General features: G+C 31.3%; 1 protein-coding gene across 1 annotated transcript; it reads left to right on the top strand.

Annotated features, from left to right (window-relative positions):
* The first annotated feature begins 65,852 nt into the window (after window positions 1–65,852).
* LOC124363492 lies at window positions 65,853–66,449 on the top strand. The gene has a single exon (XM_046818740.1). The coding sequence runs from the start codon at window positions 65,853–65,855 to the stop codon at window positions 66,447–66,449; it is 597 nt and encodes a 198-aa protein (XP_046674696.1).
* The last annotated feature ends 77,730 nt before the right edge of the window (window positions 66,450–144,179 follow it).

A 144,179-nucleotide genomic window follows, 5' to 3' on the forward strand; every position in this document is an offset into this window, starting at 1 on the left:
TTTTACTGCTTTAGTTAGAAAATTTTACTTATCCTGTGTTACAATGCAGCATGTCATGCTTAAAAATACTACAGTTGAAAAAAGGATTAAGCACGTGGGCTACAGATAATACTTTTGAGGTTGAGCTCGGGGGCACTAAAACATTGGTGGCAATGTAACAATGAAATATATTTTATCGTACCTGATGATAGTTTTATTAAGTTAATGACCCTTATTCAGGTAAGTAAAGTAGGCTGATCTAACATCATAGGGGGTTTTTCGCCATTACAATATAAATTGTGTATGATATTTACCAACATTATTTCATTTTTAGATATACAGTATGTGGTAGGCATGTGGATTATAGATTTATATTTGTGTTATAATGCAAGGTTATTTTTAACCTAGATCCACTTCCACCCATAGGTCTATACGTCTATGCTGCTTGTGGATTGTAACTTATTAGTTATTCAGTAATTAAAAGTAAAAAAAAAAAAAATACTAAACACTCTATTATTACAGTGATTTATGTAAAGGTGGTAAAAGATTTGTTGAAAAATAAATATATAATTTATAACTCTATAATTTCACACATATTTTGAGATCATAATACATCATACTACTTACTGTTACACACGGATTATTTTTACATCACATTTTAAACCAAATTACTTACGGAAAGATTACCAAAACAACAAATGATATCTTTATGTATTATATAGCTAAAGAAATAGCTGGAAGAACAGTTCTAATGTGGATGATACCTGCCGTAATCATTGCTGATTGCTTCCTGATTTATCCTCCCCACTGATTGTAACACGTTCTTAGTTTATCTGTATTCTGGAAGGATTTTGTGTTCGGAGTTACATCTGTTTTACAAACATGTTATTAATACTCTAACGATTATTATTTATTGGTTATTGCATATATATTGTGTATGAAATAAGTCAGGTAGTTGCTAGTCTAACCATTGAATAAAATTTTTATTAGGCAAATGCCTATTCATATTAAAGAAGCATTCTTCAACTGAAATCCTTCATTATAACGCATTGTATCAGTTCATTACCTAATACATTTTATATAAATGTATAAAATAAGTCGTTGTTTATATATTTACACATAGATGGTAATTACAAATTATTAAATAACTATGAGTATTTTCTTGCTAAACTTGCGTAACTTTTTAAGTAGTAATTTGAAAATTTATTCTACGTATTTTAATATATTTTAATTATAATATAAAATTAATTGTTTATATTAAATTGTATATTATTCCTTAGTTTTCTCACAATTTAATGATATTTTCAACGTCTTACAATTTTCTTACACATTTGCAATAAATCTATTACCCCCTCTAAACATTTATTCAAGTTTTCTCTTTTTTTGATTTCTCAACATGTTCATATAAAAAAATTTTTACAATAATGTGAAATTAATGAAAAGTTTTAAGCTATCAGGGAAAGGTTGAAATGGGATAAATGTTTTCAAAGCTATCTTAAAGTATAATTTAATTATTACATGACTATTTGAAATTCCACACCTTTATCTACTTATATGAAGGTCATATGACTTGATAATGTTCCTTATGAATATTTTTAAAGGTGCTCTGAAAATATTATCTGTTTATAATATTTAAAGTTTTAATATATTCCCATTCAACCTTCACTAATACTAGTAAGGTTGACAATCAGTTTCTATTCTAAGGGAAAATTCTTTATCCATTTTCAGAAAAACCGGGGTTTATTCTTACAAAATGCAAATTATGGCTCTCGAATTATGAACTAGTAAAAATACAACAATTATATCATTGCCACTTATGTCACAAATCGGTCAGAGGCCGGGATATTTGATACTATTGGGGCTGACTTTGATAGTTGAAATATTTCAATGTTGATATGTTGCTAAATATCTATTTGAAGTTCACTGTGATTTGATGTAGTCTCAGAGTGCAGGTTTATAACTAAATAAGAATTTGTTTTACGTAGGGGAAATGCATTTGCGCACGGAGTGTGGAACTCCCTTGCGGACTACCCACTAAATCCCCTACGGGCCACGGAGAGCCCAGACCGGAACCCCCGGATGACATCTTGCCTGGTCCGTGTGTCTTATGTCCCATCCAGGACAAAACTACTAGTTTCGGAAGCTAGGAGACAGCCAGGCATCCAAATTCACGCTTCTGATGAAGGATCGCATGTACATGAGTGGTGACTGCATTGCATGCGTCCTCAATCTGCAGCATCAGCTCCACAATGGTGTCTGCCGAAACATCGCCAACTGTGGTGGCGAGCGTTCGCCTGGCCTCGGTGAAGCGCCCGCAAGCGAAGAAGGTGTGATGAACATCATCATCCTCCTCTGGGCAGTAAGCACGCCGAGGCGACCTGACTTTTCCCATCCTGTAGAGGTACTTCCTAAAGTAACCGTGCCCCGTCAGGAACTGACACAGGTAGAAATATATCTCCCTGTGGCCACGATCTATCCAGGGTTGAAGCTCTCGAATGAGACGGAAGGGCCATCTGATAACTAAATCAGATGTTCTTGCCGGTAGAGGTAACAATGACACGGTCTCTCGAGGTACCCAGTCAAACTTAGAAGGTAGAAAAATTCTACAACCAGACCTTGCGAAATCATACGCTTATTGTATGTGTAAGCCACAAGTTGAAAAATACGTTATAGTTGAGTCAATCCTACATATTTTCTCCTTATCCAACACAATCTTATTTTGGACGTGTATATAACTTTAGAGTTAAAATAATGGTACTGGAGAGCTACCAATATTTTTTATATAATATCGCATAATGTAGGGACTAAATAAGTAATAATATTATATGGACATATATATTATATTTGTTTAAAAATAAATAGTCTATTAGACCTAGCGTTGAGCGAAACGAGCAATCATCTGTAAAGTGTCTCTAGACTGACTGCAGTAACAACCTCCTCTGTGTAGGGCAAACATAGACTGCTCTTTGATCATTTCTCTTCCCATATACATTACAAGTGTACATACACACAACTAAATGTTATGATGTGTACCTAACTATTAAATTTATTCATTTAAAAGTTGTATGAGTACATGTAATATCACGCTTAAACTCCTAAACAAATATAATTTGTGTGTTTCAAGTTACTGATGTCTTTTTTACTATTAAAGAAATGGTGTATTGTAAAAGGCACTCATAAATAATTTAAAAATAAACCTATTAGTTTGAATAGTATTTGATATTTTTTGCAATTTTACAACATTAATTATTTATGTCAAACTCTGTTTTAAAGCGGCTAATTAAATACAGTACCTAGCTGATAAGAACAAGTCCATTTTTGGTTAGTTTTGCAGTGTGACTTTTAGAGAGGACAACATAAGTAATTTAATTATGTTTATTTTGATAAATATATAACGGTGTCTTAAAAAATGTAATATACATTATTTTTGTTGTTATAAAAGAGTATTTAGAATAGGTATATAACACTTTTCAGACGATAATGTACCCCAAAGTTAGAAATAGACCTGAGGAGCAGATGTAACAATAAAGCTTTAGTTTCACCTGTATGAAGCCAGTACATAATATTGATAAAGTTTGGTGCATTGTGCCCAGACTGAGAAGGGTCAGACGACTTCACAACTTTATTGAATCCTTTTTCAGTTGTTATATTTGTTAAAAAGTGAAGAAGTAGTTTTTTGTCTCGATATATGTGCAACAGGCCGAATAAATACCGAGTGTCTTAAAAGTCTTACCTCCATATTAACTTTATTATAAATAGAGATGGAGTGATCAACTTTGGGGGATGTTTATATGACAAAACTCAATACGTTTTATACGTAAGAAAGTTTCATTTTAATGTATTTATATATAGGTATAAAAGAACACAAAACACGTTTCTTCAACTCGAAATGCTTAATATTTCGTAACTTTTCAGTAACATTATCAAAAGCATGTATACAATAAAATATAAACAAATATAAGAATGAAGGTTAGAAAAACAATGGAAACAACAAAAACATATGGTATCAAAACAAGAAAATTAAATATGTAATCTTTCCTAAACAAAGAGATAGATTAAATGTTTGAATAATAAATTTAAATTAGCGGTGTTTCAAATTTAATCCAACTGGTGATTTTGATTAAAGAGCCATTATGTTTGCTTGTTCATACTTTCTTCGTAATAATTTCGTGTATTCTTTATTGTCATAATTTTGAAACTTCTTGATGCTAATTAGTAAGAAACAATTTTCAAAGGGTTTATTGTGTTGGACAGCGTGTGCAGATACGGGTCTAAGTAAATTTTTATGTCGAACATCGGCACGATGATTGTTCATCATCAGCCTAAGTGACGTAGATGTTTCTCCAATGTAGCTTTAGGGCAATGTTGGCAGGATAATTTATAGACTACATTTTCACTGTTACATGTGATATCTTTTGCAATAGAATATTTTTTGTGCGTAACGCAGCTTTTATAACAGTTTGTAGATTGCATCATATTGCATATTCCACAGCGTGGTTTATTGCATGGATGGCATTTGTGTTAGAAATTTTGACTGTTGTCTTTATCTTTTATATATTTTGGATGAACTAATAGATTTTTAGAAATTTGGTGGTCTTTTGAAAATAATTCTAGGAGGTCTATTAAAAAGATCCTTTGTTTCTGGAGATTGTTCCAATATTTTGTAGGCGGTCTTCATAATTCCATTTACTTTGTGTAATCCAGGATGGTACTAAGTTACAAATTTGGCATATATATATATATATTTGACAGTATTTTAGAGTGTTTCTCCTGAACGTCATGAATGTATAACTCAATATAATAATTCTTAATCCGTCTCTGATAAAATAGATTTTTTAAGAGTTTTTCACTTTAAAATATATGAAAAGCTACATTATAAGTTAAGTTATGTAGTACAAATGCTATCATGCATATTTGTTACTTTTTAAGTGATATTTTGTATAAGTTTTTACGGAAGAAAATGTATAGGAAGAAAATGTGTGTATTTAAAAAGGGGCTATTCCGTATACTGAGAGTTTCATCTGATATAATAATATTTTTAAATTAATTAAATTATGTACAAAATGACCTCGGTCGAAAGTATTTCAAAGGGAAACATTTTTGTTATTAGAGGCCTCTTAATTGAGTGTGGCGATATCTGTTCTTTGCAGACTTAGTCATGCTATAGCAGTCACATAAGACTATCCAAACTTCCTTTATAGTAAGTATTGTTTGGATAAAAACTTAGCGAGTCTTTTTAACATGTGCAACTGAAATTCAATAGTAAAAGAACATAATTTTTGAAAGAATATTAGCAGAATTGCATTTCCGGATAAATAGTTAATTTTTCATTACTACAGTATTATGCTTACAAATGAATAATATAGTTGAGATTTTAAAACTTATTCAAGAGTAGTACAGCTACTTTGAGTGTTTTTAGTGGTATGTTACCGTATTTAGCAAAAACTACTATGAGACAAATTTTTATTTGTTTCATCTCAAGCATGTACACGACATGTTATTCAGTAAACCAAATGTTTCATCGTCAAGCAACTCAAAAAATTAATATTTATACTCCGGCTACTTCTAGATTGCAAATCAAGAATATATTGGTATAATGTTTTCTACAGAAATTTCTCGAATAAATTTAAAAAATAATTTCAAATAAACCATTACTCACAAAACAGTCAATAAACTATCCCAAATATTAGGAAACCTTACAGATAATATGGGAAATGAAAACAAATAATAATTTATTAAATTATATACGAAACCTAAAAAAAATTATATTGGAGAAATAAGAAGAAAAATTAAAACAAGATTTAAAAAAGAGCATTTAATATTCACAAAATAAAGAAGAATTTACAAATATGCTTTAGAAATGCATTGCTTTGAAACAGGACAACCAATATAAAATAAAAATCTAAACGTAATAAAATAATTTAAAAAGCAATGGACTTAAATGATTAGAAGGCTCTTGATATAAACAGAAATAATTCTTATTGATTTATTAAAGAAATAAGCTTTTGTTATGTTAAACTTTTCATACTGCGTAAAATATTTCCAAATATTAGAGTTTGAAAACGGGGAAAATTAATTGTTTAAAATTTATTTAATTGCTCAAAGAGACTTCAATGTTAGAAACGTAACGATATATCTTAAAAATACGTGTGTTCATGGTTTAAATACAACTTTTCCGTGAAATGTGTTTATATGAATCGTAACGTAATTGCATAATTTTATTGCAGGAAATTTTAACAAAGGTTACGGAATGAGCAAAATGTTTTAATTTAAAAACTATATAGAAGCAGATGAACAATATTTTGCCTTGATAAAATACAGCTGGGTCTCTAATATATTCTACATTACATAAATATTTTTAGTCTTAATCTATAGCTATAATAAATAAAGGAAAAATATCAAATGGTGAGTGGTTAAAGGTAACAATACGTGCTTGGTTGAAATAAAAATACAACGAAAGACGTTATTCTTAGAGCAGTTATTTGTTCCCGCTTGTGTGACGCACGTGTACATCTTACTATGGATATAATCTTTGAGTAAGGAAAGAAAGCCACCAGCTGAAATCAAGCGCGGTATTACTTTTCAGTTGGGAATATTAAAAACCAGCGTAATTAATTCGGTTATTTATTTTCCTATGCCGGCCATTGCAGAGTAAGATACCCTCTTGATTCTCAGCTTCAGATGTATCCATTATGTTCTCGCAAAGCGATTTGATGATCCTTCTCCTTCTGGTAATACAACTTGACTGGCCTTGGTATTCGAGAAGTCTGACATCTCCAATGTACGAAGAACTCGAACATTGGTGTGGGGTAACGTCTGCGAAAATAAGTAAAGTCCGGTGAAGTTCTAGCTGTAATTGTAGATTTCCAGTCATTTTGTTTCAAGGAGTTTTCTTCTCTAGTTGAGTTATTTCCAATGTGTGTTTCCTACAAATTATCGATAGAAGGTTGTTTGGTTATTTAGTAAATCTCCGCAGTTGTTATTGGCTCTTAGTAAGGAAATAATGTGCACTGAAGGTAGTATGAAAACAGTAAAATGTACTACGACCTAATAATAGAGGAACATACGGATTATGTTGACTGTTTATTCTCTTACAGAAACTACAAACAATCTAACATCTCTTAGAAAGTCTATCTGATCGTCGATTTAGTATAAAGTATGACATATATGAAAAAATTTTACAAGATACCTGTTATTGAAGTGGGTACAAAATATCAAAGTTACTAGAGTTTCCAACGCTAAAATTTAACTCTAGATATCACTGCAATGTATATAAACCCAAACCGATTGTTTCCAAATAACAATTAAACAAAGAACAATTGGGTCAAAGGTCCACGTGGTTACACTGGATACAAATTTCTCCGTGTGTATTTCATCCACATCAACTGCTGTATAATAATCACAGGTACGTGCCGACGTGACTTTTAGCCACCACATAGGTCAAGCCGTAACACAAATGGTGACAGTCGTTTTCATGTAACTGAAAACTAATGAAGATCTATCCATGGGCAAGTTAAAAGAGCTTATGCTTATCTAGTTGGAATAAATGTATTGCACTTAGCCGAACATTTATACTAGTTAATTAAAAAAAAGTAAGAATGCATTTCATGTACATGTAAGGACCTTTGATAAACCATATTCTAATAAAAACTGTTCGTATGTTATGGCTTGCAAGCAATAAAAAACAATCCTTTTGTTTGCTACAATATTTAAATTTTGTTTAAGGATATGATAATGAGTTGATGTTTTTGGAAATATGCGTTTAATTCTCGTTTTACAAAAGGGACGCTTTACAAAATGTAAACACAATTGAAATTTAGACTTTTATTAAAACGTAATACCTATAATAAAAAATTGTTTTACTGCAAAAAATAAAATGGTGCGATTAAATTTCTACAGACATTTTGGAAAAAGCAACAGCGACTTTCGCCACTCCAATCAGGCAGACGTTTCAAAAGTTGTGGATACAATAGGGCGCCTTAGGAGCAAATGGTTAGAAACATTCAGTAGTAGACCATTAATTAAACATCTTACATTATGTGCTTAATATATGATCAAACACTCCAATCAGGCAGACGTTGCAAAAGTTGTGGATACAATAGTGAGCCTTAGGAGCAAATGGTTAGAAACATTCAGTAGTAGACCGTTAATTAAACATCTTACATTATTTTATTAAATTGCTATGCTTGCTCTTATTGCTATTCTGTGTTCTCTACCGACTGACAATATTTTATTTTAGGTTAATGCACAGTATTGAGAAATATACTGAATTAAACATAGGAAGTTCATTTCAAAATATTAGACACGACAAGCCCATGAATTGCATTACATCCAAAAATATCACTCAATCCCTCTGTATATCTTAAAAAAAATGGAATATACACCCAACAGTAACGGCTGGATATTAGGCGTTAGGATATTAGACCTCATCATCCACTGAAGGGTAAGCACTTCTCAAAAGGCGAGCTATGTCGTCCTCAAAATCCTATAAATTCTAGTTAGGTTTCTGCATATGTTGGTAAAGATATAGTTTTTCCATATATCTTTGGCCGAACTTATGTCTAAGCGCTTAACTATGAAATTGAAATTTTGTCTAGTAGCCATAGACACAGTCTGGAGTTCCGCTAACCAATCGTCTAGAAGTAAAATGCAGAAAATTTACACTTTGACAGCAGTTGTCCATGTATAGGATGCCACTGTCTCAAACAAAGGAAGAAAGTCTTCCCAGGGCATCTTACCGTCAAAGATAAGCAATAAGCTGCGTGCTGCGGATGACCCATGGGACCCAGGGCTATATCGCTTGCATATTCTGTTTCGTTCCTAAGCTCCACCTGTTTCAGTTCTATACTAATCTCGTCACTCTCTTACTTAGCTTCTGAGCCTCTCTTCCAGGTTACTCAGGCCGTTTCCAATTCTTTAACTTTAGTATCTACATAAATAACTTTTATCTATCTACCTTAGCCTGTAAAATTTTCTTGTTTTCTTCTAATTTAATCTCCAAAAATTATTTGTTCTCTTATAGTTTGTTTTCAAAATATTCTTATTATCGTCTAGTTAAGTCTCAAATATACTCAAAGGTAACCACCATCGGAAGACTCAAATAAAAATACATCTGGATCAATTCTATCCGCAACCAACGTAACCGCTTATGTTGACATTTCATAATTTCACATTTCCATTTCATAATTTCGTTCCTCTAGTTTACGTTTCAACTCCGTTATTTTTAGGTCCAAAGTCTCACTCCTACGTCCAACCATTAGGATACTAAAATAGTTAAAATTAAGAAAGAGTCAATTTCTTTATTTGGATAAACAAACGTTTACTATAGTTTTTATTTTAGAAAATATTCGCCATAAGCAATAATAATCTCAAATCTGGCACTAATTATAAGAGGTTTGCTTGAATCAAATTCTCGGTAAATTAAAAATTAAATCCAATAAATATTTTTTAGTCTTTTATTACACTTATTGTTTACAAAACTCACTAATTATCGCTAATTTATTTTGTCACAATCCACTTTTAAATAAATTTACTGAAATAAAATCTTACTTTAACCCTTTGGAGACCAGCCTATATTACAAAAAGTATACCAGAAATACCGGGTTATTTTTATGGGATTTTCAGAATTTCATGGAAATGGCTACGTTTTAGAACCACAAATCAGTGTTATTGTATATTATATATTATAAAAAGTATTGTAAATTTGAAATTTTAGTAAAATTAGTTTCGAAACACACTTGGCCAGTGATAAAAAATTTTGAGATATATATCCATATATATTCTAACAGTGAATATGTCTACATACAACTGCAAAAAGTATGACTGAAGAAAATTCTATTCAAGATAGGAATATTAGAAATTTATATACATTTGGTATAAAATACTATGTACCACGTTTGTAACAATGGATGGATAAAATTTACTCTAGTTCAGTACACTAACTCATTGGTCTTCACGTGAACGAAACAAAACACATCAATAAGTAACACAACGTAAATAACACTATTTAAAATGTAAACACATGTTAGAAACTGTCTGAATACTTCGTTATTATCCGGTAGCCATATTTTGGGACAAGTTTTCCTTATCGCGGACCAAAATAAACATCATTATATGTTACTAGTACCTTCCTTGTTTCCTAGTGAATCGAAGAAAACCCGATGAGTCACACATCCTGTCGCCAAATCGCTTCCAAATAGGCCTAGACGACCCACCCATCAAGTAGGTCTAGACACACGAATCATCGGTTACGTTCCAATAATTAATTATTGTTCTTTAAATTTTTTCACTGATTGTCGTGTGCTTGAATAGTTCATAATATCATTATGAATAATTATTAACTTAAGAGGAAAGTTTGTTATTAACAGCAACTGGTGTTGATGTATTCAACTCAATTCTCGCTGACATCGTTTACATTTTTGGAGGCAGAATACGATAACCGTTAGTCATAATGACTTGTAGATTTCTGTTCATTTTAATACGGTAATTTATTTTGGTTCACGATAAGGAAAACCCGTCCAAAAATTGTGGCCTCTGGATAAATAGACTTTTTGTTTACTCCTGAGAAGCAGCGACTGTCGCGTAGTCTGACCATTGAGGACGTAGAAGGGCGACATTGCTTACTGACATAGAACAAACAATAAAAAAGTCAAATATTAAATCATTATATATTTTGTTACTTTGGTTAGCTATTTACACTTTTTTCATAACAATAAAATCAAAATGTGTCATTGAACATATAAAAAACATTTCTTTCGAATCTTTTTATACATCAGTACCTAGTTCACTACTATTACTGAATTCCGATATATGGAAAATTTGTCTCTAAATGGTTAACAATGAGAGTAATTTTCATAATTATAATAAACGGAGCAGACCAAGATCGAAATACGATTAAAATTTTTTATCATACATGCTATGTAATGTTTAGTATACATATCTCAAGATTTTATACTGTCTTAACAAAAGTATAAAACAATAAAATAGATTACTGCAATAAACAAATTAAAATAAATGTGCACCAGTTGATATTTATATCCCTTTTAAAAGTAACCGAAAAACAATTAAATCATGAAACCTTTTGAATATGAAACGGAGACTTAATTTTTCTGTATGATAAAACCCTTTTTGTAATATAACTTAAACACTTGTAACGGTGTTGGTTGCTTTTTCATTAACTACTTTGATTCTTAGGTTGTACTATTACAGTAAAAATACCTCGCCTGAAATACACAAATTACATTAAACCTTGTATCAAAACTTAAATCTTAATAACGGTTTAAAAATGACATATCATTCATTAAAATAATTTTGTAAAATGCATGGTTCATCTGAAATACAAAATGTATATCACTATAAAACAATTCACTATTTTATAAACGGTTATTAGTTCAGTAAAGGGAATAAATTGTTGGCACAGCTCAGTTCAAGTGGTTGTATAGCTGTCCGAACATTTACCTAACCTGCAAAATGTACTCAACTTTAGTCTGCATATTCATCACTACGTAAAACATCTCGGACCCTTCAATCTGAAACAGATATTATATTCTATTGTTTCAATATTCTGAGCACTTTGCTTGTTAATCGTTTGAGAACTAACTACACTACAATGAGTGTTGAAGTTTAATATTCAATTCCATCATTTAAGACACAACCATCTGATTAAACATTACACTGTTTTATACTACACGTATACATATTAGATTAATATGCAACAAACTACTATATGCTAGAAAACAAACGGGTTGTCAAAGAATTTTGCTGTAACAACTGATACTGGATAATTTAAATTCTTCGGAGCCAAAATGTCAGTTCCCTGTCAATCAGTGTCAACCTACGTCCCGTCAATAACGAGATATTGTTTACCTAACTGTAACATTGACTTTATCAGTATGCATAATACCTTTAGTAACGCATTTTACTTCTTCCCAAATTAATTAGGCGTATTGATTGCAATTTGAACTCTTAAATATATTTTCGACAATGTGCTTATAAGCAAAATATTGAATTGCAAATATCAATTACATATAAAAAAGGCAAAGCACCCATTCAGTCTAATCCGTCTCTTCTTCATATCTGAGAATGTAGAATTTAGGCACACACATGCTTCAAGACCAAAACAGAAAATTTAAAGGGTTTTCATAAAAATTATATACTTTAAACATTATAGGGGTTTTAAAGTACATGTAAGCCCAGGATTAACAATTTTTGGATGTTGTAGAAAGATTAAATTTAATACACCTAAGTCTTATGCTCTCAAATAAAAATTGTTTTATAAAGGTCATTTACTCATCGGAATTGACATAGGATAACAAAAAATAGACCAACTATTTTTTTAACTTTCCTATGTAATACAACCAAATTTTACATAAGTATGTTACAAGCTTTCAACAGGAAAGGCATAGTTTTTTAGCAGATGAACCAACAACAGGGGCTAACATTTTTATTGTCAACTTCTTGTTTTCCTACAAAGATATCTATTACAAATTACATATTCTTGTCGTATAAATGTTGTCAAACCACTACTACTTAACAAATTATTAAAGCAATAAAATTTAGTTTAAAAATTTGCTATAGTCACAGAGAAATGTAAGCTATAGTATTGAAAGTTGTCAGAAATTGGTGAGAGAACAGTTAAACTTAACTGTTTTTTATCTTAATCCTTTAATATATATATATATATATATATATATATATATATATATATATATATATATATTGTATTTATTTGTTAGCAAACACTTGTTTGGTTATTTTTTTTATTCTTGGTTTAGGCTCTGTTTGTTTGTTTAGTTACATGAAAATTAAAACATGAACACTGGTTTTTCTGTTTGGTTTAAACTTTGAACTCTTGGAAGATATACATATATATATATATATATATATATATATATATATATTTATACATATATAAAATTTGTATAAATGGTAATAGCCATATTTAATTTCAATAAACATTGAATCACAAAAATTACTTGCTCTGCCGGGACTCATATATGCATACGTAAACACACACACACACACACACACACACACACACACACACACACACACACACACACACACACACACACACAGTTTTGTGTTTTATAAAACTTATTTTAAGAGAGTGTGGAACATACTCCTAGTGCATGGTCTAGAACAAGATGTTGGCTCGGTTTTGGGGTATAAATTATATAACTTATAAATAATTGTTTAATGTTACCATTTAGTAGCCTGCTTCTGGTTGTATTGTATTGTTAAATGTTATTTCCTTGTTATTTAGTACTATTTAACTTTATAAGCAAAAATGTTCTATAGCACGTTGTTGGTGTCTGTTTGATGTTGTGTGTAGAAATTAGTATAATTGTGTGTTTATTTATGATTGTGATATAAGGTGATATTTGCATGTTGGTTGTGTTGTTGAGTTTTGGCATATTTGTAAAGTTTTAAATTTCTAGTAGTAAATCTAAATACGATAAAAATAACTAGCTGCCACGAAGATTAAATATATGTGGTATTTGTATATTCATATTGCCCTAACCATCGCGCGCCCTTTTGGGTCCTTGGGTGTAGGAAACATTGTCAGATTTGTAAATTTTTTAAATAAAAGATTTTTGACTTTGACATTCGATTACACACACACTATATATAAGTCATGTTTGTATAAAATAATTAATTTACAAGTGTTAGAGCTACTTAATATTTCTCAAATAAGGATACAAATGTATTATATACTACAAATGTAACTAAATTACTAAAATACATATTTTCTTATAGATAAATTAATTATACTTCCATAATTTGAATATACTCTATCCTAACTAAATCCTAATGTCAATTAAGATTGATTGGTAGATTTGTTGTTATTTGATGCCAGCAGGAAGCGATGCTGTACTGCGGGATGAGCTCAGCTCTGGGCCTGTGTACTGATAAGCCTCTTAACACAGTAATCCATCCGTTGTATATGCTCTTGTGTAGCTTGAGTGCACATAGCATCAGCATATTCTGATTCTCTCGTGTGAGGGGTAAGTCGATAAAGCATAATAATTATAAAGCTTGAGATCTAATAACAACAGGAATCCTTTACTTCAAGTTGAGATCTCTCAATATAATGTTTACCAATAACTTACTTAAAAAAGTAATCCCTCGGCGCGGCTGTTTTTTTCTAATGTGGCGTCATAAATTATTTACAGTTCGATTTACTTGGGAACTCCTTGTGATTCAAATTGCTTATCAAATGAACGATAATTTCAATGTAAAGGCCCTTTGATGTCCCTGCAATACTGTGTAAAACTACTAAATATCACTTTTATTGTTGTACCTAGAATAAATATAAATACTACAACAAACCTTTTCATTTTGTAAATTGAGTCTAATGGTACAAACGTGTTCCTTAATATATAATAAAGATTAATTGAAAAATTATATAGTGAAGATAGTTTTTGTTTAAAAAGAAAATGATTTTTTCCTAATAAGTTTATTGTGTAATTTATAAAATGGTATAAAATGTTTCAAGCTGTTATTGCTGATGAAGGAAAACAAATCCGTCTATACTGTATTATAAATATGAAGGTTTAATCAATTACATATCATATACATTTGCACGAAGGACATAAGATAACTATATCCAAACAGGGCAGTGTTAAAATACAATAATGTAATGGTCAAAGGTGTAGCGCAAGTTCAGCAATTACTAAAGAAATTATATTGTTATCGCTAATAATACGTTTTTATAGCATTGAGAGGGATAAATATAGAGACTTGAGATTTTCCTCTAATCCGAAAGCTAGTGTTGATTGGCTCCAAAAAAAACACATCCTTAGTTGCTTATCACAGAATATAATGTAAACTCTTATGATTTAGAAAGTTCGTCATTTTAGTGTTTTAACTAAGATAGCTTGAAGACTGTACATTAGACAACATTTAAAATAAAAATATTGAAATTAGACATTCTCATATACCGTGTTACTTCTTGAATGCTTGAAACTCTCGTAAGTTCTTGTGAAGATTTTCAGATTTGTTATTTACTTATGGTCTCTTAATTCGCATTGACTCTATACATACTATTTCAGACTAAAAGTTGTGGAAGTCTTATCACAAATATCCAAAAATATATTATTGATCCATTTTTAAACCTCTACTTTATATTTTTGAGTCATAAGTTTGTAACCCTGAACACTTGTATCTTAAAATTTACATTCTTACTTTTTAATGGAATATTCTCAGTATCTGAAAAAAGTGTCGTGTTTTCTTGCAGTTTTAACGTCATCCAAATTTATTTATTAACTCTGTTAAAATATTAAAAACTTTTTGTGAAATATATGTTCAAAAAAATAGAATTATATATGTGAGATCACTGAAAGCATGGCGAATTATAAAAGGCAGGGAATGAAGAGATGTGGAAAAGCCAGTTATACTGAGAGACACTAAATCAAGTTCATGGCTGTTAACTCCTGACAATGCTTTTGTATTCAGGTCCCAGTTCTCATCAAGCGCTTTATTATAAATGTTTACCAAACTTGGTCATTTTACTAATGTAATTAAGATCTGTATTTTTAACGAAATATATACTTAGTTCCATTTTATAGTAAAATACTTAAGGTTATTATTATTATTTACGCTCAGTTTAATGGAAAAAGTAGAAGAATTTGAACTTGTTACAAACAGTTAATTATAAATATTTTAAACTAATAAACAATCACATTAAACATTTAATCATTTGAAGTATTGAGATTGAGATCTAAGCTATACACAAACTCCTAACTCTATAAAATTTATAAATATAACTTTTAGATAGTTATCCTATAAACATTGAACTTTACTTTCAAACATTTAGATTCAGTCGTACCTAATAGTAATTAATGATCAAAACGTTGAACAAGTTAATAAATTTGATAACTTCTCACACAATTGTGAGGCTTTGGACAACAAATAATATGTTTAAATGTTTTTTTTATACTTAAAACAGGTTTAAGATTTCAGTAAACGCTCTGTTTTTGCATATTGTACAATTTAGCAAAGTAAAATATTTTTTATAATGGATTTCAAAATATTTTTTATAATGGATTTCAAACAAAGAGTATGTATTTTACTCAGTAAATATGGAAGCAGTAGGCCTACTTTTATTAGAACTAGCTGTTTTGTATTTGACTCTTAAAAGTAAAACTAACATTAAGGCCTATTTGAAGATATCGTTTTTTCATTTCTTGTTTCTCACGACATGTGGTATTGTTTTAGTAACAACAAGCTTTACTGTTTGGAATATGCCAATAATATTTATATTACAAAACTGTTTCATTTAGTAACACTTTTGCTCGGAAATATTTACTACTTTAGTATAAAAAATGGGGTACAAAATCCAATTAGCATTAAATAACACAAAACTTAAGTTGAAAATTGTTTCATTGCATATTTTAGAATCCAGACAAGTTCTTAAGAAATCCTTAATTCCCACACAGGGACAAAATTTACTGCAAAATAACTATATGCACTAATAATATTACTTCAATATTTTTGAAATAAACTAATACGAAAATTATTGCAAGAAAAAGAAAATTGGAAATGGATACCAAGTTATTCATTGTATTGGTTGACAATTTATACATATTTAATACTTGTCCTCTATCTAATACTAATATTTAACGGTGTATGTTATTTCACTGTTGCTAAACATGAAAGACATTTTTTCATATTGATAGTTTTTGTAAATCATATATTTTTTTGCTGTTGAAGTTTATGTATTAACAAAGTGATTGGTAATTTTTTTTATTTATTCTAACAACAACTAAAATCTAGGTTATTTTAGTTTGTCGGAATAAAAGTGTCGATTCCCTGTCAAACAGTGTCAGTTGGCGTCCCGTCTATAACGAGATATTGTTTATCGAGCAACAACATTGGGTTTGTCAGTTTTGCACAATACTTTTAGTAAAGTTATTTTTGCTTTCCAAATTAACAAGCCATACACATTAAAATATATATACATTTTTATTTTTTGAAGTTTTTCTGAAAACTAATCAACTAATGTACTATGTGAATACACCTCCTGCTAAGTGTAGCACCAGAAAAATTACAAATGTGCACCTGATGGAACAACGAGAATACCTTGTACACATATAGATTACACGGGATTACTGTTGGATAACCAGACTGAGCTTCTTTGTAGTCTAGTATGTGTCTCTCTGATGTCAAAACTATGAAACAGAAATTATTGTATACGCTTTTTAACCCAAATGCTACGGATCTCTCCAGATAGATAAGGTCTCAAGCTGTGCTTTTATCAGATTTCAGAACTCCGCACTAAGTGAAATATAGGTAACTTGTAAGGTAATATTCACATTGAATCAACTCTTCCCACCATAGCTTTATTATGTATATTTTACTGTAGTTTAATCGTAACAAAGTATATGTACCGAAAGAGACTGTGATGACATTGTTAAATTTTTAGTATTTTTTGTGCGAAATTTGAATTACTTATCGGTTTAAATTGTTGAATGAAATGATTTTAGATTAAGGGATTTTTACAATGTAAACCAATATTCTTTTAGTTCAGAAGAACTTTATTATGTTTTGAATACTAAACCTGGAAAACTGTTATATCTTTACTGAAATCATGAGTGTAGTCCTTTTAGTCCTTTTTATAAATCCTAAACAAGCCTTGAGGCAGGAAACACCCCAGGTGTAATATAGTTTTAGTTAAGAGCAAACAAACATGAGAACTTAGCATAATAGACTTGTGGCACGTATATGGAGATGATGAGAGTATTGATAGTTCTGAAAAAACCAAATGTTTCTTACATAACATAAAAATATTTCATAATTAAAACACAACATAAGCTCAATCCATACAGTTATTACCTTAAAATATTTAAATGTAGCAATACTATCAATACATAATTGTTTGGTTCACATAGACTGACTAAGTCCCCAACAAATTCTGTCATTAATATTACATATTATTCTGCTTGAATATATAAGAAAGAGCTAGATAAAATGTGAGTAATATGTTGTATACATACTAAACATAAATACTTTCATATAGTATAGGATTTATGTAGTAGATACACTAAAATTCTAACATTGAGCCTGCAACATTAAAAAATAACAGTGAATGTATCGTTAATAATTGTTTACTACGATTGAAGGCGAAACTGCATATAATATGAGCAGAAAGTGGTGTACATGAAAGATTAATAAAGGTATATGGTATATATTATGGTACATAGCGTTAAACCTTAAATGTAACAACATTGACGATAATAATGGTAATGCAAGTTACGAGTGTGTAGTTTGTTTATGTAAAGTATGTTTGAGTATGTAACTCTGAAACATTATGAGCTAGCATTTATAATCTACTCTGTCAGCATAGATATAAATATCGTTTTATAATGACTTTATAGTAAGTGTTGTCTTTTTCATCACTTTTAGAGCCAAAATTATTATATTTCTTGCTACTATTTTACTACTAAAGACGATGTAATTTTAAAATTAGTTGCAATAAGACTTTATATGTTTGATTAAACTGTATATTCATATATTGGATACAACATTGTAAAGTTATAGTAAAAAAATTTAACTTTTTTCTAAAAGGCATGGGTACCTTTTCTTAAATACGATTGTTATTTATTAGCTTTAGAATATTTCGTATTCTATTTATTCTTTTATTCTAATTTTAAAAATTGGCCATTTTTAATTTAAATAAATATAACACTTTAAATACAAAATAAATTTTTATGTTGATAAATGAGTAAAATTTGTCGAAACTTCATTGTGGTCATGTGAAAAATAGGTGATAAATTAGGGCAAACAATTTATTATAAGAATTACGTAAATGAATGATACCAATAGTTCCTTTGAAGCCCTAATGTTTGTGGATTACCGAGGTTTTACGGTAGCACTGACACATCTGATCAACGGGGCGTGTGATATACGATAGACTCCGTAGAGCCACCTTCGACATAAAGTATAATGAACGTTCGCAGCAGTAAACTTATATAATCTTTCATGGTTTATTTTGAAAATTCTTCGCTATGTAATGTTCAATTAAAACTTACAAATTCAATTCAAAACAAGCAAAAATATAAACATTTTGAGATAGTCCTTTTAATGGAGTATAACTCAAATCAATGGATTGAAATTGATCAACAAGTTAAGGTTATGGAAAAAATTGTGAAATTCACGTAGGAATGCACAATTTGGATTTTCACGTATTCCGTCAGAGGGTTTAAAAGGCTGAAAGCATATGCTGGAATGCTGATGGCTTGCAGTTTGCTCCAAGCGCTTACAACCCCGTGTACAAATTTGTGTGGTATTTCACGAAAACATCTGAAAACAAGTCTAGTGTAAGCTAAAGTCTTCATCAAATGATACGTATGTTTTTATAAAATCCTTATTTTAAAATTTTTGATATAAATTTACATGTACATGAAGTAAGGCTGAATTGGAGTACATATGTTGACTCACTGATACATGAAATGAGATATATTGTAATATCATTTAAAATTTATGTTTAAATGTTTGATAATTCTTGCGGTACACAACTGAAGCCTTTTCTACATAACCGGTACTTAAAATTCAATTCCTCTCTACTAACTTAGGATGGAAAAGTCTGATTACTTGCAAATATCAGGCACACTCCTTATGCTCAACCTCATCGTAAATGCCACTGTATCACTGGACAATGCTACTATTAAGGGTGGTTATTACATTATTATTATTTGCAGCGTATAATGATGCTTTTAATTTAGCATTAATCACTAGCAGAATACATTTGGACGTAGATGATGACCTAACTACCACTAATATTTGTAAATACAGTTTAAACCTTTATGTGTCGCTTAAACCCTTTTATGAATACTCAGTAAATAATGGTTATCACGATGGTTAAAATATACGTCCTATTTATTTTATTAATATTTCTCTCATCTTAATAATTCCAATTTTATAACTTAATGTAAAATAAGGCTTTCATTATTTAATACTACAAGTCACATGTGTACTTTTATTTCTTTAGTGTAATCGATTAGTGGCACAATAAATCTTCAAACTTAAACACATTAGACCAGAAAAAGGACAATATTCAAATCTATCATCAACCTTTACGTAAATTAACTACACGAATATTTATAGCTTCTAAACTGAATTATAATTACAACAGATAATATACTTCATGGAGACAAGATTTATATCTTTGTTTATTGATAGTAAAGCTGGCAATATTCCAAAAAGATGATCGGGAGTTTAAATACATGTGCATGCATAATGCAATATGTCATCCTAACTGTCTTTTACAGGAATTGTAGAGAACAGATGTCTCATAAATATTAGAATATCTGGTTTAAAATAAATATATAACTATTTTTATTTTTGTTAATGAGTGTAATGGCATTTCTTATTTGAACTATGTGTATGAAAATTTAGAAATAAAGTGATAAATCTGAAGTTCTGTATAAATAAATATTATTTATCTTCTTCTTAAATATACAAATATATTTCAGATTAAAAATGGTGTTGTATTAAGAATTTATATTAAATATTCGAAATTTGTAAAATTCTTACTTGTCTTCTTCATGCGTATTGTCAATAGTTCAATGTATATTATATGTTATCAAATATACCTGCTATCTATATCTGACTATATAATGTATAGAATAGAAGCAAGGTTTATACAAATAAGGTAGTGTAATGTAATGAACGTATCTACACTATTACGTATTAGCTATTGCGTTACTTGCGTTACATATAGATATAAAACATTATTATCAACGAAATATAATTGAAGATGAACTGTTACGAGATGGGGAGAGAGAGAGAGAGAGAGAGAGAGAGAGAGATCTTCTCTCCCCCTATGCCAATGATCGTCTTTATCCACTGGTAAGAGTAGCCTTGTTTGGAACATTATGTTTCGTTCTGTATGAATAGCAAGCCTTTAATTGAAGTTACATATGAAGTAAATTTTTTTTATTTTTTTTTATATTTTTTTGTCTTTCCGTGCTGTTGCTTTCTAAGCATGTATATACAAGCTTTTTGTGCATTGCCGTAAATTTTTACTTCCATACGCATTGGTCGGTCTCACTGCACTCGTTTGTTGCCTCAAGTTTTTAACAGAGAGGTAATGGTTTGTTCAATTATATTATTGCCTGGTATTTATGTTCTGTTATTTCAGCTATTGTAAATATGCCGTGCAATAATGTCTAAATAAACTGGTATCAAGCATTCTAAATAAATTAAATGCCGTGAATTCCGTTATCAAAATTTTGCAGCAAATTGCTAGATATTGTATTTTTGAAATTCAAATACTAAATTCTGAATGTGAGTTTTAGCATGATTGATATTTCACTATAAAAATATTAATATGTATTATTTTGATAACATCCATGCCGAATTTTGTCTACATCCTCTTTATTTTTTGTGGTTTAGAATTAAACAATAATCTCTTAAACGTACAAGTATCTAAACACCCGTACATTAACAAAGTTTTGAATTTGTTATAGGTATAAGATTAAACAAAAATATATACTTATTGAACATTTCATTTCAAACAATCAATTCACTCTACATTTTCTTAATACAGGATTACTTGCTATGGAATCTAAATTAATGCAACGAACTATTTTAAATACATGTTTGTATACCAGTATTAAAAACTTCACCATACGTTTTTAATGACTTCAGAAACTAGCACTAAATTTGTAAAAAAGCAGATTAAAGATATATTAACGTTATCAGTGAGTTTTGATTACATTGTGACCGCTATTATAAATATTTTTTACTTTCATTACAAAAGATATTTTAAGACAAGTTGTATATCTCATATACTAAATTACATATACCAGTAATTTTTGCATCGTATGAGTGTTTGTACACAAGTTAAAAAATGATTTTGGAACATATGAGAATTTCTCTTTCATGTAGGTAAATAATAAATGAATTGAAATGCTGTATTAATCTATATAGGTTTCATTTCATCTTATGGGAATAAAAACAAATTCGTGGATCAATATGCATTTTTTTAACACTGATCAATATATTCTACTAAAAATATCACTGCACAAGCTCCAACTGGACACGCCTCATAACTCAGAAATTGAAAGACCATTTACTTAATGCAATAACAGAGGCAAAGCTTGTGTAATAGTTGTTTAAATGATATACACGTTTGCTTATTAATATATTTCACAAATACATAAATTGTATAACAATTTAATACTATATATTAATGCTTGAAACATTGGCTGTTGGTTAAACCTGTATGATAAACCGTAAGATTACAATAACATAACATAAAACTATAACATAATAAACTATAAAAATTGTTCTTAACAAATCCGGTTCGTGAACAATCCTTAAAAGTTGTAATAAATGTATAATATTATCAAAAGAAACAAAATAGATCATTGTATGAATGACAAAGTTTATAAAATAGTAAAGGGTTAGTAGTATCTCATCATTATCTCATCTTAACTAACATTTAACTTAACGAGTGCTGTAATCATACATATAATCGTTAGGTTTAATATATAATTTAAACTACCTGAGAAGGTTTGTTCCATCTCGCTATTTGAACTTTAAAGTAAAAAATAAATGCTATTAACCACGTAAACCTTACTATATTATATAGGGCAATCTTATATTGTATAACATATAACATTGCAGTTATTGTGTATTAAGCATGTTCTCAATATTCTAGAGGCATATTAATATAGCTTATGACGACGGTTTACAGAAAAACACCGTAAACGACCGCTAAAAATATTTGATTCTAACATAATTGCATGTTAACATGTAGTGAAATGTGACATATCCGGTTATATTAGTATTTTCCGAATTTTAAAGAGAACAATAGTGAGTTAACTTACTTATATTGCTTAAAATATGAAGTGAATAATCGGTACAACATTATTAAGGGTATAAACATCACAAAAATAATCTTTTGTCAAAATACGCTATAAATCATAGCATTAGACATAATACTTCAATACATAGACAAATGTATATCCATTACAAAGTTAACACAAAGTTAAAAGTATAAGCTGATAATAAGCCAAGCAAGGAAACTTTCAGAAGAACGACCCAGTTACACTAAAAGTGCGGTAAATCAAGTTTAAGAATGTTAACCCTGGCAATTCATTTCAATTCAGGACCTGTTTTTATCGAGAGCTACACAAAATTGTGAAAATTTAACAGCAATCGCGTAATTGTGCATGATCTCAAATACTAAAAGCAATTGTTTACCAAAACAATTTTGTGAATTTCATTCCTAAGCTGATTGCAAAGATTAGCTGTCTGTTCCTTGTTTCTGATTGGTTGTATATCTCCCTATGTTCTAAATGCAATTGCCAAGAATACTCTTAGTCTATATTGCGGGTAGTGTCGTTACCTTTGGCTTATCAGATAGTTCATTATCATTGGAGCTGCTCGCGTGATAGTCTCCCTCGAGGGGTGTGATTTTGCCCTCCCCCTTGCTTTTCCATGGTTCATCTAATAATAAAACCAGAAACTAATATTTAATACAGTATAAGCAAATTACCATGGCAGAGAAACGTCGAGAATGATTTTAAGAATAGAGTTTGAAATGCTAGAATAATATTCCTATTATAGGTATTGCATAGCTTGTTTTGGAGAGGAGGTAACTTCATTGTGAGAGAAATTGTACTTTAGGGGTAAACTTTCCAATTTTTACAATATACTATATACTTTTTTCTTTTATTTAAACCAGATTTGACTAATACTGCAAAAGATTTTCATCGATTCCAAGATCTGACAACACTGTAATAGACTTAGAAAAAGATTATACAACATTTGTAATGGATACGTCATTGCTTTCCAGAGATTATTGTGATTGAACATTTTTCCTCATTGACTTTTGCTCATTTTTAAGTAGTTTTACAATTAATTTCATTTTTTTAATATGATAAATATTTTATATTTTTAAAAGTTTTTTCATAAAAATGTTAAGAAACAGAGCATTGAACAAGACATTTCCTGTTTATTACTGTTCTAGAACAGTAATTAACTTAGATTTACTGTCGGCTCCAAAAGTTTCCTAGGAACTGTAGAAAATATCTACTAAATAATTTATTTAGTATTTTTAAATACAGTTCTTGTAAAACTACTAAACAATTTTATTTTACACATTGGAAAATAAAAAAAAAATGAATTATTGAAAAAATAATAAAAAAGTTAAACTGTCTCCTCAATATAGTAAAGAGTATATTTTTTTTAACGAGTGAATTTCACTGTTCTAATTAGTTTTACGACTAGGTAATTTTTTTCTTACTAGATAATTAAGTTTTCATAAGAGATAAATAAAGCATTATAGTTTACTTTCGTATATTGCAAATCTAAGAAAATGTAATAATGCCATCAAAAAAGTCGTATTTGTGAGGCAAATCATAAAAAAATATTATTTAGTGTTTTAAGTTCTACAATCAAGATGAAAAGCTTTAAAAATGTAACGTTTAATGGAGACAATTCCAGTGTTCTGTATAGAGTGAAACCACTACACTAGACAAGACCACATATTGTTTTTGCGTGTTAGAGGAACATCAGAAATAAACATTTAAATTAGTGTGCTTGTGTCTCTCCGTAAGAACAGAATAAAAAGTCAATATAATCAGATGTCAGGGAGCAGCTAACTAATGACTTATTTTCTTTTGTCTTTGCGCGCATTTACTAAACATTGAATCAGTCATGTAATTGTCTTCTTTTAACTTATACTTAACTTCATTAAATATATATACATTCCCTCTGCTCTTATTTTTGGTAAAGTTTTTATGGTCCTTTGAACACTATTTTTTGTCTGTTTAAAAGTGTGGTTAACAGATTTGCTGTTGGAATATATATTGTTTTTTTAACGGTAATGTACTTTGATATATATATTGAGAGAGAAGAGGGGGCCTATTCATTGATATTTTTTAGTTAAAGGGTTATTTTAAAAACTACAGGGAAACGGGGCTTTATGTTATCGATTCTATCAGTGGCCTTTCTGTTACATTTTTAAGAATTTATATTTTATTTCATACATTTGTGAAAATATTAGATGTCACAAAAGTTACTTTTACTCGTTGACATGTACATAAAAATATTCATCTACAATAATGCCTGATTTATTTCGCTAGATAAACAGTGCATACTGATTTGTAAAACATAAATAAAATTTTAATATTTTTAAATTACTTTAATTTAATTGATTAAATTAAAAATTTACTTAAATTATCTTTCGTGCCACATCACGTATGTTGGTACAGAATTAGAAGAATGGTCTATTTATCAACAAACTGTAGTAACTGAGCGAGGATTAGAAAGACTTGATTACGTTTGTAAGGTTTAAGATCAGACGGCTCTTGAGCCACAGTATTGCCTACGGTAATGTGGAGTAGTACAATTACCAGGGAGGGAGTAACATGTCCTGTATCTCGTTGATTAGAGTTTATATCACTGCAGTTACTGAGACTGTTTGGAGTTTACACTCCCTTTACCTCTATATTGACAACTTCATGTTTTTCGTACTTAATAAACGGCGTTGAAGGGGAAAGAAGATTAATATACCCACAGTGATAGTTTCTTAAGTCATGATAAATTCTAAGTGACGTACTACTAAGTACTATTATCACTGATGGTCTGGTTATAACCTCTGGTTATATTTGTAACACATTACTACTTGAGTAACCTCTCAATGTTGGTAATTTTAAATGATAATTCCATTTTACCTGTAGTGTTATCATGAGTATTTGATTTTTTCTGAAATTTATGTTAAACGAAGCACGGAATAGTAGTGAATGTATGTGTAACTTTAGAATGTATTCCGCTAAAGATGAAAGGTATAAATAGCGTTGAAATGATATACGTATTTTCGTAATATATATATATATATATATATATATATATATATATATATCGGTATATTATTGGTTGGTATAAAAACACTTGTTATATTTCTAATATTATTACTTATTTTAATTAGCTTATGTATTAGTGTTCCATTACATTATTATTTAATATTTATTTAACTTGTATTTTTTGTATTTTGTATTGTATTGTTAATTATGATAGCTCCACCAAGTTACAACAATAAAAAATCCTGATTCTTGAACTTAACTTTAAAATAAAAAGTTTCAGAAGCAAAGATCAGGGATGTGAAGTTCCATACAGTTGTGATACTAGTCGCCTTTCAACCTTTTCATTGCGGTTTCCAATGGCATGAGCTGAGTTCCAATATATACGTTTATACCAACGTCCGCTATAAAATCCCCAACGTTTATATTACTGCTGAATTTCTCACTAACGTAACAAATACAAGTACAACTGTTGAAAAATGTTATTCGTTGCCACAATAAAAAAAATATAACAGGATTTGTTATAAGCTGTAATAAAAAGAATTAAATAAAACACATTTTTTACCCATTGCTACTACCCATTGAACTATAAACTGAAGAAAGTTAGGTACAAATACCGTATTAATTTTTTTTTAACTAATCAGGGTAAACTCTCTAATAGCAAATAATGAATAAAGATTGTCACAGAAGATACAAGGTGTGGGTGGTCCTTTTGTAGTGGTTTGTTATAGACAAACATCTTAAGACTATGTTTTATTTGAGCATTGATTTGTTATGAAAATATCTACTCTGATTTTAGGCTTTCCTTTTTAATAAGGGCAGTCTAACTCGAATTTATTTAATTTTTTCGATTTTTGTTTTTTTGTTGGTTATTATTCTTTGAAGGTTCTAAATCCAATGATGTATAACACATGGTACTAATACATTTTTAAAACAACTTTAAAATATTTTTAAACAAGTACTGCACGATATCTCAGCGTGGATTTTGCCAGCTCTTACGACTTTTTGTCATAGGAACTTCTTATAATAACAAAGTCCCTGCAGAATATGTTTATGCCTCAAACAGCTGGCAAAAATGTCTGTTTACTAACTTGTGTTTACTTTTGTGGTTATGCTTCTGCTTGTTGTCAGTTGTGTTGAAAATGAATAATACAGTAATCTGAGTTACTTAGTTTGAGTTATTTTACATTTTGTGTTAGTGCACATCGTTTATTTGTGAATTGGTTTACTGAATATTACTGTTTTATTTTGTATTAGTTATGGGTAACCAAAAGAAAAGTGGTTCCCGCTATTCGGCTTTCAAAGTCAGGAAGAATGTTGGTAAGCCTAAGCCTAGGCCTAGGCCTGCTGAAGTAACTGATCTAGTCACCACAAAATCGACGTCTTCTACCTCTAAATCCAAGCTACAGCCCAACTTAGGTAAATACAGCACAAATGATAGCCTAGAATATGAAATAGTTGACTTGGCTCAACTAAAAAGTGCTCTAGATGAGGTTGCAGTCTGTAAATCTTGTCACGAATCGCTTAGCTTTAGTAAGAAGACTGCGTTAGGTCTAGCTTCTGAATTTGTTTTTTCATGTGAACGATGTGATGTTAAATAAGACCTTTCCTAATTGTGACAAAATTACTACTACTAGTGATGATGGTAAAGCTCAAACGTACTTTGACATAAATTTGAGGTTAGTATATGGCCTCAGAGTGATTGGTAAAGGGTATACCGCGGCCCAGTCGCTTTGCGGTATTATGAACTTACCTGCTCCGCCAACAAAATATAGAAACATGAGCAGTGCTATCACAGAAAGCTGAAGAACTATGTAAGACATCAATGAGAACTGCAGTTGAAATAAATGAAAACCTTAGGGATCTGTGTGTCGCTATAGATGGCTCTTGGCAAAAGAGAGGACACACGTCGATGAATGGCATTGTTTCAATGGTATCGGTTGATTCAGGCAAGGTGGTTGATATATACTCCATGTCCAAATACTGCCAGTGCCCTAATAGACATGATAATGAGCAAACTGTAGAATGTAAGCTTAACTACCAAGGAACAAATGGTGGGATGGAGGTAGAAGGGGCAATAAAGCTATTCGAAAGATCGCTTCCTCAGTACAACGTTCGCTGCACTGAGTATTTTAAGTGACGGTGATACAAATGCCTACAAATCTGTATGTGACTCTCATCCTTATGGCCAAGATGTGGCAATTAGCAAACTAGAATGCGTTGGCCACGTACAAAAGAGAATGAGTACGAGACTGCGGAAACTTACAGCGGAAGAAAAGAAAGTCAAATTAGCGGGTGGCAAATTTTTGTATGGTAAAAATAGGCTAACAGCAGCAGCTATTCAAAAAAGAAAAATTTTTTACGGATAGGCTATCAGGAGAAATTCTCACAATCTGGATGGTATGAAGCAAGCAGTGAGGGCTTCATACTTCCACATTCAGTCCTCGAATGAAAAGCCTAATCACCAGTTGTGCCCTAAAGCCGAAGATACTTGGTGTAAGTACGACAAATGTGTACTTAGTAATGCAACTTATGACCACTCACAGCACTTCCAGAATCCATTATGCTAGAAATTAAGCCTATTTTCCAAGCCCTGTCAGATCCTGAGTTGCTAAAAAAGTGCTTGAAGGGGAAGTCTCAAAACCCCAACGAGTCGCTAAACAACGTCATATGGGCCCGTCTAACAAAGAGAAAATTTGTAGCTATTGATACATTGAAATTCGGGGTTTATGAAGCTGTCCTCTCTTATAGTGATGGTTACTTCGCCAAAGTGAAACATGATGAAAGAGTTAGGTCTTAGTGCTGGGGTAAACCTGGCGAATGCCATGAAACGCCTCGATGAAGAGCGCATCCGCAAGGCTGAAAAAGCTCTTTTGGAGTTTGAAAAAAAGTGCGGCAATCAAGAACTTTGATAAAAAGGAAGATTGATGACTTATTTCAGCAGGAGGAAGACCCATAAAACCCTTCCTACAGTGCTGGACATTATTAAAAAGTAAGATAATACTCTTATTACGCTATCTGTTAGTTTTTGGCCATTTGCCGTAAACTAAGTTTTTTAACTAATTTGTCGGATATTTCCACAACCGTAAGAGATATCATCACCAAGTTTTTACAGCTTATCAAAACCTAAACCTAGTTCTTAACATAAGGATTTCAAAAACAAATTTAATAGGCTGAATTAAAAGAAAATGTATGTAAAAAAATAACATAAAAAGTAAAACAAATCATAGGTAATATAAATTTTACTAAAAAGCCAACCCCCTTTGTTAAGAACTAGGCAAAGATTTGATCTTTAAAATAAAAAAAGTTTACAAGTCTATCTCTAATACAATACGTTAACATTGAGTTTAAAATGAGTCGGACTGCCCTTATTATTTTGGATATTTATTAGTTATATATTACAAAAGTAAAACACTACGTTTCGAGTATTGGAAACTATGATTTTCTTTATTTGCCTAAATCCTTGGGGTATGTGTCTAAAACAACTAAAACAGAATGAAAATAAACAAAGTACAGTGATTAAATAATTTTATACACGTATGAGAATTTAGAAAATAATAAGATTGTCCTATTATATCATTGAACTTAACACGTGAATTGTATACATATCTTACATGCACCACAACAGCTATTTTATTACGGCAAATTTAACTTTCGCAGAAATAATTATCATAAAAATTATAAAGAGGACCGTAATGATCATAGTAATGTAGGTCCCTTAAAACTGTATGATAAATTATAATCGTAATATTTAGTTCCGTAATATTTAGAACCATAAACTGAGATAAATATAGGAACACCACACTTTAAAAATAGAATAAGGGAAGAAATTAACACATAATGAAAAAGGAACAACATTATTAATTAAGTTGTAACGAGCCAAATTTCACAAATAGATTAAAATACGCTTAACGGGTTAATGGTGCGGCTAAGAAGTGACGATGCAAGCAGCAGTGGCTATGTCAGCGATCAGCGCATCGTAATCCCAGTTGCTTTGGAGAATAACGTCAAACTGAGAAAGTTAGGAAGAAAAGGGTTAGGCTTGTCTCAGGGTTTAAAAAGAAAAGAAGTGTGTTGGTCGTAGAGGTGACTTAATAAGATTCTATTTATGTTCAATATATTTTAGTATGTTAATTTTTAGAAGTGAGGTAGTGATGGGTTTTTACAATGTAATCAGGAACACGGAAACATTTAGAGAACGAAGTGGCGCTAAAGGAAAATGATCAATTGAAAATATACAAAGTACTATTCGGATGGATAATAAATCATTGATAAAGGACAAACATCCTTCAGGCCTTGGTTGTGAGTAAATTATTTGTTGTGCCAATTAGGAATTCTCAGCCCATTGTTTAATTATTTGTTCATATTTTGTACATACCATGACGTACGTTGTCATGCAATTTACATAACTTACTGCCATATAAAGGTTGTAGGCACCGGAAACATATAACTGTAATAATCTTGTGCTGGTTAGCCAATTTATTACTTTAGTGAAATCTGAAGTTGAATAATGTATCAAAATTAACAGTTAGTAATTCACCTTATGGGTAGTGTTTATAATTAATTTGTCTGAATTTCCTTGTGTTATTATGTATCATGTTATAACCGGCACTTACCTACTTATAATATTACAATTAAAAATAGGAACAAGCACGTGGGCTGTAGATAATAGTATTTGGATTATGGTAGAGCCCACTAAAACATCAGTGGAATATATAGTTTGTCGTACCTAATGATAGCTTTATTAAATTAACCAACTCTGTTTATGTAATTAAAGTAGGCTGATCTAACATCGTAGGGAGTTATTCCCCACTCAGCTATTGAATTGGCTAGGATATAATATATCACGATTGTTAAACCAAAACAAGCCTCATGGAGGATCGCCTAGGACTGATCGGAAAGGTGCGACTCCAGGGTGGTTTAGTCTACATCAGTCCACAAATTCTTATTTAGGTCAGGGGGGGGCGATTTTAATCCTCGTATTGGAGAACTGTGTTCTCATTAGGTTAGTTGAAACAACATAATATTAATAACTTAAATCATATTCCAGTATTATTGCATGTATATTTTGTACCCTGGAATTAGTCAGTCCTTTTTAGGCTGGCCGGTCTGCGGAAAAGAAACTAATAATCTTGTAAGGGTTTTTCTTGACAGGTGGAAAATTCCTCCTAAGGTACTGTAGTGCTTCCTTACTATGAAGCAAACCCCTTACTGAAGGATCTCCGCGGCCTCTTTAGTCTGAGAATTAAGCCTTTGAGCAAAATATAGCTGCAGGTAATCTATGCACAACATTGAAGAAAAGTTAAGGTAAAGAAATATAGGTTGCGTGAGCAGTGCTGATTATTATGATCCTCGCTTGGATAATGGTATTATTCATAACATTGTGAATTAACAAGGTAGATAAGCTCTGTATAAAAATATTAGTGGACTGATTCTAGGTCAATTATAAGACAAACTCAGAGGCAAGGAGATCTTAAAGTAAAGGATTAGGCTACTTGGCATTTCGAGTGATTCTTGCCAGAAATTTTAAACCACAAGGATCTTATTGTAGAAAAATTAGTGGAGCTGGAAGAACTTTTGTGAAGTATTCAAGTTGACGATGTGATGTTGAGAGTGTAGTGAGTTACTTAACCTTATAGCAAATATGTAATCAGACAAGGTTGCATAATTAACACCTCTGTTATCATGATCCATTTCAGATTTCTCGTTGACAAACCATACACTAAATATATACCCCAAAATCGTTCAATATATTTCTTCACGACTAGGTATAAAACGGAGAGAGCAAATTTATTCAAAGCAGTTAGAGCTTAAGTATTTTTTAACAATTAAAAACTTATTTAAAATGTATTGCCAGACAATATTTGGCTTATAGCTTACCTAAAAAGGTATGTTTAAAATTGAATAACTTGGTTAACGATATAACTTCTGTTTGCAAACTTTAAATTTAACAGATTAATTTAAAAGTTTACAGAGTACTTTTAAATTTAATAATGACGTGGTAGGATAAAAGAAATAAAACCAAAGGATGATTTAAATAGTTGCAGAATGGGCGAATTAAACATTAAAGTTAGGTATCAAGTAACACACAATACGTAGCGTGGCCACTACTTATCAATGGGACAACCTGTGTTGTTCAGCTATCCCTGTCTTTACGGTTGCCAGATAAACTAAGAATTTCCCCCTTCGTGTTTTAAGCATATATGAAAGAGCTAGCTTCCTCCAAAAAATGGGAATACTCTGTAATAAGAATATTGAGCCTAACGATCTCAGTGTTCGTAATATAGAAAGGAGACTATTGATCAGTTCATTTTCTAAACATCGTGCTAACAGACATACTGACAGATATTATTTTCCTTTTCAACCCCACGAATAATAGGCTTTCTAAAGCTCTCACTCAATAATTTTAAGTTCTATGATCTCTTTAAATTAAAAATACAATAAAAGAAAGAAATTAGTGCTTTGTTTGCATTCTACATTTGCAGTCGTGGGTAAGTAGATAAAAATCTAATACGCCATAGGACTATGCCATGATAACATAGTAAAAGCCATAAGAGTTGTCCAAAAACCACATTTTAATAAATTTTAAATTTAATTATTAACTCCCTGGCCTTTAGAAACCAAAGGTTTCATCATCAGGCAACTCCACAAATATAATATTTGGAGAATTGTGAGTCGCCTGATGATGACCTTTGGATTTGAAAGGCCTCGCCAAAAAAGAAAAACATTGGATCAATATGTTTTTTAATAAGACTTAGTAATAAAACTCATTTGGTTAAAAACTTGTTATGTTTACATTCGTTTTTAAACAAAATTATGTATGGAAAGATTACTTATGTAAAAGATAAATAGCTCAAATACAGAATCTATGATACGGATCTGGGAGACAAGTTTTGATGTGGATGATACCTAACGTAATCACTGCTGATTGCTTCTTGATTTTTCCTCCTCACTGATTGCAAGACGTTCTTAGATTACTGAATCTGTATTCTTTGAAGGATTTTGTGTTTGGAGTTACAACCATTATATAGATATAATATAAATTACTATTTATTTACGATTACAAGTATACTGTCGTGTATATATTTCCACTGATACTCTATTTTAATATATATATATATATATATATATATATATATAAATAACAATAAATTTTAATCATGTCTCATTTAATCCTATTATTCTTTATTCCTAATATTTTGAAATTTGTAAAATTATACGCTTCTCCACATTTACAAGAATTCTATTACCACATCTCAACCTTAACATATGAGTTTTATCTTTCTATAACAGTCTCGAAATGTGCTTGTGTCAAACATTTATGATCATTATTAGACTTCTCTGAAAATATTACCTGTATTTTCAGAGAACTCTAATAATGATCAGAAATTTTTTAATGTATTTTATTAATATTATTACTCTTTATACACTTCTATTTAAACTATAGAGGCTGGCAACCAATGCCGTTCTGAAGGGAAAACTTTGGTTAAATTTCAAGAAAACCCGGGTGTGGTCCTTACGCAATGCAAATTAGCTCTCGGCCTTTGGGCACGTAAAGTTTGAACACTTTTGACACTTCGCCCAAAAATAGCTCAGATGCCGGGATAGACTAATATTGAGGCTGGCTTTACTAAATATAACTAACAATTTGCAGTTTGAACATCTATCACAATATTTGTTTCTAGTTCACTATGATTTGATGTGGAGCTCCGTTGCATCAGAGTGCACGATTATGCAATCAGACGTCGCCTCTCTATAGAGGCAACAATGACATGGTCATTCAAGGCGTCCATACAAACTTCAGTAGGTAGAAAAATACTGCATACAGACCTTCAAGGTCTTGTTATAATTTCACTTATTGCATTTAGTAGTAATCAGATGTTTAAAAGAGGTTACGGTTGAGGCTACATATTATCTCCTCATCTACCAGAACCGTATTATAAATTTCAATATAACTTCACAGTTAAATTATAGTCCTAGAGACCTATCAGTATTGAATTAAAGAACTTATGGTGCAGGCACTAGATAAGTATCAAGTAATGTGATATATTTATTTAAAATTAATAGTCTATTAGACGTATCGTTGAGAAAACCGAGCAATCACCTGTGAAGTTTCTCCAGACCAACTGCAGTAACAAGCTCCTCAGAGTAGGGTAAACATAGACTGCTCTTTGATCATTTCTCCTAGGATATATATATATATATATATATATATATATATATATATATATATATATATATATATATTAAAAGTGTAACTACGTACAACTAAACTGGGAATATATTAGGCTTAAACGTTTAAACAAATTAGTTTGTTTAATCTACTTTACTGAGCTCTGTTTTACATTGGGGGAAATGATGTATTGTTAAAACCACTCATACAGTAAATGTAACAAAACAAGTGTATTAGTTTAAGTCGTATAGTATACATAAATAATTTTACGACATTAACTATCTGTATTAAAATATGCTTCAAAGTAGGTAATATAAGACAATACCTAGTTGATAGGAAACCTGACTATTTTTTGGCACACTTAATTTGAAAGCGCATATTCAGATCTTAGAGTATGAACAGTAATAATGGTTAGTTGACATTTACATTTGTACAGATAATTTATAATTAAAAATGATAAACTATTTATGTAAATCATTTTACATATATGTTTATGAAATAGTTTTACATAAATTTATGAATTTACGCTTGACTAGTTACTAGTATATTTGCAACATCGTGTCTGTTTTCAAATACATTATTTTTCTAGTTATAAAACAGTTTTTATAGTAAGTAAGTAATACATTTCACACGATTTAGTATACCCTAACGCTACAAATTGATCTGAGGAGCGGATGTAAAAATGAAGTTCCAGCTTCATAGAAGCAGATTGATAAAGTTTGTAAATTGTTTAAGAGATGGGTGAGACAACTAAACAACTATATAGTTAGTCATTTTTTAATTGTGTTCTTTGTTAAAACGTGAAGATGTAGTGGGTTTTTCCATACATGTATATATATATATATATATATATATATATATATATATATATATATACATATACCAGGCTTAAGAAATACATATAAGTTAACTGTTGATTACAAAATAAATCACAACACTATTTGAAAGATTAGTCACTATCAGTAAAATAGGTAATATTTGAGTAGCTAGCTTGTTTATCTATTTCATGAAACTAAAATGTTCAATAACTAATTTATTAGTTAGATCCGTGGTTTAAAGTGACATTACAGTTTGTAAGACGAAACCAGAGAACTTTCATCCATAATCATACAATTACTCCGTCGCGTCGTCTGCTGCGTCAGCTCATTAGCAAACCGCAACTTCGCATTCGACAGAGTTATTGTTAACGAAATATAATAATGTCTAAGATACACTTAGGTGTGGTATTTAATTATGTATTGTACAATTATTCTTAAATCCACTTGAAACTGTTGTATGTTTTTACTTTTTTATATGCTTGCTACTTATATCTGTGATATTAATCAGTATAAGTTGGATGGCTTGTAAAATATTAATATAACTTTGATACACGTACAATGTTGTATACATATATCTAAATTTGTACATGATAGTATAATTAATTAATATATCACTATCACGTAACATACCTATCTATCTAAAATACCTTACTTGTTTTAAAGTCGTATATAACATATATACATATAGACCCTCACTAGACGAGTTAGTCATGTGTAAGTATATAACTAACTTACAATAGCTTTTTAGACTTATACAAGTTATACACTACCAATACCACACTAGTACATACTTACTGTCTAAAAAATATCTGAGGTATGTATGTGAAAATAAATTACTGCCTGTACACATAATATAGAATAAATAATTAATTAATTTAATTCTCTACCTTGTAATAAAGAATATTCGTATGGCGTTCCTACCCAAGTTTTAAGGACAGACAATCTGGGTCTATTTAAATGAAGGTTTTTATATAAAGTTTTTGCTTTTTTATAACTAATACAATCCTGATTGTGTAGGACGGTTAAAACTATTACCAACTTTAATCACCGTACAAGTTTATAAGGCTTTTTTTATGTGATCAAAATTTTTTCCATGAAGTGTATGACTTTATAAATTATATACATAGTTTATTGGAAGTAAATACGGTAATATAGGTTTATAAATTTGTATTACTTTAATTAAAGAAGTATCCGAATTATCTTTCAACTAATTCAGTATTTCTCTTCTCGAACTAATTTACACAAATGATAACCCTCATTATAGAAAAAGTCACTTGATGTTTATATTCATTTCTGCCTATTCAGGTTTTCACAGCGCAATATTGCATCATTATTATAAGTGTTATTGTTACAGCTTTGCTCTCAAAAATTATACTTATATCGTTCTTATTTAAGTCCTTTACGTTAGATCCTTACCATTAACGATTCAACGTTTATCAATTTCCCTTAAAGTTAGTCTTTATTCTCTTTTATTTTTTCTTTGAATTCCATAATTAATTGCTATTTTAGTATGAACGTGGTTTATAGATTTATAGATAATCAGAGAAAACTGCAAAAAATAATCTTGAGAATATATTCTGCACCGAACAATGTATTAGCATGAGAACAGAGTTCGTGACTATAGTAAGTTGGTATAAAAATGTAATACACTAGACAATGCAATGTCTTACTACTTATACATTAGCTATGGTTACACAATAATATAAGCATAGTGGTGCTCACAAAATTTTAAATACATTGAGTTCATGAGTTGTGTTGTAGATAGATAAACATATAGACAATCATCCAGAGAATACATCTTTTCATTCCCCCCCCCCCCGCCTCCGCCCAGATAAAGGGGAAGTTGTGTGAGCCTCATGAGTGTCCAAATTTCATGACTAGACTTACACCAACAAATAACTCAACCTTGTCTATGTAGATATATTGTTTGCTGTAAAATGTAAAGTTTAGAGTTAATTTTTTATTAATACATTAGGTTTAATAGCAGTGTTCAAACTTGTCAAATCTTGCCAATAATTTTTAAAATTACTTTGCAATATTGTGTTTCTCTTTTAATTTTTCGATTTAAACTCATAATTTTGAACTATAATAGGACTATACTAACTTTATCTGTACATTATATTAACAAAAAATAAAATGTTCTTAGAGTAAGAATACTTAATAATAGTTTACCTTAATTGTGAGTACATGCAATGTAACATAACAAACATAATCTCAAAAATTGCTTCAAACTAAAAGGGACAATTATTTTAGAACAAAATCCAAAAACTGATTTAAATTTACACAATTTATTGAAAACATTCAAATCGTACATCACCTAAGCTTTACTCTTAGGGAAGAATAAGTTCTAAATATAAGATGAGTCTCCATCTATCTATAAATTTTTTTGAACGTTAAAAACATTTTAAGAAAAGCTTTTGGCAAATTTTACTTGAAATATGCCCCCTCCCGTTTCAAGAATATAGGACACCTTCGTATCACATCATAAGTGTTTTCAATACAGAACCATAAACCTCGACTTTAGGGTTCTTAAATAGTCCCTGAAGTCGTTGGACCTACTCAATAAAATATATTAGACGGTGGTGTAAGTCGGGTATTGCTAAGCCGCACGTAGCTGTTAGTTTTAATTTAAACTTTATGAAAGATGTTGTGAATATAAATAAAATAGACCACGTTGTTTTAACAGTGCTTCTCTCTTTGGCAAAAGTTAAAGAATAAAAAATCTACTCCACATATTAAAACTAAAGACCCTGATACATTAAATAAAACACCAGATTCACAGATTGCAGAAGTCAAGTCTATCACAGGGTAAGATTGCAGACGCTAAAATAAGCAGAAGGTGAAAAGGATGAACCCAACATTCACATTAAATAAGAACATCGTAACAACAATCCTGAACTTGGACATGGAAAGATAAGCAGTTACGTGTACATTTCAGGGAAAGATTCCAAGCCTGTATTGAAGATAGTTGACATAATAATAGCTGAAAAATCTTGTGAGGACAAGTCAGAACTAAACATGTAAAATATATTGCAAATAAAGTAAAAGATGTATTTGGCAACCTTTTTAAACTATTCCTTAGAAAATGATCCTAAAAGTTAACAAATTTCATAGTTTACCCAATATACTTAGGTAAAAATACAAAATTTTTATAACTTAAGGGCAATTCCAATTTTGCACAAAAGATCGTGGAAAATTATGCTCTGGGTAATTTGAAGAAATAAGTAAGATAATACATCGTATGTGATTCTAAACGTCAAGCTGTACTTATCCAAAACAATAAATCCAGTAAAAACACTTAAAAATCATTTGTAAATATAATAAACAAATGTTTAAGTAGGAGAGGCTTTGTTGATAATTGAGCATAAACAGTAAATATATATAATAACGAGCAAATAATGCATAACTCATTTCAAGAATTGGGATTAAGGAAAAGTATTTGTTTTGGTTTGAATATCACCAAGAATTTATTGATATTAACTTACGACTACCTGAAGGCAGTTTAACTAAACCAATAATGTTTTAATATACATAAAGAACATATTTAATGACCTAAAGAATTATAAAATATTATTATTTGCCGATGGTATAGTTGTTATAAGTAGCAATAGATATTTGGATGTAGCGACATAATATTAAACGAGAATATTTAGAAAAAAAAAATATTAAAGAGAACAATACTCCCCACGAATATGCCAATAAACTGAGAAAATATATATTAACTCTGCATAATTATTTTTTAATTGTTTATACAGGTTGGATACAACACTTCATTTAATAGCTATAATTGTAATAGCATTGCATGAGTTAATAAAAGTAGTGATAGTTGCGAAAAAAATCACGCCACAATTAAATACAGTAATAATATTTTTTTGCATTTAACAATAAATACTGTTTTACTTTAAATAAACCATCAGGTAAAATTGTTAAAACTAAATTAAATTATATGTGATTCAATACTAATAGAGATTATTATGTAAAACCACAACATCCAAAGTATCATATGATGTTTGTAAAACAAACAAGTGTAAAATAGTCTTTATGCAAATGAAATAAAACACATGCTAAAATAATTTAGTATGAAATATCAGTTTAATTACTAAGCTTACAGCACTTGCACCTTTATGGAAAGTAAATAAAACAAATAGTTTTTCAACTATGAGTATAAGTATTAAAATGATTTATTTGTTACAATCACGAGCAAATAATGCATAAATTATTTTCAGATTTGTTGTTTAATTCGGTCTTCTGAAAATTATTGGAGGGGTACAAACATAGTTTTTTTTGTCTATTCCTTCTGTTATTTTGAAATTTATGAAAAACTATTTAATTCTATAATTACTAATTATAACATTTCCCATCACAATTTAAATATAAATTCTTACAATTTTCAACCTATAGAAGCAATATAGACAGTAAAATTGTTTTAATATGTAATGAAAAAGATAATTAATATAACTTAATGTTTTTTTTGTTTCCAATGTAATTTTGTTAGTGGTTTAAAATGAAGTGGTATTTCTACATCGAAATAATCCATAGATAAAATAGGTTTTAGAATGTGCTCAGAAATTTTATAAATAAGTTTTATTAAACCTAAATCAATATAAGCCATACACCTGAGAATGCAATTGAGTTTATTAGATTTGTATTTACACGTTAGTTACAGAACGTTGCTCTGGTGTAAAATAGTTCAATTCCTGGAATACATCTTGTAAGTTATTAAAATTTAATTTAGGCTGAATTACATTTTAAGCTTTATACATATTTCCGTCGTTTCCTTCCAAAAAGCGATAGATGTAATTTGCAGTAGCACACGTTCGCGGAATTTGTAGCTATCACAGATTTAACAGCCAGCAAGTATAATATTTGTTAATTTGCCTGTAGATGATTGAGACTTAAATGAATAAAGACAGTTCACTGAGTAACGACACCACAGCGAGGTGACCTAAATACGTACACGTAGTCACATACTTGAAAGGGGAGGATTGATACGCTAGTACCAACTACACTGGCTCCCATAATTTACCCAACTCTCTCCAGTGGGGTTGTTGATTATCACCCCTAAAACTTCTGGCGATCATCTGTCAAAATTATGCTGTATCTACTTTTATATTCCAATTTAAAAGAGAGTTGTAAACGATTCATGCAAAACGTTTAACTCAGCTCTTTAAATAATAAACACATAACATTAATTGTTTTTATATAATTACTCTTAATACGCAAGCCTATGTATCCGTTACTGTGTACTACAGTTTTTGAATATCCGTATTATTATTGTGACTAACGACAACGCAACTTGGGAAATCGTCTTATATATTCTCATATATTTCTTCATTAGTAATTGATATCTGAGTCATTTACTTACTCTTCTTTCAAAATAATTAAACTTTGATCGTATCCTCCACCCAATTTAGTAATATTCTTTGATACAAACATTTAAATTTATAAATTCAATTATTTACTTCTAAAAATTCCAGGCTACATGTAGATTGTTGTTGTTTGTTAGACATATTTTCTTTTAAATTATAAAATAAATATTATTTACATTCGGCAATTTAGTCATACGTGGCCTCACACGTAGTTCAAGTTTTAAAGAAAATTGAGCAGTACTTATAATAGGATTTTAATGACTCTGCAAGTGGATCGAGTTATAGATTCTCTAGTACAGTAATAAACGAGGTCAAGTATAGGGTTAAGTGTACAATAGAAATAATATAATACAAGGGTGTATAATACAAAGTACCTAATTTACGTATACCATAAAATGGGTAATAATGTTAAAGTTAAATTCGAAAATCTAATTCATAACATAGTAACATACGCTCTTTTAATTAAAGTGAAAATTTAAGTTTACTAAGATAACTAAAACATTTACAAACTATCGTTATGTTTGTTATGAAGTAAAAAAAGATCGTTAAAAGTTTGAGTTGTTGCTTTGCTGTGTTTTTCATTATAATATTCATAACATAACATAAAACTACCAATTATGGGTCATACAATCAATAATTGAATCTTAAAATTAAGAAAAAAAAGGAAACTGCTTTGTTTGTATTATCTCTGATGTTAAACAGAAACTAGTCGAAGTGTATTCTTTTTTTTACCCTGACATTGAAAATGCTGTCACGGCTTGGACGTTATTTCACTTAAAAAAATTTGAAAAAAGAACTACTGGAGAATAAAAAGTATAAATTATTAAATATTAAAGAAGAAAATACATAAAAGAAGGATTGTATTACAGAGCTTTTCCATAAGTCGAGATGGCAATTTCTCTCAAAGAGTTAAGAGATTTCTTGAAAGTAAATTCTTTGCCGTGCTTACAAAAGTTTGGGTATAAACGTGTTTTATAGCTGAAGGTGTACGTAACTTTTTAAAACATATTTTCCAGCTGGTAAAGTACTAGATTTTAAAATTTTAGAGTCCTAGAGAGTTTGTGAATTTCCTATAAGCGCTGCAATATTTATGCTTGTAATAGAGTAAGTTATTTTATAAATTTTTATTTTAAATGCACAATCTTATAATTAAAATGTAATGAACAAATAATGTTTATACAATCTATAATCAATACACATACTAGATATGAAATCAAAGTATAAATCCATAAGAGAAATAATTGTTACGACACAACCCAGCTTTTACACAACAAATAAACAAAGTATCTTAGAAAAAAAAGAGTAGTAATTAAAGATTTCTTTTAATGACACTAATAAATAACTGATACTAAACACGGCACTGATAATAGACTAGTTTGTTAGTGAACAATTATTTGATCCGATTTTCCCAGCTCGTGGAGTAATTTTAACCCCGTCCTTTATTTGTGGTACGTAAAAAGTAAATAAGACATAAAAACAAATTTTACGTAAAAATTCTTTAATTTACCTTATTATAATGAGCTGTTTTATTATAATAGATAGAATTTTTGAGATTAGTAAGTGACATTAACTCTCGGTTAAACGAACATGTCAACTTCCGGTGGCTTAAGAGTAAATAGATAAACATAAATTGTGTGTTTACTAATACAAATATTTATTCTATATTTTGTTATTCGTCCCGTCACCGTTGCACATGCTCTTTACAAGACATTTAAAAATAATATTAAACCTGATACTATAACAATACTTTTTAATTCCGATAACCAGATATTATGTTTGAGGTCAACCGTGAGCTCGGTTTGTGGAAATTTATTCTAATATTACATACTTTGAATGTGATACAGTCTCTACCTGTACCCCCCATTGAAAAAAAACTTTCGTTTGTCTCCTTGCGTTCCGTCCCGTTTTGAATGTAATGGTCTACTGAATAGGTTTTTAATTAGGTTTTGTATGCAAAATAACATTATAAGGTTTTTTGTTCTACATGTAAAGTTTAAATTACATTGGACCGTTCCGGGACTAAATTGTCTCCTCTACATTGAGTTATTGTAGATAAGTTATTGTAATAAATAATGAAATCCGTAATTATGAAGTAACATGAGGTGTTTTATTATTTATTTTATACACTAAAATTAAATTCAAATGTTCATTAAGTTATTAAAAGTTAATTTATTGAAAGAAAATGTATCTCATTTAGTAACATACCGTTGAATATAAAAACATTGTAAAAGTTGTATGGATGACTCGTGCAAACGTTACCGCGTACGCGTCCTTCATTGCGGTGTGTGCATCTCCATGGACCTAAATCCTAGGATGTGTAATAGTTAGAAGTGGTGTAAAGGACTACGTTAATTAATGGATAGCGCCATCAGAAATTGCAGAAGTTCATTTATCCGGAGGATACACTGCCGGTTTCTGTGGCCTGCAAAGTATCAGAGAATATTATTTAACAGCTAATTCAAACCTGTGTAGGAAGTTGGCCAATAAGTTATTGACGAAGTTGATATTTGCATAAACTGCACAGCTCACTGCAGGTAACTTTTCTCAAATAAGCTAACAAATTGTGTCAATTTTTTATGCTACCATGTAATAAGTCTTTATGACGTTATAAAGCACGTAAAATGATATTAAAAATGTATGTCATATCAAGGTTGGTTCAGAAATTATCCGTCTGCGTATGTGTTATTTAAAATAAATTATTATTTCAAATCCGTACGTATAATGAAGATCAGCTTATTCTGACATCAATTTGTTTATCATGCACTTATATAAGGGTACAAAGGGAATGTTGTGATATGACACCAGTATACAATCGAATCTTTTAATTATGAATGTTTGACTTTTAAACATGTGATGCTCTGCCATTTCGTAACGGATACCTGCAAAGGTAAATATTTTGCATGATTATATAACTGAGTACGATAAAGTTTATGCTAAGGTTCATAAACTATCTTAAAGTATCTTTTATCGTAAGTGAATATGCTACAATGCATTAAATGTTACTTTTTACATGCAAAACGATATTGCTTGATGAAGTGTTGGTGAGACACCTTGCACAGTATTACAATGTTTATAATATAAAACGTACTATTATTTTTGATATTACAGCAATTTTACATTACATTAAAGCGTATACAATAGAAACTCGGTAGTAAGTATCTCAAGGGGATTTGGGAAACATTCTTGTTACGAAAGGGCTCTTTCAAGTAAGATTCGCTCTGTCAGTACTTTGTCTACTTAATGTCCTGCAATGAAGGTCACACCGCATTATCTCAACTTCCTTTATATTGAGTGTATTTTGGACCATAACTCGTTAATAATTCTTTTTAACAATTACAAATTCAATTCAAAATTTAAAAACCATAATTTTTGTAACAGGATTAATAATTTAAATAGCATTTTATGAGAAATGTATATGAGCAACGTTAGCAGTACTATAGTTTTGTATTTACAAATGAATAATAATTATGAAAATTGAAGACATATTAAGACGTAGTATACCTAATTTAAGTGCAATTTCCTGCAATGTTACTGTATTATTAAAAATTATTTTGAGAATATTTTTCATTTATTACCCAAACTTTTATGTACACGACTTGTTATTTATTACTTAAGTTTATTAAATTGGATGCGAAAACTGTGAAATCAAAGAAGACTAATTAAAGCTAGATTTAAATATCATTTACTTCTCACAAAATAAAGAAGAATTGACAAATATGCCAAGGATTGCTTTGAAGCAAGGCAACCGATATAAAATAAATATCTAAACCTAATAAAAGCAGTTACAAAACTAAAGAATTTGACAACTCATTAACAATGAAGGTGGGCCTAGTCAACATTCAATTTCTACTTTATTATTAAATGATTAAACAACAAAGCTAATGCCATGTAAAACTTCTCACACTGGCTAAAATATTTCTAAACATGTGTGTTTGAATTTATATTTATACTCTGTGGTGTTTTGATATTATTTGCAATAAATTATAATATAAATCTTTATTTGTGGATTTACCTGACGATGTAGCGTTTTGTTTTGAGAGGCCTCAATAAATAAATAGTATTTAAAGAGGGCACAATAATTACTGTAATAGTTTAAAAATATTCCAATTTACCAAGAAACTTATATTTAATATCGTAAAAATAGCGTGTTGATGGTTACAATAAAAGTTTTCTGTGAATTGTATTTAGGTGAATTGTAACGTAACTGACGTAGCAGTGGTTAAAGAATGAACTAAATGTTTTAATTTACAAACTACAGACAACAAGCAGTCATGCTTAGAGCCACATATTCAAGTCATGTACAACAGTGTCGACAGTTATTATACACGGTTGTGACGTAAAGGTAACTTGTGACGCAAATCTCTCTACAGTGCGATAGCTGACTGCCAGCATGATGAACATTGCTTTCTGTCATATTATGATGCACATTTCTCCACAATATTTCATAAAGTTAGTGATGTTTCATAAATATAGTGTGCTATTATTGATAAATAAATTTAATCGTAAATAACTAATATTCTAAACCGAGAATATTACTTTTAATAAGAATATTACCAAATACTCTTGATTGAAAGTCCCACAAAATGAGGTTTAAGAATTGAAAACAATGTTGTTTTTATTTTCACAATAGTTTTTTCTCAACTTCATTCTCATAAATTGTCTTTGTACGGTTATAAAAATAACGTTCTTCAATCTAAATTCAAAATAATATAAAACGAAACAGTTTTCTTGAGTAGTTAGAATTATTCGAATACGGGTTAATTTTGGTTTCACCAGTTAATGATCCAAATGGAAGGGAGGAGAGGCATACAAACCAGTTACGCAAGTATTGCTTAAAAAGGCTTGTAATTAACTCTCTTTTCAATGTTTCGAGCTTCAGCCGCGTGTTTCGCAAAAGAAAATAAATCAGGAGGAATGAGTGAACGAATGAATAAGTATTTGTAAAACCGATTATTTATAGAACTAGTTAACCCTCAGTAGTACGTCGTTTTAAGCATTATAATTTTTATAGCGGGAATTTACACTTTCCAGTCCATATTTCAAACATCTTCAGCGTAAGTCTAAACGTGAAACCCACAAATATTTCATGAAACTGTACACGTGTGATATAAATTACCGTTGGCTGTAGTCGCAACTAGTAAAGTTTGTATTTGTTGTTACATTATTGGCTGCTAACAAGAAGAACAGACTAAATAATTATTGCCTATAGTAATATAATAAGTGATTAGGAATAATATCGAAGGTAGAAAGGATATGTTTTTTTAAACGATACCGTCTTTCTTCTTCTGTATTGCCCAACAAGAAGATGATGCACAAGCTCTCAAAGAAAATAAGAATCTTTAATTAGTGATTTGTAATTATAAGTGCCAGTAAAATAACTCTTTTTTCCCTCTATCAAAATTCTCGTAACTATGTTTCATTATTTTTGCTGCGCGTTTCACGAATCAGTCAGGATATCTATTTAGGATTTTCTATATTGTTCTTTAATATAACAGATCTCACTTTATTTTTTACTCTAAATCTCTCATTGCACTTAGCCGTAAAATTATCTTTGTAATTTCATTCGAAGTGAAATTATATCCGGGATCTTCAAGGTAGTCGGTATGTGAGTAAGGGTCAGCTCCTATCGATATCCCATAAAGAGAAATAGCAGGCTGTATCTTATTCACGTCCCACTCGACGAGGGAAAGCTAGCTCTGATTTGACCTCTTCAGTCTAAGTGCGCAATGGGCCGCATTCTTCATGTCCAGACTAGCCTTTAAGAATAGGGGAGCAATACCCACTCCACCATCTGCAGTAGTCTATACCTATCGTTTCATCTTAATATCTATAAAGTTTCTGTTAGTGATGTGTTAGCCTGTTATAATATGTAGAATCAAATGGAAGGTATTTATTTGCTTCATAAATTTGATTTTGAAACCTCCTGGTGATATCCAAAATTGGCTTCAGGTATACCTGACGAAGTTCACACAAACAGCTTTGATCATTGTAATAATAAATAATTCTCTGCAAATATCTCGAAATTGTATAAAATTTAAACATTTAAGAATAATGAGAAGCCAACTTTTTTATTTAATTTATTTTCAGATCTATCAAAAGGAAAAAAATATAAAGCATATTAAACAGCCTAGCCTATTCCTTGTTTCAAACATTACTGGAAAGGGGGGATATAATCCCTGAAGGAAAGCTTGTGACAAGGAGTATGTGGGTGAACACTCGGAATATGCCGCAAGCACGAAACACAACCTGGCCGCAGGGAACACGTGTTGTGGATTTAGTAAATGTAATATTTTATCACACACGTCAATTACAACAGCGTTATTAAATCCGAGATTTAAGGGGACATGAGTACATATTATGTTTATATAAATGTTCATTCTGTCTAGAATCGAATTTAAAGTACTATTAAAGGTTTAAAAAGATATTTACATATTACCTTGTATCGTTTTATAAATTTGAAATAATCTTAATATTAAGTGAAAAGAAGAATAAACGTCATATAGGAAAATTTATAAATATAGTATGTTGCAACATCTTGTAATATACAACAGGAGGATTTGAGTACACCGTTGTCCTACTATGTTATAAATGGCGGATATAAACTGATGCTGTAGACTTATATAGGCGAAGAATAAGATATATATATATATATATATATAATATATAAAATTAGGCTTTTCCTTAGAATACAATTTAATTTTGTATGGATAGTTTTAGTTGGCATTTAAATATAAATTGAATACCTTACATAGCTCATGAGGATTTTTAATACTATGCAGTAAAATAGTAACACGAATATTTGTAAAGATTATGCAGTCTTTGTCCACATATAGAAAACACACAACTTATTAGTACCAAAATATTATAATCACAACTATCCAATGTATTAAAAAATACCTGTAAGTAAAATGTTGGGTACAGAAAATGTAACCACCAACATTGTGGTTTGTATAAACTTAGACTATATTACACACACACTTGAATCCATATATCCACAGATGGACAGTAATAATTTTGCATTCCCTATTTCAATCTTAACTTGACAGGGGTTTAAATGATAAATTTATCACTAAGCAGTGGTTTAAAACTCAACGAATTCTTTAGTTTACGAGAACATTGAATCTTATTCTATAATTTATAAAAAACATTTGTGACAGGTCTGCACTTCTATAAAAAGTTTTTGTTCTTAGTTGTAATCAAATAAGTCTTCTAAAAACTTATCTTTGTATTAGTAGGGTTATATCACATTTATAAAGAAATATTAAAAAATTCAGGTCATTTTGTTCTATTTCTTAACTAAATAAGTGACAAGCAGAATTTACGATTGTTTGTAAAAAACAATTATTTTAAGGCTGGAAATAACAAAGTTTCATTCAAAATTGGAGCAAGGATTCCCTGCACGTTGTTTAAGAAAAATGTTAGCGATTGCGATTGTTCAATCCTAGAATAAACGGTACCTAACAGTTTATAACTAACCGGAAAAAATCGTATTTTATTTCAATACAATGGTTCCTTATATTCTAAAATTTATAAACTTATGTTAATACCAAACAATGTTTACCTGTATCAAATACAGTTGGGTCTTTAATAGAATCTATATCATATTATTATTTGGAGCTCATATAATTGTCTTAAGTGAAGGAAAGACATAAAAAGGTTAAAAGTGCTTTGTTGGGTTGTAGTTGGTTAGGTTCAACGATGCTTGGTTGAAATAGTAATACTAGAATACATTATATTCTTTTAGTAGTTATTTGATCTCCCTTGTGTGATGCACGTGTTACTCTTACTGTAGATACAATATTATGGGACAGGGAAGAAACACCACCAGATGAAATGATGCAAGGATTTGTTTTTCATTTGGGAGTATTCGAAAGCAGGGCAATTCATTCTTGGTTATTTTCCCATGCCGGATATTACTGAATAAGACACTCTCTTGGTTGTCAGTTCTAGATGTTTTCATTCTGTTCTTTCAAGGGGTTTTGTTGATCCTAACAAGTGAACGGGTTACTGAATCGTAAGTCCTTCTTCTTTTGGCGATACAACGTGACTGGTCCTAGAAATAGGAAAATCTGTCATTTCCAGTCTGAGACGATTTGTGTCTGTGACGACAGTCTGTATGGGTAACATCTATGATAAAATGTTAAGGCCGGTGGAGTTGTAGCTGTGTATGCAGATTTCCAGCCTGCTTTTTCGGAGGAGTTTTCTTATTTAGTTGAGTTATTTCCACTCTGCTACCTCATTCAATATACAATAGCAAATTGTTTGGTTATAGAGATCTTCGTAGTTGTTATTGGTTCTTAGTAAGAAAATTATAGGCATTGAACATGATATAAAAACCGCAAAATATATGACACCACACTATCCGTGGGATATACAGGTTATGTTGACTGTGTATTTTCTTGTGTTGAAACTTCAAATAATATATAAAGTCTCTTAGATAATGTATGTGAACGTCGACTTGATATGAAGTATGACGTAAGTAAAACAATTTATACGTGTAAGATAACTGTTATTGAAATCCGCACAAAAGATCAAAGTTACTAAAGCTAAAATTTAATTCTATATACAGTACCACTGCAATGTTATGACCCCAGAACTGATTATTTCCAAATAAAAATGAAACAATGCTAAAATAGGTCAAACGATCATGTGTTTACACAGGATACAAATTTCTCCGTCTCTGTTTCATCCACATCAACTGTTGTATAATAATCACTAGTACGTGCCGACGTGACTTTTAGCCACCACATAGGTCAAGCCGTAACACAACTGGTGACAGACGTTTTCATCGTGACTGCCTACTAATGTTGATCCATACATGGGCAAATTAATGGAGCATATGCTTATTTAGTGTTAGTAAATTCAATGTACTAATTCGAACATGTTTTACTAAATAATTTTTAATTAAAATTGTGATTATAGGATTGCATTTTATGTCTGAGCCCCATCATACATACGCAACTTTCACAAACCATTATACACTATACATAGCCTATGTTACAAGTAATTGGTTTAAATGATATTTAAAACAAAAACAATCCTTTTTATAGGTTTTAAATTAAAATTTTTTTAAGGTTATGTGAATACGTTGATGGTTTATTTTATACGTTTTGTTTTATAGAGCAGCATTGAAAATTTAGAGAAAAATGACGCGATTAGGCTTCTATAGTATGTTTAGAAAAGTTGACTGCCGACTCTCACCACACTATCAGGCACATCGTACAAAATGTTTGGATTCAGTAGGATGTTGCAGGTGGTTAGAAAGAATCAGTATTACACCGCAAATTACGTAAACTAGATTATTTTATAAAATTACTCATATTAGTACTGTAATTTGTTCTCACACCAGTTGTTAATATTTTGTTATAGATTAATGCACAGAATCTGTCGATATATGTTATTAACCATACGAAGTACACGTCAAAATATTAGACACAATTATTCCGTTAAACACATTTAATAAAAAAAAATACGAGTATCACTCTCCTGGATACATCTTTAACGACGGAATCTATATGTTATCAAATAGTAACGCTAGGATACTAGAAGTACACTCTAATGAACGGATAAATAATGCGGATATTACAAACATTGTTATGATTTAGGCAAGATTAACTCCTATAATATTGTGACTGCTCTAATGAATTTTCTCTTGGGCACACTGCATATGTTTGTTGAGCTCACATGTTGTATTGCGGAGTTCCAGTCAAATATAAGATCGAGATAGCCTTTTAATGCAAATGGGTAACGTCTAGCCAGTCGTTAATGAAACAATTAGCTTCGTTTGCTATGATTGTCTCTACCAAATCGTTGATTGTGTCTGAGTACTAATCCTCGCGAGTATAAATGAATAAATATGTATTTATTTATATTTTTTACATACATTTACATAAATACTAATCTTTATATAAGTACGTATAATTACTTATTTATTGGCTTGTCGTTAGCGAAGACTACAACTTGAGTCAATTTAATTTCTGTCAGTCTGTCTATCTGAAATACATCTCAGAAACAACGTAATTACCATTATAGACTTGGTACTTTGTAATTATCTCTATTTTTATTTATGTAACATCCAGTTTTGTGATGGTGCATATAATTAAGACTTACTCTCTGGGATAAGGCTGTACGTTAGTGAGCATTTTTACTTTGGTCTTAAGGGTAACCATGACTGCAAAGACGCACTCGCAGAAGAGATAAACTTAAAAACAAACTGAGTACATTTTAACATAATATGGCAAATTAACACATGTAGTTTTAATCTTGAAACTGAACAAGTAACCTTAGCAAAAACAGGTGTTGCTACATACTTACATACTTTTTAATTATGTAAAAACGTATGTCACATATTTTTTTATCAAATAATAAAAATAATCCTAATTTCATAAAGGTAACTATGAAAAGGGTCTACAACCTTTACATAATTTGCAGGCTAGGTTTACGTTTGGATGTAAAGCATAGTTTTAAGGAAAATAAAACAATATTTTGAACAAAAAAAGACTTTTCAAAGATAAAACTATCGCAACGCTATATTATCTTGTACAAATCAATACAAGCTGCCAAACAACGTAATAAAAACTAGATACCTAAGTTAAAAAATAAAAATGTCTTTGTCAAAGAATAAGCGTTATGAAAATTTTCTAATCATTGCGAAAAAATACATATTTCCCTTTGTACATCATTAGTTTAGAGTGTAAGTGACTTTTTTGACAAATGTAAACTGGTATACATTTTTTATAAATGGTTCAGATATATATATATATACTCGTTTAACATGTATAAATGTAAATGGTGGGGCATTCTGCCCGGTGTATGTCAAACTTTGTTAGTAACGCCAGAATCTACGATGAGTGATGACTTTTGGCTAGTTTATGTTTTTCTGTTGAACCACCAAGTTCACTGCCTACCTTTATGAATCACCAATATATGGCCAACCTAAAGGATTTTCAGAAGCGGCAAACCACTAACTAACAATGCCGAGATTGTAGGGTGCAAGGGTAAATTGATAGGTCTAGTCAACATGCGGGATGTGCATGTTGGAAATGGTGGGGTTTCCGAATTATTAGAGGTTTTCGCAAGCCTAAACGTAAGGGTGTTCCATCCCCTGTCTGCTTTGACTGGAGAGGTTGTTTCAGAGCTGGCTTCCCCTTCTTTGAAGCAGACATGGCAGAGGTTAATTTCCAAAATCTTTCCTCATGGATCTCGACAGGAAGCGACCCCTACCCCCAACTTTTCCCATCAAGAATGTCCTCACTCCGGAATCATCCCAAAGGCTCTTTTAGAACTAGGTGCATTTTTAAGCCTATTGTAATATTTAAAAAATCGATAGATGTTCCTTTATACTAATAATTTGTTGTTGCTTGTGCTCTCTCTTGATATTGGGTTATTAGCAACACACCCTAGCCTATTTCGCATGTTTCTGGAGCTATCCAGTATTATATTAAGCAAATTAGAACAAAATATAGAAATTTTATATAGGGATTCTAGACTCATCTAAAATTTAGTTAGTTATTGCACAAACGAGCAGACTGACATGCAGGCGGAGTCTAATATGACTTGGTTCATACTTGCAAGAAAAGTGAATTAAAATTGAACTTTGTTAATATTACTTTAATTGAGATTTCGAAAAGTAGTAATATATTAATATTTAACTGGAATATTTTACTGTGAATTATTAATTTGAAATTAATTGAACATTAATAATTGTTTGAGATAGTTGTAATCTGAATTGCAGAGACTTGAAAATTAAGGTTCAGCTAGTGTAAATATAAATTTAAAATTTTTTTTTACTGTGAGTGTACTTAGAAGTGAAACTTTTATTTTACTTTTTTCCAAGTGCTATTTGATCTTTATTTTAAAACCTTATTATTTTATTTTAGAAGAGAGCTCTTATTTTTGTTTGATATATTTGACTAATATTTTTATTACTTGCCAAAGGAACTTTTAAATTTACTAAAAGGTTTGTCAATTCTTTGTGGAAAATAGAGTGACAAAATTTCTGAAAAGTTGAACTTATTAATTTGCCAGTTTAAAATAAATCCATTATTTCATTTAGAACTGTGATTTTTATTTTAGACAAACCAGATAATATTTTATAGTTAACAAATTTAGTAATAAATTGTACTTAATATTCACTAGGAGCTTACTAATAAAAAAATATTTTATATCGTCTTGGATGTCTTATTGATAATTTAAATATTAATACTCTGGAATATTACTATCTACAATCCAAGTCGTTATAATCAGTAAATAAGTGGAGTGAGAGAATAATTAAGGGCTTTGCCTATAACATAGTACAGAGATAATTGTACTTTTTCGTTTACTTTTAAGGGCAATTTTGAAAAGATATATAAGCAAGAATTTAAAGAGATTATAACTTAACGGATACAGTATATTAGTTTTCTAAGAAATAAAGTATGTTCTTATGGTATTTTGAAAATTCATTAACCTAATGTTATAGTTCGGAAAACAATATCTATTTATCGATGGGACGTTAGTTCACACTGATAGACAGGGAACTGACTCTTTGGCTCTGAGGAATTTAAATAACAGAGTTTCAGTTGCTGTTGCAATAAAATTTGTTTACAACCCCTTTGTATGCTAGCAGCTACATAAAATTAGGTTGAACAGTAAAGTTAATATGTAATAAGTATAATGCAAATCACTGTAATTTTTAATTAAACGGGTTTTCCTTAAATCAGAGAATTAATTATTATAATTTAAACTCTTTAGCACTTATGTTACAAACGTTTAAGAAGCAGGGTTTTCAGAATATTGGAACAAAGGAATACAACATTTGTTATAGCAGGAAATGTCTGAGATGTTTCACGTAGTGATGGATATGCGGTCTGAAGTCAAGTACATTTTGCAGGTTAGGTAAATGTTCAGACATCGATCCATTCATGTCAAATGCAAAGTGCCAGCCCCTTAATCCCTTTATTGAACTGCTATCATTAATATAATATCTGATACCATTTTTACAGTGATATATCTTTTACATTTCAGAATTCATGAACTTCATTTTATAGGTAGATTATGTTTTTGAATGTAACGTAATGTTTAAGTAATTGGTTTTATTACTACTTCTAAAGTAATTTATAAGTTTCAAGCAAAGAGATTTTACTGAAGTAATGTAACCTACTATAAATGAAGTTCCTAGTAGATAATAAATAAAGCATCCAACTCCGTAACAACAGATTGGGATATTGTAACAAATTGTTTTTATCATTATGAGAAATAAAAGGTTTTGTTTCATACTTAAATTGATCAGTGATGTAACTGTTTTCCATAGGTTTCATAAGGCATATAACATTTAAATGTTAGACAAATATTAAAATATTCTTATTGCATGAACTTTCTAACTTCTTATTTATGTATATTGTTGTTGAAACAGCATTATAATTTTGAGCTATAAGGTAGACCTAATAAATATGCAATAAAATGTATAATAAAAATTTGGTTTATAACGTAGAGAAAACATTTCTTTTGTAGCTTAATCAAATTTCCTATTTTGGCTTCGTCTCTTTAAATGTAATTAAGAAAATTACTTTTAACTAAATTACAATTTTAACCAAACACAACTACTTAAATAAAAATTAAATAAAGAAAACAAATAAATTGAAGTTAAAACAGTTTTTATGTATAGTATATTTAAATAACTGTAAAATAAAAATCAACAGAAAGTGGTGACAGAACAAATACAAATTTAATTTAGTTTTTTAACTTTACTATTTTATATTTTTATTAATTAATTTTTCATCGCTTTACTTGTATAGGTTATTTAGTGCCCCAATACTCACACATTTCTAGAGCGTCTATAATATATTTTTATCCAGACATACGCCCCGTGAATTTCGTAGTGTGCTAAACGAAAAAAAACAATGTTAATTCATGATATTAAGAAACTCCTACACCTCTATGTATTACGCACGTCGTACTGTAGGTAAGCAAGTCTGTTTATAGTTTTAACTGTGGGTTAATACACACATATATATATATATATATATATATATATATATATATATATATATATATATATATATATATATATATATAGGAGTACTTAATTTATACTATTTCATTCAAATAGGAAAAAAATGTACTATATTCCACATTTATTCGAGTAGATAGGTTTTACTCTGGGTGCAGAAAAGACATGTTGCCGTTTAAATCTTCTGGGTAAGATAACATGTGCTTAACATTGCCAAATTACTAACCACAAATAGCTAAAAGGAAGCTTAATTGTGCATCAAACATCTTCTGGCTGAAAATAAATTTGATATTGAAAATATCTCCAAAATGTTTAAAGTTTACTTACTGCATTGAAAGACATATTTGTATGAACCTCTTACAATACACATGAGTATGTTGAATAATCTTTAACGGTTGAATCATTTCAATCCGATTTAATTTCTCATTTGAAGAGCAAGCATTACAATTCAAGTAATTACAATCTTTCTATAGCGAAAATGCAATGAATTTGATAAATTCATTTATATTTTATGAACATACAGATTTTTTTGTAATTATGTTGTATATTTAAAATTAAATTCTTTTGACACACTTAAACTATAGACTTTTAATTCCAAAGACAGTCTACGTGGGACCTGTGTAAAATTATTTATTTAACAAAAATCATCTTTATAACAATTTTTCATAGAATATATTAACTAACATAATTAGAAATTGCAGGGCTAATTATTTAAATACTGTATTGACTATAAAGTAAATTACACTATACTACCAGCCAGCGCAGCAAACGATCAAGTATGAGATTACTAATTTATTTCTCTTCAAAGTGCAGTATCTATAACTTCCCGTTTTTTATAAAATAGGTAATTTTGAGTTATTAATTTCTTTCAAATTGAAAAAAATATACGTAAAGGCCTATAATAAATTTTAACAAATAACTGAAACGAATTTGTACAAGATAAATGTTTTAAGCGTGTGTAATTTCCAAAATATTGTTTTCTTAATTTTAAAATCAACAAGGTTTGATTAAGGATATGCTATATTTGATGCCAGCAGGAAGCGATGCTGTACTGCGGATGAGCTCAGCTCTGGGCCTGTGTACTGATAAGCCTCTTAACACAGTAATCCATCCGTTGTATATGCTCTTGTGTAGCATGAGTACACAAAGCATCAGCATATTCTGATCCTCTTCACTGATTTAATTGTCAATATGTCTTGATTGTCAATAAATGTTGTTATATAACGCCAACAGGTAACCTGCACTAAAAGGCGATAACACAGTAGAGAGTTATAATAAGCTCCTTCCAAAAGAAATTCATCTTGTGCGTGTACAATAAACAACACGTGTAAAATATAAAAAATAGGTTTTCAGAAATCAGAATATTTTTAGTCTCTTGCTTAATTAATGCATGAGTCAATAAAGCTTTCTTAATGTAAATGTGAGCATTTAAAGCTAACTGAAACAATGTAGTACAAGGTGAGATCAAAAAGGTTCATGTGTACCAATATGTTAATTAAAGAGTTTATTCCTCCTGCACGGCTGTGTTCTTGAATTTTTAATAATCGAAATATCAAAATTGCCGAATTCACATGTTTAATTCGATCCAATCGGCGTATGTAAAATATAAACGTTGCACAACACAATTGTTGATAGTTTTTTGTTCAAAATCCCAAGTGCCGTCTATGCTGTACTGTGTAATACGACTAGATATCGTAACATATTAATGTTGCTCATAGTATAAATATAAGTAGCAAAAGTTGCTTTCAGGAAAAACTTAAATTATTGACTAATCTATATTGGTCTTATACTTCCTAAATGATGTCATTCACCATGTAATCAGTCTTGACACTTGATTTATGCACATTTATTTTATAAAATGGTAGATATACGTTAATTAATATTTTAGATGTAACGAAAAATCAGAGATGAACAGTGATATCATAATTTTATATGACTTTTTATACTAACGATACATACTAATATCCTTACGGATGTTGTACCTGTTTGCACAGACTCATGACTTTTATATAACGGTGATATCAATTTACAGTAAAGGATTGTGTTTGATTAATACTTGTAAAACTTTTAATTTTCTTTCTTGCCAATATGTCAGCAAATATTTTAAACGTTAAGACTATCAAAATGGGGTTATTTACAGAAAAAATCAACTTTAATATATCAAGTATAGTTTTAGGAAGTAGTTTTGAAGAGATTACCTTTGAGGGAAATAAAAATTAGATATAAATCTATTTAATGTAGCCAAAAAAATTTAAACATATATAATGAGCAATCTGCCATAAATTTGCTTTTATGGTCCACATTTAACGTTGTTTGTTTATTAATTTTTGAGTCATCTCCTAATAAGATTCAGAGAATTTAGAGTTTGAAGATGTGACTATTATCTTCCTAATAATCTATCTTCCTAATAATGGTTACAGTAAACGTTAACTGAATATATAAGTGACATATGATATATATATATATATATATATATATATATATATATATATATATATATGTCTAGCTTAATAGTTTTTAATTATTTACGTAACCTGATTAAACTTCATGAATCTATTGTGGATCTGGTTGCCCTATTATAGATAAAATCAGATACACAGTAAATTATATATTTTTGTTGCAAATTCTGACATAATATTGTCATTTGTTTGTGATGATGGGATTGTTGTTAAGAAATGGTTATAGATATAATTATAAAGTATAGCCTATAGTTTTTGTTGTTGTGATGATGATGATATATAACTTGTATTATTTTGTTAAAGTTTATTAGTGTAGTTATTATACTTTTGTAATGTAAACATATGCCAAATAAAACACATGAATTTTATCGATACAATAATAAACTGTTTGCTAGGGATTTCCATTGGTATCAAAGCCTAGACTAAAGAGGTGAGGGGCTGCAGTTTGTGGTGGTGGCCGCGTACTATATTGCAGTAAGAGAGGTTAGGGAACGGAAATTCGTTAGATATGACTAGGCAATATGCAATATGATACAACTTACATTTTGGAAGGAGTAGGAAAATAAATTATCATCAAAATATAAGTACGTCAAAATACAATACAATAACACATGCACAATAGCGCATACACAATAACACAATACTAAAACAAAATTAGGTTAACACAGGGATAACACAAACACATATCACAGACTAAATAGGCAAACAGACACGTTGACATATTTTGAATGCTGTAAATGCTACACATGGGTGAAATAAATTAACACATTTAATTATATATTGATAATCAACTAAAATGACCATTAATAATTAGAGCAAAATTCATGCTAGATTTGCACGTGCTTTGCAATTGCAGAAATGCCAGAACAAGGAACGCCTGATGGGAGGGGATATTTATTCTTGTCTCATATCGATTGGAATCGGGTGAGGACATTGACTGCTTCTGAATCGAAATAATACAATCCAATCACACTATATGACCAGTGCAAATTTGTTAGTTAGGAACATGAACTTAATTTTAAGAGTTAAGAGATCGGTTTTATCAATGTTTATAATTTGAAATGTAAAGATAAAATAAAACAAACCTGTATGCTGTTATTTTTGCTTTTAAACTGTAACAAAATAATAAGTGCCAATTTTGATACGTAATTTAATAAATACTTTGTATGGTTTAGTTAAGATAGTTTAATTTGGACCCCGCTGACAAGTGTTTGTAATTAGCGGGGCCATTGAAATGTAATCTTTTGGAAATAAACCAATTCAGTTCAATACAATTCAATATATATATATATATATATATATATATATATATATATATATATATATATATACAGGGCTAATAGGAAAGTCCAAACTGCGACCCAAAGATAAGAGCTTTCTAATTGTTACTGTTATCAGGTTTTCCCCGTTATCAATATATTAGGACCAAATTTGTAACCCTAGAGGATAACTAACGTCATAATTAACTTCTGTACAACTGACAAGCATAATGTATTATTTAGCTGTAGTATTCGTTTGGTTGCAGTTTTGCTTTACTGGGGTTATGGCTACTAATAAAATGTAACCAAGTAAAACATTTGAACAGCCGCCATTTTGTACTGAATCAATCTTTTTGAGTGTGGTTTGCGGCATTAAACTCTGCTAGATAAACCCTTTAAAATGATGTGCATATTGACCTATGCTCTTATTTAAGATTTCCTTCTGACTCCTTGCGGGACGTCCCCATGATAATACAGAAAACTGATAGTTCCTTCAAAAAGTAGATTTTTAGGTGTAGTGTTGATGTACAAAATCTTGTTGATTTATCTGTTATCGTTCAGAAAATATTATACCTGTGCAGGACTTTATGTACACCCTGTATATATATATATATATATATATATATATATATATATATATATATAGAGAGAGAGAGAGAGAGAGAGAGAGAGAGACGTTCTAATTGCACCCCAAATTAGTTTTATAAGTAAAAGTTTTAATCCTTTATTTTCAGGAGCAAAATTAATCGTCATGAGCTATGAAAATTACTCAGATTAGTTGTTTGACGGATATAAATATGTTATTCAAAAGACAGTATTTAAATTTAATCTTAAGAAACGTATTAGGATAATAGAATTCTATTCTTAGAAGCAGTGGAAGGAAAACAAGTTATGAAGAAGCGGGACAAGAACTGAAGTGTTGTGTAAGACCGAGTTATATTGAGAGACACTGAATCAAGTTCACGGCTGTTAACTCCTGACAATGCTTTTGTGTTTGACCTAGTTCTCACCGAGAGCTTTATTATAAATGTTTGCTAAACATCGTTTCTTTAGCAGTAAAATAATATTTGTAATGTTTGAAGTATTATATTATGTTTTTGTTTTACAATAATTTAACTAACAAGGCTATCGATGATTCTGGGCAGTTTTTCAGTCATATAGTTCCAAATCATTATTTAATTTTCTTAAAACACCCACCAAATATTTAAAAATTTACATCTAGTAGGAAAATATAGATTTAGATTTATTATTGTACACAAAATCCTGCCACATATCATTAAATATAACATCTTATAAAATAGTTACATAATACTTGTGAGTTTTATACATTTAGATTCAGTCCTTCCTCATAAATTTGAACGACTTCAACAATGAAACATTTCTTTAATTTGCCTCACTTAAAGAAAATTGTGAGACTAAACTTGGAATAGTTATTTAATTCAGCTGTATAAAAAAATATATTATTATTCAATCTTTGTAAATTAAAAGGTTTTAATATAAAAAAAAATATAAAACACTGTATATATTCTAATTATGTTACATATGTAGTTCTGCAAATTTTGTGCTTCTGAAAAATGTGTCAAAGAGTTACGCACCAAATACTAATATAACGTTGCATTTGAAACATTTTTATCAAGCCTGAAAATGGTTTGTAATGTTATTTACCCTGAAAATAACAATTACAGTAAGGTGATAAGTTTTAGACTCGACAAGGATATGTAAAGTCCAAGATTGTGGTAGACCTGAGATTTCCCTAAGAAGCAGTAAAAAGTAATCTCACTCGTACTTCTTGTCAATGGCCAATCAATATCTAAGCGACCAAGCATCTCAAGCTTAAACTTTAGTTAAAAGTATCACGTCAAGATGATCACTAGAGTGGATTTTGGGATTTTCAGTAATTAATATACAGTATATTTATTTATTTATATTCTCGATTTTATATATCTGTGCAAATAATCTACTATTTTTAGACTTCTGCAAATATGAACCTCTATTGTTTTGTAGAAAGTTTTAAAACAAAATTTCACCCATCAGTAAATAATATTCTTAGAATAAATATATGTGTGTAGGGGTACGCCATAAAGATGCCCACTAAATTCTTACAAAGTAACCTTACATAAATAATCATTAGGAATACATACCTAAAACAATTGAACATTAAAACGTAATGAGCTATAGTTTAACAAAACAAATAAAAAAATCTTATAGTACTAATTCCGAGCTATTTTAGCGGTCAAAACTTAAAAAATATATTGAAATTGAAATTTGAGTTTAATAAGAACCAATAAACCTGAAATTTCATACTTGGACTTCCTTTTAGAAGGAAATACGTTTCATGTAATGGAAGAAGCTACGTGCTTTATTTATTTGCCACTTCAATAACTCCATCAGGAAAACCTTATTGGGAATACCATAGTACCATAGTCGTTTTCCCATGGGATGAATCATTTCAGCACTGTTTATTAACAACTCACAAGATTAAGCTGCAAAGAAAACTTCTCGAGGCAGCACCCTCTATTTACAGCGAAATATAATGATTGAAAGGCGAACACTGATTAATTTAGCCCAGAAGACGTATTTTTAAATCAGCACCAAGCGGTTCGTGACATACTGTTTAGATTCAAACTGGGAAAGCAGGGGATTAAAAAAAGTGCAGATGACTGCAGCCATATAAGGCCAGCACTGAACAAGAGTGAAAAGAGTACTATAACGGAGGGAGTGGATAATATCTCTCAATAAGTGGCCGCATTAAATCTTTCTGAGTACAGATCCTTTGCAGATGAGCCGGGTCAAATTCTCGTGCCCCTTTCGGTTTTCCCGACTCTTTTTTTTTGTTATAGTGTTTTATTTTGTTGTTGGTGTTTGCTCTCGTTGACTCTTCGAGGCTTTGGTGTCGTCTGCGACTGGATCGAGAGAGTAGCGACTTTCACTTCTGTTCAGACCTTTACTAGTGAAGTTTATTTTGTTTTTACCCTTTTATTTAGTTTTGGGTTTTGTTTTGGGTTTTGTTCTGCCCCAAATGTCTGGCTAAACACGGCTGTGTCAACTGACGAGGTACACGAGCTCCAGCTCCAATGTCCGCCTCTCCCATGATTCTTGGGCTGGGTCCTTACACCGGTACCATGGCGGGCTACTAAGGTTTTCCTACCTGAGGACATTATTTCTCTGTGATACCCTGCTGTGATATTGTCTCAGTGTGCCTGTTATTTAAGTATTGTTATCCAGTTTGTTATCTAGTTTTAAGTAGTTAAGTTTAGGTTAATTCTATCCTTTCAGGAACCCGCCCTGTGCCACAGGACTCCGGGTGATTTTGGCTTTTCCTGTTTGAAATTTGGCGCTCTAAATTCTATCTAACTTAAATTTATAAAGATTTTTAATTTTATCCATAAGTCTGGGTTGACCACTTATAGTTTTGTTCTCCAGGTGCACCTAAGTAGGCAACCTTTCTGGGTAGTTTTGTCTGCGTTTGTCCCCTTGTTTTTTTTCTTCTCAAATATATATATTTTTTCACTATGGCTGGCCATCCACGTTCTTTCTTTGCCTTTCCTTGCTCTCTCTCCGTGAGTCGGGCCCCGCTCCGCTCCAATGGGAGCACGTTCTTTGTTAAGCTAGCTTGGTACGGGCGAGCGGAAGCGGGGTGTGGCTCAGATGGTAGCAGAGCGTGGTTATGGCTTGCCAAGCGGTTTCCCGGGCTGGGAGCATGTAATGTTGAGTTTTGTGTGTTAGTTATTCCGTGTTTTATAGTATTGTATTTGTGCGGGGTTTTACTGGGTTTTTTTTTTGCCTCAGGGAAGTAGGAGCTGGGTACTCTTATTGAGCCTCGTCAGTTGGTTGCCTTTTGAGTTGAGACTACTTAAGTTTAGTAAGTTAGATTTTGTTTGTCTTGAAGTTGATATGGCCGTCTCTTTGGTGCCTGAGTATCTCCGGAAGCTGGAGCTGGTTTTTGAGGTCGTGTCTAGGGGGCAGCAGGCTCGGGAGGACGTAAAGGGGTTGAGAGCTCAGCTCAGGGCCTGTTTGAACTTAGAGAGGACATGGCAGGAATCATTTTGTTTGGAAGATGAATTAGCTAGCTGCAAGACTAGGATGGAAGAATTAGAGGATGACATTGATAGTGGGTCACTGCCTTTAACTGGGTCGGCCAAGGCTCGTTTGGGCTCCCAGATTATTCACTGGTGCGCCAGGGTGCAACTGCTTAATAAGGCTCCTGGACTCACCGCTGATATTGGTGCATGGGCCATTACTACTTCTGAAAAACTACAGTCAGCCCTGGAGAGTCTAGGTGAGGTTAGGTCCGTCAGAGAGAGAGGGGCCTCCTTTCAGGAGCCTCCTACTCTGTCAATTTCGGATTCTCGTATTGCTGAGCTTGGAGGAGCTGCAGGTCCTCAGGGTGTTGCTCCAGGGTGCCGAGATTCGGAATTGGTATCCTCTGCCATTTCTGCTGAAATTGGAGGTTCAAAGTCTTCTTTACATCCTGTGTTCATGGATCATGTAGGTTGTGGGACGGTTGTTGATGGCCATGATGTCTCAGGTCTATTTAGTTCAGCCTTTGCCAAGTTGTCACACCCACTCTCACCTATACTTCAGAGCATGCCCAAGGCCGATGGATTGGAGTTAAATCACCTCCTTGCTTTTCTTTAGGAAGCTTTCAAAATTCAGGAGTTTCCTGGAATGACCGATTTGGTACTTATGGAAATTTTAGCCCCCTTTTGCTTGAGACCACTAAGTGACCGCCTACTTGACTGTCTCAAGCGAAGAGCACCTTTTGATGAGTTTCATGCTCAAGTTATTGAATATTTTATACCTGGTCGTGTCATGGAGCGTTTGCGAGTTGAACGTATTTATCGCCCACAGGCACCCGGAGAGACGCTTAGTCAATTTGTCGGCGAGATACGAGGGGTGGCCCAAATACTACGTCTTGACTTAAGCGAAAGGCAACAGGTGGACATTATTCTGGACGGAATCAACCTGGAGGACCGTTGTCGTTTGGTTTTCTGCACAAGACCCACGTCTTGGGCGGATCTAGACCGTCTCTGCATTGCATCCAGAGGAGTCCAGGATGCGGATTTCCTAAGGGAGAGATTGATGGGACATCTGCCCAGTGAACCTCCTGGAAAGGTTCGGGTTTCAGCAGGGTCAGGGCAGGGGGTGGAACTCCCGCGTGGGCAACCCCCAACTTGTTTTGGTTGTAACCAGAGGGGTCACTTGAGGCGGGATTGTCCTCGGGCACGTGGGAGTTTTGGTTCCTCCTGACTAGTTAATCTTCCGGGACCTGGAACTGGACTCCTTGTTAACTCCGTCACTTCGGCAAGAAAACCTAATATTGTTAGTAATAATATAGTTGCCGGACTAAATATGACTGGTAGCGTGATGTCTGCTAGGGTGAAGAACAGGGGTAATAAAGTCAAATCTTGTAAGGTATCCACCAATAAGGAGACCATTGCTTCCTTGGCTGCATTGGGTGTGAGAGCGGGTTGCTCGGGTTGCCCACGTGTAGATGTCCTTGTCGGAGATGTGAACCGGAAGGCCCTTGTGGATTCTGGTTCAGCACGCAGCCTGATATCCTTGCGTTTTTTCCAGGAGTTGTCAGCCTCTGGTCTCATCCGACAGGTTGAACCTAGTTCTTTAATTTGCTGGACGGCGTCTCGCTCTCCTTTGCCCATCACTCATGAAGTCCAGTTTAAAATCAAAATCCACCATTTTTCTTGGGTGTGGCGGTTTTTGGTGGCAGGGTAGTTGTGTTTTCCTTTTATCTTGGGGGCTGATTTTATTCGGAGGACTGGCATGATTTTGGACTTGGGCAATGGCCGGTGTTTCTTTCGCTTTTCTCGGCGGGTGTCAATACCTTTTTCGGATGAATATTCTCATGGGGCTGCCGCAGTCGAAGCGGAGGGTGATAGGGTTTCCATTCCTGATCCGTTGGGGCATCTGACCGTGGAGCAGGCTGAGGCTATAAGGGGCATTTGTTGCCGCTTCCCAGAAGTACTCACACCAAAAACTGGGTGTTACGAAGCTTCTTGAGTACGAGATTCGCCTCACTGATACCCGCCCGGTTCGTTCTCACCCCTACAAACTTGCTCCACCTAAAATGGAAACGCTGAGGAGCATCATTAATGAACTTCTATTGAATGGAGTTATCGAACCTTCTTGCTCAGGTTACGCCAGTCCCGCTTTCCTGGTCGCTAAGCCAAATGGTAAGTCCAGAATGGTCCTGGACTATAGAAAGCTTAATTCCCAGATTGATATTGACTCGGTACCTCTCCCCGATCTTCATTCGGCATTTGATTGGTTCGGTAAGGCCAAATTTTTCTCCATATTTGACCTTAACCAGGCTTACCACCAGATACCTTTGAAGCCTGAATCTCGTCCTCTCACTGCGTTCTTTGTTCCCTGGAATTTATATCAGTTTACCCGTGTTCCAATGGGCTTAGCTGTGGGAGCTCAAACTCTTACCCGACTATTAGACTCTATTTTCCATGACGTCAAGTTTTAAATTTGTATTTAAACTATTTGGATGATCTTCTTGTATACAGTGAGAGCTTTGAAGAACATTTGACCCATCTGGAGGAAGTTTTATTTAGGTTGCGTGGTGCTGGCCTTACCGTCAACCCGGAAAAGGTGAGTTTTCGCCCAAAGTGAGATTTCTTTTCTGGGTCACCTTATTTCCACCCGGGGCGTCTGCATAGATCCAGCTCGGACCCAGGCGATCAGGGATTTTCCTCCTCCCAAAGATGCAAAGGGAGTTGCACGTTTCGTGGGAATGATAAATTTTTACAGGCGTTTCATACCCAATATTGCAGAGTTGGCCGCTCCTCTTAATCTGCTTCGCAAGAAGGGTGCTAAGTTTGAATGGGGTGAAACACAGCAGACGTCCTTTCAATTGTTGAAAGAAGGTGTTATGCAGCCTCCTGTGTTAGCTATGCCGGATTTTGGTCGAAAATTCGTCTTACAAACTGATGCGTCCTCCTTGGCTATTGCGGTGGTGTTGTCTCAGGAGGTGGATGGCGTCCGGCAGCCAATTGCTTATGCTTCACGCACATTGACACCCTGTGAAAAAAAGAGTTCATCTGTTTATGAGCTGGAGTGTTTGGCTGTTGTGTTCGGGATAAATAAATTTCGAAGGTTTTTAGAACATAAAGGGTTTCTCCTTGAAACCGACAACCAGGCACTATCTTGGCTCCTCGCTCATCCTCGTCAGCTTGGGAAAATTGGTCGTTGGGTCGTTCAAATATCTTCCCTTAAATTTACTGTGCAACATGTGCGTGGCACGCAAAATATCATTGCCGATACGCTTTCTAGGATGTACCATACTCCCGGCGACCAACTTCAGGATTTGGAGCCGGTATGTGGGGCTGTGCTGCTTGACTGTCCTCTGGCCTTTTCGGATATCCTCCCTCATCAACTAAATGATCCCGAGCTGGCCAATATTATCTGTGAGCTTCAAGGGGGAGGTGCCCACCCCCCGTACTTTCTGTCCCAAGGTACCCTTTGCTGTCGAGCTAGGCAGCGGGGAAAGCCCAAATTAGTGCTGCCAAGTCTTCTTGTACCGATGGTTTTTCATTATTTCCATACTTCTCCCGTGGGCGGTCATTTAGGTATACATAAAACCATCGCGAAGTTTAGGGACCTCTTCATTTGGAAGGGCATGGATCGGGACATTGCGGCTCGAGTACGGTCATGTCAACTGTGCTCGTTAAGCAAGCCCGCCCAGAACGCTAAGCTGGGTCTGTTGTCATCTGAAGTGGCGGAGAGACCTCTGGAGAAGCTTTTCATCGACTACGTTGGGGCTTTCCCTCGTAGCAATTCAGGTAATAAGTTCCTGCTTGTCTGTGTAGATGCTTTCTCCAAGTTCGTCTGGTTGTTTCCGTTACGAAGCGCCACAGCTCAGCTCACGACTAAGGTGCTCCGTACCAATCTTTTTTCAACATTTCGGAATTCCCGCCACTATAGTATCCGATAATGGAACTCAGTTTTTGTCCAATGAATTCAAGAGAATGTGCTTTGGGCACGGTATCCGCCATGTGACGACTTCGCCTTACTACCCACAGCCCTCCCACGCAGAGCGTTTTAACCGTAATCTGCGATCAGCCATCATCGCTTTCCATGCTAAAAATCACGAGACGTGGGACCAAGAACTCCCTTGGATTCAATTTGCTTTTAACACAGCTGTTCATGAAAGTCACAAGGCGGTGCCCTTCGAGTTGTTGTTTGGGTTTCCACCCAACAACCCTTTGGCTAATATTTGGAGGATTGGGGACCTTCTGCCACCGCCTGGTACTCCTGATGTTGCTAGCACTTGGGCAGCTGCCCTGCGAAATCTTTTCAGGGCTAGGGAATTGCTGAGGAGGAAGTATAACAAGGGGCGTGTGGCTAACCCTTTCCGAGAGGGGGAACTTGTATATTGTAGAGCTCATCCGACCAGTTCGGCCGTGGACAAAAGGGCTGCAAAGTTGTCTTATCGGTGGACAGGCCCCCACCGTATCTTTAGGTTTCTGACTCCGGTGACGGCTCTGTTGGGAGATCCCCAAACCGGCAAGGTTTATCGAAAGGCACATATTTCTCATCTAAAGCCTTGCCGGGGAATTCCTTAACTGGGGAGAGCTTCTTGAGTTTCCTTGTTGGAGAGGGGAGTCTCCCTTTTGGGGGGGGGGTGTCTCAGCCGGGTCAAATTCTTGTGCCCCTTTCGGTTTTCCCGACTCTTTTTTTGTTATAGTGTTTTATTTTGTTGTTGGTGTTTGCTCTCGTTGACTCTTCGAGGCTTTGGTGTCGTCTGCGACTGGATCGAGAGAGTAGCGACTTTCACTTCTGTTCAGACCTTTACTAGTGAAGTTTATTTTGTTTTTACCCTTTTATTTAGTTTTGGGTTTTGTTTTGGGTTTTGTTCTGCCCCAAATGTCTGGCTAAACACGGCTGTGTCAACTGACGAGGTTCACGAGCTCCAGCTCCATTGTCCGCCTCTCCCATGATTCTTGGGCCGGGTCCTTACACCGGTACCATGGCGGGGCTACTAAGGTTTTCCTACCTGAGGACATTATTTCTCTGTGATACCCTGCTGTGATATTGTCTCAGTGTGCCTGTTATTTAAGTATTGTTATCCAGTTTGTTATCTAGTTTTAAGTAGTTAAGTTTAGGTTAATTCTATCCTTTCAGGAACCCGCCCTGTGCCACAGGACTCCGGGTGATTTTGCCTTTTCCTGTTTGAAATTTGGCGCTCTAAATTCTATCTAACTTAAATTTATAAAGATTTTTAATTTTATCCATAAGTCTGGGTTGACCACTTATAGTTTTGTTCTCCAGGTGCACCTGAGTAGGCAACCTTTCTGGGTAGTTTTGTCTGCGTTTGTCCCCTTGTTTTTTTTTCTTCTCAAATATATATATTTTTTCACTATGGCTGGCCATCCACGTTCTTTCTTTGCCTTTCCTTGCTCTCTCTCCGTGAGTCGGGCCCCGCTCCGCTCCAATGGGAGCACGTTCTTTGTTAAGCTAGCTTGGTACGGGCGAGCGGAAGCGGGGTGTGGCTCACAGAGCAAAAGTTTTTTATGGACGGAAATTTTACGAAGGCTTCAATCATTCTAGCATTGGTATATCACCTTTGCTATTAGCTCAGCAAAGATAAATATATTAGGTGCCCTCAAGTAAACCTCCTAGAGTATGATAACACTCATTAAAGGTCATCTCTGCTGGAACGGGTGCGTTGAGGTTTTTTTTAACAATGCTTTGTTTGAACATGTAAGAGGAGGGAACGTAAATGACTCCTAAGATCTAATGTTACTATAACTTCTTTGTCCTAAATTGAAGAGACTAAGTACCAAAATTCTTTTCCCACAAACTATCAGATTCTGACATAGTTTGTAGTAGGCAGCAAAACATCAAATTGTGGATATACTACTATGAGAAAAAGGCTACTCCCTATGACGTCCACGACAACCCAAATGTCATAAACGATCCTCAAATTGTATAGAGCTACTATAAAAAAAAATCTAAACATAATTTTGTCTTCCTAATATGCACTATTAAAAAGTACCTTATTTACTAAATTAGTTACCATTACACTAGAATTTCATTAATAAGCATAAAAAAATCTGAAGTATTTAGAAATTAAATAATTTAAAAACTGTATTGGTTTGGTACTTTTTCTCTCTTTTACAATCAGAAAATCATCAGGGCCCTATAATCAAAGGTGTGTATAGCGTAACGAAAGAACGTGGCTTTAAAAAGTGATTGTCCGAAAAGTGAAACTTAAGTTTAGAAAACCATGATAAGAACACGATTATTTGGGAGCTTGAAACTGTTTTCACACTATTTATATGAAACGTACCAAAATGCCAAAAAATTGTGGTTATGCGAGTTTGTAACAAATGTTCCTTATTTTATGTTACGATAACTAGCTAAAAATAAAAATAGTTAATGCTACTCTTAGCAATCTTATATATAACATAGTCAGCTTACTCTCAAACAATATCAGACTGAATATCCTGTGAGATTTGAATCCTGTGTAGATGGGCACTGCAAGGATCTACTTTTTTGTTGTCTTTGTTCCTTATGTTGACCCTTTTCCCCTTTATCTTATTCTTCATTTTGATTACTGCTTTTTAGTTAGTCCATTCATAAATTAATTCATATTTAAAATAATTAATATTAATAATTATGTATTAAATATGTTTTACAACTTAAAAAAAGATAAGATTGAACTTTTCATCTTAATTTTATAATTTACAATAACATCTTTGAACATTTTAAAATTTAATACATTCATTACTTGTTTTACATATAATATGCGGCACAAAAACATGTTTAAACAATTTTTTACTGTTTTGGACCTCTGATACTTAACCTCTCATACTAGATTTAAAGTTATGGAAACTTTTGTAATAGTTTATTATTATACAAATAACATTGTCATGGAAAAACTGTTTTACTTCAGGTAAAAGTTTGCACGGAAACATATATTACTTTATAAAAAACCCAATGAGCTTTAATAAAATAATTTAATTAAATTAAATATTACGGTATCGCATGTTTTAAATTCTAAAAAAATTAATATCAGATATCATGAGAGTACACATTTAACTCAAAAAACTACTATACACCGTTAATAGTCATTTCAGTATTTTGTAATAAAATAATATAAATGGATATTCTCTTTATCATTATTTTGGTTAATAATAAAAATATATTATGTATGTAGGACTCTTGATAGTATTAGTACTTATTGGTTTTAACATAGATATCTTTTTTAGATATATTTTTAAAACATTCATTATTTTTTAACGTCTAAGTTTATGCATTTGATCACAAAGTGAGTAGTGCAGAAAGTTACTGTACACCAACTAAATACTCAGTTATTTTAATTCCTGGAGTCCAACGTATCACTTCCCTGTCAATCAGTGTCTGCACACGTCCCGTCGTTGACGAGATGTTGTTTACTGAACTATAACATTGAATCGTCAGTTTGCACTGGACCTTAAGTAACAGACATTATTCATTGTTAAATTAAAAAGGCATATATATTACAATATAAAATATTACAAAACTCGAATATTTTTTTCTTAAAACTAATCAACTAATATACTATGCGAATATTGTTAATCTACATTTTACCTCCCAATTAGTGCAGCATGATAAGGGTCACGTGTAATATAGTATTTTTTTAACCAATCATATACGAGAACTTGGTGTAATAAAGTTACGCACGTAGATGGAGATGATGAGTGTTGATGTTTTAGCAAAATCCCACCGTTTCTCACATAACAAAAACATGGTGGATAATTAATACACAACAGAAACTTCATTCTCGTTTTGAATTTGCATGTGTATTTATGTATATTTAATATATCAGTTGTATTTAAATACATATAAATGATATGTTAAACTATTTCAATATAATAGTACTGCCCTACATAATTGCTTTGCTCCCACAGATATTAGTGACATAACTACATGACACACTTTAAAGTTTTGCTTATTACATTTTATTGAGCTTCGATATATAAGAAACAGCTCAAAATTGTAAATAATACGTTGTACACATACTAGAACTAAATACGATGATACAGTATATATGTGTACTTTTAGACTTTTAGGCCCAGTCATAGATGAGGTCTGATTGAAATATTACTATTGATCTACGAAATTTCGTAATTTATTAACTATAATACATAATGAAATATATGATTCAATGAGTAATATAAGTCACAATGGATATTCGAAATTTATATAAAGTTTCAGTTTATATATTTTATATACACTTTATTGGATAGTAATAATACTAAATAGGTTTTCAAAATATTTAGTTGGATTGTTTTTCTCAACATCAGTTGTTAAAGAAACACATTAATAAGAACTAATACTGAACATGAATTCTTATATTGGTTATGTTACTATTACAATATTTCCTTTAATCAAACCGTAGTTCCAGTCGCATATTCAGTGTACAAATGTTTTCGGTGTATTTAATCAACGATGTTATTTGTTACGTGGTTTATCTTTAAAGAGTGCAATGTTGACTTGAGTGCTGTTTCTTATGTATATGTATGTGGGGCTCGGTGTAAAGGTTGTGCATCTTAGTTGTTTTACAAAATAATTGCTCTATGATGTACCTGTTATATGGTGTATCTTTGTAGAGTGCAAACGTTGACTTGAGTGCTATATCTTGTATATATGTATGTGGGGCTCGGTGTAAAGGTTTGTGCATCTTAGTGGTTTTACAAAATAATTGCTCTATGATGTACCTGTTATATGATGTATCTTTGTAGAGTGCAACGTTGACTTGAGTGCTATATCTTGTGTATATGTATGTGGGGCTCGGTTGTAAAGGTTGTGCATCTTAGTGGTTTTACAAAATATTTGCTCTATGATGTACCTGTTATATGATGTATCTTTGTAGAGTGCAACGTTGACTTGAGTGCTATATCTTGTGTATATGTATGTGGGGCTCGGTGTAAAGGTTGTGCATCTTAGTTGTTTTACAAAATAATTGCTCTATGATGTACCTGTTATATGATGTATCTTTGTAGAGTGCAACGTTGACTTGAGTGCTATATCTTGTGTATATGTATGTGGGGCTCGGTGTAAAGGTTGTGCATCTTAGTGATTTTACAAAATAATTGCTCTATGATGTACCTGTTATATGATGTATCTTTGTAGAGTGCAACGTTGACTTGAGTGCTATATCTTGTGTATATGTATGTGGGGCTCGGTGTAAAGGTTGTGCATCTTAGTTGTTTTACAAAATAATTGCTCTATGATGTACCTGTTATATGATGTATCTTTGTAGAGTGCAACGTTGACTTGAGTGCTATATATCTTGTGTATATGTATGTGGGGCTCGGTGTAAAGGTTGTGCATCTTAGTGATTTTACAAAATAATTGCTCTATGATGTACCTGTTATATGGTGTATCTTTGTAGAGTGCAACGTTGACTTGACGTGCTATATCTTGTGTACATGTATGTGGGGCTCGGTGTAAAGGTTGTGCATTCTTAGTTGTTTTACAAAATAATTGCTCTATGATGTACCTGTTATATGGTGTATCTTTGTAGAGTGCAACGTTGACTTGAGTGCTATATCTTGTGTACATGTATGTGGGGCTCGGTTGTAAAGGTTGTGCATCTTAGTGGTTTTACAAAATAATTGCTCTATGATGTAACTGTTATATGATGTATCTTTGTAGAGTGCAACGTTGACTTGAGTGCTATATCTTGTGTATATGTATGTGGGGCTCGGTGTAAAGGTTGTGCAATCTTAGTGGTTTTACAAAATAATTGCTCTATGATGTACCTGTTATATGATGTATCTTTGTAGAGTGCAACGTTGACTTGAGTGCTATATCTTGTGTATATGTATGTGGGGCTCGGTGTAAAGGTTGTGCATCTTAGTTGTTTTACAAAATAATTGCTCTATGATGTACCTGTTATATTGATGTATCTTTGTAGAGTGCAACGTTGACTTGAGTGCTATATCTTGTGTATATGTATGTGGGGCTCGGTTTGTAAAGGTTGTGCATCTTAGTGATTTTACAAAAATAATTGCTCTATGATGTACCTGTTATATGATGTATCTTTGTAGAGTGCAACGTTTTGACTTGAGTGCTATATCTTGTGTATATGTATGTGGGGCTCGGTGTAAAGGTTGTGCATCTTAGTTGTTTTACAAATAATTGCTCTATGATGTACCTGTTATATGATGTATCTTTGTAGAGTGCAACGTTGACTTGAGTGCTATTATCTTGTGTATATGTATGTGGGGCTCGGTGTAAAGGTTGTGCATCTTAGTGATTTTACAAAATAATTGCTCTATGATGTACCTGTTATATGGTGTATCTTTGTAGAGTGCAAACGTTGACTTGAGTGCTATATCTTGTGTACATGTATGTGGGGCTCGGTGTAAAGGTTGTGCATCTTAGTTGTTTTACAAAATAATTGCTCTATGATGTACCTGTTATATGGTGTATCTTTGTAGAGTGCAACGTTGACTTGAGTGCTATATCTTGTGTACATGTATGTGGGGCTCGGTGTAAAGGTTGTGCATCTTAGTGGTTTTACAAAATAATTGCTCTATGATGTAACTGTTATATGATGTATCTTTGTAGAGTGCAACGTTGACTTGAGTGCTATATCTTGTGTATATGTATGTGGGGCTCGGTGTAAAGGTTGTGCATCTTAGTGGTTTTACAAAAATAATTGCTCTATGATGTACCTGTTATATGATGTATCTTTGTAGAGTGCAACGTTGACTTGAGTGCTATATCTTGTGTATATGTATGTGGGGCTCGGTGTAAAGGTTGTGCATCTTAGTTGTTTTACAAAATAATTGCTCTATGATGTACCTGTTATATGATGTATCTTTGTAGAGTGCAACGTTGACTTGAGTGCTATATCTTGTGTATATGTATGTGGGGGGCTCGGTGTAAAGGTTGTGCATCTTAGTGATTTTACAAAATAATTGCTCTATGATGTACCTGTTATATGGTGTATCTTTGTAGAGTGCAAACGTTGACTTGAGTGCTATATCTTGTGTATATGTATGTGGGGCTCGGTGTAAAGGTTGTGCATCTTAGTGGTTTTACAAAGTATTTGTTCTGTGATGTAACTTGTTATCGGTTGTATCTGTGTAGAACGCAAAGTTGACGTGATTATTGTGGTTACCAACCCTATTGATTAGTTATTACTGCTTACTGAGAAACATGTACAAAATTCTTAAATGAATAAAACCTCAAATTTATGAGACCCAAGGCATTTCATCGGTAAATTTTTCAGCGTTATTAGTTAGTTTGAATTTTAAATGAAACCAGGATGTTTAAACAACTGTAAGTTGTTTCCTAACATATTGTTTCGTAACAAAAATGTGTTTACCTTAAATTTCATGCCAAAACCATGTGAAATTATTGTATAAACTGTTATTATAAAGAAAATATTGTCATAGTTTAGTTATTGAAACCAAAACAACTTACAATGATAATGTTGTTTTAATGTCGTTAAAGAATAAACATTTTTTAAACTCAATATCATACATGAACAAATCGCACAGTAGGTAATGCATTAGCCTATATCGAACGAAGTATTATGGTGAACGACATATTTAAATGATACCGTTAGTTCTTATGATGCCATTAAAGTTTGTGGATTACCGAGGTTTTACGATAGCACTGACACATTTGAGCAACAGAGCGTGTGATATACGTTTAGACTCCAGAGGCGCCTTTGACGTAGGCTGAATGCTTCTACTCTTTTATATATATAGTTGACTTTTTATACAACCTGTCATGGTTTACCTTGCAAATGATGAATATGTATCATGTGGACTGAAAAATTCGAACATGTGGGAACCAGGACAGATATTTATAGGCAGAACGTGACGTCTATTGACACAAGTTATATTTCAATTTTCGTAATGATTTTCGTATTATAATACAAATTACATCCAGCAAGAAAGGTACATTTAGAGACGGTACTTTTAATATAGTTTAGTTAAAAATTTATTTTGCTTTTAATTTTATTCTGAATCCTTTCATATTACAAATTCAAATATTATAATCCAATCTAAAATCAATTATTATTTTGATACTAAAACTTACCTGTATACACTTTAAATTAATTCGTTGAACAATATATCTCCTAACTTAACAAAATTGGATTGGAGACAGGGCACTATCTATATAAGTGATGAGTTTCCCTTAAATTAAGTACACAACTATTTAGAATTTCTGAACTGAATCAGTCTGCTGTATAATTACAACAGATAATAAACTGCACGTAGACAAGATTTATATGTGTGTTTATTGATAGTAAAGCTGGCCATGACCCAGGAGGTGTTCAGGAGTTTAACTACATGTGCATGCATAATGAAATATGTCATCCTTTTTTCACTCAAACGTTATTCATCCTATGTTTCATAAAAATTGGAAAAAGTCGCTTCAATTGCAGTTTTCATAGCATTTATTACGTGTATTAGAATGTCAAAATACTGTAATTAATCTTGAATATTGTTTTCTTTAGGAAATGGTATTTTATATAGGTAAATACTGATATTAAATTGAAAAACTCTACTTACTTTTAAAATCAATAAGTTATTCACTCGTCTTGTTCACGTGTATTATCCGTAGTACGATAAATTCATTAAAACACACACACACACACACTTTCTATATATATATATATATATATATGTATATATATATATATATATGTATATATATATATATATATATATATATATATATATATTCATAAATTCATTAAAACACACACACACACACACACACACTTTCTATATATATATATATATATATATATGTATATGTATATATATATATATATACTACTAGCTGTTCCCGCGGCTTCGCACGCTTTTTTGTAAGTTTTGCTCGTGTATGAGCACTTCTGGTTCAAGAGAATTATATTGTCAACGCCGATGTAGAGTTTACCTTTTTGACACTATCAAGAAAATCTGCCAAACGTGTGTGTTTATAGCCATTGTACACGTACATGTACTTAATAATAAAGTGGTCTAACATTCAAGCTATAAGGCCAAACAGAAATTCATTTGAAAGACAAAAAATCCATAAAAATTTAGCGCCTTCACAAAGTGTGTGGTTATTATACACAACTACCTCGTAATTGTACATTACAATGTGCAGGGCGCTTTGATAACTTATATATTTTGGAGCGCCTCCTGGTGGTGAGTTACATCAATGGGCATACATATACATACAAATTTTCATAATGATCGGTGAAATTAGTTTCTATATATATAGGACTACCTGCTACCCGTGTCTTCGCATGCAATCTTTAGAACCGAGGTCCTAATATTACGTAGTAAAAGCACCGGGGGTAAAGAGTATCATGTAAAAATGATGGATTTCTATGAAAATTTTAAACGTAAGTAGGCATACATCAAGTAGATATTATTTAAGTTCATGGTAAATATTATCAGAGTTTAATTAATTAATGTATCATTTTTTGCATGTGGAAGACCATTTCTGGTCCAAATTAATTAATTATATTTGTAATGTCACAGCTGAGCCTGCATTATTATTCTGATCAATAAAATACAAATGCACAGGTCTTGGAAAACCTACTTCGGTCAAAAAGCATCTATTTCTAGCCTTTATCACATATTTAAGGTCTCTAAGATACTTCCAGTACCATAATAGAGTTGTTTGCCTTGTCCTGACGAAGAAAACATATATATACTTACGTTGGACCGGGAAGCCTACTTCGGTTTTAAAAAGAGTGCCTACTTCAGATCGTTTGAATTCACTTACTATGTCACATTTCAGCTTGCAATATTTCCTCGATCAAATTTTAGATACGTTCAATTATGCAGTTTTCTGAAATCTACTTTGGTCAAAATCGTCTACTATCGGCTTCTGTAATCTATTTTCAGTTTAAAATATTTCCACGGAACATAGTTGTTTGTTTTGTTGCCCTGAAGAAGAAAAAATATACATACGTAGGACCTATTACGGCCAAGGGGAAGTAATACCTACTTCCTATGAACTTTCGGTATAAGTTTTTTCAGTAAAAGTACTTTCGGTATGTTGCAAATTCCTTATTAAGGTTTTATGCAACATTCCACAAAATAATCGTTATTAAACTTTTGCGTTACACTTGTTTTTTAGACTGTATCCAGGGAAAGAATGAGTCTTTAAGGCATTTTAGTGTTCATTTCTCTGTTTCTTCCAAAAGCCACTGTTAAGATGCCATAACACAATGAATCTCACCAGTTTAAAGTAACTTATGTGAAAACATTCATAATTTTGTTCATTAAGGTTGGTTACATAGCAGTGTTTATATAATTTTCATTATGCGTTAGATTATTTTAAATTCGTCACTGGCGCAATCTGGAGTACAATTTTGATATTAACTTTTTATTTACTATCTGCATTACACTACTGATCAAGCACTGTTTACTTAATATTTTATCAAATTTAAATATAAACAGATGTTTCAGCCAATTTGTCGACTAAAAACTGAAGGTGTGAACAGCTGTTTTAGTGCCAGTTTAATTTGGATTATGAATTGTAAAAACTACAATTTTTTCCTGAATTCCAAAATATTCCAGATATATTTTCTTAACTTTTTCTTCATAACAACCTTCCTCGGATTTCAATGAAAATTTTACAAAAAGAAATTAACCGAATCCGTCCACCCGTTATCGAGTTTAGCGCTTACCAACCACATTTCGACATTCGTTTTTATTTATAAGATATATTTCTTGTGTTCGTGTGTATGTGACTGAACTTCTCCTAAACGACTGGACCGATGTTGATGAAATTTTTGAGTGTTTTCGATGGAATTCGAGAATGGTTTAGATTCACAATTTGGTCCACTGGAAAATGTTTTATTAATTAATTTTTCATATGGAAGTAGTGTTTGATTTTGAAGTGTTTTACATTGGATTCGTCAGACTGCGCTACGATACGTAATACAAAGTGAACTGATGTTTAACAGATGTTAACACTTTCAGCTGAAGTTCATCAAAGAGGCAGAAACATTATTTCATATTTAAAATTTAGTAAATTGTTATTGTAAAGTGCTGGATCAGTAGTGTAATGCAGGTTGAATAGAAAACGTCATCGCCTAATTTTAAATTTTTATTGCACCAATGATCAATAAACTACCTAATGCAATGTAAATACTATTAAACGTTATAATGAAAACAACCTCATTGTACAAATCCGTGAATGTTTGCACATAAGGTAATCGAATTTGGTTAGATCGAAGGTAAATGAAAAGAGCCAAAATAAGACACTTTATGATCGAACTTGGTTTTCGTTGATACATTTTCTTGAAGGCACATTCCTCAATAATACTGGAAATATCTGATACAGAAAATTAATTTTAACAGACCGGATTTGATTCTTTATAACCTAATTATTTAACCGAGATTCATCCATATAAATTAATTGTTCAGAATAACTTATCAACACCTAGCAAAAAGCAATAAAGATAGAGGCAGAAAATATGGTACATACCTTCATAATGCGCCCAAGAGGCTCACGAAGGAACGACTATCAATTATCTCAGCAATGTTTACAATGTGATAGAAAAAGATTACGTGAATATAGTGAACGTTTTTCAACGGGAAATTGCGTGTGAAGCCGCGGGCAACTGCTAGTATATATATATATATATATATATATATATATATATATATATATATAATATATAATAAATTCAAATATGTATATAAATGTCAATGTCAGATACAGACATATATATAATATAATAATATATATATATATATATATATCTCAATTATTAGACTTCTTGATATAAAGTTCCTTTAATATTTCGGCTTTGCCGTTTTCAAAAAGGTATATTTACATTGCATTAGGTAGTTTATTGATCATTGGTGCAAGAAAAATTTCAAATTAGGCGATGACGTTTTCTATTCAACCTGCATTACACTACTATGTCAATTTTTATTTATTTACTTTTGTAAATTTTGTTGCTGTGTTGTTATTTTTTATTATACCTTATTATACCTTTTTGAAAACGGCAAAGCCGAAATATTAAAGGAACTTTATATCAAGAAGTCTAATAATTGATATAATAGAGCAATTCTGCTTTTATACACCCGAAGTGAATATATATAAAATATATTGTCTGTATCTGACACTGACATCTATATAAATATTTTTTGTTATTATTCGTTGCTCCAGTCAATATTATTGTAGAACAATCAAAACAATAGAGCAGCCTTATCAATAATTCAGGCTACTAACGCATAAAACTTCGCAGTAGGATGGAATATAGTAGAAAAAACTATGTACTTTTTATCCCGCAGTACTTCTTTACGATTTTTGTTCAACTGCCATTGTCTTAACTGGGCGGTGCATTGGTTAAAATATGTAACGTTGGGTGAATCACCTCCCAGTATTATAAATTATACTATTAAACCAATGGCTAATACCTAATATATGGCTGCTTAGGTTTTAAAAATGTTCACATGAATCCATAATTTTTATTTTATAAGCAGAAAAAGAACTTTAATTTTTAAAATTGCATGGGTAGACATAGGTAAAACCAGTAGTTTAAACAAAAATTAATCCCTAATTGTGTTGATAAGTGAAATTTTAGTGATCAAGTTGCAATTATTTGCATATTTATAAACTAGTTGGGGCGTAACCTGGATTGAATTTAGATATAGGAATAGAACTATGTGTTAATCAGAGACCCCTAAAAACGTTCATGTAATATTTCTGTAAAATCGGTTTATTATATTCTGCTCAATACCATAACATATTTCTAAATTATTACATATTAAAATCTTACAAAACATTTTTTAAACCCTCAAAATTTATATTAATAACAAACAACATCATCTATAAAAAAATAAGAACGGTAAACATCGGTTAAATGGGGTCACTATCAGAGTCAGGAATGTGTCTGTGGGACGAACGCAGAACCTCCCATGTCAACCTGAAATTAAGCAGATACAGCCTGAATTTATCTATAACTTAAAACTGTCCAAATATATGAAAACCACATTACCGAGTGGCAAACGTTTAATGATTACATGTGACGGAGAGTATTCCCGTCTGTATGAACAGAACTGCCCTGTGCAAACGGAAACAGAATTATATCGAAATAATTCACATCAGTGTCTAATAACAATGCTTCTGTTTGTAATACAATATTGTGACATTGTTATTCATATCTGAACTATGCTCTTAATTTCTATTCCCTGACCATGGCTTAGTTTAAAAATATAAAATATTTGTACTTTGTAACAGAAAGGCGAATGTGACCTAGTAAGAACTCTCGACTACCATATTACATTCATCCCATTTCACATATGTAATCCGAGTGAACAAAACACAGTAACAATGCCCCTTTACCGCTTTGTTAGCTATGGAAATTACATTGAGATTTAAGATACCGACATATCCATACGTTTTTGCTTTTTTGCTTTTCTGTTAAAGATTTTTATAAAGTATAAAGTGAAAATGTGTTCACTAAAAATCTAACATATCTTAACTTAATATTCAACATACTTGTTTCCGTTTTCTTCATCACCTACACTATTACTCATAGGAGCTATGTATGAGGGCAACTTATTAGGCACTCAGAAATCTTTAATCCTAATCAAAGATATTTATCATGTGTAATACAGATCTACAGATATTAGAGCTAGAGTTCTACATCATATCTTAAACCAATAGCTTACTTTGTTATATATTAATTGTGCGTATAGACTACAGCAATATGAGTTTTTCAACAGTAACTATTGGGAGAGGATTCAATTGATGCATCAAATGAAGTCACCACAATATACAAACCTTTATATTTACTTAGACTAAATTCTGTGAGAAAAATGTAACATAAGTTAAATAGATAGGAAAATCATTTTTGTTTTAATCCTAGGTCTAATTATTGCTTTTACTTTAAAGAAGAAAAATACTTAACAAGAAGTAAACAGGTAATTATTTATTTATTATTTCATTGTCAATAATAAAGAAGTTATTCGGAAAAGTGTTTTTTTCTAAAAAGATGTAGGTGACGTATACTTTCTCAAACACTTTCTACCCAAAAAAATAAAATAAACATAGAATCCATACTTTATATTGATTTTATTGTAATTATGAATTTTATGTTTAAACTTAGATTGATTATTTTTCAACTAAACGTGTTGTTGGATAATGAAATATTATTTTGGTCAGTCAGGTGTGAATTTAATGAAATATAGAATCGTCCTTTCAATAGTTACATTGACATTTTAGTGGTTTTAAATACATGTCTAACCAAATTATTGTATCGTTTATTACCAAACTTTCCCTATGAATTGTCATATTATATGTTTAATATATTTGGATATTATACCTGTAGTAAAATTTTTTTACATTTTAAAAATAAATTGTTTTATCTCGTACTGAAAAAACTAAAAAAAACTTTCTTGTGATATACGACGGAATGACGTCATAGTGACCTAATAGGAAATATGTGTTTCTTCACTAGGTAATTTCTGTTTCATTACTAAGAGAGGTCAAAATTGTCTTCTTAGGTCCTGGCAGTATAGCCTTTGAGGCGATGAAACATCTTTCTGATGCTAAACTAACAAATTGACATAGAACTCACGTTACCATTAATTTTCAATTAGGAAACCATTTTAGCATCATTATTATTAGGCATAGAAATCATAATGTATTGTTAAATTCAATGTTGATTTTTCACAACAATACGAGGAATAAATAAAGAATTTTTGTGTTAATTTTGATGCTTTTGGATCTTTTGAATCCGTATTTCAGGATAACAACTCTACTAGTACACGATTAAGAATAAAGTTTCAATGATATGTAAAACACTTTAAAATACAGATACACCAACTAAACCAAAGGTAATACAATTGAAAAGTAAAATTACTAACTATGCTTCTGACATTGAATGTGATTTATGAATTGAATGACTAATAGCAATAACTACGTACCTTCATCAAACAGTTCAAACTGCAGTCATACCCTATTGTACTTTCGACTTTTAATAAGTAATCTTGTAATGTCGCTGCCAATTAATTTTAAAAGTGAGGATTCGTCATTAAATCTGCTGTCGTCACATTTTAAAATTCACGAGCACAGTACCTACATAACGATTAAATAAGTAACACGATAAACGATACATTTGCTTGGTAAATCAGTAATATCTTTGACTGCTATTTCTGCATTTTTAATTTCGTTAAAGAGGAATTTTTTATAAATCCTACGTAAATTGAAATGTAATCCTTTATCTAAAACCATCTGTTCATCTCTATTAAATATAATTCAGGTATTATTTACGGTCCTGGGATAAAATTTAAAATCGAAAAGTACTACAACATCTCTAGCTTCTGGTTATTCGAGAGATCAACAAATTTCTTTCGTTGATTACATTTTTTACTAAAAATAGTTTAGAAATCGAGCACTCTAAATTTATTAAATAAGTTCAAGTTCAATTACATGGTAGTTATTGGCCAGATATAGGTTCCAGATACTCTGTGTGTACTGGACGTTTATAACATAGCCTTCTTCTGGTAAAGAAGTTTTATTTCGTTCCCAGTCCAAAGCATCTCAGCTGTTGATTTTGTTCGTTTTGCAGCAGACGAGTTGTTTCTAATTTTAACTTGAACATCGTTAGCATTTATTTCATATTTTATACATTGTTTGTTAAATTTTATGTTTTGGACTGTGGTTGCAAACTTTAACCTCACATTTTTATACTGATTACCTATTCTAGCCTGACTTCCAGAGACATAACTTAAGTTGAAACTATAGTAGTGGTTGAACTGTTTGACGAAGGTAAGTAATTATTGTTATTAGTCAATTCAAAGTTCAAGACTATATAATATGGAAATCAAAGAATTACAATTACAACTCGTGCTGGTTAGAAAGGGAAAGTAATTACTCAAATATTGAATTTGAGACTGTGACGTCAGTTCTGTTCACATTGCTCTTTGATGGTCAGTTTACGAATAGCTCTTTGACATATGAATGTGTTATGTTGGAGGGCCATGGAGTTTAACGTAACTTACACGTTTAGATATGAACTTTATTTTAACCATACCGTTACACACTTAAGAAGTTCATAATGCTCGGTGGAGCTGTAACTATTTCTTTTCGCCACGACGCTCATCCTCTCATCGCGCTTTATGATTGTAATGTACTTCTTACCGAGAACTCACTTTTGTGCTCTCTGTTTCTCAGGAAATCAATTCATTCATAAATATCACGAGATAATTGCTCGTCATTCCCTTCTCTAATATTGTACTTTACTGTTGTTTTCCTTTTTACCCCAAAACATGCTTTTTTAGGCGTTTGGAAGTTAATTACTTAAAACAAAGCTTTTAAGAGGAATTTTTATTGAGCTGTGAGTGTTCAATATATCTAGTGGTGATGAATTTATATCCTACTCTTCTGGAATCCTTTCAGGGTTTTCTTACAAATACCAGGTATTACTAAGAATTATTGCCATACAAAATAGAAAAAAAATATATAACACCAGCTTCGCATGCAATTTATGTTTAAATACAGAGGCACTATTGTCATATTCTTTTATGTAACATTCTAAATACTGCTACCAAAAAGCAGCAGTCACCGACAAGAAAAATATTCTGATATATTGATACATTTTAGATTTAAGTGTAAGGAGTAATTTTTATCCTGAAGTCGGAGAGGAAAACCGTTCAAAAAAGAATTAACTTAAATAATTTGCATTAAATAATACAATATGAATTGATTCGTTACATTTTCAGCTTGATAATGCATGGTAAAAATGTATAATGCATGAGTAATACTCTAATACAAAACAAAATACACTATGGTTTGAATGAAAAGTCTATAATCATATCATATATCACTAGACAGAATTAATTAAAATAATTATAATTTTTTTCCAATTACCTCTCTTAAAAGTTATGTAATATCCATTCTTAAGAATGAAACATTATGGTATATAACACAAATAGTATAGGAGTAGTATTTTCTCACAATAATCTTATCTTAGCTAATATTTTAACTAAACGAATGCTGTAATCGTAAATAAAATCATCAGCTTTAGTACATAAATTAAACTCAATACGAAGGTTTTTTCCATCTCGCTATTTAAATTTTAAAATGGAAAATAAATGCTAGTAACCCACATAACACTACTGGTACCAATATAGGACATTCTGGTACTGTGTATCTGTCTTTAGTAATCATATTCTATATATGGGTCATAATAGCGTATGGAGATGATTCAAGCTAAAACACATTAAAGGATTGATAAAAATGTTTGGCTGTCAACATAATCTATGTTATCATGTAGTGAAATTTAACCTATCTTGTTATGTAACTAAATGTTGCAATTATAAACATAACTATTCTCGGCTAACTTACTTGTATTGCTTTAAATTTGAACCGGATAGTCTTTAAAGGAATAAAAAAGCAATACATGTTTGTAAAAATAATTTCTTTGGACACAATGGTCTGTGCGTTATAGTACGAGTATTACCTATAATACCTAAACAATTCCAAAATTTGAATCAATTACCATAGAGTGTAAGCAAGTAATCAGGTAAACAAGGAAACTTTCAGAAGGTTGATCCAGTTAGACTAAAAGTGAGGTAAATCAAGTTCATGAATGTTAACTCTGGCAATTCATTTAGATTTAGGACGTGGTTTTATCAAGAGCTACGCAAATGTTTGTGAAACTGTAATGGCTACTAAGTAATTATGTGTGCACTCATGATTTAAACACAAATGTTTGTCGGTTTATCAAAACAATATTGTTAATTTCTTTGCGAAGCCTTTCATCTGTTTAGTTAGCACAAGTTTCTGAAAAAATAAGTAATATAACATTAGTAAATACCTTTAAAAACACCACTATTCGCCCCAGAACACTGTAATCAATATATTTTCTACTGGAGTTTGATTATTAAAAAACGAATGAAACGTGATATCTATATACCGCGAAAAAGTAGTAGTAAAACATTTTTACTTTTATAATGTATATTAATAGGTATTCACTTGAATATTTTCAATTAGCCATGTAACTAACTATACAGAGACTGCTGATAAGAAAAGTTAAACTGTTTCTCCTCTTATTTCTGATCAGTAGGAAATCACGCTTTTTCTATATTTGGAACCCCCTAATCTATATTGGGATTAGCGTAGCATCCTTTCGACCGAGCTCACGGTTCTATGTTGCTGGAGCTGCTCCTGAGGCTAGTCTCTTTCTAAGTGTGAGGATTTTGGTACCCCATGCTCATTCCCCCCCCCCGCGGTTCACTTCGGCTTGAAACTTTCGTGCCAAAAAACCCCTTTATATTGTGCAATGTGAATGTTTAAGGGAACAGCACTCTTTATGTGATTACTCCGAACGTGGCTTTATCCTCCTGTACACTGCCAAGTAACTGTGTTGTTTGAACCATGGTGTTTATATTCAAGATAAGTGCATAGACATCGTGAAGACCCTTTTACAACCGTTTTCCTAGGGAAGTAGATACTCTAGTGCTGTGATGTGCGGCAGATAAAGACAACTGCCGTGAGTTAGAGAGTTTATAAAATGTAAATCCTTAACCTCTCTCCATGTATACACATAAATTAATTTAATTTATTTAGATTGTACATATGTGTCCATTTCAGTCCAGTCTGATAGCTTAGTCTGTCAGCCAAATGCATGTTAAATTTATTTCTTTACTATTCATTAGGTCCTCTGAGCCTGATGTAACTCTGTAGTATTCAATTATGTACGTGGAATGCAGAGAAATTCAATTTAGTGTATTTTTAACAGACTATATATACAATTAGTTTCACACTCTCAATTCAGGGACACAAATCAATGCTCTTGAAATAGTAGTTCAACTATCAGGTTATTGATCTAGACCTTTAATATTTTCCATCGCCATTATTATCTGTACAGCGTTTCCTTTACAAATTAAATATTATATGCTTATGGCGTCCCTATTATTGGCATGATATTCCGTGCGAAACCGTGGGTAAGTGCTAGTGGTATATACATTTGACGAGTTACCTAATCGCAGTTTCCAGCACACCCTCATTTTCCCACGCATCCTCTATAGTTTTCCTTGTGTGTGATACAATTTTTTTCCAATCATCTCCTGTTACTAAGTCTATCTCTTCCTTGGTTAATCTTGTTACTTCCGTTAATGTGAACGTCTTATTGTTTTTGCAACGTGTCCTTTGATTTGGGCCCAAATCAACTCTATAGCATTGAAGTGGCAGTGATACGGAGGTAAACAAATTACAGTATGGCCACGTTCCTTGGCTAACTCATCAATAACATATTTTGTCAAGCGAGGCTAGTGTAAATTTATAACTTCCAAAAGTTCTGCTTTCTTCATGTCTGCTTCAAAAGGGATGTTGAATTTCTGTGGCCATTCCACCATCAAACCATTTTTTTAAGCCATTTTTAGGGCCCTGTCCAATACTTTTGAGTGGTACTTAGCATTATCAAATACTATGGTTGAGGATTCTTCCAAATTTGGAGGAAGATTGTTTACAATCCAGCCTAAAAACTTTTCGTGGTCCATTTCTTCATGGTAATCACTCGTTTTTTTCGAAGAAAAAAGTTGAAGGCTGTTTGGAATAAACCCTTTAGAATTACCAACGTGAAGCAATATCATTCTTCCCCTTTTACCGAGAAGTACGGACATTGTACCTTGAACAGAGTCGTCTGTCTAAGCGTTTGTTTGGGAGTGGTTTGTGTTAACCCATGTCTCGTCAATTTAAGTTCTTCATTTGACGAAGAAACCTACAGCACCATGCAACTACATCTGGTCTTTTATAAAGTACTTTCCGTTTTCCAACTGAATTGTACTTAAGCCAAGTTGTTTTAATACAAATGAAAGAGAAGATTTGCAGCCGTTAAATAAATCGGCATCCTTCAATGATTGAATTTTTTAAGTTGGACATTCCTTTCATCTATAGTATGCATACACATGACGACGGATTGCATCTTTTTGGAAATTATCCAGGTTTGTAACTCGTTTCTGACGTGGAAGTTTCTTTTTGTTTGGGGTATGTACTTCTCCACTTCCTCCCTCATCAATGTTTTTCTTCTTCTCTGAACAAATTTTTACAACGGTATTTTTATTTATTTCCAGGGCCGCTGCAGTTCGTTGTACAACTTTGGCAACGGTTAAGAGTGGCCCATTGTTTGTTTTTTCTTGTTGGAAGTATTCCTTAGCAGTGCAAACTAGTTTTCTGGCTTGAGTGTGCAGAGGTACACAACGTCCTACGTTCTGATAATGTAAACGCTTAAGATGAATGCGCAGACGCCCACGACGTTTCACAGTTTGATTTTCTAAATTCATGATGTAAATATAGTCATTAACAACCAGTACGAACGTTATGAAAGTACAAAATAGTTTGTTACACTTTTGTAGGCCTAAGTCACAGCTAAGTCCTGAAAAGGACTGTTAAACAACGGTAACACCACTACAGTTGCACATAACACGAGACTACAAAGTGAAACGCACGAATTGGTTGCTGAGCAGAGACTGAGACTGAGGAGTGACGTGCGGATATGAAAACGGCACGCTGTGCGGTTTACTCGAAGCTGGTTGGCTGCTCTCAGCCGTCGACCGCGCCCCCCTACCGGTCCAAGTCCTATTTTGTAATCGATTCAACTTATAGTGCGGCGATGTTGGTAGCGCCAGCTGTGCCTTGCAAATGCGCAGTAGTCCCGCTTGCCGTTCCGTCTGACAGGCCGCTACAGACTTTCCTTCTCCGCTCCAAGTATGTTAGTGACGAGACTGACATACACTACTTACAGCTGCGTGTCGTTTTCTTTGGCAACTTGGAATGTTCTCCTTTGACACTTATTAATAAATTAAGAAACTTCCGTGAACAAAATAATAACTATAACAGTTTAAAATATATAACAATCACGGAGCATAAAAATAAGTAGACTTACAAGGCTGAGCAGGCCTACCAACCTTCCAACAAATATAATAATTCAATAAAAAGTGACATTGTAAAGTAATGGTTTGTTAGACAATTAATAAAATAACAAATATTCTACTGCGTGTAATTAAATTTTAATTTCGTATTCCTTAACCACCTCTGTAAATGTTACCAATGGAAGTGTTTTAATGTGGTAATTTTATTTTGCAATGTGAAATATTTATAACTAGTTTTTAATTAGGAGTATAATGAGATTGACCCCTCAAACATACTCAGAACAGTCAGTAAACATGAGGTGTTAATGCCACACAGAGCTGGTTGAATGAGATTGGGTTCAATAAACACAGATTTTTGACGTTCCATAATATGTCCTACCTTATTCATTATCACTCTGTCTTACTCACTGGCTACTACTAATACCCGAACCTATAGACCTATATGAAATCCTTGTCACTGCGTTCTTACAGATCTCATCCTTGCTGATCAGAAATACTCCATCCTGGTTCTGAAACAGGCTTGGTTTTGTGACTCTCTACGTTAGACACTTGTAAGGTTCAATTCTTAAGCCACGGATCAGAAGATGACTGCAACACAGGAATTTCATGGTGTACTTTATATGTTGTCCTATGCGCAAAAAGGCACAGGGTAAAGATTGAAGTGTTTGAGTAACTATCATATCATGAGTATTACATAGTTTATTTTCATGGGGAGGCAAGTGCATTGTTAAAGTCATTGTTCGCTTTAGATAATCTCATCCTACAGGTATAAAGGACCTCAAGGCCAAATGTAGAAATAGCACGCAAGGTCATAGTGGGCCACCGATGACGCATGAAATAATTAGTTTTGACAAGTCTAAAAAATATATTATAATAGTACAGGCCGACTTTTACTTATTGGTTGGAGTAAAATGGTTTCAATGAAAAACGGTTAGGTTGGGACTGATTAATAAGGGCAAAAGCAATAAGATTTTAAATATATATCTGTATGAGTGCAACATCATGGAAGTGCTTAGAGAAAATTACATACTCATATGTAATACTACTACTACTGTATATGGCTGACAGATAGTAAACTACCGTCAGTATTATTTTTCAATGGTGCTGTAAGTAATATTTGAAAGGAATAACGTGTCCAAATTTCTCACTCGGCATTGATAATGGAAGCGATTCAGCGAAACTTCATTGTATCCGACAGTTATCTGATAGTGGTGCAGGTTTACCTTATTGACCATACTCTAATTTATAAGTCCAAAAATGGTAAATATTCAAACGAGAACAAGGATTGGTTCTTAGTCCATAAATCTTAAATTGTTATCGTAATAGTGTGATTCGCTCTTAGATGTTCTAAAATGCTTGTTTTGGCGGCTAGAATGTCATAGACAAGACTGAAGGTTGGTGGATCAACGCTCTACGTCATGATCTTCCGACGAAAAATGTTTTCAGAGAGCTTTGTTCTGCGAAGTAAACAAAATTAAAAAAAGAGTGTTTCATATTGTAGTAGTAAAAGTTAACCATCGCCTTTTGTGCTATCAATAAACTGAAATGATGTGTGAGAAAAATCAGGTTATTCACGTCGTTGAGAAAAATTGTATGGAACCTTTATTAAACCTAGGTCAAGCAAAAAGCTACTTATCATATTGAATATCAGCGTCAATACTATGTATGGTACTACAGGATGGACGGGCGCGATGGGAATAGAGATGTACAGACAGAGCGTCCTAAAATTCCAGCACAAGTCACAGCCAAACGCACTTTTCTCGGTTTAACAGTGGTGGTTACATGGGAAGTATTCCTCTCTACATGTTCGCAGTTGAAAAATATACTACGTTTTGCTCAGAAAATATTGAGAACTAGATTGAAGACTACGAGATTGTGAATCCAGATGGGAAAGCGACCTGAGAGCCTCTGGACATCTCATTCCTTTGAATACCTTAGCGCTTGGATATAACGCGGCACTTGGACGGATTGATTTTTTTCTCTTTTAGGTTCTTCTAGGACATGTATACTTTAGAGCTAATTACCACAGGATATTTAAAATCAGGTTAACTCAAGATATGTAATATATTGAGATTAAGGATATCAAAACTCGTGCTTAGTTTGTAACCATTTTGTGGAGAGGAAAGCTCTTATACCTTAGTTTTGCCTACGGTCATTCCGGATGTCATAACCTATTGCTGAGTGCATCAAATATGATAACTCAAATTAAAAGAAAATACATTATAGAAAAAAGGGAAAATATTCATAAAAAAACAATATTATACGGAAAATATTTCTTATTTAAAAATTAATTATACACAATTAAATTATGTATCCTTAATTTTGTGTGGGTTTAATTGTGTTTTCAGTAAGTAAAATTCCAATTGTATTCCACACAAACACAAAAATACCAATCATCGACAATTATTAAACTTTCCACGGCTGCTGTGTTGGCGATGATTGGGTTTGCACATGAAACGAGTTAAAACAATATAACGGTCTGTCGGTTGGAATCCCAAACCTTCCGCAATCCTCTTATATGTTATATTTAACGTGTTATGTTTAACTATACCCCTGGTACAGAAAAATACAAAGCACTAGAAATATTCTTTGGTTAAGGGAATTTATATGCAATATGAGTATTAACAGGCTTCACTTATTGTCCTTCATAAACATAATAGTATTAATAATTTACATTAATAATATTAATATTTTTTTAAAGTATATTCATCTTCGATATAGATTCCTTCAAATTTAGTGACGAGTACTTAATAATTCACAATATTACTTGAAATCTATTATGCTCTAATTATTCACACACTATGAGTAAATAATACTTTTTCACATTATATTTAGATTTGTAAAGAAGAACTTGATGATTAATGGCTACAAGACCTCTAGAAGCTCTCCTTATAGCAGCTCACCATTTATTTAGCTCCTAACAATTGGGTGCTCTCAGTCTCTAGCTAATCCCAGTCTCTGGAAATTCTCAACCTCTAAAACCTAATGGTATCTAAAAACCTCCAGCATTCGGCAATTCCAACACTTTGGCAGCTCATGGCCAGTGTTCGTTCCTGGCAAGTCTCTTGGTCCTGTCGTCCCCTAGAACTTGGCATATAGGTGATCCTCATCACCGTTAGTCCTGGGAGGTTTCAACCTCTAGACATTCCTTACCTCTTGCATGTCCCAGCCGGCGTCTGTAAATACTCGGTATCTAAAAAATATCACACTATATTCTTCCTGCTACTGGCAGATCCAGGTTTTTGGAAGCTCTCAGTCTCTTATAGCCTTAACTTTCTATACTCTCTTTAGAAAACTATCAATTCTGTATAATGATTAATTGTATAGAATATTCGTAACAAATGTGGTATAAATAAACGTTTGTACCTTTAAAATGGTTGTTTTGAGGGATTTCGTTGACAAATTACCGTTATAAAAACTGCCAAAGATTGTCTATCTTTTATATACATATAATGTTTTATATTGTTATAATTTTTTTAGATTTTGTGATTATTACAGTAATTACACGTTCTTTTAGTTTGCCTCCTATTTTTCATAACGTATGAGCATAAGTGTGGCATCTGAACCTTTATTACTGCAAGAATAATAATTTTTGTATATAAACATTCAAAGATAATGCCAGTGACTAACCGAAATATATCTTTACGTATGTTTACGGGATATTTTTGTTTGAAATAATGAGCGCTATCGGCCACAGAATATGGTACCATTTTCGGAACATACTTTATATTCATAGACTGTAAATGTTAATATTAACTTAGCAATACGCAGATTTTATATATATATATATATATATATATATATATATATAAAGTTTAATGAAATTAATAATGCAAATTAATCTATATACTATATTACTACATGCCTAAAATCCGTAGCTTTTAATCAATGGAGATAACCTGAGGAACCATAATATATGATGTTTCATTTACAGATCACCTGATCCTTGAATGAGGCAGTATCTCACCACTTAGTTTAATAGAAAATGATGGCTGGACAGTAAGGAGAATATAGTGGTCATCTCTTACAGTCACATGAAGCTCTTGGCTATCTCAACACATTTCATATAGTCTGGCCATACTATTCCCTTATAACACTAGAGCTTCCTGCTTATTAATTTGCTTCATATTCTATTTGACAGTATGGTACGAAAATGTAACTCATTTTGATCCGAAATAGTCTGAAATGATGAAAAAATATTAGATTCTACGCCCCCCTCGCCAACCCCCAAATAAACGTATATCCAAGAATGAAATTCCTACTAGACATAGCATACGATCAAGTACATACTACTACTAGACATTAGACATAGTCTATAGATGAGTAGTGATTCCCTTTACATTACCCTCTACTGATGTAACGTTGATGGATGTAACGTTTTGGACGCTGTTTCACGCATGACTAGTAGTCAAAAATCGTCTCATCAATTGCCTAAACTGCTGTTTCAAAACTATTTCTTAACAGAAATCAGTTATTCAGACGTTGCTTTCTGCATCAAGAAGTCGTCATGGACTATGTAAATAAAATTCCTTAATCCCGAACCATAGAACTATACCATTATGCTAGGTAAGTAAAAATATACATAATTTCCTATTTAAATACTGTACTGTATAAATACACTGTAATTAACATACAGCTTTCTCACTTGTTAACAAACGCCACTTTTTCAAACTCCTGGCAGGAAAATTTAAACGAATGTTTAAATTTTCTATTATTTCATAAATGAAAACTCACAATTCTCCAATAATTTTTATATTTTCACACGAGGCATTTTGACATAAAAGTGTCATCGTCAGGTCCGAATCAACAATTTAAAAACATATATCAGCTGAGTAAAACTTAATACAAAATTTATATGGTTAAAAGTAAAATAAAATAATACTAGTATATGCATAAAAGTTTTGGTCAAAACTTTTTCATTGATATGATTGATATGATATGATTAGTTATATTTTAAAGGAATGGGAAATTTTAAATCGGTACAAAATCATTGTGTAATATTTTATCTTTATGTTTTTGTATGTATAAATATTTCATGAGCTTCGAGTTCTATTTCCAGCTAACAATAAAGGAATAAACTCTTTATTACTCTTTCATGACAATAAGAACTTTATCAATTTTAAATCAACGTCACTGCAAGAATAAACCTTCATTACTAAAAATTTGTAACTAAACCATTTTTGGTTCTTTTCACTGGTTTTACAAGAAGATAATTACAGGACTGTGAATGTTTAGTAAATGTGGCCAAAGACAAAAGAAAACAAGTCATTAGTTAGCTGCCCCCTGACATCTAATTATATTGGCTTTTCTTCCATTCTTACTGAGAGGCACAAACACACTAATTTAAATTAATATTTCTGATTTAGCTCTAAAATGTAAAATCAATGTGAGCTCTACTGTGAAAATCTCTGTGGTTTGACACTTTATTTGAACACTATAATCGTTTCCAATAACCGTGATAGTTTTTGAACCCTTTTATTTCTTTCATTGGACTAAACTATATTTTTTACATTCTTTTTAAGATATTCTCTTTAAAATATCCTTTTTTCATGTCATTAGTCCATTTCATTGAATTTACAAGATACGAAAGAACACATTAAACTGATGTAAGTTAATAAGATTGGGCTTAGCGTTTGCGAATATTTTTACATTAGTTTTATGATTAACCATAGTAGCAATGATAAAATAACAGAATACATATATTTGAAAAGAAATTCATTACATTAAAGAATTTCAAACTAGTGATATATTAACACATGTAGGCAATCTATCCCAACTGCACTACCAATCACTACCAATGCACTGATACAAGAATTGATTTATTAAAAACAATGTGAATGCTTCATGTGGCAGCGTTATATTACCTCCACAAATATTTAATCGGTAGACTTGAAACTTCGCAAGAAACTTCATCGTTACGTATAAAAGAATCAGTTCTCTGATGATATATTTTCTAAAATTGAATTTTGCTGAGCTAGTAGAAGATTGTCACTCAATATACTGCCAAATTTCTGATCTTTTTGCCGGGATATTTATGATTATCTGTTGTCTTATCTGTAAATAATAAAATGGCAAATGGACCAGAAATTTTACAACGAATCTCAGTGAAACCTCAGTCTGTTATAGGACACAAAGTGTAGCGTACTAGTTTGATGTACCTAGTTTTTGAACTCAAACAAATTTAGTTGTCGACAATTTCTGTTAACATTCAGTCGTAAATGTCCAGAAAACGTGATAAAAAACTTGAGTATCTAACTTTACTTATAGGTCTATATATACCAAATTACATTCATAAGTACGAAAAAAATCACGCAGACTTGTTTGTTTTTTCCATATCAATATGTCGATCTAGTATGTCATGATATGGTTTATGCTGATATTAACTTTTTCCAAAACCTAAATTTATAAGGAAGATATTAATATTTGCTATATTTTAATTAGGTTAAAAAATTCCTAAACAATATTAAAACTATAGTGTTTGCCGTAAGTAAGGAAAAAATATCCTATCATTATTATCTTAATGAAAATAATTTGCTGGGGTTCAAAGGTATAAATTTGTAAACCTACCTTCATGATTGAAAACGAAACCTTTCCAAAACAAAAATACTCCCTTGTGAAAAGAAAAATCGGACTTCTTCTATTTAATACCATATGGTAAATATTATATAAAGTATATTTCGTACACTTTTCAACTAATTTTTATGAAGTATAGTTTTTTGCACAGACAATGTGAATTTTAACCCTTCAACAGTAACTTTAAAAAAAACTCAAAAAATGTAGTTGAAAAAACTCTTATTACTTTTCTTATGATTGTATTGATATTTTAAATTCTGCTAGTCAAAAATCTAGACTTTTGCGATAAAAAGTTATTTAAATAGCTGTTGCATTGGAAACAATTACGTAAGTATTCAATTGCAAGATTCCTAAACGCAATATTTGATCCATTTTTAACCTTGTCTTATGATATGAAGCTATTATTCATGAAAACGCAACATCATTCATAAAATGTTATGCTGATAGCGGATAAACAGCTGAATTGTGTTTGACGGGAGCACCCCGTCCAGTACCGTTACTCATTACCCATAAAACCTGATTCTAATACCCAGTGGATGTGACGCGCGGCGACGTGGCTGTATCTTTGTTACTGGGTTATTAGTATTATTAAGATCATAGCAAGTGATAATCTAGACGTTTTTGTAATTTTCACACTCAATATATACGAGTATATTGCATATAAATATTAGGTTTTTGAATATACTACTTCTTTCGGCAGAGTAAACATGTATCATTTGCACGAGGAAATAACTTTCGTTTGACGTCACGGAAATATACGCATGTTCGCTCTGTAGGCAGTGCCCATTTTGATGCCAGTGCGTTTCTCCGTTCCTTTCCGTGGCTATCCAGCCATGCTGGTGGATGGTTATTGTCGCTCCTTGTTGAAGTGACCTATTCTTTTAGTGGACTATGGATGTATATTTAAAGGATTAAAAATAAGCTCTTTTATAGCTAACAAAGCCATAGTATAATTTAATCCTGGAAGAAAATTCGTCTTTCTGTTGAATATAATTTTACACTTTACCCAATTACATTAGGCCTTAACATACATTGACTTCAAAAGTAAATTAAGTAAAGAAAAATGTTTGGACACATTTATTTCTTATTTCAGTTATCATACACCCATAATAATTTATTTTAGTATATAATCACAATGAAAATGAAGTAATGTTTTTATATACATTATGGTAAGGGGAATTAAAATGGCCAAATTATAGAAATTAATATAAATGATAGTACTTTTACCAAGCTTCTTAAATTACTATAAATGTAAAAATTACCATCTGATAATTAGAAAACATACTTTTTAAAGATATATTTTCACTGAATTGTAAGAAGTGGTCACTTCTGTCGGTCAGTATTTCGACTGCATTTCCATTTTTTGTTTTGCTCCCTATTTTAAGTACTAAAAATGACAGCCTCAAAACAACTGCCCTTTTGAAAATAACGGTTACAAAAATGTGTAATAAATTAAACTATAGTTATTGAAAAAAACATGTTTTGTTGATTGGTAAATGTTTTCTAAAGTTGTGTAGAGGACTTTTAAAACTGTGCCTATACCGAAGAACTTTAAGTTTTTATAAGTAATATATGTTAGAAGCATAAAGAGAATCATAAAATAAAATTTAAAAAACGCTATCCTTGTTAATGGATTGTTCGATTTTGTAAATCGAAATAAAGTATGAAACAAACACACGAATAAATTATTTTAAGAGGCAGTTTAAACATACACTATATAAAAATTGTTTTATAAATGGTTAATTTGGTACTAAACCGTAACAAGAGGAAAAGATTAATCTCTAGAAGGAGCCAATAAAACGTTTTTGAATAAACTAGCTTTCTCAAAACTTTGGAAAAAGTGAATAATACTTGCCCGTTGTTCACATTCCTCAAAGTACTAACCGCTCCTGAACTCTAATAGCAGTCTTGAAAGAGAACTCATTTCTCCGATGATGCAATTTCAGCAACGTATTAGTCATGGTGACGCTAATACTCAGAGTCGAGTATTTGTCACTAACTTTCTTCTGAGACAAAAATCTTTAGTGCAGATACTCCTCACTTGCTCTACTTATATTTAAAGAAATTGATACTACATGAACTAATGATTTGTGTTATATAGTGTTAACATAGACTTTTTCTTTGCTTCCGTGAATGTTTTTACTTATAAATGAGTTACAATTTATCTTATCAAATATAAACCAATATATATATATATATATATATATATATATATATATATATATATATAAATTTACTGTTATATTATATTTTTATCAAATTAATCTACCTTCAAGTTCAAAATGAGATTTTAGTATAAAAGTACAAATTCGGCCTGGAAAACTATTTACACTGAATCTAAGTAAAGAGAAATTAAAACTAAGAAAAACACTTTAGTAAGCTGCCATACTCATTTGTATTACTGTATCGTCCTAAGCATAAAATCTTGGAATATTCACAAAAAACGTTGTAATAATCATACACTTGAGAAATCTAGATAGATTTAAGTTTAAATATATGCTATACGAGCCGCAGTATCTCCGCATATGTAATCATAATCAACCAGCTGCAAATAGAATAATTGTTTTATAACACCTAAAAAATATGTATTTACCAATATATTACATCTGGTTAAAATAATTACGATAAGAATAAGATTTATTAATAATATTATCATTTTAATTTAATCTGTTATATAATAAAATTCAATTAATGCAATTTGCGTTAATAACAAAGTGTCACGTAACAGGCTTCACTAAAGTTGCATGCAACATTTAGAGTCTATAGCTCATTTCATTCAGACAGAAAATAAATGTTTACATCCCTCAGATGGACAGAATAAAACGTCTGGCAGACGTAAGTAATAAACTGCAATTACGCTTAGTCAAGTATCGTGATAAAAATATATAACTTCAACAAACACATTGTTGTCACAGAGGGTACATCACTTAGTGATAGTTAAGTAAAATATGAAAAATACGTTTATAGCACAATTCATTCTTGTGATGTCACCCGAGCCCAAAACAATACCACGGAAGAGAATGTCCCATAATACAACTGTAAGTCTAAATGCAAAAAAACTCATACAACAGGGTTTAAAAGGACTTGTACACAAGACCGTTTAGATATTTTTTATTTTATTATTTTTAAGTTGCTATAATTGTTACGTATATGAAAAAAGTAAACGTGGTAACTAACGTTAAAACCCATAAAATAAGGTACCCTTCATCCAAGTCAATGTTTCTTACATTTAACTGAAGCTTCAGGCAAAATTTAAAGTTTATGGGGAAGTTTGTTATCGAGATATTCTGCAAAAGAATATACATCAACTAGTATTTTACAGTCCTTCGAGTGATAGTTTAGTCATATACTTTAACAGTGGAGGGAAAGGCAGAATCTAAGTCATCACAACTCTGCTAGGACAGGCTACAATGTGTCAATGGCCAACAAGTAGACCCAACGTTCTGCTATCAGGATTAGTGACGAAATGTTTTTTATAGATACATCACAATGTTGAGTAATAATTTAGGTCACGCTTTTATGTATACTCTCATAAATTTGATAATATCAAATCGTGCATAAGCTTTAAACCCATTGAGATTCATATCACACACTCAACGTCTTTTTTCCAATACAATGCAATATCACGATAATATATTAATACCATACACAAGCGAATCTGCTTCCAACCACGGATAGATTCTGCAACCATATAGAGAAACCGGACATTAATATTAAGTGATTTAGTAAAGCCAATCTAATATGTACCTACATTATAAAACTGACTTACATATCCTAATTTAAATGTCTAATCAATGATTGTGGACTCTAAAATATATAAATATAAAATGGTACACTATTGAACATCTTTCGTCAACACGAGATATGAAAATTAGCAATGAGTTGTTTTAAATTACGATATTGCATTTTATTACTCCTTGATAAGAGGTCTTGCATAATATTTGAAAGCGGTTCACAGTGAAAAGTGTCTGGAAGCATTCACGACAAAGACGGAACTAAATAAAACACAGAGAAAATGAGTTAGTTTTAGAGTGTTTTCGTCTCACAAAGCAATAAGTCCTCAGCTGGGTTATTGCTTTATATGGACTTTGCATACAAGTGTTGTATTAAGCTTTTCTTTTTTGTATAGTTCTGCCTCAAAATGAATATATTACACATTGCAAGGTGATAAATTCTTACAAAACAGCATTTCTTACTGTGTGATTTATAAACGTTGTATAATTAAAAAAACTATGATAATTTATAATTTGTAAAAACACATACACTTGTAAATAACAAAAATAACGTGTTCTGAAACTCACACCACGATAATATAATGATCTTGACCCGTCCATCCTCTAATCTTATTCCATGTGGTAAGTTAACCGCCGCTGAAGTAAATAGTGTTGTAAAACTATCCTGATATACGAGTATCTTAAATATTTACAAATATTATTGCTCTTGGAATTTTGTTTTTGCAATCCGAATTTTAAAACTATGGGTTTGTATCTATTGAAAATACGAGAAAAAAGGTTGGGCCACTTTATTGGTGTTTACAATAACTGCCAGAGATATAACGTCTATTTTAATTCCTGCAGACGTAGCAGGTTTACTGCGATGTTATAATTATTGAGATAATCTGAATAATTCCCATAACATTTTGGCTCATGTTATGTTTGACAACAAATCATAGTTTTACACCATAACATTTGAAAGTTGGCGTAACTGTTCGTTGATCTTTTGCCAAAAAAGTAGTTTATTATATATTTTCTTGTATTTCATCATCTTAGTTTAAAATGTTGCCTTTATTTGCTGAAAAACGATCCTCGATTAAAGCTAAATTATTGTTAAATTATCTAACTCATTTTATTATTTGAAAAGTTATATTGGTAAAATACAATTTACGAGTAAGGTTAATAAACTTGATTTTCAGCATAAATTACCAAATATCTAATGTCTTATTATTTCATCGAAAGGTTTACCTAATACAAATGGTGCAGTAATCCCGCACATAACACTATGTTTTAATGCCATCCCTTGCAATTTGGTAATATCATTCAACACATCTATTTAAGAGTGAAGTGGTTGCATCCTTTATTGATTATCGCAAAAACCGTGGTTATAGCCCCGTACTAATCACCCCCCCCCTCCAAAAAAAAAAAAACAAAATACCACCATTAAATAATCTTGAGAGAATGAGATATTTACACTAAGACGGCTCGATTATGACAGTCGAGATATTTTGACGTGACAACGTCTTAAATTAGGTTGCGGCTCGGAGTCACTCATGAAAAAGTGTAACGCCCGGTAACGTTACGATGCCCGTCCAGTGGGTCCGCCGCACGGGATCCGCACGGGATAAAGCAGATAACTGTGGGTCCGCCGCACGGGATAAAGCAGATAACTATGTTTATTCGTGAAAATGTGGAGTGCTTAGATTCGTCATTTACAACAACTACAACAATAAAGGTAAATGATTGTACACTGATATTTCATTATCGTAAACTATGATTGATTGATTAATTGTTAGATTGACACAAAAGTTGAGAAACTGAGTTTATAGGTTATGTCATACTATTGACAAATGTTGATAGTGTTAAGTAAATTATTAGTTTAAATCACTCTGCAATCAATCGTAATTCAGTCGATTGAGAAGAAACAGCGCGTATTGCTAGTCAAACACGCGCGGAGTTAGAATTTAACTGTGTTTAGCAAGAATTTCAAATTCCAATTTTATTAAATGTTTTATTCAACTTTACCATTTACAATAACAAATTTTAATTAATTTCAAATTATGTACAATGTTTTAGTAAACAAAATATATTTCTATAGTTAAAATTTGTGCAATTCTTATTTTCATTCAATTCCTTGTTCCTATTGTGCAATTTAATAATATTCATATCAATAAATATTCTACCGAGAAAAAGACGTTGTCACGTAAAATCTTCGCCCGTAAAACCGACTTTACAGGCAACCATAATTGTTTTTACTACAGTTTCTGCTGGGTTGCTATTATCGTCAGTTGAACGTTAAAAACGAGGTATGTATAATGATACTTTAAAAAACATATATTTTTAGTTTTTCTAATTCCATTTATTTTAAAGATAAATTTGTTTCCCTCGATATTTGAAAAATATATTTATTGCATAGTTTTTATTTTAATTTGTTAAATACTTAAACAACTTTTATGATTTGTTATATATTTATACTTTTTACGTTGCAGCTTACATAAAAGTACTGTTTATTGTTTGCATAGTAAAAAAGTACGTTTTGAAATCGTCTAAACAGTGATTCTATTTGAAAACTAGCTCAAAGCTATTGTAAACATGCAAAATATAAGTAATGTCCTCAGAAAATTTATTCAAATGTTCTGTATTTCGTCTTAATTTGTTCATGGATAACACATTAAAATAAGAAAAAAGTTTAAAAGATATGAAATACTGTTAATTTTATAAATCAGTCAGAATTATACTTTATTTTAATATGTAGTTTAATTTGTTTTTACTCCGTGATACAGCCCATTAGTTTCTAAATTTGCGAATCAACCTTGATAGTTTAACCACTATTTTCAATTTATGAGACTAAATTTATAGCGTGAAAGCATTGAGTAAGCATGAAATAATAACACTTCTTGTTTGTAACATCTGATGGGCAAAGAGTAAGAAAATATTAAAATAAAAATTTAAAGTTTTAGTAGTAATACACAATTAACAGTAATTGTTAGGAAATACTAAGTATGCATTACTTGGAGAATACTCATGCATATATAAAAAACAAAGTGACTATGTGTGAAGTTGCGGGTAACTATTATCTTAGATGTTATTTAACACAAGTATGCTTCTCAGACTTGTGTACATTTATTTATATTTTCTTGATGGAGAAACAAGATAAAATTGAAAAGGAAGTAAAATTTTAAAAAATCAGAGCAAACTACAATGACCACATGTGTGTAAATATATCTCAAAATTAGGTGTCAGAAATATAAATAACTCAAACTATAAGTGTTCATACACGTGTAAAGCATATATATGCATTTTGATATATTTGTGTTCATCCAAAATTAAATGTTTTGAAACCAATATGAATGACAAATAAGATTGTTAAACTTCAAAATCACGAATGACAATGGTTCAGAACTCCGTATTAGAATCATGAGTAATACACTTTTAAAAATGTGTTATTAATGTTACTAAATTTGGTTTGACATCGTTTAGAATTACGATTGATTACATTCAGTGAAAAGCACTTCTATTGTATGAGCACAGAATATAGTTATTATATTTGTATTTTATTATATTTATAGTATTATTTATTACATATACATTAATAATCGTTACTAAATTAGCTAATTACATTTTTGTTAATAAAAATAATTTAACTAGAGACATTAAAGCGACTTTACTAGAAGTGAGTATAAGATAGGTTGTGCACGTTCAATGTCACGTAGGTTCCCAGACTGCGGTACAACGTGCCATCATGTTGTATGTAGTTTGGATTCAACTTCTGTCGTTAATCATAGAACATTTTGGTAAACGTACAGTCATAACTTCAGGAAACAGTTGATACTGAAGTGCTTCTTTACACATTATATTCAACCACACTAAAACTATCTTTATTAATATCAGTTAGGCAAGCATTAGGTTCTTGGTATATTAACTTTGAACCACAGTTAATATAAAAAACTACGCTTAACTTATCTGAAGTTAATTTACTCACTAAAGGTCCTATGAGATATATATATATATATATATATATATATATATATATATATATATATATATAAATTTGGTATTTGGTCTTCCGATCATATGTTAGTTTGCTTATTTAAACGCATATGTGACAGATACGGCCAAATACAAAATAATTTAATCGGAAAAAGTGAGCACTCTGTGGTGTAATGGTAGCACATTCACCCGGCAAGTGAGAGATCCGTGTTCAACTCCCGGCGGAGCAAGTACTTTTTACGATTCAATTTTTATTGAAATTATATATATATATATATATATATATATATATATATATATATCTGGTCCACAGCACCAGGCACCGCCCCGGCGTCCTGAGGCGAACTGAGGGTCGGTTCGCATTGTACACCGCATTTCACCGTCTAGGAAGAGCGGGGGGATGACTCACTGTGAAGATTTAATTAGAAAATTGAGGCAATCGAGTGTCTGATTTGATCATGTGACTTAACAGCTTCTGATATTCTGCTTATATAAACTAGATTTCTGCCTTCAATTTTCAGATTTCGGAGGTTCTTTAGGGATTAATATTATAATTGATGACAATAGAGTGGATGTCAGTGAGGGAAGCACCCTAGGGGTGGAGCAGGCAGAACTGGAGGCTAATGCAGGCGATGAAGCGGGTCCAAGTGTTGAATGAGGGGCAGGTAGCGACTATGGTTGTGGAATCCCAGAACACGGCTTGGGAAACGGCGCCAAGAGGGTGTGCAAGTTGACCGGGTACTCGCCACGTGCTTGTTACAAACTGTCACCCTCGTCATATCTGCATCAGTTTTGATGGCTACACCACAGACTTTTCCTAGACAGTGCTATGATATTTCTCCATATTTCAATATTCTTTGTTGTCTGTATTTAATACCATATGTTTTGAAAATAACACATCGTTTCCAGTTTTAAATTTCTTCCTACCATAGACATTTTGTAAATAAATAAATTACAATACTAATTAAAACAGTAACTACAATAAAGGCGATGACAATATTACAAAACAGCAAAAAAAAACAAAAGATAAATGGGAATGGACGTAACTTACGACCTCGTAACACTTAAGCTACTTCTTTACCGTATCAGGTACGGAACTTTATCGATAAGCTGAGCACTAGTGAATGATAAGGCTCGTCGCTCCATAGTTACGACAAAAATGGTTGTGTGTTAGTACAGTAGTATAACCTTGTTGGTTTAGTGGTTAGCTTTGGCAACTTACTTACAGAAAATAAGTATTGTTTAATTGATATTGTATACGATTTAGTAAAAGCGATGTTCTTTTGGAAAATACATAATAATCAACTATTATGTTAAAACTATTCTAAAATTCAATAAACTATGTAGCAGTACCCAATGACTTGTTTTTACGATTGGACTACCAACCATAGCGGTCAAGTGTACGCAACAACTCATAATCATTGACTTTAAAATTGTGTTTAAAATATAATGTATACTTATGATTCAATTTCTGATAGATAAAAATTACAACACGTTCAAAGAGTATCATACGAAAAGTAAATAAAATTTAGGATTCTATGTAAAATGTTACAACAATTATAATTTATATTTGGTATTATTACTAATATATTCAATCCTTGTGTATCCAACAAGTAATATGTCACACCAAGAGACCGTATGACTGAACAGCGTTATTCTATTTTAAGAGCATTTGACCTCCCACGACGGAGAGGATCATCCGTCAATACTCCAATATTGGAGTCATTATACTAAAAACTGTCAAAGTGTCACCATATATCATTAATCCACTTGGAAGAATTTCTTCATTTATAAATATAATTTGAATATATTTCTTAGATGAGTAGAACTAGATAAGTAAGAGCTAGAAACACTATCACAGTTTGGATTATATATGAAAATAAAAATTATTTAACAATTGTTCAAATCTAAAAGGATTACCTAATTTTTATTTTTAAATGGTATTAATGCTTGTTATATCTTAATCGTCGACATATATGAACAGTAAAGGCCAAATGAGGTCAATATAATAGAGACGTGTTACTTTAAAATTTATTAATAAGTACAAAATATCTTACAATACGTTCATTTTCACAAACATATACCTGAAGTGTCCAATAATTTCACAAAATAAAAAAAAGTTTAATGTACTTAACTTAAATTTTTTTGTTAAACACACTTTTTTCGTAGTTATTTTATTATAGAGCTATTCCAACAAGAGCATAAAAATAATTTATTTTTACGTATGCAGTACTTCAGGACAAAAGTATAAGAAAATGGTAGGTCTCCTTAAGAGCAACGGTACTAACCAGGTAAGTAAACTACTAAGTAATTTACTATAAACTATATAATGTAGTTACCTGTAAGTGTGCCAATATCAATGTGGTGTTACTAACGGTGTCGTCTTGATGTTAACAATTCCAAGAAAAGGTCACCCTTCAAATTTTTAATAGGAAAAATTAAATTAATTATTATAGCAAATTACGTTTTTCAATTATATATGGCAGTACCAGTGATTATTTTGCCTCTTTACGAGATCAAAGTGACAACTGTTCAAATCAACGGAGATCGTGGAGCTGATAAGGTCAACTAAAATGTTCCAGACTACCCTCGTATTATTATGATATAACCTGAAATTTCTATATTACACTTTTCGAATATAAAGATAAATAAATTTAACATCGCAACTAATGAATATGTTGGTGAGTTTAATATAGAGATACAGTCTGATACGGCAAGCATGCAAAGAACGTGATAGCAATTAAAGGTTAGTATATCTGTGTTTGCGGTACTAAAATATCATTATTATAATATTAGTTCAGAAGTTTTATTATATCGTAGGGGAATATTAAACTCTTTTATTAAATATTTCACACTATTATAGTTCTTACTGAAAATAAAATAAAATAATGGATGTAATTAATAGCAATTCCTCTTAGTCTAGGAGCAGAGAGCCAATCTACATAGTATTAGCACACAACTTGGTTTCATTAAAATGTCATAGAAAAATCTCAAATGAACATATCCCTTTCAGACCCTGCCCATACAATTGTCTAGGTAGAATTTTGAAGCCATAAAACCTAACCAACACAATTGTATAGGTAAGATGTTTTTTTATTCCAATAGAGTTTGACTCATGTTGCTACTCAGACCTGTACGCATCGATTGTGTAAGCCGTGGAGATCAGCTGGGAATTTCTTTTAGCAGATTTCCTGTATGTTTCATGGCAGTACTGATTGTTTTGTTTCTATGTCAACAAAGATGGCAGCTATAAGAAACTGTAAAGGTAAATACATGTTTATTTATACAGGTTGTATTTAAATTAAATCATTAAGCAATGAAATGCTGAAAGTCTTTATAAGAACAGTTGATATGAAGTTGTTTATCTTGAAAGTAAATGTAACTAGCTATTTTAGGATTTTACAACTAGTTTAAAATGAACATACACGTTTGTGAAGGCTAGGTCACTTAATATAATTTAACCTCATCATGGTATTACACTCTTCATATGTGATTTAGTTCCAATTTGTTTTATTAAAATTTTAATTATACCTAGTTTATCAATATAAAGTAAATATTTGTTATTTTAGGAATATGAAAACCAAGTTATTGTTATAAATGAGTACCAAGCTAACATCGTTTCAGTACTTATCTCATAGCCTAAGTGAAAACCTTTGAAAGGTAGAAAAACATTTTAGGAATAGAGTAGCCAAATTTTCCCTAATAACTTAATAGGACTCTTAGAAAAACACAAGTTATAATTTATATGTTGTTTATGTTACAGATTCACACGATGTTTTGTTAAATATCCTTTTCGGTGATGGCGATGACTCTGAAATTGATGGTATGTCTGACGAAGAAGGAGAAACGTCGACAGATGACATTGTCACACATTGTATATTTTGGAAGAAAACGCTATCGACCCCACTGATCTTACTGCCCTGGACCCTGACGAAGCAGGTGATGATGACGCTACCGAGGCTATGGACGAAGCCGAATGTATTCAGGAAGCCGGCAATCAGAAACCCGGTGCTTCAAATGTAGATAACCATATCATCATTGAAGTAGGCCTTATTTTAGTAATCAAAATTCTGAATCGCCAACTACTCCCTAAACAGGTAGGTTTCCTTCAAGTACTACCACCACAACTAGGCCTAAAAGAAAATCTAGCAATGGAAAACAAGGTAGCAAAAAACCTAAGCGTTCCAAGACGATTGCAAGTAGGCCTAACTCTAAACGAAATTGGAAAGTAAGTAAATTTATTTATAAATAATTTTCAGTAGACGTTGAGGAAATTCTGGCATCGAATAACAGGACTCCATTGCAGTATTTTAAAATATACTATCTAGATGAACTCTTTGACGAAATTGCATTACATACAAACATGTATTCTATGTCAAAATTTGGGAAAGAGTTAAACACAAATGCAGCAGAAATGAAAACGTTCTATGGAATGCATTTAGTAATGGGATGCTTAAAGTACCCTCGATTGCGGAAGTATTGGTCTTTGCTAGACAGGTTTTTTGCTATTAAAAACTGTATTAATGTTGGTGATGTAAACAACCCTCCTCAAGGTAGCAACCGTTTATGGAAAGTGGAACACATTTTAAATACAGTAAAACATGGCTGTGACCAAATCCCTCTAGTAAGTGGAAGTTTTTCAATAGAAGAACAAATGATTCCATTTTTAGATAGGACTACTTTGAAGCAGTTACCTAACAAACATAGAAAATTAGATCTAAAATATTTTGTTATCACAACAACTGAATGTGTAATGTTAGATTTATTTATCTACCAAGTTATTCAAACAGACCTGCCTATGATGAATGCGTTGGGTTTATTTTCTGCAATTGTAATGCGTCCCTCCCCTGAGTGTACAACATTTTGATAGATATGTTACCTCTATAAAAAAAATAAACAAATTGGTAGAAGAGCAGTTTTTCCTACTGGTACCCTGATGGGTAATCGCTTACAAGAAATTGAGTTTAAACCTTCTAATGAAGGACGGAAAAAGAAAAAATGTGAGTTCCAAGAATTTGTTTCTCTAGATGGAAATTTGGTTGCTATCAAATGGATGGACAACCAGCACGTATATACCCATCCGTATGTGGAAGTGAGCCTGTCTCCTTAGTAAAAAGGTGGTCCAACACAAACAAAGTTTTTGTTTATGTAGAGTGTCCCGCAGCGGTAATATAGTACAAGAGTATGGGAGATGTGGATACTTTGAACCAGCTTATTGAGGCACATAGGACCTGGTTCAAAACAAAAAATGGACCTTTAAGGTTATCCTACATTTCCTTGATTTGGTCGTTGTGAATAGCTGGTTACAGTACCGAGGCGATTGCCGCAAAAGGAAAATGCCCCGGAAAAAGATAAACTATTTGTTGAAATTCCGACTTGATCTAAGTAAAGCACTGATAAGCTGCCCTAGCAACGAAAAAGAAGTAGTAGTACAGCCAGAAGAGGAACCATTTCCAAAACTCCAAAATTGGCGTACAGCTGTTCCTGCAACTGACAAAAGGCATGACCGCTTAAATCACTGGCCAGTGAATGATGACTTGAAAACCGCTTGAGATGTTCATTTAAAAAACACGAATAAGATGTGAAGAGTGTAACGTCTAATTGTGTTTAACCAAAGACGAGAACTGTTTTAAAATTTTCCATACAGAGTAAACTATTTTAAGTAAGTCTTTATCATGTTAGTTTTAAGGTATTCCATACAGGGTAAACAAGTTAAGTAGGCCATTTTCATGTTTAAGTTTAATTGTATACTGAGTTTTTCCTAATTTTAATTTAGTTCTTTCATAATAACAATTTCTTTTTATTTCATCTTGCCTTATCAGTTTTCCTTTTGAGTGGTTCCTTTCATCAAAGCTAACATACACAACCGTGTATGTAAATATAAATAGTCAAATATCTTAGATAAACCTAATGTACACAATTGTGTACGTAAATTTCTAAATTAATGGTAATGCTAAAAATTTAAAAGATGTTTAAATATGTTTAAATATTTTATTTTACATCCTAATAATCAGTTCCATATAAAATATTATAATTTTCAAATAAATATTACCCAGGACTAAAGAGGATTGAATGAAATATAACTTTAGGGTATGAAAGGGATAAAAGTCATTGTCAGCCACGATGGTTTTAGTGGCGGTTGAAATCAAAGGGTTAGGCAGGGGTGTTGAAAGTATGATATGATAAGTTTTATTCTTCAGACTATACTATTTTTAGCTTTGCACACTAAAACGAATCAACAAGTAAATGAATGTTTTATTTATAAATTAACCTCAGCTAACCACTTATACTTTTGAATGGTAACTTTCAGTGTTTCTATTCTGCGTTTCTATTCCATTTCTATTGCCTGGCAATTATATAAGCATTGTTAATGTATTTTATCTGTCAAGTATATCAATATCAGTTTTAAATGTATCAAGCTAAAAATATAAGAATGTAAGAAAAATATCGTTCTATGTTCTTAAACAAAATAATTATACTTTAGAATGTTGTCTTCCACACAAATTGCGTCTGCTGAACTATATGTTTCTTATAGTCAATTCTTCTATCAATTTTTCAAAAAAGTCTTAAGTGAACATGAAATAAAAATTAGTTCTCACCTTCTGTACTAAATATGTATCTAGTGAAATTGATATTGAAATATGACTTGGCATTAATTGCTATTGGTATATTTTTGTATGGTGAATTTATATTTTGATTATAATTTTTTTAACTAATAAACATTTTTCCAAAACAAAACATCATGTTAAGTACATTTATTTAACTGAAAAAATGTCTACCTCTTTTTAAGTTATTAATTTGTATTATATCTTGTGTAAGCATTTTAATATTTATCAGAGGTATAAACTACAGTACAATGTCATGTACTAAATACAATTTTTCAACAATAATCTCTTGAAAGACGAATTTTTAACCAAATATAATTATTTTCTTTTGTAAGTTATAAAACTAATATTTTCTCGTAGGGATTGCAGATATTGAGAAAAACAATGTTTCTCGACTCCTTTGAAGATTAAATTGTATCATAAATGAAACTAAATTAAGATTGAAATGATAGACGTTCATCATTACGTTTCAATCTTTAAAGTAGGTCACCATTTAAATAAAAACCAAGTAACATAAAGCTTAACGATTTGACGCTAGTATTGCAACCGTTGTATTTTCGGCAATAAGCGGTAATTGTTATTTTACAAATACAATAGAAACCAGTGCAGTTACAATCTAATGTCATTTCTTAGCATAACACTCAAATACACTCCAATGTTTTAAATCAAATAAATAACTTTTGGATTTAAAATAAATTAAAATTTGGAAACGTTTAGTTATATATAAACATTTTAATTGTTTAGAATTAAGCCCAATGGATTTTTGGCATAACATTTTTAAATTTTACTTGTTACATTAATACAACTATAAGGTTTGAATATATGATAAATTAATTCAAATTTCATTTCTATACATTCATGTAAGAAGCATGTGACTAGATGGGTAGTTATATTGTACAGAGATTCTTCTGTAAAGCTCTTTGGGGAATCGAAATAAAACATTTTGTAAGTAAAGACCAGAGCTACATTAGCTACAATGTTTTTTTAATAACCTTACATTTTTTTGTTAGGTAAATTTAAGTATTTTAATTTTATACTATCAAAAACTTACCCATTAATTTATTTTTCTATTTCTTTAAATAATCCGTCTGGAAATGTTGTTGACAATGAATTAAAATTGATTTAAACGTTATGAAATACGTTACAGTTTGTTTAAGTCACGTCATTAGGCTAGCTATTTAATACTGTAGATGTGAATGAAAAACAATAATTTCTTGCATATGGTTAGATAAGATTTCCAAAACTGCAAAAATCACAATTTCCATTATAAAAGTGACAAGGTATATTTTTTACAACATCGGTCAATTCATATCAGTTAAGTTTGGCAACATTCGTACAAATTAAATTGGCATCGCCTTGAGGTTGGTTACAGGTCTACTTACTAGTTTTGTTAATCTGAACATAAATCCCCACTTTTGGCTGGTAAGATAAGAGTGCCTGCGAAGCCAATAAACACGGTTATGAGATTATGTTTGGGATACTAAATAGTACCCTAGGACATGTGGAACATAATTTGTAGAACTATTTTGAACCAAGTTACAATTCAAATCAATTAAATTATTACTCCATTTTAGTAGTATTATTATGCATTGCAATATATTATTTTATTACTGGTAAAGTTGGCTTATTTATAACACAATATATAAATCAAATTTTTTCTATCTGTGTGTGTGTTACTCAATCACGTAAACTCTACTAGACCAAATTTACTAACATTTTACTTGGACATTTCAGCTTCTCTGGTAAAAACATATGCCAATTTATTCGTATTTCGAAATCCTTTTAGGATCGCTCCACTGTAATTAGCCAATTATCAATTTTATGTACGGACCGCTTGATTAACAGGTAAAAAATTTTTTGAATTACCTGCAGAAGTCAAGATTGATAAGCTGTTATAAATAATACATAAGTAATAAATTATACAGATTTAATCAAATTATAGTGATAGATTATGTATTTTTTATTCATTTCTCTAGGTCAGTTACACTTTAAAATTGCTCTGGTACTTGCAGAAAATCTTCTTTGTTTGGAGTTTTTCGTTGAAATTTTAATAAAATACAGTATAACGACGTTATATTTTACGTCAGAAGTGTAATAAATAAACAGCTAAGTACTTATATTTAATTCTTTCTTAACACTTAGATTATCCACACTGTCCTAAAATTGTAATTTAAGAAGCTATTTAATAAAATATCATGAAAGAATGGAGGAAAAGTGGAGGGACTACAGAGTTACTTGCAATAAACTGTTTCGCTCTCTGAATTTACCACAAAACTATTGTGTAAAACTTTGTTTTTAACACAAAAATATGCTTTTTCGTCTTTTTCATTTATAACTTATTGTAATGTATGAGCCAGAAGCCAATAAATAAAAGTGTCAATAGTAAAATAGATTTTTTCTTGTGGGAATTTCTTCTAACATAGAAATGTATTGCTAGCCGTGATCGTTCAAAGTTTCCTACAATGTTTTAGTCGCAAGGAAAGGTCTTTTTTCAGATAATATCTATTTTTACATTGATACAGTTGAAACTGCCTTAAAGGTAAAACATTCTGTTTCACCGTTTTTCCATTAGATAAAGAGACTTAAAGCTTATATTTTAACCATTCATGTGGCTGGGGATTGAATAGACTATTTGGTCTGAGTTTCAAGTATCATTTGATATTTTTCACCCTATCTAACGCACCATTTTAGTTCCTTAAAAACGTAAATAAATGCTGTGGCGTGTTTCAAAGCTCGAAAACACTTTAGCTGGTCGTATATAGTATGTTAATTGAAACTAAATAATCAAAATCTATTTATTGGAAATCAGTTAATAAATCTGTTCTAGATTGTGCTATCGTATGGTGTAGCCTTAAGTCTGCCATGAAATGCTCGTTCAGCTTTTTTGCACCAAGTTGTAAGTTTTTAGCACTGTTCGTTGTGACTGCTACAGAAAAAGACAGGACGATAAATTTGATGGTCTTTTCTGGTAGCTCTCCGAGACAAGATTCAGGTCTAACGCGTCCTAGGTGGACGACAAGAGGGACACGACCTATAGGGTCGACGGATGCTGCTGTAGGCGGCAAAATGTGTGCCACAACATGGCGGCGCGTGGCGTTGACAAAGGTTGAAGCAACTGTGGTGAATGTCGCTTTGTCATGTTGCCAGTGAGGCGCCACCAAATACAAACATGTTGCTATAGCGTATGCAGCGCCACCGATTCAATATTTTTAATTACCTTGATTACACTTTAAAGGCACTCTTCTAAACTTATCCTTTGTTGAACACTTTATCGAGTCAGATTTGTAATAAATATTAAATCTCTTAACCTATTTGTGGTCTTTTGTATTTATCTGTCACACTAGTATTGTAAAAGGTACAAGTTTATTACTTAACAATTCACAAAGTCGATCACTTTCAGAGGTCTCTATAAGGAATTGCTCGAACTAGAAGGTTATACACTGTGTTATCTGTATGAGGTACATCAATCTGAATCAACAATTCCAAATAAATTAGTATAGCTAAGATCTTTACTTCTTAATAATTCTTTTATTCTTTTATTAATTGTAATCCTAGAAATTGTATTAGATATATCACTTAAAAAGTGTAGACTTTCAGTTAAGTGCATATAGAATTGGGTGAAAAGATCAATACTTATTGAATATTTAAGCATAACATAGGATAACATTATAACATTACAATTAGTTAAAAATTTCAATGTAATGTTAAATATAAATTGTTTACCTGAACTAAAGTCAGTTTAAGATGAGAAATATTTAAAACATACTTTGTATTTAAACCGTATAAATTAAATTGGTTCAATGTATGAATTACAGATTGCTCGGAAGTTTAATTGACAGCAATAAAGATCTTACAGGAACTTAATATTGAGGTCATATTGAGCATACTGCGAAAGAAGCTAAGGCAATGTATGTTGACGTATTCATAAAATAACAATTTAATTTTTTATGTCGTCGGGTTTTGTTTATCCCCTAACCAACACATTCAGGCATAATGGTCTATTTCACGCTTCAAGACGTGACAGTAAATATTTATAAGCTGCAAGATGTTTGCCGTAACGTAAAAAGTAAACAGACAGACAAAGAGAAAATAATATTGTAATTTTTTTATTTTAATGTTTTTCAACCAGTTCGAAACCAAACGTGGCTATTGGAAAGTATTTTAGCTTCATATAAGTTATTGTTTAATATTACACTGAATTCTAAAAGTTATTTAGTATTTAATTTTATAGTTCACGGATGGAGAGGAGGATCTTTTCGTATTTTTCTTCATTTATTATTGATATTATTAACTATCATTATAAATTGTTAATATATAATTAAAAATACATAACTTTTTAGTAATTAGAAATGCTATAATCAAAAATAAAACAATTTTATTTACTTACGGTCCAAAATCTGAATGGAAGTGTAAATTTGTAGGGAAATGAATCTTTACTTATAAAAATATTTTATAATATTAACTAAAATAAACATTTATTGCATTTTCAACAGAATACAAATTTATTTTAAAAGAATTATGTTTTATGAAAAATTTTTATGTCCCCAGTGTTTTAGTCTAAGTTACATTGTGTAAAAGGTTTTATTAGTAATAATATTAGAAAAACATAACAGTCTATTTTTATTGTATTAAAATTCAAAATCTTTGGTAAAATCTACCCATAAAAAGTTAAAAGAAAGTTTAAGCGTTTTATGCATTTATTATTAAAAAACTTCAAGCCTGTAACCATCAAAATTATTATATAAAAATGTTATTCAAATAAAATATGCTAGGATATATGCAGCGTAAATAATGGATTGGTATCCATGAAATATTTGGCAGCAATGAATGTTTAATGACGTCGGATATTGTTTTAGCGATATCCGCGGAAAACACACACCCACACGTGAACATTCAAGTGTGTTTTATGAGTTATTTTACGGTTCATGATACTTGTTTTATTCTTTGTTAACTGTGCAGTGTAGACAATGATTGACTGTAATATTTCACAGAGAGTAGTCAAATAAAATAACGAGATAAAGGTGAAATGAAAACTAATCATTAATACAACAATTTGGATTGACATGGAACGATAAAGATCGGTTACAAAAGTACTCAAAATGTAGTGGTGTGACTATTTTGTTATTTTTTGTATCAGTATATTGTTATTAACAAACACTTCTTAATATTAATAAAATTTATTTTAGTTTACAATTTAGTTTTAACTAATCAAAATTAGACCAAAAATTAAACAATTTAATATACGAGAGTACAAAATAATACTGATATATGTATGTTGCCAGTCCCTGATTTCAACATATGATTTTATAAAATTTATTTAAAAAAGTCCCCTAACATCCAAATTGTTTTTATTATTTATCTAACACTATGTATGATATTATTTAAACAGATTTATGATAGTTCTATATTTAAAATTTTACATAATAATATTAAATCAGGTAGGAAGAAATGCGTTTTCGCTTTTAACTTGGCAGAGAAAGTTAAGACATCCTAAATAAATGTGACTAAGTACATTGAATGGTGTGTTTCACTTTGTGAATAATTCAGCCGAAGCTCTTGACCAAAGGCAAAAACATTAGACCTACTGGTTGATCTCAGTAAGGCTCTATATATGTTAAGCCATTTACGTCTTTTACATAAATGCAGAGATTAGGGCTTATGGTGTAGTTTATATTTCTGCTTCTCTTCATACATATCAGATAGTAAAAAAGTAGGTTGAAATATATTTGCCAAATGCTCTGTCTTGGCACCAATTAATCTTGAATTTGGAAAATCCAACTAACACCAAAATTATTTAAAGACGCTCTGTTCAGCTGTTAGCTACTACATCAAATAATTTAGACCTCAAGTTAAATAGCTTTATAAAACTAAATTTTCTTGTTCCGTGTTTTACTGGAAATGGTGCAGTTGTAAACAGAGATAATAATTATGTTAATTATCAATCTTAAGTTTTATCTTAAATTATCTTCGAAATATTTGAAAATACTTTAGGTAATACTCAGTTGTTTTATGTACATACGTAATTTGCTTTTTCAGGAAAATGTAATTTAATTTAGATACACGATAAAAGTTGATTACTGCATTGAGGGTATATATTGAGACGAACATTACGTAAGATCATAATGAATATCTATAATATATTGATATAAAAAAAATAAAACGAAATGAATGTTGTCGTATTTAGAAGCTAAAAAAGTTAGGATTTGTTATTTAAATGATTTCCTTACAAAACACTTACCTATCAATTGTATTTCTGATATATTATAGAACGACTTCATAGTATCCTAATGGTACAATATTTTTCTTTGGTAAGTAATTTCAATATTCATTGCCGAGAGAGGTATACATTTTATCATAGGCCCTAGAGGAAATTCCTGAGTTGATAAAAAGTCTTGATGATCTGATACTAATAAATTGACACGGAACTCAGGTTACTCATAATCAATATTGATGAGATATTAGGTAAGTTTTAGACCTAATGGTCTAAACATATAATTGTCCAAAAACAGAAGTATATAAATTAAGAATCAGATTTAGTAATTTTGTAACGGTCTGCTTATGCTAGTAGAACTTTCAATCTGGGTTTTACATTAACAGTTCGGTTAGTTTATTATTTGCATTAACTTTTAAAATTATAGTTAAACCAACTAAACAAAAGGTAATAAAATATAAAATAAAATAACTGTGTTTATGAAATTGAATATACTTCTTCACATTTAGGAATTAAAATTACTGATCCTTGGTGGTGAGAAAAGACTTTAATTCCAGCACTATCCCGCCTTGTTGGAATTGATTAAAACAAAAATTGTTACGCACGATATACGTGAACTCTATGTGGCTTAATTCTACTAATCCTTCCTGTAAAAAATTACAACCTGAAAGTTGTAGACGGTACCTGGATGATAGCTTATTAAAGCCGACAGAGTTCATTGGAGATCCAACGCCCTTACAAATAGACGACATTTTGCAGGTGACAAATGAAGACAATGATAGCGCTACAGAATTTGATTACAATATTGCAAGTTCATACAAATCAGATAATGATTGATTTGTTGCATTATATACATACATACATACATATATATATATATATATATATATATATATATATATATATATATATATGTAAACTTTTATTTAAGTACTTAAATTTGTTTCATTTATTAATGATATTTAATTATATTAAATTAAGCAATTGTAAAAGGTAAATACAGGTATTACTTTAATTTGATTAGCGAATTAACTGTAACGAATTTGAACTTGTTGACATTACGTAAAATGTGCAAACTAAAACTTTTGCTGCAAACTGCAAAAATAAAGATTTTTTCATTAAATGTGTTTATTACAAAATATTCATTATGTTGATAACTATTTTCGCGATATTTATTATTGTATTGTTAATAATAGAAAAAATATACTGATTATACACTAAAAGTTGATTGAAATTCAGACACTAAATTATTAATTTCTTTACGGATTATTATTAATTAAAAAAAATTATCTTATTTTTACATGCTATTGTTATTAAAAAGTTACTTTTATTTATTATTTAAAAACCGTAACTATTTTGTGCTATCGAGTAAACATTATTAGCATTTACGATATTTAAAACAAAATTTTGGTGGGAGAGTATAGGCATATTTTCTTAACTAATGGAAACTGTACGCTCGCCCCTCTCTTATTGGGCAATTGTCTCCTCTGCAGCTGATTTTTGCGTTCCTCTACAACGCACATATATACGTATATAGCGCTCTTTGTCAGCATTTCTTTTCAAATAAAAGAAATGCTGATATGAAAATTGAAATTTGAAATTGCGGCAACTGTAAGACTTGTCACGATTTTAAAAAGGCATCTATATACCATTGCAATCGTAACAAAATACCTACATTTTCATATTTGATTTTTTGAGAAAAAGAATGATGGGAAATTTTCACACCCTGTGACCTGTTCACACCTAGTTGCCAGGTATTATTGCCAGAAAAAAGGTAGGTTACGGTATTGTAGTATATTGTATATGTATTGAACTTTCCATTCATAATTAATTTAAAATGAAAAATAATGATGGTGTTCACGTAAAAAATGTTAATTAAATATTTTTAATTAAAAATTGCCTTGCCAGGATATGATATGGCAACTGACCGCGTTTGTGATTATTTATTAATTTTAAAATTAAAATAAATATTTCATCTGGTAAAAGAATGAGGGGTCCATGTATACAGCGGGATCTTGTACTATCATTAAAGCACTCTCTTCTGGCCACGTCCCTGATTCTCTTGGAGCGATCTACCATATCAATGTCTTTATTACCGTGGCCTCAAATTTATTCCTTCTGCATAAGTTTACCTCTCGGTTAATCCAACTCTTTGTATACCATCATAGTATTTCTTACAATTTCTCAACATTCTATTCTCTAATTGCACCTTTCTTTGTTATTTCCCACGTTTAGCCCAAAGCGGACTGTTGAGGAAAACACTTATTGAACTGTGTATGTTCAGTACATACAGAATGGTGTTGAGGTTATACCCTCATTTTCTGGAACTCTTTTAGATTTCGTTCGTCTTGAGCAAGGAGCTTCTCTCTCATGGGTTTATTTTCAATATTCATAAGCCCAGTATGTTTTTACCAAAAATGGTAGGTATTACATAATCACTATTACTATACAAAAACATTAAATATAAGGCACTAGCAGTTAAATTCTCACACATATCCTGTAAACAACAGCGACACTATTGGCGTATTGTTTAGAAAGGTATAAACAGTTCTGAGATAAGTAAAGGTCATTGAACCATATTGCGATTTCCTGATGGGTTTTAGATCTAGATATAAGTTCAATTTTTGAACTTTCAAGTATGAGATGGAAAAAATCTTTTAAAGCAGCCGTGAAATAACTAAAAGTTTTCTTCAACTTTCCATTATATTTATTTGAATAGCTCCAACGATATCATGTAACAATAAAACAGTCCTTAGTGTTTTATTTATAAATAACCGAACTCTATTTAATTAGAAACGGAAGTAGACATACAAAGTGTTATACGAAATAAAACCTGCTGTTAGTACTATGTCCGGAGCTAAAATAGACCGCAGGTTTAATTTATGTGGGACGTAAGGCTGGGACAATTTGCATATTTAGCCCGGGATTATGCTCCTCTTGTCACTCCAGCAGTAAACTGCTTAAAACTTCGGACATAAAACTGTATGTAATTGAATAGCATTACAGTAAAACATACGTTTTGTACAGTATCAAACACTTTATTACTTGAGTGTTAAGTATTATATATGACTCATTTTAATGTTTTTAATGCGAGTTTAAGTTAAATTATTGGTTATCATTTACTTGCATTGACATTCCATTTAATTTGTAAAATTCTTAGTTTCTTATAAAAAGTTTAATAAACCATACTTATTTAATCTGGTAGCTACGGTGACAACGAGGAATATACAATGTAAATACTAATAATCCCGTGTACAGTCGTTAATAGGCTATAATGTATAAACAAAATAAATAATTTATAAATAAATAAGTAAAAATAAATAATTATATTTATGAATAAATTAAGATATTGGAATTCTATACCCAAAACGAATATAGAAGTACATCTGTCATTGCTTGGTATGACTGAAAAATTATAAAATATACCTCCTCAATACTATCGGAATTGTTCTCTACCGTGGTAACTGCTGTTTTTATCAGGTGACATAAACCTTTAAATAATAGAACATAACACACAATTTTTTCAAATATAACTATTAAATATAACTTAACCTATATGATATTTTAATATGAATAATCCTGTTTTAAGTTAAGGAGTAAATTTTGATTTAAAATTAAAATTCGTCATGTCAAATTATTTATATGGCATTTGTGTAAAAACTATTTAAAATTAAGAATAACACTTTATTAATTTAGCTCAATTGATTTTAATATAATCATACGTATTACATTTTACCTAAACAGCTATTATAAATAAAAATTAAATGGTAAATGTGTTACTAAGTGCTAATCTCGAGAACAGCTGGACCAATGTGGCTATGTGAGTAAAGTTTTCATGAAGAGAAAAACCAAGAAAAGTTTCCGGGAATATTTAAGAATTTTAGTAAATAATATAATATTTTTACTAAATATAAATTTTAAAATATAAATTTACGAACACTGTCAGTTGTAGTTCACCAATGACACAGAAAAATCTTCTAAAATTTAAAGTTTAGAAAATATAAGATACAGAGTGCTTAAATAGTAACGTAATGGCATTTCAAAGACAGACCTACTATCTAATCTTTACTATAGATTGACCCAGTGGTGAATCAACTATTAGTCTAAATTGTAATCTAATGCATTGGTCATACTCTTTAAACGCTATTAGAAAACCCAGCTTGATGAACAAAGCTGTGGATGTTTGCACAAAAGGTAATCAAACTAATTGCCTCCCTACACGATGTTTATGGTATTTGCACTGTAGCTTAAAGAAAAAAAACTAATTTATTGCACACTCTTCTTTTATAATTGAAGCATAAGACAAGCAACCTAAATAGATTTTTTTTTTAACTTAGTTTTTTTGTTTACGTATACACATATTTTCTTGATCAATATAAAAAAATGAAAATTATTAAACCAATAAAATATCGAATACCGAAAATAGACGAATTGTAATCTAAGTTTGATTAGAAAACTAATATATAACTAATGTATATATATATATATTATTGGTCAGGGCATTAACTCAAATGTGTATCCCTACAAATGGGCTGGTAGTTAGTTCAAACGGAACTGACGTTCTAGCGCATTAATCTTAATCGTTCGTAAGTCATGTAGTTCCTTCATTTAGAAAAAAGTAAATTAAACATAGCCCATAAGATATCCTAGATATAGAGTAAATGCGGTGAAGCTATATTCGATTTTTTACAAATTTAGAATTTTTATTATATATATTCTTGGTTAAGGACAAGTCAAACTCAATTTTGACACTTGAAATACCTTTGATAGAAAGAATTCGTACCCGGATGAAAGTTAAAACTAACATTTCGAGCAAAGTATATTTTGTAGATTTATATACATATATATTTAATCGAAGAAAACCTAAAATGGAATTAGTTAAAAATGTATTTAAGGTTTGAATCTCCCTTAAAAACGACATAATACGTAACTAATATATCTACTTGAAATAACACATGTTAAACTAATAAACAAATTTCCTCTAGACGAGAAATTAAAATAAAAATCAAACCATTTTCATTTCAGTTATTGTGTTCTGTTACTTCTTGGTAAAACGTCTTGCAAAATATTTGGAAGCAGCACACAGTGAAATGTTTTTGGAAATGCTTGCGACAAAGAGAGAACTAAATAAAACAGAAGGGAAATGAGTTAGTTTCAGAATGTTTTTTTTTTTGTCACAAAGCAATAAGTCGTCAGCTGGGTTATTACTTTATACGGTTTTCGTTTACAAGTGCTGTATTTAGCGTTTCTTTTTGAATAGTCCTGCTTCAAACATAATATAGGATATTCCACAGTGCAAAGTATGTTTAAGTAAATTTAAAAGAAATACCATAGTTTAACGTATGATTAACAAATGGAGTATTATTTAAAAATAATGAAAAAATGTTATTATTAGTAAAAACTCTCATTGAACTTATCAAAGTAACAATTGTTCTAAAAAGTAACATAACGTGATAATTATTTATTGATAGTGAAATGTGATAATCAAATTCTATAGCCGGAAAGCTTGCTTAGTTAGTATACTTTACGGTTTCACCACTTTTATTGTGATCATATTTTAAAATAAGGCTTTACGCTGTACATTATTTAATACAGATATTTCGAAAATTTTTTAAATTTGATTCTATAAATATTCTTGTATGATGAAACAGTAAAAAACCAAATTTCAGACATAAATAAGATCAGATTCTTTTAGAAAAAACGTGTTACGTTATAATAATAGCAGAAATTAGCAAAAAAAACTTTAATGTTAAAATTACCAATAAAATCATGGGATAAGTATATCGGCTTAACCAACCATGATTGAACTTGTTGAGAGACGAATACGGTGAATAATTAACAATTCTTCAAAGCTTTTATCAGCGATACATAAATGTTCATAAGTGTGTGAGGTTTTATCGAAATGTATTAACATTTCCTTTAAGAAACTAACTTGTCGTCAGACCCGTTAGTTTTAGTTTTTAGTAAGATTTCAATTGGCCTACATAGGTTCTAAAGTGCTAAGTCGAAGTTCTTTAACCAATTAGGGGGAATTATCTGATCCTACAGAATCGTCTGTCTGTGCGACCGATTGCAATGCAGCTTATAAAAAATTATTCAAAAATAGTAATCTAGAGTAAAATTTATGGAAAGTTAAAATTATATCTTATATTGTAAAAGATAAATGTTATAAATATTGTAAAATCGTGTTATACAAATGTTTTGAGCTATTAAAATATATGGTTCTGGATATTTCTGTCTAAAAATTAACAATAGGCCTACTATATTCTATGTAGCGGTTACCTCCGCTAGGCTGTGCTAATATTTGATTTACTAGTTTATACTTTTGTCACCTCTTATCTAATTTAATGAAACTTTAGAAGTTTTGCATTTGAGATAAAATTGAGTTTAACCGTGATTTTCTTTAATAAAAATTTCCCAATTAAGTTATACCAATTATTTGATGATTTAATAAAAAAAAGTAGTTATGTAGTAAGTCTTTCGTTGTTCACTTTCTTTATCTGAAGTTACAGTCTTTTCAATAGAATTATAATAGTATTTAGCTTTATCTTTAGTTGTATACTTTACATATTATACTGACTCATAGACTGACTGACGTAGTATTTTACTCACTTGAGAATATACATGAAATTGAAGTATTGGTTTGTCTCTAGAATTTATCACGTTCCTACCAACATTTTTGGGAACACGTATTAGTGTTTCAGGACTATTTCATAGTTTTTCTAATTACTAATTTAATTTCATAATCCTATAATAACCTTAGTTTTACCTTATAAGTAATTACAAATTTGCACGTTATTTTCCTCAAGCAATTCGTTAAAGTTAACGCAACTCGGAAGTTGCAATTAAAAGTCAATAAGTCTCCAATGTTTTCATTATACTACTATTAATTAGTATCAATTATTAATAACTTAGGTACTCCGAAAGCGGACAACGACTTCCTGTCATTGTGGTGGTCCAGAAGTCATCTTTAAACCGTTGTTTCCTTGGTAAACTGTCAGAGAGGGATTCGTAGCCCTAAGTGTATCTATAAAAATAAAATATGCCTAACCAGTTACCTCTTTACTTTGATCACATTCAAAACAACAATAAAACATAAAATTGTCATGAAAGAGTAGTCCAACAATAGTTTTCTTTATATCTTAATAATTATAAAATTATAACCAAATTCCAATCTGGATTCAGATCTAATCACAGTACTACTATAACCTTATTGAAGATTACTGATGGTGTCCGATCGGCAATGGACAGGAGACTTGTGACAATTTTAATATTATTTGTTTTCTCCAAGGCGTTTGACTGCGTACACAACCCCATCCTCATTATCAAATTAAAGAAGTATGGTTTCTCCGTTAGTTATGTGAATTGGGTTGAGTCTTACCTTACTGGACGTCAGCAGTGTGTGGAGGACGTGAATAAATTGTCTGACTGGAATTCTGTTACACGGGAGTCCCACAAGGCTGTGTATTGGGCCTCGCTTATTCTCAATTTATATAAACAATGTCACTTCAATTATAACACATTCAAAAATTCATCTTTACGCAGAAGATTTTTAAAAATACGTTTACTGTTTACCAAACGAACTAGCTACTATTGTGTCAAAATCCAACTTTGATATTGAAGCCTTTTGGGCAATAAAACAAGGACTGAAACTAAATTAAAACAAAAAGCAAGCAATGCTAGTTTTTAACTCTAGAATGATAATTAACTAACCGAATTAATTAACTTAAACATAAAAGTTTTTAACTAAATTACCAAAACAAAGTGAGAAATCTAGGACTCACTTTGAACTAAAAATCTCAAATGTTACGATAACGTGTAGGAGATTCTTTGCTGGTATTCAAGGTTTGAAGCGATTTGCCTGGTACCTGTCGTTCAATGTTAAGTTGATGCTCATTAAGACTCTTATACTACCATACTTTGACTACTGTGACGTCGTGATGAATGACATGACCGATGAGCAATTGGACATACTCCAGAGAGCTCAGGACTACTGCATACGATTTTTAATCTTAACGTCATGAGCACGTTAAGCAATATTTTCAGCAATTTGTTTGTAAACAATGATGATGTGAACTTGTGTTAGGAGCGACGCTTGCCAACCGGTTTAAGACATTTCACTTCTGATCTGAGGTAATTTGAGATAGAGCAGGTTCAAATTCAAAATGTGACCGTTGCATTTTTACCAGTACCATCGAACTTCTACTACATTGAATCTCCTCCTCATTATGTTTGATAAGATCGTCACAAATGCTAGTGGCATAGTAAGATGTGCAGAAAAATTCTAAAAAGTTTATCATGGTTAATATCTACTGATACTAATTTTAAGACAGGATAAGTTCAATATTCCTTTAAAAATTGGAGACCTATTTACATGATTAGGACATAAAGTTATAAGGATTAAATCATAATCATCCAACTACAAAGACTGAAAACTGTGCTTTTCTCTGTTTACCCTAACTCACATATGGCTATCTTGAACTGTACTAAAGATACAGTATTAGCTGGAATAGGTATGGTGGCTTCGCAAGAGACAACGAGACACTGGAGAACGCTGTGATTACACGGCCATGCGATAACGTAGGACAGAATGGACACGCCTAATAACATATTACTGTCGTTTTTCCCAACCACAGTGGTGGTCAGTGTTTTGTTTCAGAAATAAAAAGATTCAGTTGGAGTCAGGTTTGTTAACATTGGACTGCATTGAAAGGTAGGAGTACACCACACCACATTTCAAGTAACATGATTCGCTAAGGTTGCGTGCTGAAATTTTAATATTTATAGCTCTACGGATGGATATACAGACATAAAATAGAAAAAGAATCGTTATGCCCTCCCCGCAAACAAAAGATACAGTGTGTTAGCCTACAATGTTATAAGCATCAATGACGCACAACCTAATATCACAGTTGAACATGCGCCATCATGCATGTTCTACGTTTACTCTTGTTAACGTAGAAATGAACTTTAATGAAAAATTGTAAGTGTACGGATTTAGCCTTTCCTGGATATCTTTCCATACTATACAACAACAATTATATTCAGTAAGTTAGACTTTATGACAGTGTTAAATAGAAGTTCTTGTAGGCTGTCGAGGTTACCACTGACTACGTGCGCTGATCCCAATAATTTCGCTGTCTTTACACCAGTCTTTTATATTTTAATTTTATTCTATCATTAAAAGTTCCACTTTTAAAAATCTCACATGACTGTACACACTTTGCTAATACATTTATTTATTTATTCAACTATTTTCTCATTTAAATCATTTTCACATATATGAAAAATGAAAAAAATATTTACTAACGCGCAGCCAAATCCCATAGAGTTACTCGCACCATCATCGAACTTAGCGTTCCTCCTTATGTAAGATCATTTGCCAATATTTCATCAGTTTAGTAAATTTTTCTTAATTATTCATATCATTATTAATGTTCTATATGTTTTTTTAGTATCGCCATTAATAAAAGAATATTAATTATATCACATTCCTTTCGGAAGATATTCTTAGAGTGGTTAATGTAAACCTTTTTTGTAGCTACCAAATTACAAATTAATCTAGTTTTATCCACTACAAAAGTAAAAATATTGAGAATTTGTGCAATTTGGTCTCCTAATAGTAAGCCATAAACAGGACTTTCCCATACAAATGTTAATAGAGTAGGTAGTTTTATGTGCACTAAGATTTAAATATAGGAATTGAGTATTTTTAATCGTAGTTGGCAGACGTTAGTCGAATTGAACTCAATGTTAAGATAATTATTCCTGTTATGATATCTTATGTTTTCCAGTCAAGTAATTCTTTCCGCGAAATTACGACTAAAATTTTTGTACGAGTATAGCAATTAGAGGTAAGGTAGTATTACACTTTTAAATACTTGAAACCCGACGTATACTAGTACCTGTGGTATAGCTTTTGGTTTATCGAGCTACCTTACAAAGAAAACATTTATAAAAGTGGCGAGCGTTGAAAATAACCCCATTTCACCTTCAGCTTAGTGTCACGTACTGTTTCATACTTGGCTCGTAATCTGGAATCATCGTCTAGGAAGGCATCCTAAAAAAATCCTTTAATAACGACGATCCTAATGAACTCTGTCATCTTTTTGATATTGGATCCACCTAGAATACAAAAGAGTTGCGTCTGATATACCTAAATCTAGTATAATAATAAATGAAAAGGTATTCTCCTTGTCTTAACAGATGCACAATTAAGTACATCATTGTCTTATTTGAAAATCAACGTAACGTGCGTAAAGATTCTTTTTTTGGAAATTTATAGATAAAAGTGACGTATTGTTGTTTTTATTGTTATTTTTACATATAATTTCTTTTTCCTTTTGCTTTATCGCCTTAAAATTATATTAGAATAAATCAATGGTGATATTTATGTATTAAGTTTTATTTTAATATTTTAAGTAAATTTGTCACGTATATGACTTTTACAGTTACCATCCTTTGATTTATACTCTATGTCTAGTGTTTGTTATTGGCAATAGATAGTTTTAAATACTTTTACCACCGTTTTAAGTTACGTTTTGTTTCAATTTTGTTAATATAACAGTCGAATATATTGAAAATGTTTTAATCATTATTTTTATTTTGACTTACTGAATGTTTTCGTTCAGAAACAAAAATTGTAAACTATATGTATTTTGAAGCCAACTGCTGGCTATTAAAATAAGTAACATGGCCATCAGAACTCCCATTTAATGTTTATTGTTTTACGGCTGTTGTAAGTATTAAGTACAAAATTGTGGTCCTGAATTTTGAATTTGGAAAAATAGATTCGCATCACGAGTAAGTCGAGAATCGTAAGTAGATCATGTTAACAAGATGTCCTTATAAGATGTCTCTTATAAAACAATACATAACATTTATCTGTCCTACATTAGCCATTATTCTCTGCCTGAATGTCTGTCCACGATAGTTGGCTTAACAATTTTTTTTGCTTTCTCGTCAGAAACCTGGGACGTAATACTATTTGCCAACAACTCCACTGTCAGAGATGTTTCATCAAGATCCACCTTCCCATAACTAGAATCATCAGCAAGGGCTGTGGAAGGTCATATACTCGATTGTTATACGTTCGGAGTGATCAGGACAAGGATAAAGGATATCAAAGCCTTTTATGTCAAATATTTCAATTCTGTCAATTATATAAGGATGGAAATAGCGCTGCCTCTTGGAACCACTTTTGTTATTCTCAATTACCAACCTGTGATAATTAAGTAATCCACTCTGTTTCATAGGAAGTTAGTCGCCACATATATTCCTTAAGAAACAAATCTATAACTGGCTGCACTTTTTTGGTCAGTAGTTGAATGAAAGCGTATAAGAAGAAAAAACTATTTAAATCGATTACATCTTACATAAAAATATATTTTAATTACTACTTTTAATACACTTATAAAAACCTCTCAGAAACGTAAAATATAATGATAAATCAACCTCAGACAACCATAAAATAACGACTCTTTGGGTGAAGGTAACGAACGACCTTCTTCTTTGTATCTTGTTGTCTACAGTAATATAAACATTGTAATAATTACATCTCTAACAGTTGCTTTTGTAAAATAGTGGAAGCTAAATTAAGTTAAATTTTAGCAATAAATTTCGTTGTATCTTTGGACCAATTCGATACCTTTTCTTTTTGACTAATACCAAGAATGTTATTGACCGACAAACAATTTATTTGTTAGGTGATCTGTTTGATTAAAAAAAAGAACACATGATTGTATACTTAGAGTACAATGAAAACTGTTTTGTGCCCCCTGCAGTTTAAGATATATTAGAACAAAGCCAAAAAATATGCTTTCAATAAAAAATAAACTTTTATTCATTATATCGTAGTATAAAATAAAGCAACTATCTTTAATTAATCCTGTACAACACTAATAAAAAAATTAAAATATTTTTTTTAATGTGATTATCCAACACCCAGTTTAATTTACAAGTAAACCTTGCAAATATGTGCAAAACGTGCCCGGCAACTTTGCTAAACATAAAATTTGCAATTTCAAATGACAAATTTTGCCTACCTGAGTGTATTAAGGGGCGTCCGGGGGGCCATATGCTGCGCATGTTAAATTAGTCATTTTAAATTAGTACATATCTCTAAAACCTTACGACGTAAACCTACTCTAATTTTTTCATTTTGTTATGTATGTCTTTTAAGGTATTTATGGCACAGGAATTTCTAAAATAACTTTATTTAGGTATTTTAACAAATGTTTCTAAGGCTATAACCTAAAAAATAGTGACTCATGTACCCTCAGTGCATTCCTGCTGCGTAGGCTGGGTTATCTGGATCCTCCCGCTCATATATATATATATATATATATATATATATATATATATATATATATATATTATATATATATATGTGTGTGTGTGTGTGTGTGTGTGTGTATATATGTATATATATACTCCAGACGTCTTTTAGCTGCCTCCCGCTTCTGGCGACACTTCTTTTAATCTCTTCCACCGCCTTTTGCGCCTTCCTTATGCGCATCTTGTCATCGCTTCATAACCTCAATACAGTTTTTGCCTGGCATTATACCTACTTTCTTGAGTACTTCACATTTAACTATGTTTCCTTTGTTGAAACAGGCAATGACTTCATAAACACCAAACTCAAGGGTCTTAACTAAAGTTGATTTTGGAATACGCGACCACACCCCACTGTTTAGCGACTCGCTCGGATTTTGGGTCTGTCCATGAAGACATTTCGCCAGCAGCGTGGGGTTAACCAAGTCCTTGAAAATTTGTTTAACCTGTTCCATTACTACAGGGTCAATGTGGAAGTGTTCATTGTGGTCATAGGCTTCTTTCTTCTGGATAGCTTGTTGGTATTTGCACCACGTATCATCAGTTTTCGGACACAAACTGTGCGCTGGTTCTTCATTTGTTGAAATGAGATGGAAATACTCCGCCCAAACAGCCCTCTTCATATTTTCCAGACTGTCAACATTTCTTCTAATGGCCAGCCCATAGTATAATTGAATTTCATGTATAGCCCCAAGAGTCAACCTACCTTTCCCCCCAATAGTTTTATCATCGGGAAGTGTAAACAACACAATTCACAAAGCAAATAACACAGAAACGTTTGTTATAACAGATGACAACAAATGAGAAAGAACCATATGACAGTACAGAACAAACAGTGTTACCAACACAACAAGTATGTGTAGCTTATATTATTACAACAGTAGTATGTTTTTAAACATACGTCCCTCGCCCTGACGCCCCTGCCAGCGAAAAAACACAATGCAGACCATTACAAATAAATTATTAATTACATAAGGTTGCACTCGTCCAAATTGTATGTATGATATGTCAAATTACTCGTAAGATTTCAAAGAATACAAAAATGTCAAAAAATAAAAATTGAAATTTTGACCCAAAATGGACCCCGGACGCCCCTTAACACCTAATTATTCTCTCCACACTTACATCAACATTGCCTGCTCAAGGAATAGTCGCTAATTCAGACGAGGTATTTGGAGAGCAAACCCGGTACAACTGGATTGTTGGATGGAGGACATTGGTTTGCCAATAATAGGGTTAGCTATGTGCAGTAGCCTACTGTATGTCAGAAGTTTATGGCTCTAACTCTATTGCATATTTACATTATGTGAATCCAAAACTGTCCAGACATGATTATAAATCTTGTTCTCAGTTCTTTAATTAATTTGATGTGGACACCTCATTTTGAAGTCAAGTTTAATATTGTAGAGATTTGGATAGTAAAGGTCAAAAGAAATACATTACATTTTTTTAATTTTTTTACTTTTGTTATGAAAATTAAGGCTTTTTGAGACAATCTCTCACTCTAATAAACATGCATGATTTACCGTACATAATCCATTAGTTAAATTTTTATTTATGGTGTATCATATTGGCGGTAAATTGTCGTTAAAAACTACTATATTTAATTCTTTCTTTCTGCGAAAACGATAAAACGTGTACTCCCTCCCACCACATCTTGAGAAATACACATGATATCCATGGTATCAATGAAGCCTTCTTGCACGAGCGTAATAACGTATTAAAATATCTCAAATATTCTATTTCTCCTAAATGTGAAGGGGGAAGCCTTATGAAAAATACGCCTTGTGCGACTTACATCCAAAGCTTCGGTATTTATGCTTCTGAGAAGTCCCTAAAATAAGTTTGTTTGCAATGAATTATTGAGATACATTTTAGATGACATCAGTGAATATAGACTTTGAATTGGGCAATCACTTCGAATAGAAAATTCTTCAGTTAATTTATAAATAAGAAGTTATTAGAGTCAGATTATAGATAGAAAGGAAAATACATTGTATGATAAACTATCGAAGTATTCTATCATACGCCGAAATTTGGTGGCCGATTCTGACTTCGCAAATTGTAGAAAACAAAAAGCCTTCTTTTCATAAATCTATTTTTTTTGCTACAAGCGCTTTATATCTGATGGAAGCATTATGCCACATTCGCACATGTGACAGCAAACAAAACTGTTTGAATTGCTTTTTTTTTATATATGAATTATAACATTAAGTTATATGTAAAAAATGCAAGGTGTCAAATCCCCGATATTCATTCATAAACAACCGGTATTATAGTACATATGTATTTTGCTGACGGTTGCTTATTTTAAATAAATCGTTAAAAAATTAGGAAGATCATATGTAATATTTTATAGTTGAAATTATAAATGATAATAAATAAATTTCAGACGGTACAAAATAAAAGTATATATTGAGCAACGTATTCCATTTATTTATTATTTATTACAATACAATCAATCATTTACCACTTTTAATAACAAGTGGCTCAAATAGTTAAAGCCACTTTCTTAGCAAGTAATTCAGGTCTAATCACTTCATGCATAGACATATGAGTACGCAAGTACTCTGTTGTTTGCAATTCTAGTTGATTTGATGCAGCTCATATACACCACACCTTCTTTCTTTTTCACTCTACTGACACTCTTAACATAAAGTCAACTATTTTATAAAGAAAATAACGTGAATAAATAAATAATTAAATATATATATATTATAACCAAAATGCATTATCTGTAGCTTGTGGGATAATAAGTATAGGTAGCATTTTTTACGCGGATTAAGGAAGGTTTCAACGGCTTTTCTGTAACGACAACATAGCATAGTAAATATACCCAATTCTACAGTAAACGTTTTATTATTACGTACTAAGTAAGTATTATATTTAAGAGAGCATCCCATTAAAAAATAATTATTATGTAGCCCCGACCCCATTTTCGGGAGAGAGATATAATTATGAAATCCATCAAATATATCCTAGCGTGATGTTAAGTATTCATATTTGAAAAACTTTCATCGTTAAAATCTTATCGTGATTGGAAGGTAATCAATCATCGATCAGTCTGACAAACCACCGATCCAAAAAGGTTCTCTATTGCAGGCTGTTGTTTTTCATAACCTGACGATATCCTTTTCCTGATAAAAGAAATAAGGTTGGTAGGAGAGAAAATAAGATGGTCATAAATAAGTACCTAATAAAATGATCGGTATTGATGGCCCAATTCTTACGCAGGGACATTTTGGTCCCACAATCATTTAGATCTGCAAGCTCCTAAATTTTATTATCTACACCATGGTTCATATGTATGTCAAGGAGACCGCCAATGACCAGCGAATTTGCTTGACCAATATTTAACATTATATCCCTAACTAAGGGATATTTAATTAAGTCAAAATATTGATTTTGAAGAAAACTTATACTTGTTTATGCAAAACATAAACTTCAGGAATATATAGTCAATTTCTAATAAAAGTATGCTTGTTACTAATTTTTTGTACGGTAAAAACCTTTCGAGAAATTGGCACCTAAAGGTTGTCGCTTTCAGCCAAATATGCATGATTTTGTTAGCGATTGTTTGGAGATATCTTGAAAACTACGATTCTAAATTGCGCCAATGATTAGTAAAAAACATCTAGTAAATTGGAAATACACTGTTTAAATTTTGTTTTAGGGAATTACAACACAAGTTTCAGGAGTAAAAAAGTGTTAAAACTAACTATCATATAAAATATTGTATTAAAATACAAAATATTCACTATCAAAAATCGACTTGACTTGCATCGGAAATTGACAGCAGATTTAAAGCAATGAAATAAATATTTTTAATGTCTCTAAATTCCGGTAAGGTATCCCATATATAGATTTTTGTCAAATTTATAATTACGAAGATAAAAATAATAGCCTATTAATAAAAGGCACCATGTACATATGTTGCAGTGGTTGAATTAATCTTCTAGAACTCACTTCTCCGACAATTAAATAGTTTAATTGATACTGTAGATTGATATAAGCATAAGGTCATAACAATAATTAATAGTGGTTACACAAATCATAAAAGCAATATTACTATTAGTAATATATCACTTCTTATACAATAACTTATTGACTCGTACTTTCTCTAAATAACTCTTTATTCTTAAGTTTTCCAGTAGTTTACATACTTTAAATACGCCCAAAAAGGCGTAAAAATATAAATGGTGTACATGAGAGGTGTGTTGTTGATCTATTTTGGTCTCATTTTCAGAAACTCTAACCGGAGAAATATTACCACGGGTTGCCCGAGACTTTTGAAATAGGTTGACATAGGTTTCTGAAAAAGATAATCATTGTAACTTTGTTCATTAATCCACTTATTCCACTGCAAAACTTTTGTAACTATTAATACAGAGAGAACTAGTATAACAGTTTAATATCATTTTTACTTACATTTATAACATCGCTTTACATTTTTCTATGTACGTTAGTGATATATTAAATAACTAGCTATTTCGTTATTTATCACATTTCCATTACAATATTACTGCGTAGTTAATGTTATAATAGGATTATACGTAGTAAGTATAAGTCCATGGGAAGAAAATGATATTAAAATGTGTTTTGTTAGTATATGAAGAGATCTGAATAACACCTAACCTTTAGTAAAATAATATTTGTAGTTGACAATATAATATCCTTCCCACAAGAAAAAAAGTTTTGTCTTTAATATACTATTTAAATTAAAATAAAATAAACTTTATTGATTTTAAAAGCTGCTTTATAAAACACTGATGGAATAGCTTATATTATCTTAATTTTGTTAAAGAATGTCAATACTTCTGAGGCTCCACTATGTTAAAGATTTACACAGTAATTATAATAAAGTATTATTTTTCAAAACATTTAGCGTTCCTCTTATACATGAATAATTATTTTATTAATGTAGGATAGTAACGTAAATATAAATGTGGTAGAGAATGTATTTTAACTCTTTAAAATAATGTACTATGATGTGAAATAACGGAGATAAATTAATTTGCGTTAAGATAAATATCCTTATATCGCCGTCATATTGAAACTTTTAATTGGATGTACAGCCTTCAGGGCATATGAAATACATTTTGCTTTGCGATAATTGTATGAAACAAAACGTTCTATAGCCATATTTACATATTACGCCAAATTAAAAATCTTATAAAAAAATTAATTACCAAGAATATGAAAACTTACCCAGCCTGGGATATTATGATTATGCCTGAAATACAGTTATTTACTTTCTACAGTATGAACAGTGGTTTTACGTGGAGGTCGATAACATTTAATATATCAAATGCGTAAATATAATATTAGTACAAGTAAATTTTGTACTTTGAACACAATAGCCAATTTGTGACTTTGACATAAATAAGATCTGCGCTGATCTCTCCAAATTTATAGTAGAATCTGCTGTACTTCTCTGACTAACGTTACATTTCAAAAATTATTTTCTTATTTTTAATAAAAGGATTACATAAGGTATCCTATTCTAAAAACATTAACAAATCATCACATTTTTCACTTAAACGTTTGAATATTACAAATTTAAAGACATTTGTGAAGGAGAATAAAATTCCTATTTTAGTGCTGATTTCATTACAGACTCAGTTAAAGTTAAGTAGCAACCTTAACTTAACGTACGTAAGTAAGTACGAAGAATATTTATGCACTAAGTGTATGTTGAAATTATTGGCAATTACAGTAGTTATCTTGTTTCGCTCGTTGCAGCCACGTTCTTTTCTTCATGTTTGTGTGAGTTGCTATCTTAAAGTGCAGATACAAAAAAACTTTATTGAAGTTGTACAGTAGCCAAAATAAAATCGTTGTACATTTTCTGTCCTCGGTCTCTGCTGAAATATATATATGAGAACACTGAAATTAAATGTTGGGTCTGTATTTCAAGGAATACAAAACATGGGAGAGGTTATAAAGAGAAAGATATAATACTGATATGGGATTTACAGGTGAGAAATAGCAGCAGGTAACTTTTAAAGAATCTACGAAAATTTGCAAGTGATATTCTCAATAATAACTATACAATACTATAGGATACACAATTTTGGCTGTTTAGAAATATATAAATTATAACATATATATATATATATATATATATATATATATATATATAATATATATATATATATATATAGGTTTTATATATATATATATATAACTACTTCAAAATTCTCAAGAAACTAAAGACTTATTTTCAAAATCTCCAAGAGTTGTATTCAAAAAGCCCGCCAACATTAAACAGATGTTGGTCTGTACTGATCCACTAAAAAAGGAAAATAAGGAATCTCAGTCCTTTGGTTGTAAACCTTGCCAAAAACCCCGTTGTGGAACCTGTAAGATCACGTCTACAAGTCAAAATTTCAAAAGGAATGTAACCAATCATGTATATCCTATCAAAGGAACTATCAACTGTGAAACAAAAAACCTTATTTACCAATTTGACTGTAAATTTTGTGAAAAACAATACGTCGGCCAGACATCCAATCCTTTACGGATACGAGTAACTGGCCATCGATTTGACATTGTCCATAGCGATATAGAAAAACCTTTAGCCAGTCACGCTATCAATGTCCATAAACAAAATCAGATAGAAAATTGCTACACCATCAAAGGCATAAATAAGATCCCTGAATATTCAAACGAAAGCCTTAATAGATTTAAATTGAAAAAAAGTGAAACTGCACACCAATTGGTGCTTCAGACAAGACATCCAAGGGGTCTTAATTTAAGATAAATTTAGTTTTCGTCAACTTATTCACGCACGTCATGCCATGGCCCATCAGCTGCTGATCTACTGTATTTATTTATAATGTTTGTTTTTCTTGTTTGAGTTCTAACCTAATGTTTTTTCACAATTTATGTAAATATTTATACATGTATATTTATCTGAAGAAGTGTACCTAGATACACGAAAATTTATAAATGTTTCAAACCAATATACCGTGGTTTATTTGTAAGAAGAGAATAACCTGTTTCTGTAAATATATATATATATATATATATATAAATTAAAAAGTTGCCATTTAGATACTCTTCCTCCACTACTCATCTAAGATTATTTTTATTTAGTGGGGACCTTGAACTATTCATAATATATCACTACATGTGTAAATTACACTCAAACATGCGCACGCACACGATTTGGTTATATTATAAACAGACGTAAACATAACCACAATATTCTAACGGAGCATTCGTTGAAACAGCTGACTGACCACTATGAACACATAGCATGTCGGCTTCGGCTTCATTGACAATTTAATTGAAAACTTATGTCATTGTTAATGATCAGCTCTGTTTGTACCGTACATAACACTTTAATCTCATTTAAGCCTCAGAGTCAGCTATGCCGGCTTCGAAGTGCACTTTTTTTTATTAAATTACAAAGTACATGATTAGACTTCTCCGGGATTTGGACCCATGATCTCTCGGCTAGAGAGCCGAGACTATAACCATTAGTCTACGGAGAAGGACTAACATGCTTAACAAAAAATACGTCTCTTTTTAATAATTTTATATAAATACGCGTAAAAATATTAAACATTTGTTTTAAATATCGTGTAAACCGGACATTGGAAATTTATGTACGCTTTTTAAACGTCTGATTACCCGGACATTGGCATTTTTTAAATTTTTGTAAAACGTACGGTAACCCGGAGGTTGGCACTGAAGGGGTTTATTCCTCAATTTTATTCACTGTAAGAATACAAAGTAGTATAAACATTTAATAAAAGTGTTCTATTTTTTGCTTCGAAAACTACAGTTGCTTATAATATATATTATGTCTAGGTTTTGAAAAAACTGATATACTGACCTCTCTCATATTGCTGTAATATGTAATCAGTCGTAACAGACGTTACATCTATATTGAACTCACTAACATAATCATTAGTTCCGAGATAATACCAATTTATATTTATATTTCAAAACTATGACATCCAAACTTGATGTAATATTATCATAGTACGAGGTTAGTCACGGACGTTGTAATTAATCTTATCAGCTCCAGGACATCCTTTGATTTGAATACTTGCATCTTTGATCTCGTAAAGAGGCAAACTAAACATGAATATTGCCATACATCACAGACAAGGTAACCTAATATTCCATATTGTTCAAATTAACCCATGCTATTTAGATATTGTAGTATATCGATGTCGTGCTATTGTTGCCTCTAAGTCGACTGCTTCTAACACATTGAATTCAGAATACTAACTGGTATCTAGGATTAGATTACGTACCTATTTAATACCGCTGGTATAAAGAGGCTAACCATTATCTTGGATTCTTTTATTAAGTTAGTCGTATAGTCTAATTAAATAAATAACTATATACTAGGTCCTTACTTGAATAGATCTGGAACAAAATACCTACTAAAGACATTTTTATACGATTTAATAAAACATATTATTTTAGGTATATTAAATACAATTGTTTATATCTTGCAGTTATTGAACCTTACGGGTATGTATTTTAAAAACATTTATACTCTAATATATATATATATATATATATACTTATTAATTTGTAAAATTACATGGTAACCTTAAATTAACCTCGTTTTGTTTTCATTTTTTATTAATATTATATTAGCTACAGAAATAAACAAAGAATATCTCAAATTTCAAATAAAGTAATTTCTCCAGATTTACTTTAAATCACTTTTCAATACTAAAACGTGATTGCACGTTCACGCTTCGTATACCTGTGACAAAACTTTGCAGTCTGGAAAGTTTTGTTAAAGGATTGGAAAGATAAATAGTGACTTAAGCTTTTCGTGTGGTCTTATTAACGTTCCGGATTTACTTGGATCAGTTTGATTTATTTAAAAATCGGTGAAATTTTTTCATTTCAATGTTCTATATAGAGAATGTTGTGTTTAGAGGTAAGCTTTTCAAGTATTCGTTTAACTGCATGATATTTTATAATTAACTTTTGTTTATAGGATAATTTTCCAATAATATTTTGTAACTTATTATTACGCATGAGACTATGATTTACTCTAAAACCCGATACAATGGAGTAACATACTAGGTAATTACACCAATAAATACTTTCAGTATTCTTTCAATACCTTTAATATAAAAGTTTAAACTTGAACACTATTATCTCCTTATAAGTAGTCGCGCCATTTAAAGCCACACACTTGTTCCACCGCCTCTACCACTCCCTGAAGACGTGTTCCAAGTCCTCATTAGACAGAACCTTTAAAATCGCCTCTAAGATCTTAGTAGCAGCAGTAGCAGTTGGAAAACGCCGGCCTTTGATCTGTTATGTGGCCTGAGGATACAGAAACAAGTCATTTTGAGCCAGTCAGGGCTGTAGGGTGACACATACAAATACACACACACACGCACGCGCGTGCGTGTGTGTGTACATAGCACATGTATATGTTAGTAATTATAGCTAAATTTCTAACAGAAAAGTTATTTCAAGTTTGTTTACCTACTTAGGAGACTCATAGCCGTTATTTTCAGCCTAGTACTCGGTTTTCTTATTGATGGTTTAACTCGTATTCATGTGCTTGACGGTTGGTTTCTAAGTATTTGATCTGAGAATTAAGTATTATATGATATTTATGACTCCATCTTCGTATTTCCATAAAATAATTACACAGCGTTCGATTTCGTTCTAAGGAAACTTCTTGTCTTGAATTCACTGAAATATTACTGTAATGTGCTAACTACAATTGGAAATTGGTTTTCCTTAATTGGCACAGGTTGTTGCCACAACAAATATAAATGAAAGTTAAATTATATTGACTAGTATTTAGCAATTTTTAATAAATATCCGATTGGCAATTTAATTATAGCAATACTAACTAATTAGTTTCAGTAAGAATATAAACTTTCAAGAAATTTAAGGATGTAAGTGTGTTACGACTAAACTTAGTACATATAATACTATTTATTGATAACTTGATTAATGGTTATTCATGAAATCCCTTCTTCTATAATTTTTCTTTAGTAGGTTTATTTAAGATGATCACAATTTTAGGATCTAAAATGTTCGTAAAAGTAAAATGTAAAGTTTAGTGTGTACATAAAATATTTCCTTGATATTTGCCTATATCAAAACTCTCAACTTGTTTATTACAGGGGTTTTCCGGACATTTGCCATCGTTCAGTGGCACAATAAATCACTATCAATACGTTTCGAGATATGAAACCTGATCTCTTCTTCAGGTAAATAACTAATATAACACATAATTAATTACAAACTAGGTTTAAAAAAAAAAACAAATCAAACCAGATCGTTATGACACGCACAAGTTAGGAATCACAACCACTATGTTGTGTGTCAACTAACTATAAAACATGCACTTAATAAAGAATAAAACACAACACTTATTATTAAAACCGAATTACAGAATAAAAGTTACAATAACTGTTCATTTGTCAACCAACCACCTATTACCGACCGGAGGCCAATAATAAATAGCATTCGTCAGAAATAAGACGGCAAAAATAAGGTTAAAGGATAAAGTTATCCTTTTTTTCATTATCGTTTTATGCTAGAAGAACTTTTTAAAACCATATTGTGTTTTTAGTTAATTTTTCACACTTAGCAACGAAAGCAGCTACTCTGGACTAATGGTTCACTGATTAGTTGGTCTGCCATATTAATATGTTTAGGCTTCATTATTTTCCTTTAAAGAAAGAAGACAATAAGCCTATTAAATGTAAGGATAAAAAAAATTAAGAAAACACAAGAAAGTGTCTAAGAGAAACTTAAAACATTTTACACCATTTTCGGTCCGAACACCATCATATTAATTGGGGTGAAGCCAACATAATACATCGGGAACCTCATTTCTACTAGTATATCACATTCAGTGGTCAGAGCAAAGAATGCTTGAAGAAAAATGTTTATAGACCATTTACCACTTCAACCAATGTATTACTTTCAGTGATCGGAATAAGGAATGTTTGAACGAGTCCACTATTTATAATCTGGAGGAGTTATGTTATTCTAAAATAAAATTTCCGAATGATAACGAAATGTTTATAACCTTCCTTGCTAAGACTAAATAATAAGACTTTCTGTCAAGGAACATCCTAGATATGAAATAATATACTTCGTTTAAAACATTGCAGATCGTTAGATACATACATAAATTGGATAATAAATACCATTACTTCATTTATTGGTCAATCGTAACATTATATATGTATATTTAATTATATAATTTATTTCAATAAGCATTGAATCGCAAAAAGTACTTGCTCCGCCGGGACTCGAACCCGGATCTCTCACTTGCCGGGTGAATGTGCTACCATTACACCACAGAGCGCTCACTTTTTCCGATTCAATTATTTTGTATTTGGCCGTTTCTTTCACATATGTGTATAAATAACCACACTAACATATGATCGGAAGACTAAATACCTGTCAAATGACTTCTATTTACATTAATTAAATTTGTATAAATGACAATAGCCGAATTTCATTTGTTTCAATAAACATTGAATCGCAAAAAGTACTTGCTCCGCCGGGACTCGAACCCGGATCTCTCCCTTGCCGGGTGAATGTGCTACCATTACACCATATATACTCTTACAATTTGTTTAAGATATAATATAATGTTAAATAAAAAATGTCCTTTCATTTTCAGTTCAATATTTTAAACAAGCTTTATAATTTAACTGTATACAATTAAACTAATATCATGCCTAAGATAGATTTGTCATAAATTAGATTGACATTAATAAAAATAGTTCAGAAGTTGAAGGTTGTTTGAGTAAATTGAGAGTGAAGCCACAACAATATATATCTTGAGATATTCATAAAATAACATTTCTTTTTAATGTCTTCGGATTTTGTTTATCCCCTCACCAACACACTGAGGCATATTTTATGGCCTATTTCACGCTTCAAGACGTGACAGTAAATATTTATGAGCTGTAAGATGTCTGCTGTAACATAGGAGGTAAACAGCGTACACCAGTAAAAATAAACTAGTGTTGTAATTCTATAGTATTCTACGTGACCTTATTCAATCAGTTCGAACTAACCATGGTTATTGTCATATGACTAATTTGAGTTCAATGTAAATTGTCAATAAATAATGGGTTAAATTATAAAATATACTTAGCATATATTTTTTAGTTTACGGAAGGAAACATATTTTACTTCATACATTAATAATATTATCTAATACCAATACCTTCACATTAATTGGTAGAATAATTTGTAAAGCATTCAGAAATTTAAAAAAATATATTAATGGAAAATACAGAAATATATATAAAACACAATAGAGCTATACATAAAACTAAACTACACATTAAAAAAACAATATATAGTTTAAATAAAAATAACAATTTAGTTTATATACAAGGAAATGTTTATATTTTTCTTTCAAACGAAGTCGGCTTGTTAGTGACTATACGAAATAATAATATTTTAAAACTAAACATGTAAACGTCTAATACTAATTAGTTTTTTAGCCGAAAGATGTAGCAGTCTATCATAATATAGAAATTTGAAATATAAAATGTAGAAGAATAGTATTTTAATCTTAAAAATATAAGAAGTCACTATAGAGCACCTTTACACCTTAAAATTGAAGGTTACTTATTCAGAAGTTTCAACGCTGTAACTATTTTAATTATTAAGTTAAAAATACTTTCCTAAGAGACATATATATCTAACCTTAAACTAAATGAAATTGAGTATCGTACCGTGACATATTCTAGCAACATAGAGCTTAATGTTAACCCATGTACTCTCATTAGCAACATAAGGGTTGCGTTATATGGCTTGTGGTAAAAACTTTATATATTTTAGACAGCATAAGGAATGGCGTAATACATAATATTTTATTCCCAGAAGAAAATATATAATCAATTACTTCCTAAGACGATGAATGCCTGTGGATTCACAGTGCAGCGCATTGAGCATGACCAGATAAGTAAATAAGAAAATGAAATCCATATTTTGTCTTTAGTTAAAATTCCGGTGACTTCAAAAAAAATTCTCTTCCTCATTGAATGAGCATCCCGTTTATTCAGCAACTATCTTGAATTATATACATAAATGTATCATACATTACCATTGAATAAATCACATACAACATTCATAGCTATCTTATGAATATACCCTCAGATGCTTCCTTGTGCTTTAGAATGTCTAAAAGTAGTGCACTAAATTTTGCAACTGATATCAAAATGATAATATTTCCTCGTATGTAAATACTGGATAGCTTCTGAGAAACCAAAATGAGTCCCTTTGTAACCTGGGTGTTGCGGAGAAAACTGTTTTGAAAGTCTTTGTCACCAACGTGTTACGGATATACTTACGCAGACGTGGACTCTAGATTCCAGGCTCGCAATAAGCGGAAGGTAAAATGGAGTTATTCATGTATGAACAATTCACATTGTATGAGCAATTCAAACATTCTTATTGTAGGTATGCAAAAGTTCCCTATGTCATAACAAAATAAATAACTCACTATCCCAGGACGATGACGAGCCTTATACTCTCAACGTAAATTTTAAAGTTTGTTAAGCAGGAATTGATATGTGCTTAAATAGGATTATAACCCCTAAAAGATCTGTATTTTTGTTAGCCCAACTTACCAATGTCCTAGGAACAAAAATATGACACAAACACAGACACACGTAACTGGTAAATAAAGAAACAAAATACGTCCATCATTATAAAACATCTATTGGATCTATGATAGGGTTGCTACCCTAAAATAAGTATATTTTTTCTACTTTCCATCGTCCTAGAAAATTAAATTTGATACAAACGATTTTCATCTTAACAATACTTAAAGAAACAGGTTTGTATGAGCTAAACTAAACGCAGGATTAAAAATGACGTTGCGATCACTAAATAACTATATTCATTTTAGTCTACGTGCGTTACCCAATCATTTAAACTATTGGACTAATTTTAGGAAAAATTACATTGAGTGTCCCTTGTATATATACATATATATGTATGTACATATACGTATACGTGCGTTAGAACGTACACTCAAATGTATATAGTTATTTAGCTATTATGAATTTAGATATATAGCTATTCATAATTTCAAGCATTCCTCCAGCTTACGTCCCAACCGTCTCTAAGGTTGCGAAAATCACATCATAGTATACAAAGTTATTAATTGTAATAGCCTGTTAAATATAATTACTTTTTCAGTGTAATAATTTATTTATTAAAGTACCACCATATTGTAAGTAATTTATAAATTCATAATTATTAGTAAAAGCGTTGAGTAAGATTGATAGTAAGAACAATTCACATTTCAACCTTTGTCAGCAATGACTTTTGAGCACAGAGAAAATAAACTAGATTAACAACTTAAACCGTACATTGTGGTAAATAATTCAGTGCTTGGAGAATACTATGACGAAGATATCAAAGAAAACGTAACTATCTAACTTTTAATATAAATTTAAAGATTTATAAAACCCATCTATTTGTCTCTTGCCAAAGTCAAGCTTTTTAGACTAGCTTTTGTATACATCTTTTTGATCGCATATATAACTAAGTTGCCGTTTTATTAAGGTAATATCCTTAGAATGATTGTTGTTTTGTAACGTTTCAAAATGACGATGAAGGTTTTTTAATATATTTAATATATGCATAAACCGTGAATAATTTGGTTAATGGTACACTCAAATAGAAATGGAAGAGCCCCACATTAAATCCACTGTTTGTATAAAACCTGAATGCTGTTTATATAAGATTTAAGATATTTTTATAATGTTTTACTTCCTTCTTCAGCATTCAAATATATTTAAAACGATATGCCAATAATCTCTTTAGCTATTTTAAATGTTTGATATTCGAAAATGTGAACGACATTCTCGAGTACTTTACGTAAAGTGGTTCAACCAAAGAATATTGCGGTAGGGTGGATGGAAATCTATTACTTAAATTATATAAGCATTCGTTGATTTTCAAGGAAGATATTGACTACATTATCTTAAATAAATCGGGAATGTAGTTTCACTACCATATTCTGAAAGAGAGGGTGCAATCACACGATTACATCTCCTCACATTAATCCGCTCTTCCGTATAAAGTGTTTGCCTCTATTAAAAGCACTTGCACAGTTTAACTAGTGAATAGCGTTGATTTGTGTAGAAAATGTATACCTAATTACTGGGTGATTCACGAATATGTGCAGAAAAAGTAAAATTTGCTATGAACTTATTTCGTTATTATCACCAGCCATTTAATAAACGCTCTTTGAATAAGTACTTGCTTGTTGTATTGGCCCACCTACCTCATGAAATAACAGGGTGCAACGGAATAAGAGAGGGGGTGATTTATGCAAAATTGAAAGTTTATAGCTCATCTCATTACAAATAAATTGAACGACAGTCTTAGGGCAAATTTATTTTTATATCCTCCAGTAAATAAAAGAGAAATTGTGTGAGATTATTAAGTGACAGGCTTCAACAACGCTAAACCATATTATATTGTTTGACATACAATATCTTAGAACTCATTCTTGTGTCAAGTCGCCAGATGAATTCAAATGAAATTAGTTACCATGAAATTATTTTAGATATGTTGAAATTATTAGTCTAAATTTGTTCAAATGTCACATACGAATATTTGCGAATAATGTGCATGATTGAGACAGTGAGAATATTTAAATTAGAGCTAATCTGTCAATAACCTCGTTTTATAATAATAATGTAATAATCAACGTCCACACACCCAGTCACCATAAAATTATATTAGATTTGTTGAAATAATTAGCCTAAATCTGTGCATACGTCACATGTCAATATTTGCGTATCAGGTGCACGATTGAGACAGTGAAAATATTTAAATTGGAGCTAAACTGTCAATAACCTCGTTTCATAATAATAATTTAATAATAAACGTCCACACACCCAGTCACCATAAAATTATATTAGATTTGTTGAAATAATTAGCCTAAATCTGTACATACGTCACATGTCAATATTTGCGTATCAGGTGCACGATTGAGACAGTGAAAATATTTAAATTGGAGCTAAACTGTCAATAACCTCGTTTCATAATAATAATGTAATAATAAACGTCCACACACCCAGTCACCATAAAATTATATTAGATTTGTTGAAATAATTAGCCTAAATCTGTGCACACTTCAAATGCGAGTATTTGCGTATCAAGTGCACGATTTATACAGTGGGAATATTTAAAACTGGAGCTAAAATAAAAATTCAATGGGAATACCTCTCCACCTAGATTGCACTACATTTTGTAGTTTATGTGTCTCTGATGTCGAAACGATGCACAGAGTTCGTTTTGAGCTTCTTTGTTTTTCGTCGTCCACTAACTTCAGACAAACTCGACTCCAGGTTTGAGGAATTCAGTCTGCGACTGCACCTGATATCAGATGCTGCACGTAAAAAGAAGGTTAACTGGGTCTGATTTCAACATTCGCTATCATTCAATCAATTAATGTTTATTGTAGAGACATGATTTACTTGTATACTCAAGAATTAGAGTTCAGTGCTATAATTTTGTACTTTCTCACCACTCTGAAAAATACAATTCAACATCCATACAGCTTTCATCTAATTTTCCAATTTTACACTTACAGCGCCGATGAAAATCTCCTGATTTGGTGATCTTCCAGTAAAATTACAAAAACTAGATAACAATAAAAATGTTTTGTTACTACGAAACGTTTCAAACAAATTTATTTAATATTATTTTAAACTAAATTATAAAAGAATTGGTTTCCATGACATTTTCATACATCGACAATTGAAAATTTTCAATACATTGACAATTAAAAGTCTTGAACTTAAAAATACATGTCATAAGTATTATTTCTAACATAAACATAGGTCTCATTAAAAATTCTTGGATCACTGGAAATATTTTCTACTATTTATTATATTTTTGCGAGGCCTTTCCGACTACATCGTCAGACATCTTCACAAATAATTCATATTGTATTAAATAACTATAATTGTTTGATACAAAGTTCAAATACGTATAGAATAATTTCAACTCTCAGTAATACGTGATAAATATTTGTACATTCTTGCAGCCAAATTTGTAGAATATTCAACCGCTAATTTTAGATGTATCAAAATCTGAGGATAATCTCTGGCACATAGAAAACCTTAATATTTAGTTAACGTGATAAATAGTACTTTTTGCAAATGGCGTTGTTTGCGGTTTTTTACTATTATGATCTTACATTTTAAATTTGAATTATAGAATATTCCAAAACCAGATGAAGAGATAAAATATAATGTTTACTTTAAGGTTGATAACCTTCTTTTAATATTGTTTGAGCCACAAATTAAAATCACTTTGTTTTCTGTGTTGTCTAAAATATATTAAATAAATGTAATAAAAACATTCTCATAGGTTTTAACACAGTCTCGAGAGCGATGATTATCTTGTTTCATTTATTAGACATTTTATAAATTGATTATATTTATTTCAGTAGACATATTCTTTACTCTATGCTATTCAGTGACTTAGAGTTCCCTCATTTACGATTATGGACTAATCTAACAATACCTAACAATATCAGTATTAAATTTCAATAAATAAATATTAGTGATTACATACTAAGCATTTATAGGTGGGCGTGTCAAGAAATATCAGCAAAGCTATCTAATACTCAAGTGGTGGTAATATAATGTAAACATTACAGCCGGGGATACAGAACTCTAAACGAGTTTCTCTATAGCTTTCTCTAACGTTAAGTGGTAACATCTGCAATGCATGTCACAGTCTGCGCTCTCCTACCTACTCTTATAATAATATGAATTATCAATTAAAGTAAAGGAAATCATGTCTGAACGATATATAACTGACCACTTACCTTCCATATGGGATCCCAACAGGAGCTATCCCTATTCGCAACCTTAAAAATTCCGAGAAACATATCTCTCCAAAAGGAAGCAAAAATTTCCATTTAGTAATACTTGTAATGGAGGTCTTAATTTAATAAAATTTACGAGCCGCTGCCTACCATTATTACCGCAAAAGATTAAATAAC

Source organism: Homalodisca vitripennis, chromosome 5, assembly GCF_021130785.1.
Source record: "Homalodisca vitripennis isolate AUS2020 chromosome 5, UT_GWSS_2.1, whole genome shotgun sequence".
In the NCBI taxonomy this organism is placed as follows: domain Eukaryota; kingdom Metazoa; phylum Arthropoda; class Insecta; order Hemiptera; family Cicadellidae; genus Homalodisca; species Homalodisca vitripennis.

Bases quoted from the DNA above. Each gene is read 5' to 3' on its own strand.
- LOC124363492 (XM_046818740.1), top strand. From the start codon at position 65,853: ATGTGCTTTGGGCACGGTATCCGCCATGTGACGACTTCGCCTTACTAC.